This window comes from Microtus oregoni, unplaced genomic scaffold (genome assembly GCF_018167655.1).
Source record: "Microtus oregoni isolate MIOR12 unplaced genomic scaffold, Mior012 000001F_ref0000356, whole genome shotgun sequence".
In the NCBI taxonomy this organism is placed as follows: Eukaryota; Metazoa; Chordata; class Mammalia; order Rodentia; family Cricetidae; genus Microtus; species Microtus oregoni.
The window spans coordinates 89,597,084-89,723,174 of record NW_024543060.1 but is presented as its reverse complement, the minus strand read 5'-3'; the positions used below and the strand labels follow the sequence as shown (position 1 = coordinate 89,723,174).

General features: G+C 44.1%; 1 protein-coding gene across 1 annotated transcript; it reads right to left on the bottom strand.

The window, feature by feature from the left end:
• Positions 1-15,730: 15,730 nt before the first annotated feature.
• On the bottom strand, positions 15,731-93,956 carry Mybpc1 (myosin binding protein C1). Its single transcript, XM_041676213.1, has 35 exons — positions 93,932-93,956; positions 91,569-91,746; positions 76,566-76,663; positions 76,437-76,472; positions 73,276-73,317; positions 66,197-66,235; positions 65,662-65,697; positions 64,015-64,128; positions 62,136-62,284; positions 61,255-61,372; positions 59,466-59,517; positions 57,517-57,573; positions 51,762-51,928; positions 50,611-50,743; positions 48,567-48,691; positions 47,596-47,701; positions 46,081-46,247; positions 45,411-45,573; positions 43,458-43,564; positions 42,936-43,069; positions 40,322-40,481; positions 38,511-38,615; positions 37,104-37,292; positions 35,167-35,301; positions 32,030-32,083; positions 30,966-31,133; positions 29,255-29,343; positions 27,623-27,818; positions 25,669-25,808; positions 22,918-23,077; positions 22,153-22,289; positions 19,907-20,093; positions 18,287-18,345; positions 17,090-17,132; positions 15,731-15,992 (listed from the first exon to the last, which is right to left on the bottom strand). The coding sequence occupies exons 1-34, from the start codon at positions 93,954-93,956 to the stop codon at positions 17,127-17,129; spliced, it is 3,831 nt and encodes a 1,276-aa protein (XP_041532147.1). The 3' UTR covers positions 15,731-15,992; positions 17,090-17,126.
• Positions 93,957-126,091: the final 32,135 nt, after the last annotated feature.

Sequence of the window (126,091 nt, the reverse complement as noted above, 5' to 3'; positions counted from 1 at the left end):
TGGAATTTATAAATTTAAATTTCAGTTCTGTGACTACAACCATGTTTATTCCAACAGAGGTGAGGGGTGGTAATACCGGAAGGCTTACAAAGCCTTGAGTATTTACTACCTGGCCTTTTACAAACGTGGTACCACAGGCCTGTAATCCCAGCACTCAGGAGGCAGAGGCAGGTGGGAATAAAAACGGCAACTCTGGTATTATATATTCCTAGTACTTTATTTATTTTGCTCCCAGACTGAACCTTGCTCTCTACTGCCTGGCTTTGTCTTAAGACCTTTGTTTGCCTGTCTTTTTGTTTTTTTTTTGTTTTTGAGACAGGATCTTGCTATGTAACCCAGACTGGCTTTGAACTGGTGATCTCCTGACTCAGTCTTCTGAGTAGCTAGGATTAGAAGCAAGTGCTATCACACTTATATTAGATATAATATATTTTGATCCCATTAGCCCCTTATTCCTCTTCCTAACTCCTCCCAAAACCACGCCTAATTCCTAACCTCCCCAACTTCATGTCCTCTTTATTATTACTGTTTTCATAACCTGTGCGTATACTCCTGTGTGTACAACTATTCAATGAATAGTTGGTCATTACTAGAGGTCATTACTGTAGTTCAAAACCTGGTAACACTGTTGATGGCTCCCTCCAACCCCATTTTACAGATGAGCATAATGAGGTTCAAGCTCTTATCCACAGTTGCACATACAGCCAGTACAGTGCTTAGCTAGGATCTGAGCTTACACATTCTTATTCCAGACCTTTAATCCCAATCTGCAAATTCCCACCTAATGCATGTCATGATTAAGTACAAATTAAGCATTACTAATTTAGAAATTTGTTTGTTTGTTTTTTTGAGACAGGGTGTTCTCTGTGTAGTCCTGGCTGTCCTGGAACTAGCTCTTGTAGACCAGGCTGGCCTCGAACTCCCAGAGATCCGCCTGCCTCTGCCTCCCGAGTGCTGGGATTAAAGGTCTGCACCATCACCGCCCCGCACCAATTTAGAAATATGAAACGCTCCAATGTCCAAAACTTCTGGACATGATGCTTGCTGCAGGTGGAACATTCCACAACTGATGGATGCCATATGACATGCCAATCAAAACGAGGAACACCGTATGAGAATACCTCCAAACGGCTTATGAAGTTTATATGAAACATTAATGGACATTGTGTTGAGACTTGATTCCCAGACCCAAGATTCCTCAGTCTATACATATACACATAATCTAAAATCTGAAAAATACCAAATCCGGAACACTTCTTGTCCCAAGCATTTTAAGAAATACTCAGCATGCAAGCAAGCTTTAGATGGGGTATTTACTTTTTTTAAAAGCTTTTTTTATATTTATTTATTTATTTATTACATATACAATATTTTGTCTGTGTGTATGCCTGCAGGCCAGAAGAGGGCACCAGACCCCATTACAGATGGTTGTGAGCCATCATGTGGTTGCTGGGAATTGAACTCAGGACCTTTGGAAGAACAGTCAATGCTCTTAACCTCTGAGCCATCTCTCCAGCCCATGGGGTATTTACTTTTGCCAGTATTGAGTAGTCCAGCTTCTATGTGTCATGTAGGCTTGTGCCATTATCATTAACCCAGAAGATTCCATGAGGAGTTCTTTTCCTAGATAAGAAGCAATGAAGTCCAATGAAGAAGGATAACCTCTGGCGTTCATAGCTGCTTTTCTCAGAGGGAAGCAAGCCTTGCTCTTGGTTCTTTTGTGTAATTTATACTTGCGTTCATTTCAGATTTTCTTCAACATCTTTCATGCTTAAGGCAAATTTCTCAAACAGGTTACATAGTTTCAAGCAGCCATGGTAGGTACAGATTGTACATGGAATAACTGCTTCAAAACCCAGTTTTCACTGGTTTGGACGAAAAGGCACGTCTCAGTCAGCAAATCCCCCTGGACCTCAGTTTGATCATGATACATGATAAATATAGTACATGATAAACATGGTACATGATAAACATGGCACATGTTTATGTGTATCAGATTTTCCATGCCGTGTCCAGTAAATACACACAACTAGAATACTGGCTTTTTAAAACAGGAATTGCTTGTCTAGACTTGCAAAATATTCATGTTCACCATTCTGACTAGACTATTATAAATGCAAGATCCTATTGTATGAACACTTTTTTTAAGATTTTATTTTTCCTTTATGCTTTTGAGGATTTGCTTGCATATCTGTATGTGTAACATGCGCATGCCTGATGCCCCGGGAGGCCAGACAGTGGGGTTGAATCCCCTGGTATTAGACTGTAGACTCCCATGGGTGTTTTGGGAACTGAACTCAGATCTCCCGAAAGAACAGCAAGTCCTCTTAACCATTGAGACATCACTCCAATCCCATAAACACTTGCTTTTATCACATGGACGCGGATCTGCCTTGATTCTTTTGTACTTTGAGATCCTAAAGTTCACATTTTATGTAACTATGGTATCTTACAAAATATATAGATATGCTGTGTTCCATAATAAATTGGCCGAAACCTTTGCTCCCCTCTCTAGAAATGCTTAGTGTCCAACTCAAGATCAGAAAGGAAAAAGAAAGAAAAAAACAAAACTGAATTTCACAACCGAATCCCCGAGATGTGGTAATTGTGCTTTTTATCTGAAATTGCAAAAGCAATTGAAGGTTAAAGAACCTGGTCTCCCTGGACACAGTGATTAGCCCTCATCTATTTAATAACCTCAATCCTTTTTAAAAAATGACTATTTCCTCAGCCCACATTGTACTGGGTTAAAATGTTTTCCTTAGTATGATTTGAGGAACTGTAAAGGAAGCTCCTTCCTCAAAAATTTCTTTTTCAGCAACTTTGCCTAAAACCCTATGGCCTGGGGAGTTAGGAAGGGTGGGTTAAGCCACCTTTGGAGGAAAAGCTGTGTCATTATCAGGAGGGGTGTTGTACTCTGAGTCCACACTGTACCCCAAAGACTTATTTTGGGGCCCTTGATCCCCAACTGGTGGTACTGTTCTGGGAGGTTGTATAACCTTTGGGCAGTGTGGTCTACCTAACAGTAATCAGTCCCTGTACTTGGGCTTTGAAAGCTACATGCACTTCCTGTTTCAGCCAGAAGACAGTTTTCTGCTCATCTGAGGTCCAAGGAGCCTTCACAACATGCCCCCACCACCATGAGGGGCCCAAGTCTTTCCCACCGTGGAACCAGGATCCAGAAGAAATCCTCTCGCACCTTAGGTCCCTTCCCTCAGGCGTCTTGTGACAGTGATCAGAAAAGTAACAAGACAAGGGGATGCCTTTACCTGAAGCTTCCCTTTAAGAAGAGGGTGGGTGCTAGAGAGATGGATCAGCTGTTAAGAGCCCTTGCTGCTCTTCCAGAGACCCAGCACCCAGGTTGGGTACCTCATAACTCCCTGTAATTTCAGCCAGCAGGCGTGAGACACTCTCTTCCAGGTTCCATGGACACCTGCACACACACACACACACACACACACACACACACGAGTGTGCATAGATGTCATTGGGGAATCTCTCTGGAACACAGATTTGTAAATCTGTGAGCCTGGGGAAGAAGCTGAAAATAAGAATTTCTTAGAAGCTCCCTGGTGATCAGGTGGAGTCATCAAATCATCCTTTGAGTAATAAGGGGTCTAAGTACTTAGCCTTAGAAGCCTGGAGTGCAGATACCACTCTGAGTTGCTCCCTTGGGCCCCAGCTGGAAGTGGATTGAGAGAGAGAGAGAGACAGAGAGACAGAGAGAGAGAGAGAGAGAGAGAGAGAGACAGAGAGAGACAGAGAGAGACAGAGAGAGACAGAGAGAGAGAGAGAGAGAGAGAGAGAGAAACTGGACTCTATTTTTCCCAACACTGATGCTTTTCAGACAAAAAAGGTGTAGAGAGAGAAGAAAGCTGGGTATTTAAAATTTTATATTTTATTCTGTAGTTTTATTTTACGTATATTTAAAAGACAATTATGAGATGTAGGTTACGGTTGTGTCTGGAGCTTTCCTGAGGTAGCACCATGCCCCTCAGTCTAGGAAACCCTCAGCATCCTGACAGTATGCCAGAAGAAACTAACATCAGTTTGAATGTCTGTGAAGTTAAATGTTTTAATAGGAAAAGACATGCATACGCTGTTGGTAATCTGTCCCGACTAAGGCAGAAAGCGTGAGGACGGGGGCTTCACACAGAGGCATCACAGCCTCAGCTTTCCCCCGAAGAATTGTGCCGTGCTGGGAAGGGTTAAGAAGCCCTGGCTGGGTTAAGGCTTGAAAGGCAGGTAAACAAGAGCCCCTTTCTTTTCCCCCTTGCTTCCTCTTCTAGTTCCTTGCCTGCTAATGCCATTTCTGGCTTCATTGCTCTGGCGACTTCTGACTGCCCTTCCCTCTGTACAAATAACAGAGTGTTAATCTGTCTGCCCCTCCTCCTCCTGCTGGACAGTGCTCCTAGGTCTTGGCTGGGACCGAGTCCCCTTAAGTCACATGCTCCTGCTCCATCTCTTGGTGTTTAACTCCTTAAAGGAGTAATTGTGGAGGGCTGAGTTTGGCCGCAGTTGGTGTTTGTCATGAGGACTGGGAAGCATGAGATGTCTTGGGAAGGCTCATGTCACCACGGATAGCTTCTGCTGGAGGAGCATTGGTGGCACTCTCTGGCTGTCAGCTGCTAGAAATGGCATAAAAACAGCCCCCGCTAAAGGGTTCTCTTCACAGTAACCCCTGTAACCCCCACGGTCACCGCAACTGTCTTCTTCCAATGGCACCTCCAACTGCAGGAATAGGAACTGAATTCATAGTGGCCCCAGCAGACACCCTGGTAACAGGCTGGGAGAGGCATGTCACCCAGTAGTCTGCAGGGGACACTTCTTGGCTCTTTCATCCCTGGAATCTTCCAGATGGCCACATGATGTTTTCTTTCTTTTGAAACACGGCTCGCTTCCAGTGGCCCTTTGTCATAATTCTCAAAGAAGGTTGCCTTATAATTTAGGAAGAGTGGCTTCCTTTCCTTGCTGTGGTGCTGTGGATGAACTCTGCTTATTCTTTTTTAATTAAAAAAAATAATTAAATTTAAAAAATCATTTTAAACTTGAAATTTTTAAGCCAGCATGTGTGTGATATTTTTTAAGATGTTTCCTGGGCCCCAAGGTTGGAACGAGTTGAAGAAACAAGACGAACAGGAGTGGTTCTTTAGTCTTGGGGAGCTACCATAGTACCTCTCCGAAGAGAGAGGGACTGTCACTATTGCTTAGGAGAAACAGTAGATATGCTGGATGAGCCAGAAGAGGGCAAGACTGTCTCCTTAGTGAGTCACTCAGTGCCTGTAGCACACATAACAAAACCCCAGAGACAGATATTGGGGTTCAACCTGAAGATCAGAAAAGCAAAGCAGCCAGTCACTGGCTCTTCCCTCGACCTCAGACTGCAATGATGATCCTGCCTCCAGGAATCTCAGAATGAGACTGAGCATGAGACCTGTTTTATATTCCTCTCTAGGGCTGGGATTACTGGCATGCACCACCACTGCCCAGCCTCTATAGCTAACTGGTGTGGCTACTGGGATCAAAGGGTGTGCCACCACTGCCTGGCCAGTATGGCTGACTAGTGTGGCTGTTTTGAACTGACCTTCAGGCAAGCTTTATTTATTAAAACACAAATAATATAGCACACTCTAAATGCCCAAGCCAGCTTTGAGTGCTCGTTATACATCTGTCCTGGTATTTTGCCCTTTGTAACCTCCTTCAGGCCAATGTACCTGGGAACACAGAGATACGGCCAGGTGACTTTAAGAGAGTAATGACAACCCTTAGAGCCAGGATAACAGGTTGTTTCACTGATGGATTTGTTTCTCCAGTCTAATCTTTTATCAACATTTAATTACAAAAGACTTTATAAATTCTTGTAGCAGTAACCTGAATATCGGGTGCAAGAATAGCAATTAATTGGGACCCACAAAACTAAAGGCAGTTTCTTTTAGACAGCTAATACAAGGAGGCGTACCCCGAGAGGTCCTAGGCACCCTGGTCTCACGGCCAAACTTTAGTCCCCTCTCTCTCCCCAGCTTCCTGGCACACAGGAGACTGTAGATCAAACTTTTGGCTTTGGGGTGCATATATTGGCCTCAAGGTGCTTCTGTGGGCATTTGGATCCAGAGAAAAGATCCTAGAAATAGACCTGGATACGGTCTATAAGAAAGGGAGGCACGAGAAGCAAGCCATTCTCCAAGCGGGAATGTCTGCATGAATGCGTGGGCTCCCTGACTTGTGGGGAGAAAGCTAATACTTGAGGATCCCAGCGTGAAACTCTAGAAAATGCCGAGATCCTTCCTGCCAAATTCTAGCAGTAGACCCATCCAAATCTTTCCCAAGGAACACACACGGTTAGCATGCGAAATGCCACGGCAGTCGGTTTTACGCAGTGATGGGAATGGGCAACAGAATGCCACATAGATGCCTAAACCACACATACGGTGCTTTTAAAAGATTTTAGAGCGCACACCTTTAATCCCCAGCACCCAGAAGGCAGAGGAAGGTGGATCTCTACGAATTCAAGGTCAGCTCATCTCTGTGTACCAACATTACACAGAGAAGCCATGTCTCGAAAAACTAAAAATATTTTTTTAAAAAAACTTAGTATTTGAATGGATAGGCCCGGTAAAGTAGATCGCTTTCTCAACGTGGTTGGACGTTATCTGCTAAACTGAGGGCTCTAGGCGCTCCTAACTCTCAAGCTCTCCAGCCCAGGGTGCAATTTATACCATCAGCATTCTGATTCTTACGGGTCCAGCTCTACTACCGACTTTACCAGGTGCTTACCCTGTGGAGGGAAAACTACGGGTGCCCAGTCTCCATAATTCACAATCAATACCTTTGGACTCAATCTCTTCCTAGAATCCAGTCACTTGTCTGTCTATCTAATTTAATCATCTACCTCGTGTTGGTTCTGTTTGTCTGGGCATCCTAATACAATAGGCGAACTTCAGCCTTGGAAGCCAAAAGAGCTGAGCTCCACACTGCTTAGAAAGCACCTGTTTCTGAACAAACCATGCCATCGCCTGTGTAGGTTGAAGACCAGCGGCCTTTCCTTGCCTCTTTTCCCCAAGCACCAGGAAAGAGCACAGTTGACCAGAGGACTCTGGGCTTTATCTCCGTTGAAAATGTGGCACTCCACCCCCACCCTGCAGCTGCATTTGCGGCAGCAACATGCGTCACCAGGTGCCCCCTAAGGAACGGCACGGTTTTTGCTTAGAGTTGAGAAGTGGCGGTGATAGGCACCCCCTTAAAGGTCCAAACCACTCGGATCGCTCCCTTCTTCCCTCCATCTCCTGGTTTCTCGATCTTGTTCCCTTTCTCTGTCTTCTTCGTTTTCTGTGTCTCCTAGTCTGTCTGTCTGTCTCGCTCATATCCCCACTCCCAGACAGCCTTCCACCCTGTCCTCCCTCCTGCAATTAACCCCTTGTGTTAGATCAGTTGTGGTATCTCTTAGCTGCTCACCTTGGCAGGGACCCAGAGGTACCTTTTCTGGCCCTTTATCCTTTCAATCACCACACGGGATAGAGGCTTTTTCAATCAATCTCTCTAGTTGCTAGGGAATTCAGGGTCACATTTGCTATAGAAAAATAACAGGGCAGTGGTGGTGCAAGTCTTTAATCCCAGCACTTGGGAGGCAGAGGCAGGCAGATCTCTGTGAGTTCGGGGCCAGCCTGGTCTACCAAGGGAGTTACAGGATAGCCAGGGCTACACAGAGAAACCCTGTCTCCAAAAACCACAAAAAAGGAAGGAAGGAAGGAAGGAAGGAAGGAAGGAAGGAAGGAAGGAGAAATGAGGTAATATATCCGGTCCTGTACAACGATTCTAACCGATGTATAAATTACATTATCCTACTTTGAATTGGTGTATGCACTCTGGCCCTTCTCTGCTCATATGAACCTAAGTTTCTGAGTTTCCCGCTGAATGTATCTCTGCGCATAGCAGGCAGGCACTCCATAGCTCACTTGGTGAACTGAGTATTGTCTCCAAATTCAACTTCAGTGTGAATAGTGGAGAACACATTGCCTCCTTTCAACATTTCTTAGACCTAATGGGCATTTTGTTACTTTCGTATCAACTTAGACAACATCCATTAGGCTTCCTTTTAAAAGAAATCAGTTCAATTTTTTTTTAATGAATCCGCCCCTCCCCTACCCAATTTGGTAAATTTCCATGGTACACAAGTTTTCTTCAATGGAATGGCACTCAATGCTAACTAAACTGGTGGCAGCGACAGCTTCTGATGCTTTTCGCCCTCCAGAGAGTTGCCTTTCTCTTCCTTGCAGTTTTGCAGCGTCTAAGTACTGTTTGTATGAGGAAAGATCATAGAAAGGCTGAGTGTACGATATAATTAAGAAGGCTAAGTCGTGAGTGGAGAAGGAAATGGGGAGAAAGCTTTGCAGTCGCTTCTCAGCTGTGTATAGCTGGGCTTCCGAGACTTGACCATGAAGTTGGTCAGCAGGAGGCAGCCAGCTGAGCCAGCAGGCAGGGTCACGCTGCTCCCCCTGGCTACACTGAGCCAGCAGGTAGGGTCACGCTGCTCCCCCTGGCTACACTGAGCCAGCAGGCAGGGTCACGCTGCTCCCCCTGGCTACATTGAGCCAGCAGGCAGGGTCACGCTGCTCCCCCTGGCTACATTGAGCCAGCAGGCAGGGTCACGCTGCTCCCCCTGGCTACATTGAGCCAGCAGGCAGGGTCACGCTGCTCCCCCTGGCTACATTGTCATTTCTTTGGTGCACACAAGGGGTTCTAGTCTTCATGTGTTTATAAGTGAGTCAGCCTTCGTTTGTACAAAATATTTTCGTCACTAATGCTCAGATAGCTTTCCCAGCGTGAGGGCTAGCCTTATGCTGATGGCTAACTTCATGGTTAAAAGTTTAAAATGACTGAGCTTATCAAGAGAACTATGAAGCAAGATTGGACTTCCAAATAGGAAGGGCTGCTAAGAGTTCATTTTTGTAATCGTCTAGACTTGTACAACTTTAATGATACTGTTTCTGCTTCTCTGAGCAGAAGCTTGCTTTGCACAAGATGACCTGCTTGTACATAGACAGAAAGTCACTGTATTCTTTGCCTTTAAAAGCCCCTGACTGAGGAGGCTGGACACCGAATTAAGTCCCAGGTCTAGACCTGGCATCTATACACGAATAAAAGCCTCCTTTGTTAAAATTCAGTCATGGTGGTGGCACACCTTTTAATCCCAGCCCTCGGGAATCAGAAACAGGCGGTGAATCTCTGAGTTTGAGGCCAGCCTGGTCTATGAGTGAGTTCCAGGACAGCCAGGGCTACACAGAGAAATCATGTCTTGAAAAATCAAAAAAAAAAAAAAAAACACCCAAAAAACAAACAAACAAACAAAAAAACCACAACCACAAACATGGCCAGACTGGTGAATATCTGGTGAAGAAGGACGTCATACCCATAACATTTGGAGCTTGTCTGAGATTTAGACATTCAACCAGATTCACCTTCTTTTTCTAACTGTTCTTGGGACCCTGGAGGCTCGTCGAGTCCTGGAAGGCGAGAAATCGGACAGGTCTAGTGTTTGGAGCAGAGTTTTCAATGCCTAGGTTGCGGGAAAAGAGGCATCAGAAACCCTCCGGAGGTGTAGGTAAGGATCCTGTTTGTCTGTGGTCCGCATCTGTGGGACTAGTGGAAAGGCTGGATGCAGCATTAATTCCTGAGTCGGAGGGAACACCACTGGCCCTTGTGGGAAAAGCTAGGTGGCCACCAAATATTTGTTTTTGTGCGGTCCACCCTGACCATGTCACTGTCCTGTCTTTTTAAGTTACTGTTTGATGGATTTGTGCTTCTGGTGTGTCCGTAAGTTTGTTGCAGGTGTTGCAGAACCGAGCGAGAGAGGGAGCGAGCTAAGAGGGTAGCAGAGCTACAGCGCGCTGAGCGGCGTGCACACTCCACTCTGGCTGGTGGGCGCTCCGCTCGCTCCTGCAGCGCCCTCTGTCTGTAGCCAGGGCTCAGACATTTCTTATCTCTAAGCCTTTGTTTCGCTTCACTCTGGTCCCTTCTACAATCTCCGGTTTCACCAGGACGCTGGGGTCTTTTAGGTAGGACTAATATTAAAATGTTGTCATATGCTGTTATACTTCAAAGAAAAGATGGCTCTGGAATTGGGCTACAGCCCCCTGCCCCAACCTCTAGACCCAAGCATGCTTGTTTGAAAGTTTCCTCCAAATCTCTGTCCTGTGTCTCTCCGCCACCTGACTAAGTGACAGAGAGAAGAGGGCCGAAACAAAAGGAAAGACGGACTGCTCCCTGTGGGGCTATTGCCACTCATCGCGGGCTTTTCAGGATTTCATTTAATTCTCTAAAACGTTTGTTAAAGTATGACTCTCATCTCAAGATTTGTAAGACGATAATGTAAACTTTCTGTACGTCAAGATCTGAACATTTATTGGGTGTGATTAAGGACTTGTAAAATTGGTAACAAAATGTTAACTGAAAACTTACAGCAACACAGTTGATGGTTGAAAATTTATACATGGGTAATCTTAATGTATTACAGCATACTGTATTCAACTCTTGTTTAAAATAAGTGGATTTTTAAAAATAACAGCGGGTCTCCAAGATATTTTGGATTGGGCTGGATTTTTGTGTAGTGATTCTTGTCCACAGACTAAAAATAACAGATGAGGCTGGGTGGTGATGGCACATGCCTTTTATTCCAGTGCTCAGGAGGCAGAGGCAGGAGGATCTCTGTGAGTTCGAGGCCAGCCTGGTCTACAAGAACTAGTTCCAGGGCAGGCCCCAAAGTTACAGAGAAACCCTGTCTCAAAAAACCAAAAAAAGGATGAAGACAAAAATCACAAAAATGAGGCTTATAAAAAAATTAGGATTTAAAAGCAACCTATGTTTGATAACTAGGAAATTAAAACTATACTTTATTCATTTCTATGCAATGGAAAAATACAAATAGAAAACTTTATACATGGGGGAATATAGGCAATCCTCTACAAATTTACCTTTGTAATGGTCTTTGACAAAATGCCTGAAAAACCAGAATTTTATTTGGCGGGGAGACAACCCTGAAAAGGCCATGCCTGTTAAAAATGTAAGTTTTATTCCTCAATCAAAGTAGTATAAATGTGGTTTGTTGACTGTGTTCAGTAACTCTTTGCTTTTAAAAATACAGCTAAAGAATGGGTCTTCTAGATGTCTGTCAGGTTTTTCTCAGAATGATGTCAGCTTTCTCTCAGAATGATGTCAGCTTTTTCTCAGAATGATGTCAGCTTTCTCTCAGAATGATGTCAGCTTTCTCTCAGAATGATGTCAGCTTTTTCTCAGAATGATGTCAGCTTTCTTTCAGAATGATGTCAGCTTTCTCTCAGAATGATGTCAGCTTTCTTTCAGAATGATGTCAGCTTTCTCTCAGAATGATGTCAGCTCTATCTCAGAATGATGTCAGTTTTGTCTCAGAATGATGTCAGCTCTATCTCAGAATGACGTCATGGGTTAAACCAAAATGTTTGTCCTTGAAAGTTCTCAAAATTCATTGAGTCTGCAAATGACACCGGTGGCCTTCGACATATTCTTCTAGTAATTTTGCCAACTCTAATTTTCACTTCAAAGAGAAGGCTATTGCCAGACGCGTACCTGAGCTAACAGAATATACCAGCCGAGGACCCTGAGGACTAGGCCTGACAATGACATTTAAACGGATCAAGACAGAAAATGCTTGCAGAAGCAGAACCGAGTAGGAAAGCTCCAGAAAGGAAGTTGTCTCAATGAAACAAAACACAGGTGAATAGAAATTAGCTTGAAACTACATGTAACTTCATTAAGATTTAGCTGTTTTGATAAACTGAGGCATCCAAGAAACTGTGATATTCTATAATAATACACTATGAAGGGATCAAAAAAATTTTAAGGTTCCCAATCTCTCTGTGAACTTTATTTATGGTTTTTCCAAAACTCCCACTCTCTCTGGGCTGCATTTATGATTTAACGTTTTGTTTTGATACTAAAAGAGCTTCAATTCAAGAATTGTAATTTTTAAGGCTATTATTAGGATATGCAGGTTACTAGTCATGTTATAAATGAACAAATTCTTTAATGTGCTCAGAACTATGCCTATAATCACACTAAGAACAGATGAGATGTGTTTGTCAGGGAAAAGCTTTATTTACCCCTCTATATATGTTTTCAAGGTTAAGCCTAAAACAAGCAAAGTTTATTTAAAGCCAGATAAACTTAATCGATGAACCTCAAAAACTTGTCAGAGACCTGCTGAATATGGTGCTTAAAGTATTTAATGAAAAGGGCTTCCCATGATAGACAAAATGCCAGCTTGGAGTGGCAGTCCTAAGATTTCCTCCAAAGAAGAAAGACCAATCCTCCTGGATTATGGTAAAGGCAACCATGGGGAAAAACTGTCCCCTGCCTCACCCACCTCACGACCCAGCGGAGACTGTGGACAACTGGGATACTAGAGAACCCACCGCCCCTCTTTGCCTCGTCGAGGTAGGCCAGTCTCCCAAGTTCCTCACCACAGCAAAGTGTCTCAGATCTTTGGGGTCTGGCAGCCAAAGGCTGGTGGCAGGCTAAGAGTTAACGTTGCCCTGGATGACCACTGGAGACTGAAGCCATTCTGCTGCCACTGATATTACCGAGCATGACCAGGAGACTGGGGTAGTAGGGTCATCATCCAGGTAGCTAGGAAGTCTCTGTCATGTCATTGATAAAGAGGCCACCCGGTCTGTACTTCCTGCTCGAATTTTCCTTCTCAGATCCCTGATGATGTTGAGGGCTAACCGTAGCTCTACAGTTTAGCAGCTGCTGCCTGGTCAAGGCACTGCATGTGTGAACACTGGGACTTTCTTTTTCTAGAGCTCCTAGGTCTCCAGGTGAGAAAGGCAAGCTCACAAAACAGGCTTCAATGGAACTATTTTTTTTTTTTTTTTTTTGGCCATTCCTCTATTTAAAAAAACTTGCTTTGCACTGGCTGCTCTCAAATTTGTGTCTTATGGTAAATGATTGAATGGAAAATGGAAAAGGTTTGAGGTTTATGTAAGTTGTAAGGGTCTGAGAAAATAACTAAAAAATTAGTAATAAGACTGGAGAGATGGCTCAGAGGTTAAGAGCACCAGCAGCTCTTCCAGAGTCCTGAGTTCTTTCCCAGTAACTACATGGTGGCTCACAACCATCTGTAATGAGATCTGGAGCCCTCTTCTGGCCTGCAGGAATATATACAGACAGAACACTGTATTCATAAAAAAAAATCTTAAATAACAATAATAATAATAAAAATAAAATTTAGAGACATATATGATGTTAAGACTTCAAAGGATCAGAGTGTTAGCATATTAATCGATGGAGTTCTGATGAGTTATTAATTTGGCTCTGGTAAAGCATTGACTACTGTCATATTGACAAGGTCAAATTTTAAAACTTCCTTTGGTTGTTTTCTAAGTATCGACTAAAAGGTGCTTCTCGTCGTGCTAAAACATCTCTTTCCAATCTACCTATCTGTCTGTGTGTCTACCTATGCCTATGTCTATACATCTATATCTATACAGTCCTCTGGATAGAGGAAAGAATGTTAAAGCTTTTAATCCAAAATCATTTTTTGAGCCCCCACTCTTTCACTATGACTCAAAGGCGCTGGTCTACTGCTTTTTCAACATTTTGGATTTCTGTAAGCTTACTAACAGTGGTAATGCTAATATATCTAAAGTGCTTATCTCTTTTTGTAAATTTTAGGCTCAAATGTAAACTTCAGGGAATTGCGATGTGGTCGGATGGACTCCAGAGAAGCTCCTCTGTCAGTCAACAGCCTGAGCTGCCCCACCTACTCCTTATTCTAAATGTAAGGTTTTTCCTAAACTTTAATTTCTGTCCCCAGTCTACATCTGTCCCAGGATATTTCCACTTGACAGACACCATCTGGAGATCAGTGAAATTGGACTTCCAAATGTTGAGGAATGCTAAGGGTTAATTTGTCTGGTCTCTTACAACTTTAACACAACCCATTCTGCTTCTGTGAGCAAAAGTGTGCTTTGCACAAGATGATCTCCTGCTTGTGCGTAGACAGAATGTCACTGTGTTCTTTGCTCTTAAAAGCCCCTGGCTGAGCAGGCGGGGTGCTGCAGTTGGGAGTCCTGGGTGTAGACCTGTATAGGAGTAAAAGCCTCTCCTCTGTTAAAATGTATCCGTGGTCAGACTGCTGAATCTCTGAAAGAGTCCAGATGCCTAACACTAATGAGCCCAGATGTTTGCATGGGGACTGTACATTATGACAGTCAGCTCTTCATGTCCATGATTCAGCTGCTAGCATAGTGAAATTATTCAAAGGAAAATTATGTCTGTGTTGAACATTTGGGGGTGGTGACTTCCGCCCCCCTTGTCATAATTCCCTGAACAATAGTGTAACAACTATTTACTTAGCGCTTGCATAATCCTTTTGGCTTATTTTATACTGTAGAAGTCCAGAGGTGATTTGAGGAATACAGGAAGAATCATGTAGATTAACGTGAATACCATGATTTTGAATATAGAGAACTCGAACACCTGAAAGTTTTAATAGCCACAAGGAGTCCAGAGATACCTAAGGGGCTGAGAGACAACTATTATTTTGGAGTGACTGGGGGTATAGGAGCAAGGCTAGTAACAAATATTAATACCCAGGAAGGCAACATCACCAAGTAGTCAGAACAGAAAAAGAGGGAAGCCATCATAGTTTGACCATAAAACAGTTTTCTCTTGACATGTCCAGATGCAACTACAGCCGCCCAGACATCTATTCGTCCCTCCCTTGCTGAGCCCAGAGGACGGCTCTCACACTCACCGTCATCTGGAGGGGAGAGGAGGAAGTGTCTGAAAACATCCTTACAGGATGCTGTGGGGGTATCTGCAAGCAACAATTTACTCAGCCTTGGGGGAAACAAAAACAGAATGTGCGTGTGCGTGTGTGTGTGTGTGTGTGTGTGTGTGTGTGTGTGTGTGTGTGTGTTGGGGGGAGCGTGTTAGGAGAACAAACAATAAAGATGGGTGCCACGCACTTCTACCCCCTTCACCAAAACTCAGGAAGAGTGAAGAAGTTGCTAACACGACTATGGAATTGTTATATAAACGTTTATCAACAGCTAGATTTTTAAAAATGGTTGACTATCACTAGGACTGGCTGCTTGGGCAAATAGAGCGGACGTTATGGGAAAGTTTGGTAGCACCCTGGCCCCGAGACTTTTGCCTCGGCTCTGTCTGAGAACCCGACTCCTAACTTATAAGCAAATACTGTGCTATTTTATTTTAGCACACGTACTGCAGATTCATTGGGCCACTTACTAGGTACAGTTTCCTTCTTTTTTAACTGAAAAAAGAAAAGTCTGGAATGTAAAGTGAAGACACCTTTTGTCAACTTTAAATGGAGAAAGAGGGTCTAGGTTCTCGTGTCAAGTTGGCCTGTATGAAACAAGTTTGATTTAGAAAAATTTATTAAAGCCATATTAGTGTTTCCCACCTGTGTCCCCAGTACTCTGGGGGCTGTAGCAGGAGGCTAGCCGCGAGTTTGAGGCTAACCTGGAGCACACAGTGAAAAGTCAGTTAAGAAAGATGGGTTTTCAGGATTCCATTAATGGTGTGTTATGTGGGAAAGAAGGGCATTTAGGGACACTGTTATCAACTGAGATAACGGGCTTCCCTTATTCTACAGTTGGCTTCTTAGTAAATGGCGACGAACTGAGCAAGACTGTAGTGAGCAAAGTGTGACAGCAAAAGAGATTTCGTTTGCTATTTTTAATCAAGCAATCTGTGCAAACAATCTTTTTCCTTTCTTCAAGGCTAGGCGGAGAGGAAATGACCACACTTGGGGGCCTACGAGAAAACCAGAAAATGCTTTCCTTCTCAACCAAATTTCAAAGCAGTGGTGTGTACAGAGGCCATGCCCAGCCCTCAGCACTCCTCAGGATTGCTTGACTGCAAGTCCCGCAGATAGGAATCAACTATGTTTGGAGGCACGCCTTGCAGGAGGAGCCTGCAGAAGGACAGCCCGCCTAGAGAAGACAGAACAGAGAAAGGAGAAGTTAAAGACGTCCACACGGAAGATGACCTGACCGAGAGAACGCTCCTGGACTAGCTGCCTGCTGATGGGGCCGGTTTTGTTCTTATCCCACTCACTCAGTCCCTGCTGGAAATCTTCTCCTGGCTTGGGTACATTTAGAATTTAAAGTGCTGGCATCTCAACAACAGGAACAAATCAAGTCCCGGGCGGACCCATAGCAATTTATCCCCTCTACTGTTGTGAGCCTTGGCTTAAATTCCTAATGGTTTGAGAGTGCATTGCTCTTGGAGAGGGTTTATGAGTCCCCTGCAAAGGATGCACAGCTTCCGACTGAACGGCTGCAGGTCATCCCGAGAGCCACTTCCCAATTCCTTAATGCTCGGTTTGATTACGCACAGAATATTCTGATTCAAGCACATTGGAGAAGACAAATGTTTGCTTTAACTTCGGCCATCAATACAATGTGCCAAAACTAGAGCCCATACCTTCTGAAAGCGAGAGAAATGCCAACTAGTTTCTTTTACCTACCTTTGGAACTCCTGTTATGTATTTTTAAAAACCAAAGTATCACTTAAGAGAAAACCCATGAAACCAGAAGCCTGTACTACCCTTTAAATGGATGCTTCCCTTCTTGCTAAAAAAAGAATTCATGAGCAAACAGAAGCAGCATGCTGTTGGAACAATCTTAAAACTTCTTTAATGCAAATTTGAGAAACTCATTCTCCTCAATAAAAAAGAAAACAACCAACCACATCACATATTGGCAGCAATGATTCCACTTATAGACACGTCCATTCCTTGATGCAAAGAAGTCAGAATGCATGGGTACCACTCATCTCATGGGCATCACACACCCGGATTCATGCTCTACCACATTCCACAACTTGCGGCATGTCAAGGAGAAATGGGGCGAGGGATCAGTGTTAGACGTTAATTCCATGACCCAGGCATACATACAAGTTAAAACTACCAAGTTAGTAGGTCCTGATTTCATTGGATTACGAAATGAAAATCATGCCATACTCCACAGGCCTGGTATGGCTTATGACATTCATAAGCTTCATATGCTAAGACCATATGAAAGCTTACCTTAGGTGACAACAGACATTCAAAAATCCTTACTGTGCTACAACTAAGGAAGAGAGAGAGAAAGAGAAGATGTGAGCATTAATACAGGGCTGACAACAAACTGGAGGTGGAATTACGGCCACGATTATGATCAGGTGATCTCATTAATCCTTAGTCGGGTAAATGACAAAGGAAAAACCGAGGGAAGGGTGTCACTTCAAGAGGATCATTAATGCATATAAAATTAATAATACACAAAACCACTTGGCTAGAATAGGTGGCAAAGCTAATCTGACTTGTGAATATTTATGGTAAGAGCTTCCAAACTGTTAGCTTAAAAATGCCCTACAACATATATATATCGTGTTTTTCAACAAAAGAAAAACATAGACCATATTTAAAAATGTTAGTGTTCATATATATATGTTGAAATTCCAAAAGGCAATTATCAGGTGTAAATATGAAGCTAGTGTATTTTATAATACTCTGTTTGGGACCAGTTGTATGGAACTGGTCTAAGCAAGTCTTCACCTCAAGCTCCAGTGACTGTTGCTATAACCTACAACAGTTCAAAGGCAGAACGCTGCTATTTTATTCTCTCTTTAGTGCTGATAGTAATCTAAATTCAGAAAGCAAATACCATACATTCAGCACAGGATATCCAAACTGTCCAGTATATAAACAGGTTAGATACTCTACCAGTGGATTTGCACTAGGAAAGTCTTACATAGGAGAGTCTCTGGTTATGCCCGTCTTTGTATCCTCCATCACAGAGCATGCTCCCTTCACAACTTAGCAGGTGGGAGGAGCTCAGTTTCTGAATTCCATCATGAATATAAGCTCCCTCGGCTGGAAACTATCTTCAAGGACCAACCTATCATTATACACTTGAAAAGCAAAGACATTAAGTAAATGTCCTTATTTCCAAAGGGCTTTTGGGTAGCCATACATAAAACCAAGGTTTCCTCAAGTGCCGCTTTCTGACTCTGTGTTTGGGGCCAGCTGGTCTGTCTGCTGATCAAAGGTATTAGCTCTGCATTAGTTAATATCCTCGGATAATTTGCCTTCCTCGCTCATGGCATAAGCACGGTATGCCATGAGCGTCTAAGAGTCACAAAAGCGAACGAGAAGCTCAGGCTTTACATGCAAAGTGCGTTTTCATGTAAGAGGAATGGAACGGAAAATCAAAATATCCAGGGGGGTGGGGACGTCGTGAACCTGTTGCTGCCCCTCCAGGGAGACTGGCTGTCCAGGGGTATTTACTCCTTGATATATCACTGCAGAATTAGAATATTTGGACCGTGTTTATTTATGCTTAGTTGACATTCTTACCCTTTAATACGCAGCTTAACTCACTTTAAGTAACCCCTTAGCAGATAACAATCTGACGACAAACAGTCTCACCTATGCTTTTAGGACCAAAAGCTTTTATCAAGTGAGAAATCACAGTTGATACTTCATCGTGATTTGTTTACAAGAGAATACATTTTCCTCATTGTGAAGTTCAGTCCACTCAACTGACTATAAAATTACTAAAAACTGTAACATCCACATGCATGATATTAAATATTGAACCACGTAACGACATCGTTTTTTGCCCTTATCATTGTCACTTTCAGGGCATGACTGAATGACAATTCTTTATTTTGCTTTTTGGATGATGTTAGAAATTTACCAATAATACCTTGAAACATTAAAACTAGAAATTTAGAAGCCTGATGAGTCGTACGTGTGGCCTAAATCATCATTTCAAGCTAAGTGTGGCGGTTAAATTTGTAAGGGCTTTCTCGATAGTAAGCGGTGGAGGTTTTTTAATGAATATCATTGGCCCCTATGCTTAACATAGAAGTATTTCTCTCAATTCTGGATTACCGTATACCTGAGGGCTGGCAAAATTTGTAAGAAAAGAAAAGTTAAGAGCAGGCTCTTGATCAAGACGTGTCTTATGTACTATTAAAGTAAACAGGAGAAAAAGGGTCTTTTAAAAATACCGTAGACATTTATCATGACTATAAAATACATATTTACAAAGCCAACATTTCTACTTTTAGGTTCTAACTGCTTCATCATAGACAGACAGGAAAAATAAAGCACTTTAGTTATCAGTGGATAGAAATAAAATAACGAGAGAAAACACATTAGGGTCATGTCTGGTAGCTCATGGTGGCCCAAGGTAGGTTTTGATTGTTAAGAAAAACTTTAGAATAAACTACTGTCAATTTGTAAGATGACAATCTACGCTAAGATTTTTTTCTCCTAAATAAATCCTTATGTGTTTTTCTTGGTTTGCATTAGTTGTGACATTTCTTAAATGGAATATAAGCCTATAGAGGAAAACTCTTTAGTAATGTTATACTGTAGGTAAGCTGTATCCGACACATGTCAAACACTAAAGTAACAGTACTGCTATATATGCATATGCGTGTATATATATGTATATGTATGTGTGAAGTTTCTCAGATGACTACAACAGTGTGACCTGCTTAGCTGCAGTTTCAGTAGAGAAGCGCTTGCGCGAGGCCTCCATTTACAGAAGGACTGTCACCAAAGCAACAACGCCTTCACTTCCCTCATTCCCACAGCACCGCCCACCTCCATTTCACTGAAATCCATGTTCCTTTCATTAACAAGAATTTTTAAAAATGCCAGAACAAGTTAACCCAAATAGTCACATATCCTAACAAAAGGCACAAGTGAGCAAGTAGACGGGCCCCTTCCCCATCAATCCTGACCAGTCTTGGCATCTGGCCAAGTAGCTGGGATTTGCAGTCAGAGTTTCTGCAAGCCACACCCGCTCCCTTTAACGCAAGCCTAGAGAAGAGATCTTAGGTGTTGTACCTTTCACCTCCAGTTTGCACTCAATCTCCACGGTCCCCAGGTCGTTGACTGCTTTGCAGCAGTAAGTGCCTCCGTCATAGGGGCTAGGCTTGCGGATCTCCAGGGTACAGACTCCTTGGTTGCTGAACATCCTGTATCTTGGGTCATCTACGATAGCCACTTTGTTTTTCATCCAGGTAATTTTGGGCTGCAGGCCAGATTGAAGAAACTCAAGTCAAAACCTGTTTGTATGTGGCATAGGAAGAGCCCCTCCGACCCAGGGTTTGTATTAGCAAATTAAGAGCCCCTCTGACCCAGTAATGGGATTTGAAGTATGGATTAGAAAGAAAGGACTTCTAAGAAGTGTAGACAGCTACTTGGGTCCTGTTTGCCCCAACTTCTGTTCCATTAGCGAGAAAGCAATGTGCACATCAGATCATATTGTGTGCCTCGACTATACATGTTCTTTATTCAGTTATTTCTGGATATTAAAAATTGATCTATAGGTTTGTGATATGAGTTCCTAACAGAGTGTATATACTGGGTATTTTTCAGAGAATTCCCAAACAGTGCCACGATCATCTGATTGTCTCCTCTTTCCCCAAGGAGTCTCCAGTTCTTTGCAGGTTGCATGGGCCTTCTCAACATGTCCCCTCCCCTCTGACTTCAGTGGTCCTCCATTCAGTAACACAAGATCAGCAAAGACCTAGCCACCCAGGATGGTGGTTCTGTGCTCCTTGACCCTTGACCTACATTTGCAGTCCCTGGCCGCCACTTTCCGCCTACTCCTTCCCTCTGGAGAGTTCTCACCCTTGACATGCTCTCTCCTTCTCTGCAGTTATTGCTTTGTCTCCCTCAGAGCGGGAGTCTGAGCACCTGCTGTCTGCTTTACCCAGGTCTCTCTCTCCCTCTCTCCACCTTTCAAACAAGACCACCCAGAGGCTCACGTTGCTACCGTCCTTCCCCAATGCTATTGCTTTCCAGAACGTGAGCTCTAAAGGGTGGGGTAGCACCTCTGTGCTGAGACTCCCCAGCTGAAAGCCGCAGCCTGGGTCTTCCTTCTAAACTCGGGGTTGACATTTCTTCATGCCCATGTGGAAGTGCCCGCATCACATCTAGTTACCCGTGAATTCTGTATCTTCCCCCATGCCCCTGCTGGATCGTCCCTTTGACTTCCCCAACTGCCCATGACATGTGCCTCTGTTACTGCATTTCATCCTATCAGAGTTTCCAGAATTTGAGAGGGCTTTCTCTTGGTGCCACCTAGGGACGGAGGCCACCATGGACCACATTTGTTAACTGTTGTGTTTAAACACCAGCAACGTGAAACCTGAGAACCTTTCTAATTGTCCCCAGTTGACTGGGATCACCTGGTTCTAGCTCCCTGCGCCCTTAGCAGAGCACATTTGATATTCTGCCCTGAGTGTTGCAGGATTGGGTCACACCGTGAACTCCCAAAATGCCTTATTTACTGGAAAAAAACGGTTTCTAGTTGTAGTGTGGCTCAGTACTGACAAACACCTGTAATCTAAGAGCTTGCTGCTGGAATATTGTGAACAGGAGTAAATGCAGTCTACCATAAATCAAGAGGCGGAGCAAGCAACCAGTTGACGGGAAGAGAACATGGGATTATTAAGAAAAAGAGTAAGAGGGAGTCAGAAGGACAGACAGACAGAAAGTGGAAGATACAAGTAGAAGTTGGAAGGCTGCTTTATCTTTTTACTTTCCATTATAACATGGCAAATATAAAAGGTTTTGAAAAGGCAGTGGAAGAAGGGGTTTTCTGGGACATTGGCTGAGGAGGAGCATCAGCTAGGTGCTTTCTTGGCCTCTCGGAACTAGCAGACTTTCACCCTGGGATCTGGCTCCCAAGTCTTTATTGGACTTTTGTTAAAAACAACACCTGAATTTTCATATGACTGTTAGGTGTGTTAGAGACCTCTTGATGAGTCAATATTACCACCTCATTTTTCCAGGTAAAACAATATCCCATCTCCTTACCTCTTGTTTTTTTCCCCCTGTGATTTTGTTTCTTTAGCGGCTATCCATTAGTTAATAAAGACACATACCATGTTCGCTTCTGCTAACTTAAATATTGTAATTACCCACAATCCCCACCTTTCTTCACTCCTCCCACCCTTGGAAGATACAAGTAGAAGTTGGAAGGCTGCTTTATCTTTTTACTTTCCATTATAACATGGCAAATATAAAAGAGAGGTTTTGAAATCAACTCTTAGATTTAGGTAATTTGATAGTAAACACAGTACCTTAGGGTTTCCTCGGACGCTGCAGTTCAGGGTGGCGTTGTAACCAGCGATGGCATAGGTGTTGACCAGAGGCTGAGTAAACATGGGGGCCTCTGTGAAATCAAAGTCTTCATATACGGGATTTTTGTAGATTTTACCTTAAAAACGAATATTGAAAGATGTTTAAAAATAGAAGTTGGCTTGAGAACTATTATTCTTGGCATCCTTTACTCGTGAGTAAAACTTTCTTCAGCTAAGAAAATCACAAGCAAATGCCACATGGCATTAGTCTCAGGGCACACATGAGCCAGTCCCACCTGAGGTGCAAGGCCAAGAGGTCAGGAGATACTAAACCTAGTCCTGAATGGATGTAGTTGTCGTTCTGAGTGTCTTGATCAGAAGTGTGTCCTAGTGTAAAAACGGCCGTGAAGAACTTGAAAGTAACTGAATGAAAAGGTAGGCTTTAGCTCCGTTTCTCTAGAGCAGGTCTCGTGTAATGCTACATTGAAGGTGTCGACAATAAACAGAGACCCAAGAAATGTTCCCTCTCGGTGTGACACCTTCCATGTGTAGACCCAGTGACCAGACACTGGGACGAATTGAATTGGTAAAATCTATACTAGTGTAACTCCCCTAGAAAACAATTACTACAGGATTGAAACTTCACTCGACTATCGTTGCCATGACTTCCCAGGGATGCTCATTGTCACCTCCTTTCTCCACATCTCTCATCCTCTTCCACTGAGCCAGCCAAGGTGTCCAGGCGTCGGTCAACCCTCAACTCACCGTCCTTGGCGATCACCGCACTCTCCTTCGTCATCGTGGCGTCCTCGCTGAGGCCACACATGTTTTCAGCGAAGACCCGGAAGTAGTATTCGTTCCCTATGACCAGCTCGGTGATGGTGGCATTGGTGCGGTGGTAGTGCTCGATGACCGTGAACCATTCCTGAGGGGGGAAAGCCATGATTATTGGGTGAAAATTGCCTATTGATTGGAATAAAGAGAATGTGCCATTAATGAAAACAGCACTAATTTCTAGGCTGAAGGCAATGACAATATACATTTAATATTATATGACTTATCTACGGTTGTCTGCAACTTAGTCTTCATTTGCACTTTAGATTCATATCACCTACTGCCGCCATCTTGATATTTTTCATAGCTGCATCATGTCTGGTATCTATTTATCCACCCATTGATCTATCAGTCTTTTATGGGACAAAATATAATTGTTGAATGTAAGCAATAATTTATTAAGAGCAATAGTTGAAAGTAGATCACTAGAGAAAAATGAATAGTATCCAATAAATTTGCCTTGCTTATTAATTTAGGTTATTCTAGCTATCACTTTATCCCTGCCTGCTTCTCTTGCTATGCTCTCTGTGCCATTTCGGACACAGCTTATGACTTTAACTGGGATGCCTTTCCCTCATACCCCTTATTAAATTACACACACACACACACACACACACACACACACACACGTTTGCTCTCCCAGCTGCAGTGAATACACCATTGACATAAAGCCTGCTTTCTCTTCTCCCCGCACAGAGCCTATGGCAGTCCCTGGCACCTAGCAGGTTCAATACACAGAGCAAATACTAAATATTTAAAGGACAAGTGAATGAATAAATTAAGACACTTTAAAAATTTCTGTCCTCACCATGCTACAAACTAGAATTTCAAAGCTTCCTTGTTTTAAAAGGAAAAGCATTTCCCTTGGAATTCTCAAGGCTATTATTATCTAGAAATTTTGAATAATTTAGTACAAAAACATAGTTATGTGTTCATTTATTCCTCAAAACTCTTTATGTAAATCTTTATCCTAACTTTTTTATATTGACTTATCATTTGGTTTTTATGTTTTTTATCTTGCCTTGACTGTGAGTGCCCTCAACATGGGAATTATCTTTCTTCCTTTCTTTTATTCAGCTGCTACAATGGTGCTTAACACACAGTAAGAGAACAAAAAAGTGAACATTTGGGCCCACAGACTAGAAACAACACAGGTGGGAGGCCATGGGGACTTGGTGAAGACTGGCAGCTGTAGGCATGAAGAGACGGGGTGACCTTGTCCCCTTGAAGAAGCATTGGTAGAATTAATACCTTTTTGTCCCTGGTTCTGTTGTTGCTGAAACTCAAGAGAAACACAGGGGTGGGTCAGAGGTCACCAGGCAGACTCGGTCATGTGGCCCGGCAGCAAAGTCCTGGCCCCGCTGGACTTGATTATCTTTTTTTTTTTTTTTTGGTTTTTCAAGACAGGGTTTCTCTGGCTTTGGAGCCTGTCCTGGAACTAGCTCTGTAGACCAGGCTGGTCTCGAACTCACAGAGATCCGCCTGCCTCTGCCTCCCGAGTGCTGGGATTAAAGGGTGCGCCACCACCACCCGTTGACTGACTATTTTAAGAATAAACTGCTGTGTGAGTATGTTTGCCTGAGGTTGTGTGCAGACTGCAGACTATAGAATGGCCCTCTGTAGAGACTCTGGTGCCTCTGGGTTCTCTGCCAGTATCAGGACCAAGACCCAAGAAAATCCTCACTGCAAAACAAGTCTGAGCTGTTCAGTCCTTCTTGCAAGGTCATCCACCTATCGGGCTAGCGCTTCGGCTGTTCAGTTTGATGAAAATGTCACTTGAAATGCCAAATCTTATTTTGTCATGTAGCACTTAGGGAAAAAAAAATCCATGCTAAAGAACAGTTTAGGGAAAGAAGTAGTTTGAAATAGGACTGTCTTTTCCACGCTGGCCCCTTCTCTGAAGCCAGTATAACCTCATGACCCAAGTTCTTGCTGAGCTTGAAATGGTAATGACATTCACTAGGCTGTTTTATCACGAGGACGAATGTTCAGACATTCCGACGTGTGTCCAAACATTCTCCAGTTCTTCCACTCTCTTACAGGTGGAAGTGGGAGAGTCTAGCATACAGTCTTATTCAGCATTAGCACAAACATTCTGCTTCTCATCAAGTCATTGATTCTTTCAGAGCCCTGATTCCTCATCTATAAAACATTATAACAAACCATTATTCCCAAAGGGTTGCATCTTGAGCACATTAGGCTGGTTTCTTTCTCAGAAACTTAGCGCATGATGTAACTTTCAAAATTTTTCCTTTATAACTGATGTTTATTCACTTTTAAAATTTTTGGTTTTAAGCACATATACCATTTGACATTTATTCCTAAAGAGAAACCATTTCATGGTGAATATTTATTGAATAAGAATGAATTCTGTTTGCATTTCGCCACCTGCTTTAGACTATCTTAGCTTTAAATAACCAAGCAAGATAAGTATCTGAACCTCCATTTTAAAGATAAGGAAATGGGGACCAAGAAGGTCAAGGGACTGCTCATGCACACGTGGCGTAAGTGGCAGTTCTGGTGTTTAATTCAGCTCTGTGGCTTGCAATGCCCCCCCTTGCTGGCTCAGCCTCGTGGCTCCTCCACACTCCCCACAGGCTCCGCCAGAGAGACCTCAGGGCATCCCCATTACCTCTGACGGTGTGACTTGGCCCCTGATGTTGAATCAGAAGCCAGACTCACCATGCTCTTCTTGTCGGCCTTCTGGATGGTGTAGCCTGTGATGGCGGCATTGCCGTCGTCCTTGGGCGGGGTCCACGTGAGAGCGACATTCTCTCCCCACACATCTTCGATAGTCACAGCTTGGGGTGGCCCTGGGCGGTCTGTAGGATGGATTCATGCCGTGACTGTAAGCTCTATAGCGGGCACATGAGGATACCTTAACACGTCCCTTTCCTCTTACAGCCTCAGTCACGGCGTCTGCACAGGGCCTGTGCTTCCTTCATCCCAGACAGGGCCAAGGGTCTCATGCTCCTCCTAGCTTAGAAAACCCCTTAAGGTTTGGCAAGAGGAAAACAGTGCTAGGTTCAGAGAACTCCAGGTTTCCCAGAAGAAGGGTTGACTTTAGTTCCATGGCTTTCACTTGTGGGTCACGACCCTTTGTGGGTGGAATGACCTTTTCACAGGGGTCACATATCAGATATTTACATCCTAATTCATTACAGTAATGAAGTTACAGCTATGAAGTAGCAACAAAACAATTTTATGGTTGGGGGGGTCACCTCAACATGAGGAACTGTATCAAAGGTCACAGCATTTGGAAGGTTGAGACTCACTGCTTTAGTTAGAGAACCTCAAGTCCCAGCAAATTGACTGGAATAAAAAAAAATGACTGAGAACAAGGCTTCTCTTAATTAACTAATTTTTATTGTTTGGTGTTTTAATTAGACATTAAACTCAGCATTCTCCTGCCTTAGCCTTCTGCACACTGGGATCACAGGCATGCATCACTCTGACGGACTCTTAAATTCTTTCCGTGTGCGTGTGTGAGTGGCTTGTGTGTGTATGTGTGTATATACATGTCAGGGGTGGGGAGAAATACACAGTGGTGAGGAGGGTGTCACGTGTTCTCACTCTCCACCTTACCTCTTTGAGGTAGAGACTAACCCTGAACTTGGAGCTACCGGTTTTCAGCTAGACAGGCAGGTGGTAGCCACAGCACATAGCAATCCCAGGATCTCCTTTAAACCCATTGCTGGGGTTATACGCGTGTGCAGGACCATACTTGGCTTGAGGTGTGGATGCTGGAATCCAGCGTCAGGTCCCCACGCCCCATAAGCAAACGCTCTTGCCCTCTGAGCCATCTCTTCAGTCTCCTAAGTTTATTTACTGACAATGCAAACATTACAGAAAAGCTTACGCTGGCAGGCGGAGAGCTGTGCGTAAGGATCCCCACTCTGTCCCCTAATTCTGAACAAAAGCTAGAGCTAACTACTGATTACCTTTCTGTGGGCACACTGGCACAAGTCATCGCCTCGGTGTTTAACCGTCTGCTGATGTTTCTTTACCTTAGGGAGACGTCGTCTCTCTCCATTCAGACTGTAAAGCTGGTTAATTTTGGGTGGGGTGAGGAGCGTTTTATATGGTCTAGAAGCCGCTATGGCTCTTCAGCATAAACCATACTTTATCATGAGGAAATCAGAAAGTGGAAGCGGAGAGAAGTGGATATAAAGCGATGCAGACGGAGCTCACTGAAAGTGTGCCGTTAATTCTCTGGCCCACACGTCCCTGCTTCTCCCAAGGTTAGTACATTTAGTCTACGAGGGTTATTTTGAAATACTAACAAATCGTACTGTTCTTACTGCTTATTTCTTTTTTTCAAATTGTTTATTTGCTTATTTGGTTTTGGTTGGTTGGTTTTTGAGACAGGGTCTCTTGATGTAGCCCTGGCTGGCCCGGAACTTGTTCTGTAGTGGGTGACAGGCTGGCCGCGAACTCACAGAGATCCTCCTGCCTTTGCCAGCTGAGTGCTGGGATTAAAGACGTGCACCACCACTGCCTGGCATCTCTTTTTTAATCTTAAAAACACGTTTGAGTAGAACAAACTTCGCACATTCCTATCTCTTTCCTAATGACAAAGACCAGTAGTCTCCACCCTCCTTAGACAGAATGTTCTAGTTCCCTCCCTAAAACCTACCTACGATCTGGATGTCAATCGAGGCGTTTTCCTCGTACTTGTCCACTTTGACCTGCAGGTCGTACTTGCCCGAGTGGCTCCTCTCTGCTTTCCTAATGAAGATGATGGTATCAGTCTCGGAGTTGCGAATGTTTATTTGATTCTTATCGATTTCCTGACCATCCTTCTTCCAGGTCAGTTCCGGTCTTGGTTTGCCCTAAAATGAAAGACAGAAAGGTTGAAGGGGAGAAATGACATGGTCTTGAGGTTGGTTTTTTTTTTTCCATAACATCACAAGAATGACAATGGCCTAACTTATCCTAGGCAATGATGGGAAATGCCACACCCTGACCTGGTGGTGGGTGAAACTAGGCAAGCAAGACCACTTCCAGCTGCTTGCCTTCTGTGTGTCGGCTATAGGACCTTCATTATCCCCGCAATCTACACATGGGTAAGTATCATTATCCCCACTGATTTGGAAAGAGGGGTTCATCTATTTGCCCAAAGCCTTGGAGTTAAGAAGCCTCTAGAACAAGTTCTCAAAGGCAGATCTGCCAGACGCCAGCAGGGCGGCGCTCAAGAGCATGTGCTCCGGGACCCTGGAACCTGAGCTGCACTACTGACCACTTGATAAGGTGTGACCTTGGGAAAGTTGTTAAGATCTCCGTGCCCCAGTTTCTCAATCTGTAGGACAGGGACAGCAGTAGTGACTACTTCACAGAGCGGTTATGAAGACTACAGTCTTCTGCCATCAGCATGTGTGTTTAGCGGTATCAGCTGAAAGGTAATGATTTTCTTCTGCACTGTGGCCCCCTCTCAGTCCAGTCTAGAGTCTCTCTAGCTGCTTACACAATAAATTATAACATTATAATCTTATCTATAGGCGTAAGTTTCAGGGTTTTTAACTTCTGAAACAGGGTCTCATGTAGCCCAAGTTAGCTTCAAGCTCCCTGAGTAGCCTAGGATAGTCTTGAACTCTGAACCCCTCACTTTTCTCTCCTAAGTACGAAGATGACAGGCATGCACCTCCACGCCTGGCACAGTTGCTCATTTGACATAGGTATTGTGATGCGGACCAGCTATCTTGTTATTTGCTTTAAACTCACAGAAGTCCCCCTGCCTCAGCCTCCTGAGTGCTGGAAATACAGGCATGAGCAAGGTGTGTGGGGGCCAGGGGGGAAGAGGGAAAGGGAGAGAGACCTAAGTTGATTATTGTATTTTTTTTAAAAAGCCAAGTTAATCTCATAGACTGTAGACTCTTGCTGGAATGATTATTTTACAATGGACTTGTAAATCAGTTAGTGACATCACAATTTCAAAGTAGATTCTGTTTGGGAGCCATTGTGGAAACAAAGAGAACGCTGTTTGGTTGGATAAAGGAACCTGACTGCAGACACTCAGTGTCACAGATTCTTCCAGCATTCCTTTGTCTCCTCTCTCAGAAACTTCTGCCCCACCTCACCCAGTCTCTAGGCACGATGAGGTCTCTGTCCTGCAGAATTTAAATCCGACAGGTTTATGGCATTCTCCATGGTTGACCAAACCTTTCTGGGGAGGTCTGAATCACGATGAAGTTAAAGGCTACACCACCTCCCTCTGCCTTTTGAACACTTTAGCCCCGGGAAGACACAGTGAGAGGTTTCTGCCCTTTACCTGGAAAGGAATAACCAGATTGACAGCCTCTCCCACTCTGCGGATGTACGTCTGCTTCAGGTGCCTTGGGATGCGGATCTTCGGCGGCTCTGGGGAAGGGTGGAGAAGCGTAGGTGTGCAACCAGTCTCTGAAAATGCCCTTGCCCAAGTGGAATGGCATGGGCTCACACCACTTTCACACAATTCTGATGTTTCTCTAACAGTGTATTTAGCAAATTTGGTCCAAACTGTTTAAGTACAGATATCTTTTTATTTATTTTCATTTATTTGTGAGGTTTTTCGATGCAGGATTTCTCCATGTAGATCTTTATTTTTAAGATGTATGTTTAGGGGGTTAGAGAGATGGCTCAGCACTTAGGAGCACTGACTGCTCTTCTGGTGGGGTCTGGCTTGATTCCCAGGTCTTGCAACTGTAATCCAGTTACAGGAGACCCAATGCCCTCTTCTGGCCTCTTCGGATACCAGGCACAAGCATGGCATCCTGGCATACATGCAGGGAAGACCCTCATAAGCATAAGATAAAGTAAAGTGATATAAAAGAAAGCACGTAAGTGCTCAGAGAAGTAGAAGGCAAGCAATCCCCCTGTCTCAGCCTTTCAAGCAGCTGAGACTAAGGGCATATAAAAGGATGATCACCTTTTTTTTTATATATCCATTGATCATTGGGAAACAGTTACTATATAGAATTGTGAGATCTTCTAGATGCTGATGTTTTATTGTATAATATTTTATATTTATTTCTTTGTTGATAGGACCATAATATTGATCAATATTTGTAAGTATTCAGAAGCTGTTGACGCAAGTATGCAAGCCTGATGACCTCAGTTCAACCCCTGAAACCCACGTGATGGAAAGAGAAACCAAGCTTTGAAAGGTGTCCTCCAGTCTAGAAAAAAAAAAAAAGCTATGGACTCAAAGACCAAGATTAATACAGTTAACATTTTTTATGTTAGATCAACAACACTCTACGGCAAAACTGAGCCTTCTCTTTAACTATGAGCACATGGCAGGCAGTTATTGCAGCTCTGTGGATCTGACCTGATTCATGCAAACACACTGATGCCTTCATTTACACTATCAGGGCAGACATTAGTATGTTGAAAAGGCCCAAATGTATCTATGTCACCATGTAAATGGTTGTGACCTTGCAGACCCACTTGAGCTCAAGGGCGGGTGCAGTTCCACTGGAGTTGGTTAAGAGAATCTGGCCAAGTCATTTAGCTGGTCTTCTGAGTACCAAATTATAAAACCCAAAGCTGACCTCCTAAACTGCCTAAAAATCAAAAGAATGGCAGTAAATTTTAAGTCGGGGATGTGTGTGTGTGTGTGTGTGTGTGTGTGTGTGTGCGCGCGCACACACATGCAGAGGTCACCCTTGGGTGTCATTCTTCAAGACAATGTCCACCTTGGGCTTTTGTTGTTGCTTTGTTTTTTAAGGTGGGAATCTCACTGGCCTGGAGCTGGCTGATTGGCTACACTGGCTGGCCAGCGTGCCCCTGAGATCTTCCTGTGTCTGTCTCCCTAGCATTGGGAGTACAACATATCACCATGCCTGGCTTTCTTACGTTGGTTCTGATGATCAAACTCAAATTTTCATGCCTACAGGAGGGCTTTACAGTCTGAGCCATTTCCCCCGCCCTTGAAGGAGATTTTAAAAGGTAAAAGCAAACAGAGGAACAGGCAGATCAAACGCGAGAGCCGGTCCACCCACCTATGACTTCCTTCACGAGGATGGGCTGAGAGTAGTACTTGGGCTCACTCGCCCCAGCCGCGTTGATCGCCTTCACACGCACGAAGATCTTTGCATCCGTGGGCAGACCATTGATGGTGAACTTCGTCTTGTCAATCAGGTCCGTGTTTGCAACGATCCAGTCCTCGGCTAAAACCAGTTAAAGAAGAAGAAAAGGAGCAGGAACAGTGTTTAGCGAGAGAAGCCATCCCAGGCCATCACCACCAACTCCAGCTTAGCATTTTATTTGTACTTAAATCCTTCAGAAGAAAGTGATGTGGACTATATTCAGGTTATGACTATTTAAATACCTAAAAAAAATGTCCCCAGATGACTAACATAAACAACAGGAAGAATTAAATTAGCCTCTGTTGTTTCTGAAAAAATAAAATAAAAACCTCTTGCTCAGGAACAAAGTGCCTCGAGTAAGAGAAAGTGTTCCCAATAATCTTGTAGTAGCTTTACTCCAAACTTGGCTCCATACTGTTTGATTTAATCCTGATAGTTAATCCTAGATAAACTTTAGAGTTCAGAAAGACAGGACATTGCCCTTCTCCTGAAGGAAAGGCATTAATCTTGCCATGTGGTCTCTGTTTTATCTCAGCTGGCTTATTATTATGGAACCTTGGTGTGAGCATAAAGACTCCGAACATTTGCATTCATGAAGAAAAGCCAATTCCGTTTACACAGAGGAAAGGAGGCTCATGACCTGATATCGCATGAGTTAGCACAACCCTTTCCTTCAATCAAAAATTGGGTTTTCTTTTCCAGCAGTTGGTAGCTTTGTCTACGCTCTTATAAATCAAAAGATTTTAAACCCAGCGTCTAGGATATACAAGTATTTCAACTTCTAAAAGTCTGAAACGACCACTGGGAAAAGAGAAGTCTGGGACCCCCAATGAGAAAGTCACCCCTTCCCACCCCAACCCTATGGACTTCTGTGTGGAGGTGGTGGGGGAGGTCTTTCGTGTAAATGTCAGGTCATGGAACATTCCCAGATACGGGGCAGAGAGTAAGAAAGTCGGAGAGCGCCACAGATACTTTACCTGGTAGATCAATCGCAGCCTCCCCATTCTCATTAGACTGTTTGGCTGATGTACCTTTGAGAGTCCGTCAATACATTAATTAAAGACACCCACTTTCACACCGGGAGACTATCGTTATCATAATCAGCATTCTCTGTTAGTAAGTATGCAGAGTATACAAAGAGACCTATCTTCAGGGTAGTGACGCAAGAGACCAAACGTGTTAAGGGGAGGCACAGCTTCCTCTCTGGAGCCTGTGGGTTTTGTCTACAGGCACCTGCCCCAGAGAAGAAAGGGTGAAGAAAAGAGAAGAGGAGAGAGGCTAGGATACCTCCACAGGCGGGAAGAAGAGCTAGAGAGCGAAACAAGACCTCAAAGGAAAAGGAAGAGTCAGTTCTGGAATCCAGGAGGAGCAGCCTGTTCCTCTCCAGTCCCCCAGGGAACGGGATGCTCCCACGGTGGGGCTCCTTCCCCAGAGCTAGGAGGACCCTTTAGCACTGTCTTACCAAAACTCAGCTGTGCCTTAACACAGTGGAAATGGAGTCAGCCCCGGCAGCTCAGGAAGCAGCCCTGGTTATCATGGCAAAGAATGCTGTATCAAGAAAACAAACTAGATGTTCCTATGTCCCTGTTCCATGTGAGGGGCTCACAGGATGGTTTGGGGCTTGTTCCAGTGGTTTGAAACAATGTACCTATTTTTTGGTACCAAGGAGATGAGCTGGGGTAAAGGGTCCAAAGTGGCTGCCTCTGGGAGCCTTGGCCTCCCTCTCTCTTTTTCCAACCCTAGCAGGACTTGTAGGAAGGTTTGATATCTTGACGGCTGAGAGGGCATGTGGATGATAAAAATTACTCATGACTTTGAAAACAGATACGTCCTTCAGCGAACAGTCTGCGTGCTAGTTACTGTGCTGGCTGCACGGGCAAGACTCAGTGGATGGGAAAGTGAAGGCGAGAGATGAGGAAAAAACACAAAAGAGCAAAAAACAGATAAGAGAGAAAACAAGATGAAAAAGACGAGAGAGGACCCAAAATCGCCCATCTCTTTGCATCTGAGCTGCTTGAACTGAGGGGCACAGAGAGAAAACAATGCATGAGGGGCGGGGAGGGCGTGGGTAAGTCATTTAATCATGAGGTCTATATTCTAAGAAAAGGGTGAACTTGAATGAAGACAACAAGAATAAAATGCTTCAGGCATTAAAAATAAAATAGAAGATGCAGAGTAATAAAAATAAACGTACACAATCTTAAAGAAGAAAGACTTTTACAGACTAAACCTGGCATATCCAAAAGCATCAAACACTTCAGAAATTAGTCTGGAGAAGAAGCAGCCATTAAAAGAGAATGAAGAATCAGGCAACCACATTAAGAAAACCAGGAAAGACTGCGAGGGGAGAGATACGCGTTACGAAAGAGTTTCCATAGAAAGCTAACCCCGACATGTTATGTGGCAAAATATATACATAATGACCATGTACACGTGGACACATACATATGTATATCCTCATATACATATATATCTACACAGATCACACACAAAACTATGTAAAATACACTTCGTTGTATTTTATCTAAAGCGGGTAACATCAAAATGACAGCCATCTATCATTTTGCTGTATCTTCTCACGTTTTAAACCTATCAGAAAGAAAAGAGTAAAGGATTGGCTCCGTTTCATACACATACAGAAGAGTCTTGCTCAGAAGTCACATCACCCATAAGTTAGGGAAGTCTGCTGGCCGGGTCATATGAAAAGCAGAACGGAGGGCTCGGGACAACCGAACGGAAAGAAACCATACTCGGAAATGCTGGCGGATGCTCTCGTTGAATTGGCCACAGTACCCGCTTCCCTCCCTCTGCTAACCCTGGACCTTTTTTTCTTTTAAGATCCCCCACACTGGTTTTGGATCAAGGACCTTCAAAAGCTTGAAGAAAGCATATCAACTGGAGTGAGGGCTGGGTAAGAGAAAACCAGTGGCCCTGGGTGCTTCAGCCCCATCTCCTTTTCTTCCTGAGTGGCAGCTGTCATTTCTGCCAGGGCCCCAGTGCAGGCTTGGATGTCAACAGTGGCTCTTCGTTAAGCGTCTTCTCTGCAGTGACTTTCCTCCAAGGACACACATCAGTGTTTACATTCTTGATACCCAAATGCATTGCTGCTTCTCGTCCTTCACGGGAAGTTCCAGTGTTAAAGTTTGGGGTCCAGAGGTAATTTTAGAGGTTGACTCTTGGTCTTGCTTGGTGAGATCTCAGTAAACTTCTTGGGGGGGACTGTTTGCCTGCTGCCAACCAGAGAGGAGTCCGACTCCAGAGCCAGGGCTGTTCCTGTCTCAGTCACCTATTGCCTGTTCTTCTTCTCTCTCTTCCTTCCTTCCTTCTTTCTTCCTTCCCCTTTCCTCTCTTTTTTTCCCTTTCTTTTTCCTATTTGGGAATCAAACCCAGGGCTTACCACACTCCAGGAAAATCTTTATCACTAAGCTATACCCCTATTCCATTTTCAAATGCCATTTTCTTCTGGCCATGGCAAGCAGGAAATTAAAAAACACCAGGCAATGAGTGACTATCACACCCTTTCGGCTTTGGTTTCCTGGGATATTTTATTTCTCCTCTCCTTGACTTTAATCAGTGGAGTTCTTTGGACTCTTTCCTTTCCCCTCCAAAATTTAATTTTCACATACATACAATAAGTTATTGCCATATGTTGAATGCATCGCTCATGTTCTCTGGGATTAAATCCTAGCTTCTTAAAATTAAGAGTTGCTTTCAAGTCCTCCTCTCTTTAGGAAGGAAAGGCATGCTTACTGGATTGCCAGATGCATAGTCTATCCCCCTGTGCTTGCCCTAAGTAGACATTCAGTGCTCAGCGGACACTGCAGCTGCAAGCGTAGAAATGGCTGTCCCCAAAGCTTTGCCGAAAGACCATCCTCCTATGCCAGCCCAGTGGTGACACCCACCTCACAGCCCAATTCAGATGTTTTTAGCCTCTCTCTATATATACCATTAAATACCAGAGGATGTCTATATTCACCTCCATCTTAGAAAGATGACCTTTGGCTTGGTATCGTTTTCAGGAAGAAAGCGGTGGTTTCCCAAGAAAGACAAAAGAAAGTAAGGCATAGCTCACCTAGCGCTGAAGGTATTCACTGTAACTGCTAGGAGTACTTACTTCCTTCCATGCAATACTCTAGCACATAGCCATCTAAACCTGCTGCACCAATCTGGTCCGGGGGCCTCCACTTCATGGTCACTGACGAGTCGGTAACGGAATCAACAGCCAGAAGAGTAGGAGGGCTGGTCACAGCTGAAGAGATGAAAGTGGGGAAAAGAAGAAACCGTGAAGATGGAGCCATGGCGGAGCACCCACGATAAGGTAAGCTGGGATGCAACTAGAAATACACGCAGAAGCTCCTGGCATTGCTAACATCCAGTGAGAGCTCACAGAGCCTGGCCATGGGTGAGCCAACCAGAGTGTGGCCATGGGTGAGCCAACCAGAGAGTGGCCACGAGTGAGCCAACCAGAGCGTGGCCACGAGTGAGCCAACCAGAGCGTGGCCATGGGTAAGCCAACCAGAGCATGGCCATGGGTGAGCCAACCAGAGCGTGGCCACGAGTGAGCCAACCAGAGCGTGTGAGCCAACCAGAGCGTGGCCATGGGTGAGCCAAACAGAGTGTGTGAGTCAACCAGAGTGTGGCCATGCGTGAGCCAATCAGAGTGTGGCCATGGGTGACCAACCAGAGCGTGGCCATGGGTGAGCCAAACAGAGTGTGTGAGTCAACCAGAGTGTGGCCATGCGTGAGCCAATCAGAGTGTGGCCATGGGTGACCAACCAGAGCGTGGCCATGGGTGATCAACCAGAGCGTGGCCATGAGTGAGCCAACCAGAGCATGTGAGCCAACCAGAGCGTGGCCATGGGTGAGCCAACCAGAGCATGTGAGCCAACCAGAGCGTGGCCATGGGTGAGCCAACCAGAGCGTGGTCATGTGTGAGCCAACCAGAGCGTGGCCATGGGTGAGACAACCAGAGCATGGCCATGTGTGAGCCAACTATCTGCCTGACAAAAGAATCTTGGAAAGACTGCCACACTCCTTCTCCAGTTGGGAAAGTTTGTGGAAGAGGTTGGACAACCACAGGGAGTTAGAGAAATCAATTTGGGGGAAATCTAATGATCTAAAGTTTCCATAACCCTAGAATTTGAAATATTTATCATTTTTAATTATGCACATATATGTGGGAGGGGCTACGTGCCCATACAGGCAGGTGCCTGGCATCAAAAGAGAGAGTTGTCGGATCCCCCCAGAGCTGGAGTTAGAGGTAGCTTTGAGTTTGCCCCATGTGGCTGCTGGGTCAGGCTCAGGTACTCCGCAAGAGCAATGCCTGTTCTTAATCGCTGAACCATCTCTCCAGCTCTGAGATTTGTCATTTTAAACAAACTCTTATACTGAATTTTCCATTTCTTAAGGAATACATAAGAACAATAAAATTGTAGAGACAGCCTATCTTTCATTTGCCTTTGCTGGACTTTCTGTTGTTGTTTCATAGATAAATTTAAGATGCAGTTGTAAACTGAGGTAGAATTACAAGGCACAGAGGTTCACTAGCAAATGTAGCTATGGTCTATAGCACTCTAAGAAGACAATGGAGAGGAGTCACATGGTCTCAGTTTCATGTTTCCAGTCAGGAAGGCAGTGGGAGCCACCCACAGCTCTCACTGGAGTTCTGGAAATGAATTCCAAAACCTATCTTCTGAAGACGGTCAGATCAACGTCTCCGAAGTCTGTATTGATTTGTTTTGTTTTAGTTTTGGTTTTGTTTTTTTGAGACAGGGTTTCTCTTGTGTTGCTTTGGAGCCTGTCCTAGAACTCACTCTGTAGACCAGGCTGGTCTCGAACTCACAGAGATCCACCAGCCTCGGCCTCCAGAGTGCTGAGATTAAAGGCGTGCGCCACCACTGCCAGGCTGTATTGAATTTCTTTCAGTATTGCCCTTAGCCCTGGCTGGCTGGTCCAGGTCATCCCAGTTTAGAAGTGAGAGGGAAAGCAGTAGTAATAACGGGGTGGGGGGGGGCAGTGATTTCCACAACAGAGCCGCTTCCCTGGACTCACCCAAAGGAACAAAAGGCTTGGACGGCATACTGGGCTTGGAGATACCAATGGCATTGACCGCAAAGATGCGGACCTCGTAGGCCACGCCTTCAATCATCTTCTTGGGCTCGAAAGTTGTTTCCTTGCAGAGATCAAAGTTCAGTCGCATCCACCGAGAGCTCTGCTTCTTTTTCCTCTCAATGAAGTAGCCTGTAGTGTATGAAGTAGACACTCTGATTATTTATCTTGCCCCCCAAAATTAGACTTTAGTAGACAACTGTTCTTAAAATTTTGCACATTCTGAGAAGACAGAGAGAAGCAGACAAATACATTTCTGTATTAATACGCCTTATTCCATCGGCTGTTAGAGATCAGATACATTTCTGTATTAATACGCCTTATTCCAGATCAGATAACAGAAATGTGAACTCTGTAAGGGACAGGCGAAAGGAAATAGTGGGACTAGAGAAATATAGCTGTACTAGAAAAATAAGAAATGAATCAGAGATGTGTAACTCCTAGCAACTTAGGAGTTACTAAGCAACTGTGGCTGAGCAGTCAAAAGCCAAGAATCCAGAAGGTGGCAGCAATGGGAATAAGGGGGAGGGGGGAAAAGATCAGTTTTGTAAACTTTATTACTACCAATAGAAAAAAATTATTTCTCTGTTGAGCAGGCAAATTCTCCTAAGAATTTTATGCTGAGAAATTCCTTCATGGCACGACCTGTGGAGGTTCGAATGAGACGGACCCGCATTCAGAAGCTCCCATCAGGCCCAACTCCCTGCCTGGTGGCAGATCAGGGTATAATGTTCTGAGCTACTGTTCTGGTGCCACGTCTGTCTCTGCTTCCCACCATGATGATGGAGGACTGCCCCTCGAAGGCTGTAAGCTAGCCCCCGACTAAATGTGTTCTTGTCTAAGAGTTGCCTTGGCCAGGGTGTCTCTTCAGAGCATGAGACCAGTGGCTAAGACATAGCCCTATGGTACTCACTGGCCGGAGCAATGGAAATTAGACTTGGAGCTGGCTTGGAATTAGTTGTTGAGTGAAAAGAGCAAACAAGAGAGAGAGAGAGAGAGGGAGGGAGGGAGGGAGAGAGGGAGAGAGAGGGAGAGAGAGAGAGAGAGAGATAGAGAGAGAGAGAGCGCAGGTGGTCAGAGGGCATGCATCAGAGCCACTCAAATCCCAAGGAGCCGTAGAACATCACAATAGAAACTTCAATTTCAATAGATACTTGAAGTCATAGCATATATTACAACAAGCCACTGTCTCCTCCTTTCCCTGGACAGTCAGGGAGACTAGGCCAGGACTCTGCCTATTCAACAGGCTTCTTTTCTAGACTCATTTTCCAGAACGTATTCTATTCTGATATGCATTGAGAGAATGCCAACCACACAGGCTATCACATGGATTGATCCGTCTGTGACTACCCAAGATTGGTGACCCTCCGTCATAGGCAGGGGGCTCCCAGTTCATGATGCACCAGTCATCTCCCACTTCCGTCACGTTGGGTGCCACTGGAGGGTCCGGGATGTCTGCGGTAGACAAGACAGAAAACTGTTAATGGTAAAGTATGGGCTGTGGTCGCTGAACCTGGTACCATGGTGATTTGTTGTTGTTTTTCCTTTTCTGAAATTCTTTTAAAAATTAATTTGGGCAAAATGTCAACACAGGGAAAGGGGAAAGAACTCAGTGAAAACAAACACAGCGATGTCTAAAATCCTTGAAAACTGTCACGTTAGAAGGCATGTTCCTCATGGAGCCCAAGATGCTTGTTTTTTACTCGGAAAATGGCAACAAGAAGTCATTACCTAAATGATGGATATAGTTTTCTTTTTTAACTACAAAATGAACTTTCAGTGAAGTGGAACCAAAAACTAATTATTGTCAATTTTACATCAAATAGAAGATTTAAGGTATTAACTGGAGGAAATCACTTCAGCATTGGCATGACACCAAGTCTTGTAGTTTAGCTTCTGGTAAAGTGACTAATTTAAAGTCTATTTGAAATTTGGTTCCTCAAGGAAATCTGAAGTGGGAAGAGGCACTCTGGAGCATCTGGGACGCTAATAGCTAGAGTCATGTTCCTGGGTTTCAGCTTAGGAAAAGTGGATTTAGAAAGCTAAGAACCAAAGTCACCATTCCTCAAAATGTTTGATGTGGGAAGTTAGCAACTGTGTGTCAGTGATCTTTAGTGGGTACCCAAAAGCAACTACCCTGAGCTAGTGAGGTCACGGATCTCAGAGGAGAACCTATGACTGGTGTGTTACTAAACTACCATGATTCCTAACTGCATTCTAAATACTTACTGTTCACCCACAAGTAAGTTCTCACGCCTCAACAAAGAAAACTTCTCTTTGCAACAGACTATTATAGACTACCACAACTGTTCATAATGCATATGCCAACAGTCACGGGGTGCCCACACCAGCTGATATGTCTACAACACAAGCTCGAAATCCCAGACTTGGGGAACACTACAGAAGAAGGGATGGGAAGATGATAGGAGCCAAAGGAGCAAGACGTCTGTGCGATTGCCTGTCCTAGCAAACAGGTGGCTTCACCCATGATCGAACAGTATGCTGTCTAAACAAAACGGTAACAAGTACAGCATCAACAGATGTGCTAACGTGGAAGGGGGGAATCTTGTAGGGCTCCCCCATACATAAAGAACTGCACAGGCAACTAAGGAATTCTGGAGGTGGAAGGAGCCATCTTCACCATGGGTGAGCCCTTAGCTGGTTACCCAATACCAAGCAGTCAGTCCTGAAAGCACACACATGCAAGTAACACTGACTGGACTGGGCAGGTTGTATTTCTACACATGCATTTGGTGTGTGCATGTGTGTGTGGATGTGTGCATGTGTGTGTGTGTGTGTGTGTGTGTGTGTGTGTATGCGTGTGAATAAGAATTGAAAGAGGGCATGGATTTGCGAGAGAATTGGGGAGAATGGGAGGAGTTGGATGAAGAAAAAGGAAAAGGTAAAATAATGTAATTATCTCTTCATTGTAAAAACAACTTAAAAAACTTTAAAGGTTTTTCAAAGGGATGACAACCTTGAAAATCTAAGAAACCGTAGCTCCAAATGCTATTCAGTCCCTCCAGTTAAAATTCCTCTAGGCAAGAAAACAGAGGAGACAAAGAAGAGGGAGGAAGAAAAGTAACAGAGCTAGACTGTAGAGAGACGCCAGCTTCCTCCTGTCAGCTCTGGGATGGAGGCTGGCTCTGTGGAGGACTTACCCACGACTTTGATCTTGATGCTTGCATGTGCTTCTCCGGCTTCGTTTTTCAGGTTGATGTTGTACACGCCGGAGTCATCTCTCTCCGCCACGTCAATGACCAGCGTGCTGCTGTCAGGGTACGACTCTGCCCTGATCCGGCCACTGCCCTCCATGATAGCCTGACGAGGAAGAGGCAGACTTGGCATGACGGACTGACAGGAGCTGCTACAGAGCCCCCGAGGACCCCGGGCAGTCCACATCCTACTCCAGTTAGCCCATCCACACGCGGGGAAACCCGGACTTGATGTGCTCAAAGCCCACACAGCTGAAAGGGAGAGAGCTGGATCTCTATTCAAAAGCCCGATAACTACAAGTTTTACCAAGAGAAAGTCGGGGGACAGAAGAATACAAGGGTGGAGGGTATCCTTTTAGGACACAAGCCTTTTGATGTGTTTAAAATCAGGAATACCCGAACTCGTATCGGGGTTCTCATGATTTTCATTTGCATGGAAGTCTTGGGAGTCTGAAAACATTGAGAAGGCCCAGAGTGTGGCACACATTTAGTCCCAGAGCTCTGGACGTGGATCTCTGTGAGTTCGAGGTCGGCCTGGTCTACTTAGCAAGTTCCAAGCCAGCCATAGCTACATAACGAGATCTTACCTCAACAAACAACCCACAAGGAACTGCAGAAAACCAGGCAGGGGTATGCAGAGATGAAGAATATGGTGCGAGGATAATTTTCTACTCCAGTTACTACTGTTTTCATTTTGTTTCTCTTAAGAGTTATTTTTATTTTACGTGTGTGACTGTTTTGCCTGTACCATGTGTATGCAGTGCCCCTAATGGTCAGAAGAGGGCGTCAGATCTCCTGGAGCTGGAGTTATAGGTGGTTGTGAGCTGCCATGTGGGTGCTGGGAACTGACCCCTGGGTCCTCTGCATGAGCAACCAGTGCTCTTAACCACTGACCCATGTGCCAGCCCTCGGTTTCCACTTTAGATGAGGATCAATTCCAGCTGGCTGAGGAAAGCTGAGCCTATTGTACCCTTCTTCTTCTGGTTTTTTTTTTTTTTTTTTTTTTTTGGTTTTTCAAGACAGGGTTTCTCTGTAGCTTTGGGAGCCTGTCCTGGAACTGGCTTTTGTAGACCAGGCTGGCCTCCAACTCACAGAGATCCACCTGCCTGGAATTTGCTATGTTGACCAGGCTGACCTTGAATTCACAAAAATCCTCCTGCCTCTGCCTCCAACACGCCGGGGTTAAAGGCCACCACACTGGTCGGAGAGCCCCGGGGCTGGATCTGTGCAGCTTTCTACTCTGGCACAAGTCTGATGATTTCTGCCATCTTGAACTTCTTGAATGAAAAATCCTAGAGTCTGTAGGTTCTGACTGGGTGTCTCCTCCTATACATTCCCTGAAACTGAAATATGTCCTCTCCCCATCCCCTCCTCTGCTAGGAATCAAATCCAGGGCCTTGCACATGCCAGGGCAAAGGCTCAGCCCCTAAGCACATCCCCCAGCAGGGAGAACTCGCTCAGCAAGGCAGTTGTAGGCCTGCCTCTCTCTCTGGTCATGTTTGGACTTGTTCCGTTTCAGAACTCAACGCCAATGTCGAGAAAATAACTGTTGACACAATTTTGTCAATTTGGGGATTACCTATGTGAGAATATAAGTCGGTTCCTGCTGTTCTATTTTGGAAGGAAGTTTCCTGTTCTACTTTTCAAATGTAACTTTTTTTGGTGGCAGGAAGCCAGGAGTAGTTTAAACTGAGATTCTCTCCCCACCCATCTCTTGTGTTTTTCTCCTAGTCTTGGTGCCCCAGCAGACTTTCTAGGCCTCCCACACAGTGACCTCTTTCTCTGTCCTTGACCATGGCATGTGCCGGGCCTTCACTGGGCATCTCTGCCCTTTGGAGTTCCAGGCCGCAGTGACTATACAACCACTTGCTGTCACAATAGGCTCTTGGGCTTTTGTTGTTGTCATATTTATTTATTAATATATTATTATCATTACACTAATGATTACTAGGGATTTTAAAGACAGGGTCTTTTTTAGGTGGCCTTTGCTGTCCTCGAACGCTCTTGTCTTACCCTACCCAGTTTAGCATGTCCTCCGTTATTATTTCCACAGCACTGCCTCCTCTGCACAGTGATTTTATTCCTTAATTTCTTCACTTATTCACTACTTTTCTACTTTTCTTCCTGCCTGCCCCATGGCATCCATGGGGTATAAGGTGGGACCCTGCCCATAACTCATAAAATCACGCTTGGCAGAATAAGTGGGTGGCTAGAAATGGAAAAATATATGATTAATAGGCTTACCTGAAAACCAGCCCCGTTCTCTTTTCAAAGGAATTATACCCATAACGTGCTCCGTGTGCTCCGTGTGTGTGTGTGTGTGGGGGGGGGGGGGGGTGTTTGAGTTCAAGTCTCATTTTGTAGCTATCCTGGAACTCATCATGTTGACCAGGCTAGCTTCAAACTCACAGAAATCTGCCCATGTCTGTCTCCAGTGTTGGGATTAAAGGCGTGCACCACACCACCACACCCAGCTTTAGCATACATATTGATTTGTACCTTTTTCCTTCACCCGAATCATGGGGGGAAAGGGCCAAGGAGAAGGTTGTGTGAGACAAACCTTGTCTGCTCGGCTCCAGATGGCCTTGGGAGGTGGCTCCCCTGTGACAGGGATCTCAAGACGAAGCTTGCTTCCGGCAATGACTGTTACCGTGTTGTCAGCATCAAGGCCATCCAGGATGATCTTGGGCGGATCTGGAATTTATTCAGCACAGCGTTTGTTACCACACACCATTTCCATGTATTTTGGCTAGTGACTGGCTACTGATAAACATGGGTAACAATCAATTTTCAACCTGGCTAAAAGTATGTATGTGTGTGTATTTATATGCATATATATGCACATATACATAGATATACACACATACATACACGTATGAATAAATGTGTATATATATGAGTCATCACAACAGTTGGTGCTTGGCACCCTTAACTGCTTCTTGTTAGACTTATAAATCAACTACTTATATGGATGAGTAATATCAAGTTGATGGATCTTCGAATCATATAGCTTTCGATACATTATAGTCCAAGGTGAGCAAGCAAGTGGACAGCTGTACGATAATGTCTTTGATCTACTCACCAATGACATGAACTTTGGCAGACATAGGAATGTTGTATGCGTCTGGAGTAAACACATATTCCCCTTCATCTTCTGTGAGAGCATTGGCGATGACTAACTTGTGGATTCTAAAGAAATAGGAGAAACAGATTCCCAACACTGTGCAAGGCTGGAGCGTACCCATGACCCACGCCAAAGAGAGAGTCCTTTACTTAATGCACTTGCTTCATATAGGAGAGGGAGAAAGAGAGGGACATGGAGAGATGGGGGGCATTTATTCTATTTATTGACCAAGTCAGCTCTGGTTTGGAGTATATGAAAGTATCTCTGCACGTGCAATCTGCTTATTATGTATGTAAGTGTCTATTATTCTTTTTTCATAACTTCAAAAAGAACAAAATGCAGTATCTTAATAATGCTACACCACTTAAACATACAAGAAATGACAAAGGGTAACACTGACTTGGGTTACATGCATCAAAGAATAATAGCTCCTAAATTTACGGGTCACAAATCGGTGAGGACCGGATGGAACGGATGGATCATTCCACTGTAAAACGTGTGTAGCTCGGGGTGGAGCGTTACCTAGCATGTGTGAGGCCCTGAACTCAATCCTCAGCACCACATGCATGTATACTGATGTAGACATACATGACATATGAAGGATAATCTGTGATGTTATGGATGTGTATTCTCGTACGCATATGAAACTTTAAGGACTATTTTTAAGCTCCATAAAGCCACTTGCGATTGGGTGAGAGTCTGGGAATCAAGGTTCAATTTCTTGCCTTAAATCTTTGCTAGATTCTAGGCAATTATGCTTCCTCCAAGAAAATGAAAATAGAAGGAAGGTCATATGACAGCTATTATTATTTAATATGACTTAATTAAATGACTGATATAATTATTGTGTAAAGTTTTTTTTTAAGATTTATTTATTAGCCTGGTGGTGGCACACACCTTTAATCCCACTCAGGAGGCAGAAGCAGGAAGATCTCTGTGAATCCAAGGCCAGCTTGGTCTACATAGAGAGTTCCAGAATACCCAGGACTACACAGAGAAATCCTGTGTCAAAAAAAAAAAAAAAGAAGCCAAATAAACAAGAAAAGATTTATTTTTATTGTATGTGTATGGGTGTTTTTCTTAAAAGTATATATGTGTACTGAGTGCATGCAGGGCCTGTGAAGGTCAGAAGAGATCTTTGAAACTAGAATTAAGACGTTGTGAGCTACCGTGTAGGTGCTGGGAATTGAACTCTGGTCCTCTAAAAGAGCAGCCAGTGCTCTTAACCACAGAAGCATCTCTCCAGTCCCATGCTATAAGGGTCTTAACTGACATTTATTTGCATTCTGGAATCAGGCAACAAACTCCATAAAGCAGAATGAGTGCTCCAAGAAACTGAAGAGAGGAAGCTGATATTATAGACAAAGGGTGGGAGAGCAGCATCAGATAACACAACACAGGTTCTTCCCAAGCAGGGGGAACTCCCTCCTCACGCCAACTCCAAGAGTCCAGTTCTAGGGTTTGGTATTAGTCCTCATTATCTCAATTTCTGCAAACTCTGACAAACAACTTGGTTTGGGCAAGGCAGGGTGAAACACCAGCATGGTACCTCCATGTTTATTTGGACTGCCGGCCCGGGGCAAAAGTTCAGCCCAAACCAGTGGGCTCCTATCTGTCTTAAGGAACATTAGGGCCAGCTGATAAATGGTCAGGTCCTCAGTCATTCCTCTAGCCACGCGTTCAGATGGTGCCGTTGGCAGGTGTGGGATGGTGTGCCGTAGCATGAGGTACAGGCGGAGGATCTCAAGCAGGATGGGGTGGGTATACAGCAAAGCAGTCGCCGGTTCTTACCAGACCGTGAACAAGTCGTCTCCCTACTCTCCAAAGAAAGAGCCCACGAATATGTAACTTGGGGAGTAGGAAAAGCGAATGCGGCCAATTCCTGACGGGCGGCCCGCTCGGCTTGCTTACCTTCCTTTGTGCACGACCTTCACACGGTCGCTCTCCTGGACAGGCAGGCCATTTTTTGTCCATTTCCCCGGCACGTTTTCGGAGATTTCACACTTCAAGCACACCTCTTTCCCAAGTTTGACAGTCTGATCGGTCAGCGGCGTCGTGATTTTGAGGGGCCTCACTACAGAAACAGAGAGCGTGATGGACCCACAGCCAGGCTGCAGAGCAGCCCGCGTGGCGGCATTTCACAGGGTCCGTCAGCTCTGCTGCCACCCACGCTCTGGAGAGGACACGTTTTCCCAGTATCGGTGATGGAACTGGACAGAACCGGGCGTAGCACAAGTCCATCACCTTCAGATATCCTTCCCGATGGTTGTTCGCCCATAAGATAAGGGCCAGATCCATTCACATCTAAGGTTTACAACTGTTTACGTGATTTCAGATAATCCTCGCGCTACTTCGCGAGGCATTCCAGGGCCACGCCCACAAGGAAACCTCAGGCTGGCTTCGAACTCACAGACCTACCTGCCTCTGCCTCCCAAGGCGTGTACCACCACCGCCCAGCTTATCTTTTTATTTTCTAAAGACGTGTTTGCCTTTATTTTATGAGTGTTCACTTGAATGTAAAGCTGAGTTAATAAACACAATCTCGCATGGATTTAGAAGACATCCGAGAAGTCTTACTTACAGTCAACGCTGAGTTTGGCAGATGATTGTCCCCCGGTCGTCATGGCCGAGTACTCCGCGCTGTCCGCCTTTGTCGCACCTTCTATGATCAAAGTGTGTTTCTTGCCCTCAACTTTAACTTTGTATCTTGACTTTGGACCCGGGAAGATCTCTTCACCATTCTTAAACCTGAGTGTGCATGGATGTAAAGGGAGGAAGAAGACGTTCAGTGGAAAGAAGAAGGGAATAAGGGAGGGTAATGGGAGACATGATCAAACTAATTATACATATGTATATAATATATATGTAAAAAAATGAAAAAAATAAATTTCTGGAAATGTTTGTTTATTGTTTTATCCCACTGTCTTCCTAGGTTCCTAACATATCCCAGACATACAGGAAGGATTCACTAAAGAACACAACTTAGGTCCACTGGTCAAGTATTTTGTACAAAATCACATTAAAAGAACATGAGCACTGGGTGGTGGTGGTGCACACCCTTAATTCCAGCACTCAGGGAGGCAGAGGCAGGCAGATCCCTGTGAGTTCGAGGCCAGCCTGGTTTACAGAGTGAGTTCCAGGACAGAACAGGACCCAAAGCTACACAGAGAAACCCTGCCTCCAACAAAACCAAAAACAACAAATGGACAAACAAAAGAACATGGAGCACCTCTTCTCTCAATCAGGGGGGGGGGGGTGCTAAGAATGAATTCGGCCTCACTTTCGGCCTCACAGCACATTTTTAAATTACCCATATCCCAGATCAGTACTAACAATCTTTTTCACGCTCATGACTACTGATTCCTGTGGTGTAATTTACTATTTTCCTCTCAACATCACATTTCATACTATGATCTTCAAGCTTCTAGTTTTTAATTTTGAGCTAATAACTCTCGGGGAACATACAATAAAAGACTCTCCCTTTCCCACCACCTTGCATTTTTGTTTTTATTTGTTTGTTCGTGTATGTGTTGCAAATGGTCAAACTGAAGACCTTGAACCAGGTAACTATGCATCACCATTAAAACCACATCCCCTGGCTCTTTTAAATTATCGAAAGGAGTTGTTGATTTTCATCCTACCATATTCTTCTAGGGAACTGAAAATATAAAGTGGTGAAAAATGAATTCTTGGGCGAAAGGGCTGGGGGCTGGGGTCTTGAGCGTGCTAGGTGAACACTGTCCTCCTGGGTTACCTTCCCAGAGACAGTGAGGATTGAAATGGAAGATAGGCACATTATATTTTTCATGTAAGTTGCCAGTTAGGATGGCTACAAAGTTGAGGAACACCCATGCTATTTCCAGTCAAAACTCTTGGGTAACCTGCGTGATCCATTTCCCAGCAAGTACCCGCCTCCCTATGTCTCTGCTCAGACAGTTCTCTAGGAGTTGGCTTTTCAGCTCATGGTAGGGTTTGGGTTATCATCTCTGCTCATACAGAAGAGGCTGAGATTGTTCTCATGTTTAGTAGAAGTCGGTCCCATGTTGCATTCTATTGGTCTATCAGACACAGGCAGGCATCCACAAAGCGATTTTACCATTTGACATTGGCGTCATCTTCCGACACCTCAACTTCCAGCTCCACTGTCTCCCCACAGTAGGCGTTCGTGTCTTCCAGCTGCTTAGTCAACATAATCGGAGGCTCTGGTTGGAACAGAAGAAATCAAAATCAATAAACAGCCAGAGCCTGTGTCTTGAGTCGCAGTCTGTTCACAGGGGAAAACCCAGCATGGGAAAGAAACATCAATTGTGGGGCATGAATCGGAGGTGAGAATTCTGTCTGTCTGTCTGTCTGTCTGTCTGTGGCAAAGCAAACAGCTGTCCCCGCTGGATCAGCTCCCCCCAGTTGTTTCAGAACCATTTGAATCCAATGAATTATTGTTCTGGAGAGCACATAAAATGCACAGCAAACTTCCTGCCTTCGTCAAGTAAGGTACCAGATGGTAGATAAAGCAGTTGACGGAGAGTGTATAATGAGGTTTGGATTCTGGCTCTCGACCAAGGATAGAGAATAGAGTTATCTGTAGCTAGAGGGCTTCAGAGAGAAAATAAGGTCAACCTGGAATTCTTTGCCTCCCCCAGCTTTTCACCAGGGTTAGTAAATGCTACTCTTTGGACATCAGTGGGCGATGCCCTCCTCCTAACATAGCTGCCTTCATGTATTCAACGCAGGGGCCAAGATGGTGGGTTTCAGAGGCTGCCCCTGAAATATCCATCTAGCTGAGCAGTGCTGGGCTTAAGTCAAAAGCACGAGGTAGTTTCACACTGCAGCTTTTCTCTCCCCTCAGCTGCTCTTCAACAAATCAGTGGGTGAATTAGGACTCAGGACACCTGCCGACGTAATGGAGCCTCGGTACTGAGCTAACTGAACAGGCAAGCTGGACGTTTCTGCAAGAGTGACTGCTTCTGCTCTGGGCTAAAGCAGCCACCTTGCCTGTCGCTCGGATCAGTGTCCCCGGGAGGAGAACCCTTGCCCCTGGTTAATGCAGGAAGATCTTTCTCCCTTTACCTCTCACGAAGAGCTCGGTGGAACACTTCTCGTCCCCAGCTGTCACGTAGTATTCCGAATCATCTGTCAGCGAGCAGTTATTAATAAACATGATTCTCTCATTTCCTTTGTGTTCAAAGATGTATCTGTTTCAAACAGGAGGGAGGCAGGGTTTGTGACCTGGATTTTCTTTACTTTATTGGCAGATTTGGCTTATCATTTGTTAATACTTGAGAATCAAGGATAAAGCTATGATCTTCTATTTGTGCAGCGTATTTTATATGTCCAATTAATGTCAAACAAAAGCTCATTTTCTATTTTTATGATACATGGAAAATATGTGCATTTATACATACTATTTAATTTACTCTCTTCTTTCATATAAGTTTTTATTACAAATATAAACAAATTCTCATACAGTTAACCCACTTTTGGAAGATAGAGTTGGTTGAGTGTGTTAGTGAGATTTTTAACTCTGTACATTCTTCAAATGATTCTGTATTAATTATGTATGTTATAAAAGTGGCAGATACTTTGCCTTGTTCATTGTTTAGCCCACAGACACAGGATATTTTTTGTTGAATGGATAAATGATTGTACAATGTAAGCAATAGCTTATCTTACTTGATAAGATCAGCAACAAATGAACATTCTTAAATGAGCTTAACCCCTGGGCCTTTGTACCACAGTTACTAAGAAATCATTTTCCAGGCTGGAGAGATGGCTCAGCAGTTAAGAGCACTGACTGTTCTTCCAGAAGACCTGGGTTTGATTCCCAGTGCCCATGTGGTAAGCTCACAACTGTGTGTAACTCAGCCTCTGGCCTCCACAGACACAAATGGTACATGGACATACACGTGAGGCAAAACACCAATACACATCAAATCCATTTTCAAAAGAAAGTTCAGGAACAGAACACTAGAAGTCAGGAAGAGAAAACACTCTAATCGATTATGTTGACTATGGAGGAGCACACAAGCATATTCTATAGCTGATCAAAAAGCCAAAGTGAGGAAATATCTCAAATTGAAGACCTCAATAACAAAACATATCAATATTTTCTGGTAACGCTGATCTAGGAAAACCACTTCTGGGTGAATCGAGGCTGTTTTCAAGATACTTTTGCACCGGGTATAAACATTATCTCGAAGTCATTCTGTTAGGTATGAGCCCACCGAGAAGCTGGAAACCATGTCCTTGTGCTTCAGAAGTGACAGGTTTCTGGGATTAAAGTCTGTGTCGATGTACATGAGGCACTTATTAAAGCAATATGGAAAGGCTGAAAATCTTCCAGGCTGAGGAAGATCGCTATGAAGTAGTTTCATGGCAGACTAGCGATACCATCAGAGATCAGTTCGACTAGTCCTTCCCTGAAAGAGGGATGACACATAATAAAACACGGGCTTAGGCCCGAGTTTCATGATCTTTTTGTTTTGTTTTGTTTTTCAAGACAGGGTTTCTCTGTAGCTTTGGAGCCTGTCCTGGAACTAGCTCTGTAGACCAGGCTGGTCTCGAACTCACAAAGATCCGCCTGCCTCTTCCTCCCGAGTGCTGGGATTAAAGGCATGTGCACCACCATCTGGCCTGAGTTTTATTACTTTAACATCACACTGTTCTGTTTAGATAGTGCTGTGGCTACTCCCGGCAGCACCCAAATAGAAGATATTTGACCACTATCAAATACTCATGTTATTTTGGGGGAAAAAAAGAACCCCAAACTTTCTGGTTATGAGATGCAGTTTTCATCTGGCATCTCAACTGTATGTTTCAAATATTTCTAAGTTTCATTATAGAGAGAAGTTAGATAATGACATTTAATGTGTAGTGACACAAAATAATTGTGACTTGCTTGAAATAGCCTCAGAAAACATGAGAGTTTATTTTACACAGTACCATGACTTTCAGAACTCAAAACGCCACGAAAAGTGACTCCTCTCCCTCTGTACAATTTTACGTTATAGAACGTATAAAAAAACAGACGCTTAAAAGATCCCTTGAGTCTCTAAAAGTTAAGCCAAACTGCTGTTCATTTATATTTTCATCGAATCCTTTGAAGCCCACTTACTTGGTGCTGGGTCGAATTTCCTGACCGTTTTTAAACCACTTCACCTCCAGCTTTGGATCTGCCAGCTCCACCACAAACCTCACTCTGCCTCCCTTATCCACCTGATAGGCAGGATCGAGAATTTTTGCAAAAGCTGTAGATAGAAATGAACGAACAAACAAAATGACCGTGTGCATGCACGCAGGGAATCAATTTAAATAGTTAATGTGTCCATGGAAAATCTAAGAACATGTTTAAAAAAAGTCTCAGGGAAGAATAAAGCTGGAAGCTGTCCCATTACCCCTTGTATTCCAGAGTTATGCTAGCATGTGTACAATAAGATGGCTTAAAATTGAAAGAGAATTCATGTGTTTTTTTAAAAAACATCAGAGAAAAATAGCGCTACTACTAATTTTAAATTGCATTAGTTTATTTTGTGTGTGCCTGCATGCATATGCAGGGGTTGGTGTCAGAAGACGCAGTGAGGAGTCTGTTCCCACCTCCCACGTGCGTTCCTGGTTAAAGTGGTTAGATTTGGCAGCAAACATCATTACAAGCTGAGCCACCTCACTGGCCTATGCTGGCTCACTTTCCCTTATTTTAAAAAGATAAAAACGACTGTTAGATTTCCAACTGGTTACCTAGCACATGGATTTAGAACTCAGCGTTTAGAAAGGCCAGCCTTTCGAAAGGGGTCGTAGGGGTTCTATGTAGGGTCGGTCATCTGAACATGAAGGGAAACAATATTCCACGACTAGAACCCGACACAGATCCAGAGCAGAAAAATTGGAGGCGCTAGTGCCAACTTGAAATGCATGCCTTCTCCGTCCCAACTTCATGTCTCGAATCGAGTAAACCCACCCGGGAAACCTTACTGGATGTGAGGGGCGAACTCTGAGGAAGAATCAAGAGCTGCAGAGGGAGGGAGAGATGAGCCTGAATAAATGGGGACCTCAGAGAGGTTCCTGGAGGCCACGGGGTGTCTTCTGCTACCTTGTGTGGCATCCGTGGTACTGCAAAGGTGCGGACCATAAGCCACGAGGAGCCACACCACTACCAAGGCACTCCTCCACCTGAAGCCAAAGTGAACTGAAAGAACCCTGAACCCCCACAGGCCCGGAAAGCCGAGACCAACAGGACACAGTTCTAGGCCACAGACCCCGTGTGCTCACCTGCGCTCTTCTTCTCCACCCTGCGCATGCGCTTGAGCCGCTTGAGCATGCCACGCAGGTCAGTGATGCCATACTGGAAAGCGATCTTCTCGTACTCGTTGGGGTTGGCATTCTTCAGCAGCTCCCACACATCTATCTCCGGCTCTTCCTCCTGCTGTTTCACCTCCCTAGCCCGGAACAATGGTCGCCTAGGTTAGAACCTGTCCTGCCCCCAAAGATCCCACTCGTTGACGCTCGGGGTCAAATATGTACTCTTTGAACTTTACTTTTCCAACTTCAAAACACAAATGGAGGCTGGTAGAAATGTCAGAACAAATCCTGAGATATTTTTCCTTTCAATTTTTAAGTCTGATCGCAATTAATCTTGGCCAAAAGGCCGAGAAGCAATGGAAGGTGAGACTTGAAAAAACTTAAAAATAGATCTCACCCCACATGCGAGTAGTGAATTCAGTTTGAAAAGCAGATGAAGAATTAATATTTTAAATTGGTCTGTGAGTGAAAAAATCCCTTTCTACATGTATTAATGTAAACATAATCCAGACAGTATTTCAAACCTGTGGATTCGTCCAGACTTTGTTTTTGTCATGTTAATAAACATGTGCATTATTTTATTATTTTTACATTAAAAAATTGAAAAAAAATCATAAAGGGTTTTTCCTTGTTCTTCGTATTAGTGTGTATTAAGATGCATTTTTTTTAGTTTTCCATTTGAAAGCAGTGTTTTAATGAGAAGTATTGCATGATACATTGCAGATGTGTAAATATTTTGTAGAATCAATCGGTGCAAGTATTATTGCAATACAAATTGCAAATATATCTCTCTAGTTCATCATTTATCTTTTGCCTGTCATAATTTTTTCCTATTTTTTTATTTTTTTTATTATTTATTTATTAAAGATTTCGGTCTCTTCCCCGCCACCACCTCCCATATCCCTCCCCTTCCCCCAATCAACTCCCCCTCTCTCATCAGCCTGAAGAGCAGACCAGCAGACCAGGTTCCCTGCCCTGTGGGGAGTCCAAGGACCTCCCACCTCCTTCCAGGTCTAGTAAGGTGAGCATCCAAACTGCCTAGGCTCCCACAAAGCCAGTACGTGCAGTAGGATCAAAACCCAGTGCCATTGTTCTTGACTTCTCAGCAGTCCTCATTGTCCGCTATGTTCAGTGAGTCCGGTTTTATCCCATGCTTTTTTAAGATGCATTTTAAAAGAAAATTGTTTTTCTAGGCTGAGAGGAAAAAGAACAATAAGGCAAAAAAAATTCTGTCGCACCTCATCTTAACACATCATCTTGAATTTTTAAGAGTGAGAATGGGCTTGGGTTATAGACAGCTTACTGGTGAGCTGTCAAAGAAATGGCTTAAGATTCCATGAACAAGTAACTGGGTACTCTGACCCCACATCCTGATCACGGACAAAGCACGTTGGGAACACATGAAGCAGTACATGACGCCACCGCTGGCGGCGCAGCCATGAACTCCATGTGTCATATGTTATATGTGCCCGCACTAGGGAGGCAGGGGCAGGCGGGGCTTGGTGAGTTTGAGGCCAGCCTGGTCATCACAGGCTAAGCTGTGATACAAGTAAGGTCCTGTCTCAAAAAAAGAAAGAAAGAAAAAAGAGAGATTAAAATATATGTCTTGCCCTTACTTCAAACTCACAAAATGAAGCTAAAACTTACACATAAACTTTTTTAGTGAATGAGTTTAGTATAAATGAAAGACATAATTTAAACTGATTTTCTCCTCTGACTAAATAGTCCTGGTTATTTTGTTTAAGGTTAACTAGCTTTTTATAAGGTTGGTTTTAAAAGTTACAGGGATTCTTATTGTGAACAGCACTGGTTTGAAAGTGGTTTTATAGAAAATTGGTCACTAATTGGAGAGATTACACTGAAAATATGGTGGGAACATTGCTAATGATTTTCCAGATTCACTAAGCCTGCAGCCTGAATGCGGTCTTCCTTTTCCATCCATCTTTCAGTGTTTTACACTGGGAGCTGTAGAGAGGGTGGGGTCATTAAGACGCCTTCCTACTCTTCCAGAGTGGTTCTCAGTACCCATGTGGAGTAGCTCATAATGGCCTGCAGCTCCAGACCCAAGGGACCTGGTACCTGTTTTGGCTTCCATGGCCAGCCCCGCTCCCCTCCCACACACCTGGCACTCACTCACAGAGACACAGATACATATGATTAAAGGTAATAAAAACTCACTTTCTAAATATTTTAAATTTGGATTATTGCGATTAGAATGTGTAGGTACACGTGTGCATGTTTTCTGTGGAGTGTCCCCTCAATATACTGAAGATTTTCATTACATTTCAACCTAAATAGAGCCACTTAAGAATCATTTCATACTTTGATAATGTTAAATCTGGAGATTTTGTTACCTCTGGTATTTTAATCAAGAAGAATTATGTCATACCTATTTCAATTTACATATTTCATATTACACATGGTGGAAATATTTAAAGATATAAAAGTCTATATACTTTTTTCTGTTTTCTGTTTGCTTTTAAGACGACTTATGCAGCCCAGGCTGACCCTGACTTTAGGATGTAGTTAAGGATGACCTTAAAGTTCTGATCCTCTTGTGCCCTCCTCCTGAATGCCAGGATTACAGGTGTATACCACCAGGGCCAGTTCATCTGGTGCTGATAATCAAACCCACAGTCTTGTTCATGCCAGATGAACAAATACTCTACCAAGTGAGCCACACACCTAATGTTTATTATAATTTAAATTGCTATAAGAGACACAAGAAAAAAAAAGCGAGACACACTAGGTGTCTCAGGAGGTGAACGCTTCTAGAAGAAGCCAGTAAGAATGCTCACCGTTTCCCAGAGGAGACTCACAGCCGATCATCCTCCGCATCTTCTGTTGACATATATATGATGAGCTATGCCTTTCTGGCGTGTTCCTTATCAAACTGTATGTGAACCTCAATTATCTTTTTTCTTCTTTTCCTGTCACTTCAGTGAGGCCCCGAGTTTAAACAGAAGCATTTATCTTGTGCTGGGCTATGAGGTCACAGCTCTGTTCTGCACTGTCAACCCTCCTGGAACCCATCTTTATGTACCATGGTGGCTGCTCACTGAGTCTGTGTGGCTAACTGAAGTCCAGAGAGGGGAGAGATCTAGATTTTTAGATTCCTCTGCATGATTGCGCTAGACCCGTAGAGGGTCCACCGTGCTTTTATCTACAGCAAAAATTTCTATAAATCGATGGTCCCAGGGACCCATAAATCATTTATAGAAATTTTATGTAGAACAAGACTTGTAAATATAAAGGTCTAATCCTATAGTGAAATACTGCCCCAAAGATTAGCCTTGATTCATCTAGTGTATATTGAAATAAGCTGGTTTTCATATGCAAAGGGAGACTTCTCTCTACCCGGACACTGGTTCTAACATGTATCCCAATAGAGATTTTGCCACACACTTCTGGAGGAGTAGAAAGGGTGAACCATGTGTCATTACCACAATGAAAACACATGCAACCCATGGTTTAGTAGGAAACACACGCCTTCTCCAGTTATATGGTAGGTTAGTACCGTATGTTACACGAACACAGTCTTATGTGAACAGTCCAGCGGGGCTAAGCCTTAATTAAGGATGCAAGGAAATGAGAACTGGAGACATAGTCACTGCCCTCTTCCCTGAGATCTTTTTTCTCCTGTCATTTGAGCTACATAATAAGATTCCTCTTTCTTCCCCATGCAAATGGTTGATAGAAACAGCCTGTTATTTTTTCTTCCCCTTTCATCCATATGAATTTACCATGTCATATCCTGGTTGTGCTCATGTGGGTGAGTGTGTGTATTGTGTGTTTGTGCATGTGGGTACATGTGCATCTATGCACGTGTGTGTGTGTGGTCTTTGTGCGAAGACAAACGCACTGAAAGAAAATGTTCCATTTTTCCAAAATGCATGGTTTCTGCTACCTACCGTGATCCAGGTCTTTATATTTAATTTAATTTTTACAATTCTATTAGCTTTTATTTCTCACAAGTACACACGTGGAAAGCACACCTCAGAGGGGACATACATTTTCACCAAAGTCACAGGATGAAATCCCACACTGTCAAGAAAGTGTGATCATTGATATTAAACATTTATTTCTGTTTACTATCTTATTTTACTTCTTTACGTCTGTCTCACTCTCGTATCAATATCTTTTCATCCTTTTCTAGGGGTCAGACCCCGCTTTATTTCCCTGATGTCATCTAGCTTTATGTTCTACAGAGAAAGCGGCTGGTGTATTTCCAGTGGAGTCTCCTGTGCTGCAGGAAGAGAAACTCCCTTGTCATCTGCAACGTGATGGACTTTGTAAATGATAGTTTTAGCCTCTAGGGCAGACTTGCAGCTCTGTTTGTAACCTGGGGTCACAGGGATGACACTGACCCAGAAAGGAAAAACGGAGAGATTTGGATTCGGGTGTCTGCCCTACCTGTTCCTGTGTGACTTTGTGTAAACAATGCGTTGTCTCAGACCTTGGTTCTCACCTGAGAACGACGCTCACTGAAGGACACTTCATATACTATTACTTTAAATGTACTCTGGGAAATAATTAATATTACTTAAGTGAATGATGGAGATATTAAACAGATGTGTTTGATATTGCCACATGTATTGATTAACACTTATCACTAATTAATAAATCACACCTATTACTATTTCTGTTTTTAACCTTAAGGTTTAGGGCTCTGATTGAAATCTTCGTTCCATTAACTGGAAAAAAATCCATCCAACCAAACTAAGAAAATAAACACAAGTCTGGTTTCTTTCAAGAATTTACAATTCTTGAGGAGCCCTTGTACTAATGTTTCTTTAATATCACCAAGGGGACTCAAATTGTTTTTAAAATGAATCTGAAATGCTAAATGAAAATTAATGCCAAAATTCTAAGTTATAAGGTTTACTGTTTCTTCACAAATTTGTTAGATAAAGTATAGTCCTGGCAAATAACACTTTCTTTTTATTGATTTTTCTACTATAGAAAATGTCTTGAAAAAATTTATCTAGGTGTAAATAACATGTATGTAATATAGTCTATTATATAATTTTATACTTGTATATATATGGACAGAAATCCTGAAGCATGATTGTATGCTGACTGAAGTATGAATTATGATGTGTTTATCTCTGTTTACTACTGTGCTTCATTATTTCTAAAACATGCATCTTGGGGATAGCATTTTAAACATCTCTGGAATAAGTTTGTGTCTTATAATCAACACTGTGTCATAATAAAACATTTAGGAAAACTATTTCATCATTAGCACTTTATGTCTTCAAATCAATGTCTTAAATTTGAGTCATAAATAGTATATCAGAGTGACTGTCTATTGCAAAGACCACTACCAAAAAAGTGAAGTTGATATTTTCAGTCAAAATATCAAAGGTAGAACCAAAGTTGTATTTACCCAATCACAGAAGAGGATCATACGTAGTCTTGGCTGTTTCCAGGCATTTCCATCTTATGTCTCAGTTATCAAATTTCCTCACCCTCAACTAAGAAAATACATGAAAACTCATAAAACACATAAGTAGAGAGTTTAGGAAGCATCAGCGACTGCCTTCAACAGATTAGTGTGTGACTGTTGCCTTCTTGATCTCGTTTAGTTGGCTGTTATGTTCTATGAGCAAAACATATTGTAAGAAATGACAATTCTTTGAAAAGCATTCAGCTTAACTTGACTTCTCCGGGTGGATCTAAAAGATCCAGGCCACGGTGCCTCATGGCATCTCTTGGTTCTCACCTACGTTTCAGGAGACCACTAAAGTCAAGTTCCCCTGCATCTTCTTGACCTTCTCCACTGTCATTAACAAAAGAAAAGCAAATCTGGGTTTAATGCAGAGAACAATGAGCTTCCCCGAACGAACACTCTACACAGGATATATATGCAATTTTGTACCGGCACGCAAGGGCTAAATTTCTTTTCACACAAGTGACATTGTAAGCGTTCAGGGCATGTACTTGTGGAAAAGTAGACGCAGGACCTGTGCGACTGTATGGCTGCAGAAGACACCATGTAGATTGCATATGTGAAGCTGCTTGGATTTGTGTTAAAACTAATAACACAAATGCACTTAAGCCAAGCAACACAAAGTGCTTTGTTTTTGCTGGTTGGGGGCTCTGGGAAGGAACCTGTGTGAAAAGCAAAGGACTTTTGCTGATCTCTATTATCCATGGAAGGCAGAGATTGGCTTGAAGGACAAAGTGTAGCCAGTCACACACGTAAGTGCACGCATGGCCTTATGTCCACAGGTAACCTCTATGCCCACCAATAGATGAATCAGGTAAGTGCACGCATGGCCTTATGTCCACAGGTAACCTCTATGCCCACGAATAGATGAGTCAGGTAAGTGCTACCAACAGGGCATAAAAATGGAACTAGTCCCTGTAGAGCTTTCTGGAAAATGCATTTCTCTCTGTTTTAAAGAGACTGCGGCTCTCTGCAGCACAGTCCCTTGGTTTTCTTGTTAGCACCTTTTAAATGTGCAGTTTTCATCTTGAGTTGCTCATTAACTCTTAGTAACCTTCTCGGGAGTTCCCCTAGTAGAGAAATGCATCTTTAACTCAGGCATGCAGCCGCCGTCTTGATTCTCTACTACCCTGAGTAGAAGCTGCAGCGCTGGTGGGTAAGCAACACTATGGATTTACTTACATGCTTAGTCTCTAGTGGAGATCTTTGTCTCCTGAGCTTTACGGGTGTTACTTGTAGTTTCTAAGAAAAGAGTATGTGGGTTTAAAAACAGGGTGCCTAATATGGAAGTCCTAAGAAATGAAAACCGACTAACACGTTCTCACATTTTCTGTGAGCAGGTGGCTGGGGACCTTTTAAGGTCAACACATGTCTATTCTTTCAAATGGGAGCTTCTGTCCCCCCGTCTTAAGATAGCCCTACATGTGCCATGCACACATTTAAGTCGCTTTATTGCTAAGTATGAGATGAGGGGGCAGTGATGGGATTTGACACTTGGAGGTTTCTTTTCAAGTTAATCATTGGTGATTCGGATAATATCTAATATGTTTCAAAAGTCATTAAACATTGTATTTCTTGAAAGTTTAGCCAAGAAGTTGTGTCTGTGTAATCAGTCAAAAACCATTGCTGTATGCTAAAGGGATCACATATTTTATACTCATGGGCAACTTTCCTTACTCAACAAAAATGATCTGTGGCTACATCGTTCCTTTCTACAGCGTGCTCAATGACAGCAGATTCGGCGGCTGTTCGTTTAGGACCATCCCACAGGACGTGGGGTTCACTTTACTAAGTAGCTATCTGTGTTTCGGGTGGGGCACATGGGTTAGTAGCTCCGCACATCACGAAAAGAGATAGAACAAGACTTTCCAGCTCTGGCTATGTTGGTGTGGTATCAGGTGTGTTCTTTCTGCTTCTCTTTTGGGCATTCGGTGGAGAACAACGCAATTAAGGACGAAGCCGCTCCCCAATCCGGATAATCTAAGGCAATCACGAGACCTCAAAAGCAGAGGCTCCCCTCTAACAGGAATGCTCTAAGAAATTATCAGTATAAGGTTGGCTGGGCATTAAGCTCATGGCGTTTCTAGAAAGGCAACTTTTAAATATATGATGTGTTCGATGGCAGTGGAATGGGCCGTGCCTTTTTGGAATATGGAGCACAGAGGGGAAATGGTCCACCTCCAGGTTATATGCAAGCTCTCTGGATTCCCACTTGAAATTACCTTCTCTTGAAGGCAGATCTGATGTCAATGTTTGGAGTCGTCCCAGTGGATTCTTTGGAAAGAAAGAACAACACAGTGAGTGGGGTTAAGAAGGCGATCTTGTGTGCCGTTCTCTCATGGACTGTGGAGATCTCCCCAGATGGAAAGGCATGAGACGGGACATGGCTACCCTCCTGCGATGAGCTCCTGAGGCAGCCTCTCTCATTCTCTAAATGAAGAACCAGCAGAAAGGCCTCGAAGGCAAATTGTCATTCTACCTGCCTGTCCACTGGTTCACAAGAACTTTTAAACACATTAACTTGATATTTCCTGATAGGGATTTTGAACTGTTAGATCATGGAGGGAAGTCCAAAGATCAGAATTCTGAAAACATTTCCCAGGAGACTCTTAGACATGCCTGGCTGGGGTAGTGTAGCTTTGTTGGGTACCAAAATTCTTACAGTGAAGGGACCATGACCATTCCACATCTGCTTTACATCTCTCGGAATAAGAATGTCATGTCCTTTCCAGGCTGTCCACATTGCTCCACTCCGCTCCCCTCCCCTCCCATCCCGTTCCCTCCCCTCCCTTCTCCCCCCCTTCCTCTCCTGCCTGCCTCCCTTCCTTTCTTTCATTTTCACTTTTTTAAGAGACAGAGTTTTATTATGTAGCACTGTCTGGTCTGAAATTTATTCGATAAACCAGGCTGGCCTCAGTTGCAATCTCTGTCTCCTGAGTGGCTGAGGCATGTACCACACATAGCTCATCTACACAGCTTACTGGAAGAGCTCACCCTAATGTGAGAACAAGGTTCACCTCCTCATAGTCTCTGATTTGCCTAACACTGCTTGAGTACAGGAAGGGAGTTTCCCTTTGGCATGGCTGCCCTTCCCTGTACATCGAGCCACAGCTGACTCCCTTCACCCACACGCTCAAGTGGTTTGTGGAGTCTTTGTGATCCTGGCTACCCTGCTCCAGAGGGACCCACGTTGAGGTCCAGGGCACATGACACAATGACATCACCCCAGATGCGGAACAAACAGCAGGTTGCAGAGAAAAGCTTCCTAAAACTCAACTCCGTTCCATGTCAATAATTACGTTTAAAACAATATTGGCTTTTTAAAAAATTTTTGTGGCCATATCACATTTGGATGAACTCATCTTAAGGTAATGATTGCTGCTGGCAAGTTGGCTTTCTACCTGTACTCCTACAAAAGTGGAGATTTCACCCATCCTCAATGTACCCTAAGATTTATCCGTATTGTGTTTTCTCTGGGCTATACATGGACACATGGGCAAGAAATTTCCATTTTGGGACTTAGTTATTATAAGAGAGCATCTCCCTTCAGTCCCTGCTTCCTGCCATCCTTGGAATCTTATTCCCAACCCTCAGAGGAAAAGCGGCCTCATGCAACAGATAAAATCATTATAAAAATAATATAATTCTCTAGGAGACAGAGGGAATATGATAGCAAGAGATAATACTGGTTCACTGGGCTCACTGAATCTCCACAATCAGAAAAACAGAGTCTTAAAAGCAAATCAAGCCAGGTGGTGGTGGCACACGTCTTTAATGCCAGGACTATGGAGGCAGAGGCAGAGGCAGAGGCATCTCTGTGAGTTTGAGGTCAGCCTGGTCTACAGAGTGAGTTTCAGGATAGTCAGACTACACAGAGAAACCCTGTCTTGAAAACAAAGCAAAACGCAAATTAAATCACACAAATCTGATAGGTAGCCTTACATAAATTTCTTCTCCACCCTTTTCCACCCGTACAAATCCACATTTATCCAGGTGAGATGGTTCTCTTACCATGCACTTCGAGATCAAAGGAACAACTGTCAAATTTGTCCTTGTAGGTGACCTCACACCGGTAATTTCCTGCGTAGTTCTCCTTGGCCTTGATAATCTGCATCTCGAATGTGTATATCTGCAACGAAAAGCATCCAGACATTCTGCGGACTGACCTTTGTGACAGAAACAGGTGCTCGCCTTTCAGTTACTGAACAGATTTCTCAGTATTGGTGTAAGGAGAAAAGGGAATCTATATCCACTAGGTCTCGGTCTAGAAGGGTGAGTGTGCCCACGGCTTCTAGACACAGCGAGACAATTGCGACAGAGGGCAGATGTAGGAACGATAACCCAGAGGGACTAAAATCTCTCAAAACAAACTTGTGTCGTGTGGGCTATTTCCTCTGGGCTGGATCTGATCGTTGCCATTGCGAACCAGACTAGCTGCCAATCACCAGCATGAGACAATCACAAGATGAAGCCTTCTTAACGTTCCCTTGTGGAGGGAGTGTGGAGACTCACAAGGCCCCTCCCCGTGGTTACACAAACAGTAAAGAATTACTGAAGGAGAGGACAATCTTCAGGCCTAGCTGTCAGTTAAGTTGCACTGAAGATGGGTGATCCAGCTTCCGGGAACCAACACCCACGCTGGGGTGAGGCTTTTCTTGCTGTAGCCCCTGATTTCCCCATGCTGCTTTAGGAATACACCTTATACAGGCTCCTAGAGATAACCCCAGTGGATTCGTTGGTTCACCAAGCTGGACTTGGAGGGGATGCTTCCTTTGATGTCACTATCTCAGTTATCTGGGATGAACAAACTCCCTAGGGAGGGATAAATGTGCAGCAGTCTGGAGCAGCTTTCTGCTCCCCGCAGGAGGGTGAGCCAGGGGTTCAGGCCGTACCCGAGTTTGCCTCTCGAAGGTCTCCTTCAGCTGCAGGTGTTTCCCAGCTTTGCTGGCCAGGTCCATCCATTTCCCCTTGAACCATTTGATCGTGGGCTTTCGGAGAAGATCTTCCGCCTTGACTTTGGCTATGAAGGTGATGTTGGCGCCTAGAAAAAGCACAAAGGGTTTAACCTGGGATTTAGAAACTGTCGTTTGTCTTGTTTTCTGCAGAAGGGAGTCGGTGCAGGTCTGTACAGTATAGAACCTGGTTTACCATGTCGTGATGGCACAATGGATGGGGCCCTGCTTTGTGATAAGTATCCTTGAAGTCTTAGGGAAGTCCATCTGATCTGCTTTGGAAGTTTCTGTGTATGCATGTATGTGTGTATGTATGTCTGTATGTATCTCTCTATATATATCTTTTACTTAGTAATATATATTTATATAGTATATATAATACACTATTATATATTATATGGTTATATACACACATATATTCAGATAATACACTAATACATATGTACAAATATATACATATATATACATATATATATTTATCTGAACCCTGGGGCCTTGTGCATTCTAAATAATTACTCTGCCATTGAACCACATCCCAGCCCATTTGGAAACTCTGATCAGAAAAAAAAGCAATGAAAATATTGGTGGAAAGAAATATCTATGTGTGAACTTACATTTATGTGGAATAAAAAATCCCACAAAAGAAACATATATCTTTATTATTCAATATGATGGGATGCCTATAATTACAGGGCTATGAGTATGTTAAACTGCTCTCTTTGAAGTGACTTGAAATGACTATGTAGTCACTGATTAGGCCCTGGGGACATCAGAAGCAGTCTGGCCACTGGCCCAGTGTCTCAGTGTCTTACAAGAACATACAAGGAGCCAACATTTCTACTTGTACGCTAAGCCTGAAAGAAGAAACTCTAGGAGATAGTTAGGCATGTGTTTGTTTGTATAATATCTGGTCAACCACCCAAGTCTGGTTCTGATCATGAGAATTCGCTGACTTAATATCCCAGAGATCCAAAGTTCTTCTTTGTCTTGGCTCTCTGTTTAGTTCCTTCGTGGCATGTAGCTTTTGTGGTTATCTGGTTAACTTCTCTTGTCTGGTCCTGTCTTTAGACTATAACTTATATGGATTCGTATGGTATACTGTATCCAGCACAACCAGGTAGCATGTAATGAAGATTTTTGAATAATTATTTTCAAATCTTTACCATCTGTCTGATCAGCTGCCCCTGCGACACACGACATAGTTTATCTATCACATGTACAGACTTGAGAGTGTCCTAAGCCCCCATGGGGTGAGTCCTTTTACAGTGACAGCAGGCCCCAGTCTTCAGAGCTGGGTCAGAGTACTACACAGGCAGGCCTCATGATTTATTCTCATTTCACAGAAGAAAAAACCGAGGTGGAAAGAGGCTAAAGAGTCTGTCCTATTAGCAAGAAGCAGAACCAACCTTTTAGACCCAACCAAATTGGCTCTCAGGTTCCGACGCTGGACTCCTGTGCACTAACAGCTACTAAAATAACCATCATCCATCTTTGGGGTTATAAAATCCATGGTGTAGCATTTGGGTACAATATATCATTGCTCACTCATAAAAAGAAATACTGATACTACAACAAGAGTGGACAACAGACCGTGTATTGTATAATTACTCCATTTGTATAAATAAACAGGGTGGGTAGATCCATAGAAACAAAGTCAGGATTAGGGAACGGAGAAATGGGGTACAAGATCTCCTGTAATGAAAATATTATGGAACGACATGGATATGATGCATGTTTTCGTGGCTACTGAAAATCTCAATTTAAAATGATTCATTTTGTGATCTGTGCAAAGGGGAAGGATTCCTGGGTCGATACTCACCAACTTTCACTGATCCTGTCTGAGGTTTTTCAACAAACAGGGTGGACAGCTGCGAGTTGGCATTCTGCTTGTCCTGCTCCTCTCCGCCAGCGGGTGACTCGCCCAGAGACCATTCTGGAAGCGGAAAGGAGGGCACGGATCATCTCAGGGCCAGGTTCTCCACAGGCTGGCTTACCTGTGTTTGTTGTTCTCCTCCTACTGATTCTTGCTCTCACCTAATAAACCTAGATCAAAATGACGGGATTCTCTTGTCCCACCCACCACCAGAAGGGAGGGGGAGATCTCCATCCTTACAGGGACAGATCTTCCACGGCCGGGCCAACGGACATTGTCTAATTCCTGCAACAGTGAAGCTTCTGGGGTGAGTTTACTGTTTTGGTGTTCTGCCTGTTCCCCATCATCTACACAGAGGCCGTTAGAGATTCACGCAGCAGTCTTGGTGTCTTTCCAGGAGACTGGCTCTAAGTCCAAATCCATACAACAGAATCGGGAGAAGCTAAAAAGGAGAGTCTCTTTGAGGGTAAACTGCCCAGTGTGGGTCACAGAGCCAAGCCTGGCTCTGTACTTTTAGGTTCCTTGCTGTGTTCAGTAGGAAAGTCTACAGAGAGGTGGGTAAAAGGGTCATGACCTGCAGGTACAAATTTAAGGAATAGTGTGATTGTCCTGCAAGGAAGGAAAACAAAAAACAAAAACAGAGAGAAGACTGGTCGAAGCTTTCCCATAAAGAGAGACAAGCTGAAAAGGAAGCACTTCTGTATTTCCTAGTCTCAAAGGGGGTGCAGGGTTAACACCGATCAGCAGTCAACCGCAGTGAAGGAGGGGGCAGGTGGGGGCAGGGGGAATGGTCTCCGAGCCCTCTCTGAACCAGGTGCGGAGTTTGGTTGTCCGCCCCTGATCTCTGGGGGAAAAGGCACGGGTCAACAGCTCCGCTTGTTAACGCTCATGAAAACAAGGAAAGGACACGTTTAATCATTTTAGTTTTCGAGTGTCAGTCATGCTCAGTAGTAAAAATTCTGCCTGCGATGAAGCTAAGCCGAGTACTCTCTTGAATGCGCATTCTTAACTCCCAAGTTATTAGGTGAAAGGTGCACGTTGTGTCCGATAGTCGGGAGTGGCCACCGCTTGCGTAGAGGGTACGAGGACAAGAATTTTTATTGTTTTGTTCATTCCTATGCCCGCAGTGCCTATGCCACTGATTGGCCCTTAAGTAGCGAGTGATGGACCAGGTTAGGCCCACGGCATACAGATGTTGAATGAATGAGTGATCAAACAGCTTCAGAATTGCTGATACAGCTGACAGTGTCTGAAAATGTGTCTAGTAATTGTGTTTAAAATTATGTACGGATGTGAATTATAACTTGGGCATATCCCAGGAGTGGAGACTGATCTCTGTTTGCTGAATGTTAAAAATGATATTAGGAAGTAAAGCAAGTAGGTCTACGGTGTGTGTGCCTGGATTCCTGGATGTGTGCATTTGTATCATGCAAAATTAATTGTTTCTCAATGCATTAGTTTTTTTGTATTGGGACATGGGACGAAAGGTTGCTGTCAAAGCTGCGAACCAAATAAAACAAGGATTAGAATGAACAGGGCTTAGGAGACAGTCATTAGTGCTGTGAAGCTTGGGGTCCCGATGCATTCGCTCACCTGAATCTTTTCTCTCCAGGGCCCGACTACCCAAACCTGCAAGGAAAGCATGATTTGGAGGATGCAGGCAAGCATAGGAAGGAGGGAAGTGGGATGACTACAACCTTCTTGGGGGTACCCCAAACCCTATCTCTTTTTGTTACGAAGGAAGAAAATTATAAGGGTGGGAGTGGCAGGATACATAGATGAAAATGGATGACAAACATTTTCATCCCTGAATTCATCCATGTCCAGGATTTTTCTTTTCCTTTTTTTCTTAAGACAATGCCTCACCAAGTAACTCAGGCTGGCCTTGAACTTACTCTGTAGCCCAAGATAGCCTGGTCTTGAGAGTCCTCCTGCTTCAGCCTCCCCACTACTGGGAGAGTGGGTGTGTACCACCACACCTGGCTAGGAAATCTTCCTTTTCAGAAGTTTCTCTTGGAAATCATCATCTAAGACAATGATTCCCCTCTCGCTTCCCCGACTCTTTGCTTCTACAGTGGGGCAATGGAGTGATGATGAGGCAGAAGCTGGGCCAGGGAATGGTCCTAACCTGGAGGCAGGGCACTCGGCGGAGAGGCCTCATCTTCCTCTGAAACAAGAAACAGGAGGAAAAAGTCAAGGAAGAAAGAACTTCATCCGGGTGACCTGGGGGAGAGGGATCTGGAAAAGAGGAGAGAGGCTTCACAGCCTTTTCAGCCACTGAGTGAAGCCGTAGGAGACCTTGCACCTGCAGGCAAACTTTAAGAGAACAGGCGAAACCCCAAACCGAACAGAAGTATAATACTGGTGAGCGCTGAGTAATTCAAATGAAAACATAGTTTTAAAAAAATGAAACTGTGCCAGAGTTTCTGTAACTGTAAGTCGGTGGGAAAATGATGGAGGGGGTTTCCAGGTTTGTTTGTCATAGCTGGAATCAGCATCGGAAGTTATCCATATGCCATATTCAGTGAGACACTGACACACAGCTTCCAAAGAATGTGTGAGAACTTATTTCCACCCAGCTAACCCCCAAGTTTCCCTTCCGTATTTAAGAAGCCGGAACTCGAGTAAATGACTAAGAATTAGTCCGTTTTGTTAAGTTCAGCGATAATCACTGTCAGAACTTTACAGCATTTTCCCGAGATTGTATTGGAACTTCCAGTGTTACGTCATTTAAAATTTACTCATGCAAATTGATGAGTTTCACAATATGTGGTGGAGGGCTTATGCTCAGAGGCATGGAAGGGCCCCTTCCCGACCCCACCTGTGTAGCAACGTGCGTGCTCTGCATGCTTAAAGAGGCAGCAGATAGTGCTGGAAATCCTGACCCTTCCTTCCCAAAGCATGCAGGCTAAGGTTTGAGTGAATAAGACACATTTTACACTTGTCAAAATAGACCCTTATGTGACCTCACATATATGATACAGAAGGTCCGTGTGCATAGCATGTTTAGTAAAAGTAGTTTAAAAATTACGGAAAAGGTAGGCTTTCGTATGATCTATTTGAATATTTACAACAAATATTATTTCATTAACTTCACGCTACATTCAACCAGGGATGTTCTGTACCACTTCTTCAAACAAAATATTGAAACACGAAGCATAGAGACCCTCAGTGTTATTATTTCAAAGTCAGGTTACAAAAGTCGGGATTGTTCAGTGGAAATGTTTAGTGATCGAAGGTTAGGAAATGCTAGGCTCAAGCAAATGTTTATATTTTATTGTGTTGTGTGTGACGTTGATGAGTTCGTGTGCACCAGGAATGGACTAGAGGGGATGTCCTTCTTAAATCATTTCCCTTTGGAGTTCTCCTCTCCTGGAGCACTCACTAACATTCCAAAAAATGGACATCTATAGCTACTTCTGAAATAGAAGGAGAAAGCCAGCCTGGAAGTCACGAGCCTCAAACTCGAAATCCCCCTGCCTCGGCGGTCTCCTGAGAGCTGAGGTTGCTGGTGTTCATCTCTGTGATCGACCTTGGGTGTTGAAAATCTGACCTCAAACTCTCCAACACTGGCTTAGTTAAATTCAATTGAATTGGGTGAAGAAGAAGAAAAGTTTAAATTTTTCTTATCTACCATGAAAGACAGATTCTGTTGCCAGGAGGAAACTATGTGAACCTTTTAGGTTCTGTGACATTTAATACCTTAAAAAAAAAAAAGAAAGAAAGAATCTCAAAAGTAAAGAGACAAAATAGTCAGTGTAGTATGGGCGTCACACTACCCCTCTCTCTGCTTCTAAGGGGCTACAACGCTGATGAAGAGTCTACCATTTCCATTTGGGATTACTAGAATACAAGACACTCAGAGACAGCATCTGTGGGCAGCAGGCTACATCCTCTAACTACACAGAAGGGCAATTTAGCAAAACACACTGTTGCAGGATATTTGGTCATCCTGTGAAACTCTGAGACTGTAAATAAAATTAACCTTGGATGGGGGAAGAGCCAGTAACTAGTTGACAGAAATTAGTTATAGACGGGACAGAGAAGCTAGGAATATGGATAGAGAAGCACACAGGAAGGAGGAGGGAGGGACTTAGAGATTCCTGGAGGATTTTTTTTTTTTTTTTTTTTTTGGTCTGGAACATGTGGAGAAACACTGCTCTTGCTGCGGCTCTAGGAAAAAAATCCTCAAGACCCAGCAATACCACTTTTGGGTATATATCCAAAGGATGCTCAATCATGCCACAAGGACATGAGCTCAACTATGTTCATAGCAGCTTTGTTTGTCATAGCCAGAACCCGGAAACAACCTAAATGCCCCTTGACTGAAGAATGGATAAGGAAAACGTAGTACATTTACACGATGGAGTGCCACACAGCAGGAAAAAAAAAAAAAAAAGACATCTTAAATTTTGCAAGCAAATGGATAGATCTAGAAAACATCATACTGAGTAAGGTAACTCAGACCCAGAAAGACAATTATCGCATGTACTCACTCATAAGTGGTTTTTAAACATAGAGCAAAGAAAACCAGCCTACAAACCACAATCCCAAAGAACTTAGACAACAATGAAGACACTAAGAGAGACATACATGGATCTAATCTACACGGGAAGTAGAAAAAGACAAGATCTCCTGAGTAAATTGGGGGCATGGGGACCTTGGGAGAGGGTTGAAGGGGAGGGGAGAGGAAAAGAGGGGAGCAGATAAAAATGTATAGCTTAATAAAATCAATAAAAAATGAAAAAAAGCAAAAAAAAATCAACTGGCCGCTTCTTTCATCTTATTGGGTTTTCAGCTCAATATCAATACCCGACTTCCGAGTCTTTATTGGTAATAGAACAACTTAGATAAAAACAACAGCAAATCTTGTTTCTAAGCCATGGAAAAATAGCCGTGAAAATTATGGCTAAAAACTTTAGTTTTCAGGGAAGAAGTCAGAGGAGCGAGAGAATACAGCCACACTCACGGCCTGGAATCTCAGTGAGGTGCATGAGTCCTCTGGGTCACGTGTGAGCCCTGATCACAACCACCGCAGATCCCATACGGAGGGTTTTCAGCCTTCTAGGCTCTGTTGGGTATGCAGTTATTTCTACCTGGCTGGCTTTGAACTCAAAGTGATCCACCTGCCTCTGCCTCCTACGCACCGGGATTAAAGACGAGGGCCACTCTGCTTGGCTTTCCCATAGCTGGTTTTTATTGGCCTGCTAATGTAAAGATTAATAACTTAAGCAATGTAAACCTCAGACAAATGCTGAGACTTTAGAAAGGAGACAAAAAGCATATGAGATATACCTGGTTCACAGCAAACACCAGTTAAATACTGATATAATATCTTGTCTGATTTGGGCAAATTAATGACGATCTCAAGCAGGGCAATCATGTAAAAAATATTAAAATATCCAAGGCATAACAGCAACAACAAAATATCAGAAGACAGCAACAACAGCTAACATTAGTTCATCATTTTTGTGTCATTTTTATTAACACTTTTTAAAATGACACATGCCTTCATGTTTTGATGTTTACAAAAATCAATATTCATTTTATTTTAAATATGTATATTTAATGAGTTTCTTCCTCTCCTCTGAACCTGTTAATCCAACGTTCTATCTTCTAGCGCTGTCTCAGAACTGGAAAATACAATGATGTGAATTTTCAGCTAAGTTCATTACTGTAAAGCAGGGACACTGGAACACACAGCAGAAGAGAAGGAAAAGTCGGCAAGAGGCATCTCAGCGGGTGACAGATTGATTGGCGTCTAAAGGCAAACGGCTGAAACTCGTTTAAGTGTGTGAGTAACAAGCTCCGGATAGCATCACTGCAGGGACAAAGGGACCTAAGTGAAGAAAATGAGTTAATGACTCTTTAAAGACAGGTCGGAAGGTCTGCTGATGTACTTCCTCGTCTGCAGGCCACAGCCTGGTCAGGAGGAGGAGACTCCAGCTTAGGTCCTGTGAGACATTTGAGAAGCGTGCGTGGTTTCACGTGAGATGGTTTATGTGGTGATGTGAAACCCTGGGAAGAGTAAATAAGGTTTTATTTTCCTTGCAGCAACCACAAAAAGCAATTATTTCTCTGAAAAAAAAAAAAAAACAACCAAAAGGCACAGTAATTCTTTCAACTAAGCCTATCACACACACACACATATGTGCAATAAATATATTTACACATATAGGTGTACATATATACACATATATATATACATACATGTCTATACATATATGTGTAAATATACACACATATATATGTAAACACACACACACACACATTGAACTAACAGGGTACTAAAAAAAGAATTTTCTTTTAAAATAGGGTCTTGCTTTGTGGCCTTGGCTGGCTTCAAACTCATTCTTGCTGTCTCAGCTCCTCAGGTGCGAGGATTGTGTGTGCACTCCCACGACGCCGAAGCTCCTAACGTGTCTGAAGAAGTTGGCAGATATAGCCAACACCCTAATTACAAGGTTGATACCTGAACCGAATAACTTTCCTTGGCTACAAAAACGAGGTTTGTTTTTTTCCCCCAGAAAATATCGAGGTCATCCCAGAGTAAATCCAGTTAAAAATATTCTTTCTTAAAACGTGTGGACTTTACGCCTGAACCACATGTGGGCGGTGTCACAGAGGACGGAAGAGCCTGCAATGACACATGGCTCTGAGCTGCCACCTGGGTGCTAAGTGTTTCACCTGGGTCCTCCTGGAAGAGCAGTCAGCGCTCTTACCTATAGGGCCGTCTCTCCGGGACAGAAGCGCACTGTTCACAGTGATAGCCTAAGAGCTTATCTATTGAAGATAGTTTAACTAGACAGAGGACTAGAGCGCACAGTAGTAAAAGATGCCAGGATAAGTTCAAAACTAATTTCCAGGTGTGGTCATGTTCAAAGGCTTCGGGCAAGCTGTGCTATGCTACCCTCACTAACTCTGAGTACGTATCTTGCCCAGCGAGTGAGAAGAATGTAGGGATAAAACTACCCGGATCATCGTGGAGATTTAATTGTTGATTCCTCCTGCAAGCATTCATTGGAAGGTTGTCCTGTAAGGTTCTGTGCCAGATGGTGGAGGGAACGAGATGAGGAGACCAATGAGGTGCTAAGACCCCGTGCCTGATCATGGAAAAGCAAAGGAGTCAGCCACTAATGCGTGACTAAGTGGAGACAACCGTAAATGACAGGGACAATAGGTCCAAGAAAAATCAGGGGGAAGAAGGGGAGGTGGAAGTGAACCAGATGGCCAGGGTAAGCTGTCAAAGGTCTGGAACCAGAATCAGAGAGTTAAAAAAAAAATTAAAAAAGAGTGAGCAGAAGAAGACATTCTAGTTAATCCTAGGAGAAAGTGTGGCAACCATTAACACCATTCAGCCCACACAGTAATTCTTCCTTACTGTGCCTTTTTGCTTAGCTATATTCTTTGAAATCTCCCTGTCCTGGATGAGAATGGATGGCTATTGAAAAGGACTACATGGATAGAAACCAAAATAGAACCATTTACCTAGCTTCCTTATATAGGGTTATCACTTTTTATACTTAAATCAACTTGCTTGCCAAGTATGAAGAATGACTCAAAGAAAACCAACATGCCCAGCAGGTTCTGAACCCAGGCATGTGACTGTACGTAGCTGTGTCTACAAATAGAAGAGGGGAGAAAAGCTACTAATTTTAGGGGATCCCATCCCCTGGTCTTATTTCTGTCATCACACTTGTTTTCTATAAGGAAGTATTGGCGATTGGCTGCTTTTAGTTTATAGAAAACTTACTTAAGCATAGAAATGGAGTAGGATGACCTTTGCAGACTGAGGGTCGAGCCCGGGCTTTGTTGAAAGCATGACAGCTTGCCTTCTGGGATTACATCACCTGTCCTGTTGGTTAAGCCCCGCAGGTCAGATCAAGCCCCTTTCCAAACTTGGAAGCAGAGGCATTATACTCCACTGGTCTTGTTGAGAATAATGTTACAATAACCGCGGCCAGGATGTTCAAGCCTCCTTGAACCCGTATCATGGAAAGAAGTTTAGGCGTTTGCACTGTCTGCATTCTGTAAGAAAATAGCCTTGAATGATGGCCATGTAGCCAGGATTAGCATCTGCGGTACTGTCCATGGGCACTCCTGAAGGTCAGGACAAAGTGTAATATGCTAACACCGTGCCTTCATTTACAAGAGAGTAAGTCCAAGTTATCTGAGGAAAGTGCAGTATATGGAAGGACAAAAATAAAGATTTTAGTGGTGTGTAGGAGACAGTAGCACAGGAATTAGGAAATCATGTAAGACATACAAGGAACAAATAGAAAATTAACGTGCTTTGAGCTGTGTCCAGGAATGAAAAGCATCTTCTTATTGCAATAAGAAAATAATTACTCTGAAATTTAAACTAGATAGATGATTCATGACTCAAATAAATGTTAGTGTAAAAATGTAAACGTGTAAGGCAACGCTGTCCGTCAGCTTTCATGAAAACCTTTCCTTTCAGGCCAAGGCTCTTACCTTAGCCTAAGAAGAGATGGGCAGTGATGACAACACCTTCAACCATGGTCTCACACACACAATAATGATTACATCTTTCCCAAAACTGTAATATTTCTCCCAAGTGCAAAACATAAGTCAATATTACACCAGTGAGTGAGTGTCCAATTCAGTAAGCAGCTGCATGATGTCTGCCTAATGTATAATGTCAGAGTCTACAAATCAGTGTATCAACAGACTGTGTCCTCTGCTGTACCGTGAGGGGCTGGTCTTCATGGGTCTACAGACTGTGTCCTCTGAGGTACCGTGAGGGGCTGGTCTTCATGGGTCTACAGACTGTGTCCTCTGAGGTACCGTGAGGGGCTGGTCTTCATGGGTCTACAGACTGTGTCCTCTGAGGTACCGTGAGGGGCTGGTCTTCATGGGTCTACAGACTGTGTCCTCTGAGGTACCGTGAGGGGCTGGTCTTCATGGGTCTACAGACTGGGTACTGTGTAGTACCGTGAGGGGCTGGTCTTCGTGGGTCTACAGACTGTGTCCTCTGTTGTACCGTGAGTTACATAACAAGTCAAAACTGGCAAATTTTTGAAACCTCTGGATAAGTAAGCTGATTTTCCCAGCTGAAGCAAACTAGATCAAACAACTTTACTCAGCTTCCTCCGTGGGCTGAAACCCAGCCAGCTCACCCACTCCAGGCTGGTTCCTGTCCTGACCCTGTTGAACTCAGTCTCGCTTTCCCTCCCTCCAACTCACCTTTTCCTGGCGTAGTTCCCGCCTCTTTCTCTTTATTTGGTTCTGTGTGGAAAGTACAAGCACATTTTTACAAGTGTCTTACAGCACTTTATTGGGCGGTGAGCAGAGGGAGAGGAAGGAAACAGATGATGTTAATGACGCTACAAACTCATTATCTGCATATTAATCAGGAATTTGGGGAGTATAGTTTAGAGTCGCTTTAACCTTTAATCAAAGCAGTTAATAAATGTGATTGTTTAAAAAGTATATCTAAAAACATGCAATACACATTTTGTTAAAATATAGTTAACACAGGGCTGGGTTATGGTGGCACATTCTTTTTGTTTGTTTGTTTTTTGTTTTTTGAGACAGGGTTTCTCTGGAGCTTTGGAGTCTGTCCTGGAACTCACTCTGTAGACCAGGTTGGCCTCGAAGTTACAGAGATCTGTCTGTCTCTGCCTCCCAAGTGCTGGGATTAAAGGTGTGCACCACCGCCAATTGGCTATGGCACACTCTTTTCATCCCAGCACTCGGGAGGCAGAGGGTCTGGGAATTTACAGACAGCCTGCTTTATATATCAAGCTTCAGGGCTGCTAGGACTACACAGAGAAACCCTTTCTCAATAAACAAACCAAAAATAAAATAAAGGAATATAAGACGAAAGAACAAAAGAAAGAAAGAAAAAAAATCCACCTACCTCTACCATGTTGTATTACATACTGTAGTGGAACTGAGCATACTATGTTTTAAAAATAAATTTAAATGTATTTTAAAATATATTTAAAATAAGTCTACTTTATTTTAGAGTTCACCCAGGGACATTTGAAGGAACTTTGACCCATGTAAAGGGTTTCAATAGCTTAGCTTCTGTCGGCTACAAGGAGTTATAAAGTAATTGTGCCATGTACGTAGTTTGAAAATGTTCTTGTAAGCACAGAAATCTTCTGGATTGGCCTGGGTAACAATAAATGTGTTATGAGGACAGTGGGATCAAATTTTATCAGTCAATGTCATCTACCTTGTATTTCTTCCTGTTCTGAATATTAGAGAGGAGAAGATATGATGTGTACGGTAATAACGGTCGGGGCTGGAGGGATGGCTCAGCAGTGAAGAGAACTTGCTGTTCAAACACAAAGACCTAAGATTGGATCCCACCACCCACGTCAGGTGGCTGAAATTACCTGTAACTCTATTCCTCTTCTGGTGTGCCTAGACCCGTGTGCACATACATCCACACAGATACCCACACAGATACATCCTAAAACAGTCGAGTAACTTTCATCCATGGCTGGGTGTGCTGGCACACACTGTAATCCCATGGAAGCAAAACAATCATGAGTTCAAGACCAGCCTGAGGTATGTGACACCCTGGGTCAGACAAACAAGAAAAAAAAATTAAGTATTGTTTCAAGCATGAGTTCTGCCATCTACCTTCTCTCTTTCTATCTGTCTGTCTGTCTGTCTGTTTCTTTCTATAACTAGTGAGTCAGATCTCAGCTGACTAAGGACTGTTTCAGCCAAGTCCGAGAGGAGCCCCAGGAGCTCAACACTGTCTAATAAATATGAAATATGGCAGGCGAGGGAAAGCATAGTTTATAGTGGCCTAGCCCAGCATCTGACCTGCAGGCAGAAGGGAAAGGCTTATCTAGGTTCTCAGTGTGCTCAACAAAGGCCAAAATAAGTCTCACATACAAGAAGAAAACATAGCAAGGAGGAAGACGATCCTAACAGGAATGTCACAGTCTCCAATGGCTTCAGGATAGACATCTACAAAAATACTAGACCCGAGTTTACCCATATGACCTCATAGGGCTTCGAGCCTGTTTCGTTCATTTGGAAATTTGGCAGTATTCCTTTCTCTTTCAGTTTTCAGTGAGGCTGGTAACCTAGTTAGAGAAAGAGGCTTGTGTGAAGAGCTCGAGTCCTGGATCTGCCTTCATAAACACTATCCCCAGGACAGAAAAGCTGCAGAATTCTCTCATAGATTGCCAGCAAAACAAAAAGAAGGGAGAAGCACTAGAAATTGAAGTCTTAAGCAGTTTTACGTGAACTGGGCAAGACCAGTCCGTGGTGCTCTCCCACCCCTTGGCTCGCACCACATTGCCAGCTCAGGTAACTGGCATACGAGGGAGGCCTTCTTACAGCCTTGCGAGCCTGCCGGTACAGTAGCGAAGTTCATCTCATTGTTCTGCCGGCTGTTTTTATTTTCAATTTGACTGTACACCAGTAATACGGGAAACTGTTTTCTATTTAGAACTCCAGGCCGTGTTGGGTACAGTGTGGGTTTTATCTTTCCAGTGTTTGGAAGGAAGCCCTGGATCCTTCTGCAGGGTTAGGGAGACACCTAGAGTTCTGCATAACCCAAGCGACTCCCCAGTCGCCTCTTGAAGGAGGAAGGGTGACAAGAAGGAGGTTTGGGGTTTGTTTGTTTGTTTGTTTTGTTTTTGGCCTGGGTTGAGGGCTTTGGGGGCACTTCGCACGATTTTGGTTTCTTTGTCTTGGCAGGAGCAGGCACACCAATGATTCCTGAGGTCCACCCTGAGTTTTGAGCCATCATTTGGGCTTGTTTAGATCCTCTCAGCTCCCTTCTCTTTCCTAAGCCATAGGTCTCTCCTATGTAAGTCAGACTCCGTGTGTCTCTGGCTGTAGTAGACCTACCAAGACTTTTACTGGATAGTTTTAGCGATTCCCTCGCCCCATCTGGGAGGCCAGAAAATACATTACATCTGATGCTGTGCCTCAGTGGTCCCAAACCTTTCAAACTTCCCAAAGAGCTTGTGAAGGGGCCAGATGGCGACATGGAAAAAGTTAAGAAGCTAGTGGCATCAGGATGAGATGGGATCCGTTTTCCACAGTCACAAGAAAGATGCAAACGCACGCTTCTACTAGACCCAGGAAAGCTTCATAAATACTCTGCCTCCACCGAGACAAAACGTGGGCCCGGCGGCAATTTGCACAGAACGGAAGGACTTGGAAGTGATCCCACCATACATAGGAAGCGCTGTTCAAATTACGTTAATACACTGTATTATTTTTGTTATCTGTTTAGCACACCCACCGACCGTCATCCAGTGTCTCAGCTGGAAACAGGTTAGAGCTCACGGCACCCACGGAGGCCAAATCATGCTGGGATGGACTTCAGCGTTCACCGCTCAAACGCGTGAGGGGATGGTTTTACTTACCTTCTGGGGGAGGGGCTGGGGTTGACACTTCATTTTCTGGAAATGGAAAAGATAATGGAAGTGTTAGGCTCACATCTCAGAGGTAAGGGCTTTTCCACTCTGGCGGCCGTATTTCCCGTGCTCGCTGACCGAGGATCAGCGGTAGCGTCAATAGGCCCTGGGCACACTCCTTCATGGGTATGATGTGCCAGTCGAGGGCATACATGACCTGATAGAGGTAGTGCACTCTGATGCCGGAGAAAGCACAGGAGAGATGGGGTTCCAGGCTATGTGCACCACTTAGGCGTTCATTCAAGGCTGGGAGGGGCGGTACGCCCCTCCGATCCCACCTTTTTCCAGGTAGAGGCAGAAAAATAAGAGTTGGGTGTCATCTTAGCTATATATGGAGTTCTAGGATAACCGGGGATATACAAAATCCTTTCTTAGAGCGTGAAAACAAACAAAACCTCAGCCAAGCCAAGTGCAGACCACTTAATACCACTAAGTTTGTTTCCCTCACTCTGGAAAAGTGGCCAGGGCATTGATCTGATATCAGAGAGCTGCGTGAGGATAAAATAAGACTCAGCAGGTGACAAACAGCCTGTGGAGCTTGAAAGGAAGTCCCTTTAAGAGATTCCCTTGCTACCCACAGGAAGGGCCCCGAGGTGACTTCAGGATGGTCCTTCCTCATGAGGGCACTTCCCGAAAGGTGACAACCACAAGGCCCTCTGGTTCTGTAGCTTCTCCATTTCATTACAAAGCAAAGCCCAGGCCTCTGGGAAACAGAACAAACCCCTCCTCATGATGGTTTCTTTGCCTGTACATGCCCAGATTTCCACCTACACTTACCGAGGAGTTCCAAAGCTCAGGGTTGGAGACCTTACACCTGGCTTTGCATGTGCAGGGGTGTGGAGCAGTGCGGCTGTGCAGTCTGCCAGGACTGTCTATTAGAGGGCACACAATTTCCAAGTAGCTACAGGCTCACCCCAGGGTGTAAGAGCATAAGGATGTCCCGTGGGATTCCCACGGGCACAAGAATTGAGTGCTATTGGCTCTGTGTGACTGAAGTGGGTGCTTAAATTCTAGAACAGGAGAAGCTGCTGCTGAAGACTACTGCCTTTAAAAGCATTTCTCACTTGATCATTGAATAAAACCCAAAGACGAGATGGTCATATTTTAGGCAGATAATGAGATCCTAGGAGCGTTGTGTTTCTCCATGTCTAGGGTGCCTCCCAGCAGATTGGCTGTGGGAATGCACAGGACTTTAGCATATGCAAAATGGAATGGGTTTAGGAAAAAAAACAAATTAATTATACCATTGGCAGAAATCAGAAAATGAGCAATGCAAGAAGTGGGGTGCCACAATGTCTTTTTTAAACATCATATTTTGTACCTGATATAAACTTCAATTTGTTAACTTACTTGTCTGAAAAATTTTTCAAATATTCTAGAGACCAGTAAGTATTTTATAGTTGTTAATGAGGGAGAAGATGATAGGTAGATAGATAGATAGATAGATAGATAGATAGATAGATAGATAGCAAAGGAGAAGAGGTGTATAGCCTTACACGCTAGAAGAAGTTAACGTGGTGGGATGTGAGGTCATTCACAGGCACAGTGAAGACTTATGTCCCTTTAGAGGACATTGACAGGATCTCACACATCTCACCACGCCATGGAAAGGATCACTAAGGCTGCTGTCATCCACAGGGAGATGAAAGCCTCGGCCTTTTCATTTCCAGAGATCCGAGTGTGGGAATGGAAACCTAGTATTGGCTCTGGCCGAGGCACACAGAGGAGTATCCTAGGACCAGAGTGGGGAGAAGCCAGTTTCTCTGACACATTATCTTTTGGTCGGAGTCATGACTTCACCATGCCCAAGGAAGCTCTTCCTGACTCTTTCTACAGCCTGTGCTCTCTGTCTCCCTATCCTTCCTCCTCACGAATGCAGAAGCTGTTTCTTGTACTCCTGAGTCCCATCCCACTATTCTACCCGAGGTCTCTTGCCCATTGGCTTAGGGCTGACACTTAGGACTGCTCTCTCCAGGTTGGCACTCATGTTGGCCACTGTTACATTTTCTCATTCTTCCTTGCACTGTGCAACTGTGACCATCCTATTCCAGAGTTCTAGTCTCTGTCCATCCTCTGGCCTTCCTGTCTCTGAAGGTCACTGTCTTGTTCTTTTCCCCAGTGAGCCTGCCGCTGTTCCTGTGACTATGAAAACAGAACTAGGTGGGATCTGACTTGGTCTACCTACCTCACTGTTTTCCTGGCATAGGCTTTGCAGGTCTTTCTGGCTCCTTCGTCAGCCCTCTGGGCTGTAACATCCTGTTCTTCCCTATCCCCCCAACCCCCGGCATTCTGTGACCACATCATAATATCCTACTTATCAACTATGATTTAATTATTTTCTAGCAGTCTTGGTGTTCTTGTATCTACTGTCCCCAAATAAATATAAACAGGGATGCTGTCTACCTCCCTGGCGTCTCCACTTATCACTGAAAACACATTAAACATATAGGAAACTAAGTAGCGAAAGAATGAAGAAAGGCTTCGTGGGCGGCCGTGTAAAAGCTTTTAAGCTGTATCAGCCTGATAGTATGCTCCCAGCTTTGTGGCTGAGAACAGATCTTTCTCTGTAGCTCTGGCTAGCTTCAGACTTTCTGTGTAGCCCAGGCCAGTCTCGAACACATTACAATCCTTCTGCCTCAGCCTTCGGAGTGCTGGGACCCCAAGCACACATTACCACACACAGCACAAGGTGCGTTTCCTAAGGACAGCTAGAGTTCTTTCAGATCCCAAGTGGGGCCTCGGGTGAATTCTATCCAGATTAATTAGAATCGTCTTGGATGCTGGAGCCGTAAACGCACTCTGAATACAAATTATCCATCTCCATTGTGTCTGAAGGATCCATGCCTAATGCCACAGGACAAAACACACACACACACACACACACACACACACACAAAAAAAAACTCCTAACATAGAGTTTAAAAATGATTTGACTTTTACCTACATGATTTTTTGTTTTGTTTTATGTTATCTAATTGAATTTTTAAATTTTGTATGAAATATCTATTTTTAATTAATAAAAAGCTTACTTTATAATATTTTTAAAAAATGGGAATTTAAGAACTTTAATTCAACCGCCTCTAATCCGGAGGCCAGTGTCCGAGCAGCCAGCTGTAGCCGATTGTCCAAACTGTGGAGACGTTTCAGGACATGAATGCTAAGACATTCGCATGAAGTGGAAACGAAAGTTGTCTGTTTGGGGAGGAAATGCGCCCTCGAAAGAACACAGAAAGCCCGTCGCTTTGCAGTCAACACGCAAACAGCAACTTGCTGACTCCTGTTGTATTTAGGACTAACTTATGTCGACATTTTTAACGCTAGTATGTCCCTACCTACGATCACCCCCTTTCGACATGGAAACTGAAACCCTGTCAGGCCCCGCAGTTCATGCAGAGAAGGATCTAGAAGGAAGCAAGGCTCCATCCATACCTCCTTTCCCATCAGGCTAACCAAGAGTCCATGCTCTGTGGCAGGGCCGGCTCTTCCTTTCTCGGGTGCTCTGAAGGAGGCAGAAGAAATAAGCTGACGGACTTGTCCAATATTATTACTTCACCTTCCTTCACATCAGTCACTGTTAAGGTCACGCAACTTCTTAGGAACGTGCCTCAGTTTCCTTAGGAGGAACTGGAACTAACAGCAGAGCCTCCACCTCGGGGAGGGTGGCAGGAAGGGGTGAGGTAGCAGACTCACTCGCTACACGCGTCAACACTTGCTGGTCTTAATTACCATTGTTTGTCCTTGGCCGCTCCTGAACAAGAAACAGGTGTCTACCTGTGCCACCTGCTGAGGAGTTGTCTAATTTTCTGGACCGTGGGCTGCCCGCTGTTTGGAACTGGGGTAGGGAGTGAGGAGCGGCGCGGACGTGCTTGCCCGATGCACCCTAACTGTAAAATGGAAACTACTGCTGAATTGAGTACAATTCACATGGTTAGCATTGCAGTCCACAAGTCTGGTAAGGGGATCAATCAGCAACCAGCCACCGATTATGCTGAAACAGGAAGGGGAAGCGGGGAGGGGGGGACCTCCCTGTCATTTCTGGGGCCATGTGTAACTTGGAGGTAATAGGTGACCAGGAGTGGTGATAGCCAAGCTGGCTTGATTTGGAAAGTGAATCATTCCCGAAGTTCCAGCGCCCCTGTGGGGTGTCCTTTAACATTACCTATAATGATGCCTCTCTCTCTCTCTCTCTCTCTCTCTCATGTCTTTGTCTCAGACAGACCCTGTCATGCTCAGTCTTGCCACTAAAATCATTTGCACACACCCCAAAGTCACTGAATGCTTCTATGGCAATCATTCATTAATAGTAATAATAAAATAAATAATAATAATAATAATAAAAGGCTCAAGAAAGTGGCTGAGGGAGGAGAGTCCACCCTTAAGGAACTCCTGGTAAATGATTTATCTGTTAGTATTGCAGTTTTTGCTCCTTGTCTTTCTGTTCTACAACATGTAGGACTCACTACTTCCATGGACTCTGGAGCTTTAGAAACTGCCGTGTGCACAGGATCCAACCCAACCACGGACTCTGACTGGAGGTCGGTGCCAAGTGCAGAGTTCTGCGTTTCTAACAGGCTTGTAGGCACGGCTGCTCCTGCGGGCCCACAGCCCACAGTTTTGAGCACCAGGGCTCAGCTTGGACCCTAAAGGTCACCCGTTTCTCTCCCATTTCAAAGATGGTTGCAAATGCTAAAACATTTACAGTAGCCGGGCACCTTTCTTCCCTCTTTGGTCACAAGCTTCTTGAGGACAAGGACCGTCTTCTCTTCCTTTCCAAGTTCCACACGGCAGGTGCTCCGTAAATATAGCTGACTGGCACGCAGCGCCTGCCCGCACAAAAGCCCCTTCTCCTGCCTGCCAAGAAATCCAGAACCGTCCCCTGGCGCTCTGTGGGCAGCTTTCTTCGGCTGCATTACCCACAGGGAACACTATGTCTTCCATTGCTGGCCCTCCTGCTGGCCCAGGCTCCCAGGCATCCGCCCAAACCCATCTTTTAGATTTCATCTTACTGTCAGCACACGTCTTGCGTTTCTTAACAAGGGCAGGAGAGCAAGTGCGGCTGGGGCTTTGGCTCTCAGGAACAGCGCACCCCTTCCCTTTCTAAGGAATCTGCCCCATTTAAAATTCAGGCTGGAAAGGCCACTAGAACCAAGAATCCTGTCCCATCAACGTCTAGGCAAATACCCCTCGGTCTGCCCTGGCAGGTATGTTGATATCTGGTTCCCTGTGTAGTGATGGCCAAGTGGCAAGTCCTTTGGTAAACTCTGAATCTTGAACAAGCAAACAGATACAGACTAGTGATGCCACTAAACGTCTGCGTACTTAAAAGCCAAAAGATGAAGTCTGAGCTTTGTGGCCCAGCTGGATAAAGGCAGCTATTTGTCCCCTCTCTCTGTATCCATCATTACCAGAAAACGTGCCTACAAGGTGGTATGGAAAAGCAGGGTTATGTACTTGGCTAAAGAAATAGAAGAAGGAGGAGAAAGGAGTGAGGGGGAAGGGGATGAGGAAGAGGAGGAGAAAATGAAAAAGAAGAAGAGGAGGATGAGGAGGAGAAGGAGAAGAAGAAGAAGAAGAAGAAGAAGAAGAAGAAGAAGAAGAAGAAGAAGAAGAAGAAGAAAGGATAGGAAATAGCTGGGGGGGGAGCCCAAATATTTTAGTGAACAACATGAAAATGAGTGGGATTCTGCAGCAGCAACGAAACTAACTTCTGGCTTCCTAGACCAGGGCGACTGGCCTTTCATCTTTTCTGATTCCTAATAGCCCTCCCTTCCTCTGCAGTGCTGAAATGCTTTCAAAAGCTTGATCTATTTCTGGTGGATTTTTCCTACGGTCACCTACTGTAAAAAGCACAGGTATGCCACCAATGGCGTGCCTGCACAGCTTGTGCCCGGGCAGTCTAACTGACGGGCACCGGTGGCAGCGATGAGATGGCCTGGTACGTGGCCCTCAGCTGCTAAAGAAACACCGGGAACAGAGACTCCATAAATGGTATGACTTTCTCCAGTGGAAGCCCTTTCCGCTTTCAGTGCCAAGGGTTCTGTGGTCAGTAACGTGGGAGGTGGGGGATCTTAACTCTTGGTGGTATCAATCAAGTGCTCTGGCCTTATGTGTCTGTCCATTAACGTGACGTAAGTCAGCCAAGTTCTCTCTTTGAAAAGCTGTCATACCAGCTTCACGTCATGAAACTATTATTACATCATTGTATCTTATATTCTAATATACTTAAACAATACATTATCATTAGAAGTATTCTGAGGTGCCTCAGCTAGAATTTCACTTCGTTTTTTATATTATGGAGGGCATAATTAATCACACGACATGGGTGCAGAGAAGGCAGAAAGAACACATAAGAAGTTTCTCTCCTTGATTGCTGTGACTACATGTCTTTTCCGACTTCTATTCTGCACCCCACCAGGGGCACTTTTGAAAAACAAATCCTCCAAAGCCATCCTCTGGTGATATGACTTTGGGGACAAATGGCATGGCTTATTTGTTTACTTTTGCGACAGAGCCTCACTGTGTAGACCAAGCTAGCCTTGACCTCCTTCCGTATCCACCTCATGAATGCTGGGATTACAAGAGGGGCCCACCGTGTTCAGATTTAATTATCATTTGTACTATTTAAACACACATTGGATGTGTGCGTGCACGTGTGCATACCTGTGCATGCACAGGTACCACAGTGTGCATGTGGAGGTCAGCGGGCAGCTGCCAACCACACGGGCCCCAGGTATTAAACTCAGGTCACCAGGCTTGGTAGCAAGTACCTTTACCTGCTGAGCAACCTTGCTGGCCTGTATTTCTTATTCTTGAGGTAACATTCTGTGTTCAAAATGGAAAAAAAAGCATCTATTTTATAAATTGTAAACATCCAAGATGTTGAGTTTACCTAGCCTACTATAATAAGGTCACTTGTGGTAACAGCAAATCCTCTTTCTTTTCCCATTAAAAAGGCACTGGGCATTTGTTGACAGTGGGCTCTGGCACTGTGTCCTTGCTCCAGTTGGAACCTCATCCCCCTGGACAGCGGCCTCAATATAAAAGATGGTTTGCACCGAGACATGCGCCTTACCATCCTGGGAAATATTGACTATGTTAGTTACGGTCACCAAAAAGTGAACAAGCATTGATTTATGGTAATAGTTCTCAAAGTATGGGCTGGGATTCCTGAGCCCCCAAGCCTCTTCTAGAGAGTCTAGAATATCAGGGTTTTTTTCTGTAATTTTAAGACACCGTTTGCATCTTTTTCATTCACATTCTCTCATAAGTAGTGAAGTTTTCCAAAGGACACACAAGATGTGATGACATCAGCATTCTGACAGCTAATAACACGTGTGTTTATGTATTTACATGTTTGAAACATCTTTTGATTTTTTCATTTGTTCAAAAATAACAATCAAAAACTGGCCAGTGCCTTCAATAACTAAGAAGGGTGTGCCTGCCGCCCTAGTCACTTCTGAGGTTGAGGGTGGGGGATTGCCTGAGCCTTGGCAACATAGCAAGATACAAGCCTAAGTAAATATATATTTGAATATATATGCCAAATATGTGTCTGAGAATAAAACTATTTTTGGGTAAGGTCTTTTTATTGTGAATAAATTCATGTTCTATACTTCATTTGGAGCTTTGACTGACAAAACTGTGAAGCTGTCCTTACAGAGGACCTGGTTGCACATGTGACTCACAACTGGAACTCCAGTTCTCGGGAAGCTGACAACCCTCTTCTGCTTGCCTGTGGTGCTCAGATACACATGCAGACAAAATACTCAGACAAGTAAAATAAAAAATATTTTCAAAAAAGTACTCAAACATGGAGGCACACTCTTTTAATCCCAGTACTCAAGAGGCAGAGGCAGGTCAATCTCTGTGAGTTCAAGGCCAGCCTGGTCTACATAGCAAGTTCTAGGGGAGTCCATGTAGGGAGACCCTGCCTCAAAAGAACAAAACTATAAATTGAATTTGGGGGTAGTAACTTGCTTTTCTATGAGCACAATGATAGAGACAAAAGAAGTGTATGGCCCAATATGGTCGCCTCGAAAATTCATCTGCCTGGCCATTCTCTTAGCCAGATAACAGTTGCTGAGCTGCAAAGGACCCGGGCCACTGGGGAAGAAACACATTGCATCAAGCTCCCCGAGTGTCCTTCGCTGAGCTCCTGAACTGTACACAGCCTAGTGTGAGCACAGAAGAGACCAAAGCGGGTGCTCACCCTTGGGCAACTACCCTGTGTTTGCAGGGCTTGAGAGTAAACGCTCTCTTAAAGGCTGGCCGTTCCCAAGGTGGCACTAAACCCTCAGCAGTGAGACCCATCGCCCTGAATGCCTAAAGCAGGAGGTGGGGAGGGTTCATCCAGTGACAGGCAGGACGATCAACGGCAACCTTCTAGCCAAGAACGACGGGAAAGCTGCTAATGACTCGGTATTGATTCCATAAAGACAGTCATTTGGATTCTTGGGACAACATGTTCTACAGTGTCTGTAACACAAGGCAAGGCTAAATCTCATCCCCCGTGCTCTATGTTTTCATTATGTTTTCTGAGATGGAATCTCGTGCAGCCCAGGCTGACCCTACACCCACTGCGCAGCCAAGGTTGGCCCTTGCCTCTACCTCAGAATTATAGCACCACACCGAGATCCCACTGATTCACTTTTAAAATGCAGAGATTTGTTTTGAAGCACAGATGTGTTACATTTTAGAAATGTTTCCCACCAGTATTGATCGGAGTGGTAAAGATTAGCAGGTTCTAGAACAAAGCGAACCCCTTAGCACTGCAGACAGAGCCTCTCTTTAAAACGATGTGCATAGCCCATGCAATCCAGATTTGTCTGCTGTGGCCACACTTCGCTGAGAATTGCACTCCAAGAGTCAAAGCTGAAGTGCCTGGATCCTGAAGACCTCAGTGACTCACACCTCAGCTTGATGGGAGATCCCTGAATGCACAGGGCTTTCTTTAACCCCTCAGTTAGCTTGTGTTTTTGTCTGAATTTTATATGTTTCAACTCATGATGCCATTCCACAATGAAAGAGAATGAAGATATGGGCATTTTTTTTTATATCTACAACAACTGCAAGATTTTACGTAGCAACGGGCACAAGATGTTTCACCCAGGACAATGTCTTGTTTATCTCCTGTGTCCAAAGACAAAGAAATAAGGGTCAGAATGACCCGGATAGGGGCAGCCATTGGCTAAAGCTGGACTCAACTTGAAGAAATTGAAAGAGTTGAGTGCACATCAAAAGATAATTTCACAAGCGATGAGTATTGCTAATATTTTTCTCTTTAGGTTCCCTTTCTGTGCCTTTCCCTGGGGTCTGCATTATTGACTCCCTCTGTAGTCAGATGTGGTGGGATAAACCTCTTCAAGACCTTTCTCAAGTGCCCGCTGGGGCTCACTCTGGGTGACTTTAAGAATAGAGGAAAGAGAGTCCTGATACCAGATGGGGGGTCATAAAAAGACTATTCCAGAATAACAAACACAGTGGCTCTCGATTTGCTAACCATCGCATACACGTGCGGTCAAGACTATCTCTTTATGTAATTAATTACCTGAGGAAAATTCAGAGTCAGGAAGGCAGCTCTGTGTAGAGAAAGCCAGTGCCCTCAAACCCAAGTCACAACTGTTGGCGACAGATACAGTTATAGGCAAACAATTCAAGATGACGCTTTCATCCAAATGGGAAAGGTCATACCACCATAACCACCACCTCCTCTGCCACACGCATGCACGCGCGCGCGCGCACACACACACACACACACACACACACAATGGCACAATAAAGAAACAGCTCGATGTCTTTTCTTTCTGACAGCCGTAGACCCCCCCACACCATACATTTCAGTGGGAACACAACAGAGACCCTGTGGTGTAGACCTTTTAAAAAAAAAATCTGAATTGAGTTACAACTAAGATGCTTCACTTCACCAGGGCCTACTCCTGGTGACAGCAATGATCATCCTAAACATTCCTGCTCTCAGGTGAAAATGGCATCATCACGTGCTAGTCTTCCTTGTCAACCCAGCACTTGAGAGACAAAGACCAGAGGGCTGCCAAGGTCAAAGCCATCCAGGGCTCTACCAAGGGGGAAAAAAAAAAAACCCAGGCTAGCTAAAGTTACCTAGTAAGATTCAGTTTCAAAAACAAAAATAAACAAAAGCAAAACACACCTAAAACAAAGCCAAAAGACAGCCTTTATCTGATCACGTGTTATAAATCTGGTCCTGTGTTATAAATATTGACAAAGGCTGGGGAAGCTGTGGCTCACAGCCTACGCTGTTGGGACTACAAACTTTGATCACATGCTTGGTGTTTAATGTCTTAGCCAGTTCTGGGCTCACTGTTTGCCGTCCTGCTATGCGGTGGGTCTTTCTCCAACACTTTACCTGATTTATTTCCATTTTTGCAAAGACCCTGTGAGCCCGGTATGATTTTAATCACATTTTAGACAGGAGAGAACCGAGGCATAAAAAGTATATGGAACTCAGTACATGGGTCAGGAAGAATTTAAGCTCTCATGTCCCGAGGGTATCATGCAGTAATGTTTAGTAAGAATATTATTTAAGATGTATTTTAAAAGACTAAATTTATACAGGACAATCTTAAAGACATCTAGCTACAAACATAATAAACTAAAATACTATAAAAAAATAACTTCGGATAAAAATAGAACACCAACTTCTGTGTGAGTTTTATAAAAGGCAACAATATAAGTAAAAAAAAATTCCTAGTGAGTTTTAATTAAGAAGAGGCTTAATGCTACCTGGAGACAACTCGGATGATTTTGAAAAAAAAAAAATAAGAAAAAAAGAAAAGAACAGTGTTTAGCCTACATAGATAAACACAAGTCAAAAAAAAAAACTGATAAAACTAACTGTAAGACCTAGCACCTGACTTGCAGTATAACTTTGGATATTACATTTGAGTGCCAAACTGGCCTACAAAAAAATTCTTGGGAGCATAAAAGGGCAAAAGTCTCATCAAAGTGGATTTAAACTTGAAAGGCACAGAGTAAGTCAGATTACTGTCAGTTTCTTGTGAGCGCATTTGAAGAGAGAGAAACGAGCTTGGGACGAGTGAGCCTCCTCCGCTCTCTGCCAAGTCAGCCAGCCGCACCTGCCGCAGTGAGACAGGTCTAAAGACTGGTTCTGAACGCACACAGAGACTCCGAGAGCGCTGCCCTGTGAATGAGAACACCCTGTCTGTCTGTGGAGCTATGCAAACGTAGTCTCTGTAAGTTAAAGCTGACCCTGTCCTCCCAGAACAGACCTGGGCGGGACAAGACAGTATTATCACTTTGATTTAGGGGGGCTGTCTGCTAAAAATAAAAAAGTAAAAAGTCTATGGGGACAGGGGTCATATTCTCTTTCTGTTTATGAAATAATTTGCTGCCTCTGGGAAATTAAATGGCAACGTCTTGGTTCTTTCTCATAGTTTGATCTTTGTTAATCACTGTGTTCTCAATTTTAAGGAAATGGCTCTTAAAAAAAACTAAACTTTTCACAATTTACTTCACTCAGAACACACAATTAAGTAACTGTCTTCCTGGGCAGCTACTGAACTTCTCCAGGACGCAGAACTCTGAACCAATCAAAGGTCTCAGAAAAACAAAACAAACTCATCTAACACACACAAGTATACCTAGAGATGTGGCCTAGAGTTAGCACAGAACGATGGTCAAGAGCACTTGGTGTCACTGAATGGATGCTTCACAGAGGTACTTAGGACGGAGCTTAGGAAAAAATGGGAACGTTTCATAATTCTAAAGTCTTCTTTATAGGTCCCAAAAGACTAAATTGACATTCTTAAAATAAACCGGTCATAAGAAATTTAAGGAAAAAGAACAAGCAATGCTTCCTACGTCTGTAAAAGAATAGCAATATCTTAATTTCAGTTGCTGCTTCTCATAGATCCCTGAGACTTAAAATTAGAATAGATTTGCGAGAGTATTGCAGAAGACTGTTTCATTCAGATTTTTACAGAAACTATTTATTTGGAAGTGACTTCAGTTTGGGTAGCTTATTCCAGCATGAACGGACTTTAAAATTGCTATCAGCAAGTAATCACTGTAGGCTGTGTGTGCCTAGGGACCCTGAAAGTAAATGTCTGAGACCCAGAACAGATGATGCTGGCCTGTACTTCTAGTACTGAAGAGACGGAGGAGAGAGGACCGTGGATTCGAGGCTAGCATGAGCTACCTAGAGAGACGCTGTTCACACGAAGACGAACGTGTTTCAAGGCCAGAGTCACATCTCAGGCCATAAATAAAGCAAGCCACCAAGAAAACCCAAATCCTTGACAGCCTCCCTTTCCCAAGCTTGCCAGACAAGCAGGGCATTTGACTGTTCTACCAAACCCTGCTCTTGACTTCCCTGCTATTCGAAATGCCTTGGAAGCAAGAGGGAGGCTTCTTCAGACTCAGTGGATGAGAAACAAGGATGCAGTTTCTTTTTCTATAGTTTTTTCAAAGCGTTTTATTTAGAGTGCTTGAGAGGAAAGTATCGCCCGTTCCTATATTCTTCTCCCCATAGGTGCAGTATGACAGTCATAAAAGCAGGCACTGAGGAAGAAGAATTCTGCAGGGCATTAAGCCTCTCCAGGGTGCGTTTCCCTGGTGCGTTTCCCCCGGGCATTTCCCCTGGTGCATTTCCCCAGAGCACTCCCCCATACACAGACAGCCCGAGCCTGCACTGTGAAAGCTCTATTCTGAGCTACAGTACTTGTTGATATGTCTTCTTCTTGTCATTCATATACCATCTTCTTTGAGACAGCATCTTACTCAGAAGCCCAAGCTGGCCTTGGTGTCTTCATTTTCCTGTTTCAGCCTCCCGAACACAGGGAGCATAGGCCCGGGCCGACCCAACACACCTAACAGAACAGCTTGTACACCCCACGTTCATTTGACCTACGTGATCATGCAGAGATGGACAAAAACTTGATCTAAAAAAAAAAACTGCCTCCTTTCTCCTCTATTCTAGCTTGTTTCCTATAAATCATTAGCTTCCCCCAATCAAGTTTATTTGGGGACTTCAAATAAGACACCCAGGGGCCCGTGGGAACTGAAGGTCAGTGAGTAAACACGAGAGGGTGGCGTCCCATCAGTTGCTCCTTTTCTGGTGGTGACTAAGCCCAGAGGCATGCTAAGAAACAGGCCAGAGGTGAGGGATGCCCGTGTAGGTTCAGATTGGTTGTTATGCTCCGCAGAACTTTAACGCCTTCTAGGGACCAGAAGAGAAGTAGAGGAAGTAAGGAAGGCTTCTGGGCTGAAAAATGTCTCTGCGACCATGTTTCCTCCTGTTCCCACCGAGAAAGACCCAAGGAGACCGAGCAGGTGCTTTCCAATGTCGACGCAGCGGAGAAGCCATGGCTTTGATTCCGGAAGTTATCAGAATCCACCTTTACCACTGCAGTCCTAAATGACTGTGTTTGTCCCGCGTCTTGAGTGTTCCAGAAAGGATCCACCATGAATGTGACTCCAATAGGTGTTATGATCTATGCATAGGACCCAAAGGAACTATTGATTTCTTCTGATGAGTTATGCATGCGAAATACAATAACCCCCTATATATGACAAGATAAAAGTGAAATTCATGTTGAGGCCTTGACTTAATGAGTGGCAAAATAATTTTTCAGGGTTGCAGGGAATCTAACGGTTAGCTGCTACATGCAGATTCTAAAGAGCCAGGCTTAGTGGCTTCCATTTTTACATGCTGTAGAGGTACACTAATTTGTATGTGTTTAAGGGTTATTTTATTATTTTTACATTTTTATTGCATTTTATTCAGTGTGTCTGTATGCGTATGTCTGTATGTGTCTGTGTGTGTTTGCATCTGTATGTCTATGTGTCTGTGTGTCTGTTTGTCTATGTGTCTGTGTGTGTGTGTCTGTGTCTATGTGTACCACTGTGAGCATGTGCAGGTCAGAGGACAGCTTGAAGGAGTCATGTCTGTGTGTGTCTGTGTCTATGTGTGCCACTGTGACCATGTGCAGGTCAGAGGACAGCTTGAAGGAGTCATGTCTGTGTGTGTCTGTGTCTATGTGTGCCACTGTGAGCATGTGCAGGTCAGAGGACAGCTTGAAGGAGTCGGGTCTCTCCTTTCACCATGTGGGTCTGTCTCACAGTTGGAACTAAGGCTGTCAGGCTTGCAAGGGCCTTTGCCTGCTGAGTCACCTCGCCAACCCCGAATTATCATAAACTAATAGAGATTCTATCCCAAGAGGAAGCATTATTGACTTTTCTTAATTTCAGGTTGATAGTTTCTTCCTGACAGGAAGAAGAAAATTTTCCAGCAGCAGACTAATTTCTTTCCATGCTAGGACCCAGCGCAGAATTACCCTTGAATGCCTGGAGCCACCTTATGTACCCGTCTGAGATGGGGCACAGAGGTGCTTAATTAAGAGTTGATACTAAATAAATCCACTAGCAAGGCACCCTGGGAGATTCCTAACAACTGAAGCCTCCTCAGCATCTTCTCTCACCGTCCGATGAGAGAAACATAACGACCTCAGGTTCTATATGAACGCACAGTGTAAGAGAGGTCCATGGGATGAATAATCCAGTTGTCAGAATGCATATGCAGTTGGTGGAATGCCGAGAAGACCGTGCAAAGAAGCCACTCCTGTTCGGTGCAGAGTCGTAGCTCGACAGCAGAGCACACACCCAGCATGCATGAGGCCCTGGATTTGACCCCCAGCGCCACCCACGGAAAAAGATGCTTTCTGCTTCCAAATGGAGTCCTTGAGATAGGCAAAATATTTTCATATAGACTAATTCTTGGCCCTAGGCTTCCTCCTTGAGGTCAAGAGCTGCACCTGTCTTCCTCTTCCTGAGAAAAGCCCGCTCCCTGATGAACTGACATGAGAGTCCCAGAATTAGGCCTAAGTGAGATGTCCTCTGCACTGTTAGGTGCTGAAAACTCAGTCCCTTTGCCAGATCCTATCAAGGTTCAGAGCAGTAGTCCAGGCCTTTGGGGCATGGCGTCCCCCGAGGGAAGGAGAGGGAAGATCCCCAAGGCTGGAGGAACTGCTTCTTTGGGTGAATATCTATAAAGTCGTTCTGAAGTATGGTGTGCTTTATTCTTGGTACTGTCTTTCAGAGGGCGGCTTCGATGGAACACAGACAACCGTAGTTAACACTAAATCGTCGGCGGGGTGTAGCTGCGTCAGAGGCGGTACAGGAATTACCACATTCTCTCGGATGTGGTTGTCAAAAGCAGCACATTCACGGAGACAAAGTCGGGACATGTTTCCTTTAGCAATCAGTTCTGCTGGTAAGGGAATTCAAAAGAGGAAATCTCTGGACTTCCTCGATGGGTTTTAAATATATCAGTGATGCTTTTGGGGGATGTCACTTCCCATCATCCAAATCTAAACTAAGCAAAGAATCTATGGGTATAAAATTACTGTCTTGGGCGGAGTGGCTCCCACACAGACTGTCGAAAGGACTTTGATAGCAAAAGAAACTCGTGGAGACTTTAGTATTCGTGCAGATTTATTTCTCAAATGTTTAAAATATATAGTATAAATATATATGAGAAGAAGAAATATACTGTCGTCTTCCTAGGTCTATAATTTCATTCCCTCTAAATGTAGAATAGAGTTGATCAAGTGACCAAACCAAACACGACACTCCACTGCGCCCGGCCAATGGAATCATCTAATTCACTTTATTGGTCCTGCAGCCTGGAACCTTACTTATTAACCTTCCCAATGGAATCATCTAATTCACTTTATTGGTCCTGCAGCCTGGAACCTTACTTATTAACCTTCCCAATGGAATCATCTAATTCACTTTATTGGTCCTGCAGCCTGGAACCTTACTTATTAACCTTCCCAATGGAATCATCTAATTCACTTTATTGGTCCTGCAGCCTGGAACCTTCCTTCCAGCTTCCTTGCCATTCTCAGCTGGAATGGCAAACAGCAAATGAACTCAGAATAATTAAAATAATCTTCTGTTTTCACTTCAGAATCATAAAAGGCGTTTCACCCAAGGAAGCCTCCCAAAGAGTCAAGCGACCCATGGGATAAAGGGGACATTTAATACACATGTAAATCATTTGCATCACAAATAAGACACTTCAGCAGGAGGTAGACACACGTCCCCACCGTTGGGATTAAGTTCCCATAATAATGCATGCATTTGCTGTGGTTATTTCGGGAGGAAGACTTCATCCATCAATGCTCTCTGCCACTAAGTAGGGCCGACCTGTAACTGATCACCCCGACCTGTCAGCACCCACTACCTAATTACATAAAGAAAAATACTTAAAAGCCTCTTCATTGTTTGCTTAGTATCTCGACTTCATGTTCAACGAGTGGCCTCTTTTGCAAAGTTCTTCAAAGTAACGGTAACAAGCACTTTTAAGAATTAAAAATGAAAAATATTTTTTTGATGTTCTCTGTTAATCTTGTGTGCATGTATCTGGGCATGCGTGCAAGTGTGCTTTTATCTGCAGAGAAGAAAAAAGTAAGAGTAAACAGCCCCAATGCAACTGATTTGATTTAAATATTTATATTTTGCATTAGTCCCAAAGAAGCAAAACATCAAAATCTTGGCTAGTCAAAATCTTGGCTTGAAACTCAAAGGTATTCTTCTCTCTAATCCTCAGTAAAGGACGAAAGATTTATATCATCCGAAGAGAAACCAGAGAATGAGGTAATATTTATAAAAGATGCTTCTATTAAAAATTAGTTAATATATTTGTGCGATGAACATGCATTTTCACAATCACTAACACCAGTTTGTTTACATTATTAATTAGCAATTTAAAATATTGATATTTTATAGAGAGGAGACAATTTTCTTCTAATAAAAACTATTCCTTGCTTTTCTTTTCTTATTCTTAATTGTTTTTTTTTTAAGGCTACATGTTTTGAAACTGAATACAGCAGCACCCAGAGAGTACAATCTACCCACCATAATCATAGAGATTTTCTTTTCAAGCAAGAATTTCAAAGCCGAGCCCCCTAGGCAGCAATCAAATCCGTCTGTTTATTTTAAATACCTTCCTGTGGGGGGAAATAGTAACCCTACAAATAACATCACATTCTCATTCCAAGACTTGACCAAAGTTATGAAGTGTTTGCGAGGGCAGCCCACGCCCCCAGCCCTGCACACTGCAGAAACAAAGCGGAAAAACTAAGCTTGGAAATGCAGCCTCTTCACAAGCAGTCAGTATCTTTGATTTAAGCGTTTTAAGGACCTCTTAAAATCGAAGAATAGAATTTTCATGTACTCATTGGAATCAATATCGCTTTATAAACTTTATCAGGTATTTCTCGGGCGATTATACAGTCTTATATTTTTCTTCTGGCCTGTTCACACTCAAGATCTTTATCTTTGCATCCCAGGAAGGCTATTGTTTTAGAGTTTGCTTTTTAAAAAAGTCAGATAACTCTCTGAAAATAAACATCAAAATAAACAAGCAGATTTATGGGTGTTCTTACCCTCTTTCTTAGTGGGTTCTGGCATGACCGCAATAAAAGGTTACTCTCCCAAGAGTTTTCTCCCTCCAGCACCAGTTGACAGAAACTCCAAGAAGAGCAGGGAGACCGAGCGGGTCTGCGGGTCGGTGTGACAAGCAGCTGCAGGGATAGGAAGGCTTTTATACAGCCGCCGGACATCAATCACGTTGGCGCCTCCCTTCTTCGGCACAAGGATGCTGAAACCTGACAGCTCTGGGACCTTTCTCCCATCTGTTGTCTGCGCTCTGCTCCCTCGCCTGCTGGAAGGAATCTCCTGTCCATCTCGTGTGGCAGATGCGAGCACCTCTAACTTTCTAAATTCGGCTGCAGCCTCGTGCGCTTTCCTGTTCTTTTCTGTCCGACGGACAGATGCCTGTGCCGACTCAGCAGCGCACGGGGCTTTCTGGGTGATAAAATAAATAAATGAAAATTATACCATGTGAGCCTGGCTTCTCTCTTAATTTTCACTAAGACTTGAAAGGGAAAAATATACTAAGATAATCATTTTTATTCCCACCTTAACTGTTCATTTTCCTTATTTCTTAATTACTGAGATTAAAATTTTCATACTGAATTTTTACACCAGTGTTAGTCGGTCAAACTGAATTCCATATTAAATACCGCGTTTCATTTTTCTGTACCAAGACTAGCAAAGATGTCTATTAAGGATACATTGTATTTGCTATTTTTCGAGAAACAGTTTTGTTTTTTTTTTAAAGATAGCAAGCATATACAAGAATGATGCAAGGAGATCCGCTACAACGTGGGTCGGACTGGCACTCAGGAAAGAAACCGACCGTAAAATTGTGCTATTCAATCCAATTTCCGTGGAATGTCCACAGCTCTGTGGATTTGTGTGTGTATGTGTGTAAATATACGTATATATGAACTGTGTATATATGTATGTGTAATGTGTATACATATATATACACACACACAAATGAACTGTACCTGTGGGGCAAGGGTCAAGAAAGTCAGATAAACCAGACAAACACCATGGACAAACAAAAAGGTGATAATTAAGAAAGGAAATGGGCCAGGTGGTGGTGGCGCACGCCTTTAATCCCAGAACTCAGGAGGCAGAGGCAAGAGGATCTCAGTGAGTTCGAGGCCAGCCTGGTCTGCAGAGCAGATTCCAGGACAGTCAGGGATATGCACAGAGAAACCCTTTCTCTAATTAAAAAATAAATAAAACTAATAAATAAATAAAGATGGCAAACGGGCACAGAAGACCTAAGACGGTCACAAGCGGTGGCTGACTTGATTATGTTGTCCTGAAGCTCTAGAGAAGCTGCTGAGAAGCCTGACCCACCAAAGGGCTACATGTTAAGTAGTTATCCCATACGTCTATTGTCCATAAGCATGGCGCTTCAGACCAAGGGCTAAAATCTGCTTAGACTAGGCACCTGGATGCCTTCAACAGCGTGTGTTTCGATACAGTTTGTCCCAAAGCAGCCACATTGTCTCGGTTAATCTCCCTGTGGCCCAGACACAGCTGGTTGGACTTAGTTCTGCCAAGTTAAATTTTCATATACGGATGGGAACTTGGCTGGGCACTCAATAGCATCATGAGTTAGCTATGCGGGAAGAAGGGGAGGCAGGCTAGGCAGCACTCTCAGTGAGTGTAGTCTGTAAAACAGACTCTTTGCTTTTAGGCGACAACCCATTAATGTCAGCCACAGAACAAAGTATTCTGAACGCTAAATTAGGCATGGCTTGAAGAAAAAAAGAGGGGAAAGGGACATTTCCATGTCTACTATGGGGATGCCAGGCACACGTTCAGCTGGTTAAAACCTCCAGAATCTAAAGTAAGATCCTTCTTAGGTTCTGTTTATGGGCCTGGTGTAATCCGGTCAAGTTGCTATATGGAAGTCTGGTGGACAATCTGTGCCTCAGTTTCCTCTTGTGTAAAATAAGGGATTGAGGGGTTGGAGAAATAAATGGCTCAGCGGTTAAGAGCATTGGTTGCTCTTCCAAAGGACCCAGGCTCAATTCTCAGCACCCACATGGCAGCTCATGGCTGTCTGTGACTCCGGATTCAGGGGATCTGACATCTTCACACCAAAGCGAACAAAATAAAGTTAAATAAGTTATTAAAAAAATAAAATAAGGGATTTAAAAACTAATCTTAGAGGTCCACTATGCCTCTCCCATGGTGATGTCTGGTGTGCTGGAAGGCCCTGAAAAAGAAGCCCTGTCCCAGCATTCCCAGCACACTGGGCAGAGAGGCAGAGTGTTGTGTTGCAGGGGAGTGTGTATGTGATGGGCAGATTTCACACATGCCATAAAGGAGCTTCAATGCCATGGCTGGCTCCCACAGAGGCCCCGTGGGCTTTTAGCACACTGATCATTTTACTGAAGCGAACACATGCCAGGAAAGACCGCAGTCCTCAGAGAAAGTGTTAGGTGACCTGGGTAACTTTTTGGTAACAAGGGACTTCACTACAAAGATAAAAACGTTCCTGGAGGGGTTTAAAGGATAGACAAGTTCCAATATAAACAGCCACGCCATTTCCCAGATGGTTAATGTGAAATTTTAAATTAGGGTAGTGGGGGTTTGCAGACTCTCAGAGGGAAGGGAAAATGGCCAGCGGGGCTCTCCCCCTTCCTTTGGTTAAATGCTTTGTTGAATTTGTGTGTGTGTTGTTGAATTTGTGTGTGTGTGTGTGTTATTGAGGGAGAAGTTGGATAGCCATAATACACACACACACACACACACACACACACACACAACAATAGCTGAATCAGGAAGCACTTCTTTGCCACATAAAGCAAGGCCAAAATCAAATAGTTCAGAATCATCAGGAAGTCAGGCAATGTCACAACCAAAAGAAAAAAATGCCTTTCACTCAGGCACCGTGGCCTGGCTCACATGTAGTGATGTGGAGGCTGAGGCAGGGGGATCACTTTGAGAGCAGTTTGAACAACATAGTAAGAACTATTTCAAAACTCCTTAGGGGTCTCAAGAGATGTTTTGTCAGTGAGAAGCCCTTGTTGCTCTTGTGGAAACCCATGTTTGTTCCCACATGGTGACCCGTAGCTCTAGTTCTAGGGGATCTGACACCCTCTTCTGACCTCCATGGTCACCAGGCATACATGGGGCATACATAAACACCTGCAGGCAAAACATTCAATACACATAACATAAAACAAATAAGTCTAAATAATTAAAATATCTTAAATTATTTAATTTAAATAAGAGGGCTTCTAGGATACAAGTTATCGTGCTGACACCTAGGGCAAGGAAGAAGAAAGGAAAACGAATTCAGAACCCCGTTCAAAACTCGCTTTTTTCAATTAACATACAAAGCACGCCGTTTGGAATGGGAAAGACACCTCAGCAGTTAAGCATACTGACTGCTCTTGCAGAGGATCCAGGTACAATTCTCCCGCACCCACAGGGCATCTAACTACTGCCTGTAACTTCACCTCCAGAAGACCCAATGCCCAGGCAGTAGGCATGCATAGGGTGCACAGACATACATGCAGGAGAAACACACCAGCATTGAGTTCTCTCTCTCTCTCTCTCTCTCTCTCTCTCTCTGTGTGTGTGTGTGTGTGTGTGTGTGTATAATGTGTACCTGTGTAGAGGTCAGAGGACAACCTTGGGTCCTCGTCATAACGTTCGCCAAGCTCTCATTGGCCCGTGAACTTCCAGGGATCCTCTGGTCTCAGCCTTCCACCTTGCAGAAGCACCGAGAACACAGAGGCCCACGCCCGAATCTCACTTTATGTGGATTCTAGGAATCTGAACTCGGGTCCTCACACCTGCACCGCGGATGTGTTCCACACTGACCCATCGCCTCAGCCTGTGATTATGTCATCTTCAAACGCAACGTCTTTCTGTTGACCCGCGCCCCACCCCCACCCCCGCTTCTCTGTCCCCCTGCTCCCTCGTGACACCTCACTCCCAGCAGTCTCCTTTCTACTTTAATGTCGCCTGTGTTTTGCTGCCCTTCCTCCCATACCTCTTTCTCCTCTCTCAGGGTCCTCCCTTGGCTTTCATAGCTTAGGCCGTCTCAGCCTTCCTAACACCGTGACCCTTTGATACAGTCTGTCATGCTGTGGCGACCCCCAACCACAAAATTATTTTCACTGCTGTCTTATAACTGTAATTCTGTTACTGTTAGGAATCATAACGTAGATACCTGATGTGCAGGATATCTGATGTGCGACTCCCGGGAAAAGGCCCTTGGACCCCCAGGTTGAGAAGCGCTGGCCTATACACACAGTAACACCCACCGGTGTGTGTGCGCGCACACGTGCATGCGTGCATGTATGCGTGCGTGCGTGCGTGTGCGTGTGTGTGTGTGTGTGTGTGTGCCGACAGGAAAGACTAGGAGCCACATTTGAGAGAGAAGGTGGTATTTGTCTCCAGTTTACCTGCTTTATATAATGCTTCCCAGATCCACTCCGTCTACTGAATATTCATTTTTCTTTACAGCTGAATAAAATCCATTCATCAGCCTCATCGTCTATTCTCTCCCAAGTGGACGTCTGGGTTGATTCCATTTCCTGGCTATTATGAATAATAAACATGGCTGTACACATATCTCTCTGACAGCTCACCGAGTTCTTTAAGTGTCTTCAGAGGAGTGATTATATCTGGGTCACAGGGTAATTACAGGGTTAAGTTCGATGTTGTTTGCCTTTTGTTTGTTTGTTTGCTTGTTTGGTTGGTTTTTAATTTTGCTTTTTTTTTTCAAGACAGGGTTTCTCTGTGTAGCCCTAGCTGTCTTGGAACTCACTTTGTAGACCAAGCTGGCTTCCAGCTCAGAGTTCTGCCTGTTTTTGCCTCCCCAGTGCTGGGATTAAAGGTGTGTGCCACCATGCCCGGCTCCAGTTTTAAGATTTTAAGAAATCTCCATCATGGTTTTATATGGCCGTATACTAGTTCACACTCTCACCAGCAGTAAACAAGGCTTCTTTGCCACCCAGACCCACATGGCAGTTCATAACTGTCTGTAACTCCATTTCCTGGGAATCTGACACCTTCACACCAACGCATGTAAAATAAAGTTAAATAAATGTTTTTAAAATGTCATGTTATGTGTGAAATAATTACTAGGTTCTGACATTCAAGGTTACTCTGACCCTCATCTAACCTTGATGTAAATTATAGTCTGTATGAGTTTTGTCTTTAAAACCTCTCTACCTCTAAACTTGGGCACCAAGAGATTTATTAGAGGCATCAGCCTGCTGTTGGTCTGGCCATCAATGAAGGAGGACACAAAACATTTAATTGGCTTAATCAGTGTGGTTGTCAATAACTCTCTCATGTGGATCACTTCAGTGTATCCTTGGTATTAATCCTCTGACTAAAATATAGCTGGCTATCTGTAGCACTCTCTCTACTTAAAGCTAAATAATTCTTTTTTTTTTAAAGGGTTTTTTTTTTATGTATACACACACCAGAAGAGGGCACCAGCTCTCATTGCAGATGGTTGTGAGCCACCAGGTGGTTGCTGGGAATTGAACTCAAGACCTCTGGAAGGGGGGGAGAAGGGTGGGAGGAGGGAGAGGGAAATGGGAGGCTGGGAGGAGGTGGAAACTTGTTTTTTTTTATTTTCTCCTTTTCTCAATAAAAAGTGGAAAAAAAAAAGACCTCTGGAAGGGCATCCACCTGTTCTTAAGCTCTGAGCCGTCTCTCTAGCCCCAAAGCTAGTTAATTCTACATGGTGTGGATGTGCCATGTTTTCCTGACTAGATCCCCTTTGATGAACAGTCAATGTCAGTGTGTGCTGTTCATAATTAATGCTGTGATCAACACTGTGGTAAAATAGCAACACTGTCCATATTCCCTGTTAAACCAGAGGGAGAACCGTTAGGTTTGGACCCCCGCTTCACACAGCAAATACAAACATGGATGCCAGAAAGATTATTTGAAATTGTAATAGCAAAACATTAAAATATTTAAGAAAATTTAGTGGAATAAATTTCTCTCTGAGTAAAGAGTCTCTTTTTAAACAAGAAAAAAAGAGGGGCTGGCGAGATGGCTCAGTGGGTAAAGGTGCCTGCTGCCACACCTAGTGACATGAATTTGATCCTTGGGTCCCACTTGGTGAGGGAGAGAACCCATTTGTATTTATTTAAAGAGACACAGAGTGTCATTTAATTTCGACTTAATTATAATTTTTGCGGCTTCCCCTGTTTATTCATTCCAGTTTCGTTCCACTGGAGCCAGAAAAGACATGCAGACTTTAAACCTTGAGGCCATTCTTCAGTCTCAGCTAATATGTGGTTCACTCTGGAAGAGCTCTCTGTGTTACCGAGAAAAGTGTGCATTCGTGGCCTTTGACGGCGCAATCTGCCTAAATTAACCCATAATTCTTATCTACATTTAGCCGTGGCTTGGTACCTTTTCTCAGTAAAACATTCTCATCTTGCTTCCTCTGTGTCTGGCTGATGACTGTGTCTCTGCCTTTTCTCTTCCCAGAATTCTCAGAGTCTGGTTGTCCCGCCTATACTTCCTGCCTAGCTACTGGCCAATCAGCATTTTATTAAATCAATACAGTGACAAATCTTTACAGTGTACAAGGGCATTATCCCACAGCAATTCCCTTTTTTTTTCTTTTCAAAACAAGATCCTGAATCTAATCTCATTTGTTTAGCTTTTTTCCTGACCATTATTCATAACAACTTATAACCAACACACTAAACAAAGACAAATATCCATAATTTGGTTTTTTTTTTTTTAGGAAAGTGGGCATAGTTTTCTAGGCTATTTTCTGTTGATTGGGGGCACTGATAATCTTATGAGGACCCAAAGAAAATTTAAGATTATGGTCAAGTCCTGACTGGAGTATTCTGTGAAGCTGGATTATCTCAACCAGAGTCTTAGCAGTCCTAAAAGTGTCCTGGATGTAGAACTCAGAGAAAACTGCAACAGATAACATGAGCAAATTTTCTTTAAATTTTCATAAATGATATAAAAACTGAATGTTTTTCCCTTAAAAGATTTATGTAAAGAGGCTGGGCAGTGGTGGCACAACACCTTTAATCCCAGCACTCGGGAGGCAGAGGCAGGCGGATCTCTGTGAGTTCGAGGCCAGCCTGGTCTACAAGAGCAAGCTCCAGGACAGGCTCCAAAGCTACAGAGAAACCCTGTCTCAAAAAACCCCAAAAAAAAAAAAAAAAAGATTTATGTAAGAGATTTCATTTAGGAAACTTTAACCCCCTCCCTTTTGCTTATCATGCTCCTGGGCTCATTGTGTTTGAAATAAAAAAAGAAAGGAAACTGTTTTCTTGCAATCCTTACTGTGACTTTGAGTTTTCTCTCGTGCCAAGTACAAGTTCATACTGACGGCTTGCTGGCTATCAATAGAACTCTGCTCACCCACCTTATTTTAAAACTGAAGCATGTTAAGCCTCCTAAACCTCTCCTCAGAAGACATACCCTTCACCTCCCAAATTAGTCTGGTGTCTTTGCTGGATCCCTTCCAAGACTCAGACGTTCTTTTAAGCTCCATGTCCTACCACACACCACGAAGTGAGCCACAAGTAGGGACAGTTCCTCTGCCTTAAAGTTTTAGCCCTAACAAGTTTTCACCTCCACGTCTTCTGCTTCTTGCTAATAGCGTCCCTTGGAAAAATACAAACGTTGTCCCAGTTCTGATGGATAGAGATATGTTGCAGCAGTTTTAATGTTTAACGTGTATATTTATTTACTTTCTTGCCATTTTCATTTTGACTATTTCACATGTGTACGATACATTTTGGCCATTTTCTTTTGATTATTTTTGTTTTGCTTTGTTTTTTTTTCTTCTTGTTTTGAGACAAGGGCTCTCTATATAGTCCTGTCTGGCTGGAACTTGCTATGTACATCAGACTGGCTCAAACTCACAGAGATCCGGCTGTCTTTGCCTCTCAAGCATGGGGATTAAAGGCTTGTGACACCTGGCCTAGTCCAAATTTTGGTCAATTTCATTTCCTTTTTTCCATTCCTGTTGAAATCCTTCTTTTTTACTTTCAAGTCATGTGTGTGTGTGTGTGTGTGTGTGTGTGTGTGTACTCTAAGTTCAATTAGGGTTTCTTATATGAACTTAGGTTGAAGGTTATTTACTGGAGCATGGGCATCAATCATTACCAAAGAAATATTTGAACATTTTAAACAAATAATTTAAATAAGGACACCCTCTTTCCAACACCATTAACTGGCAATAGTCCTTCAGAGAGGGGTGTGGCCTCATGTGCCCCTCCTCTCTCCAGGGTGGAATGCTGACGGGCCCAGTCTTGTGCAGGTCTTAAATAGGTAACTGCAGCTGCTGTGAATCCCCGAATATGGCGGCTTTGCTCCATCCCGAAGACATGTTCTCTAGCTCTGCTCCCATCCTCTGCTTCTGACGTGCACCCTGCTTCTCCTCCATGATGGTCTCTGAGCCTTGGAGGAATAGAGTAGATTTATTTGCAATAAGAAGCCAAAAACACATAACACAGCAAAGCCTATGATCTTCTATCTCCAAGTCTCTGTTCTGACCATTCCCTGCAGCCAAAGGAGAGTTTCATCCAGTTAGACCAGATCCAAAGCTGGTCCCCTGTAGAAGAAGAAAACGGCAACAACAAACACCTCAAGGTAATGCCTGTCACAAAATCTTCTCAGATCTTCCTGCTGGGAAGAGACTGGCTTCTCTGAAGAAGTCATATACATTCTTTCTATAGTAACCACACTCTAGTTATGTGTGTGCCTTCTTACTTATACCAGAGATCACAGCCTGGAAACCCGTGACCTAAATCCTTTATACAAATGTTGCAACAGACCCATGCACTGTTTTATATCAAAGCATGAGAACCACACAAAATATGATGTCTGTTTTTCCTTTGTGACAGTAGATTTTCTTGGTGACAATTGGTCCATTGGTTTCTCTTGATGACAGGAGGTCCATCAGTTTATCTTGGTGGCAATAGGCCCATCACGAAGCAATCAGCGGCAAGGCATGTCACTTTGCCCCTTTACTCATTCATATTCCTTTCCATGGGCTGCTGAGCCCAAGTGAGCATTGGAATTTGAAACACTTAGGCTAGACCATAAGACTCTCAGAGAAGGATAGGTTCTCATTGACTGTCCACATTGGTGAGCAATAATTTGTAGCTGAATAAAGTGTATGTGGAAATTTTAAATTAAGCAAATATCTAACTGTGTGTGTGTGTGCGCGCGCGCGCGCGCGCGCTAAGAGACAAGGCTTTGGCTTTGCTTTCTTTTGTGCTCCCATCACCGGCCGGCAGAGCAGAACCCCTCTCCACAGAGGATATCACCTGTGAAAGGTAAGCGCATGGAATAGTGTGGGCGTTAGCTATCGCCCAGAGGAAGTGGGTGAGAGACTCACTCTAGGGCCAGAGGGGCTTGGGTATAAATGTTGGCTTTACATTTAGAGTTCTGTGAGTTGGGTAAATATTTAATCTCATTGTTCCTTTGTCTTCTGTTGGCCTTTTTTCCCTCCTGAACTCTGGGTTGGGATAATAATCCTAACTGCCCCACAGAGGTGTGGGAGGATGAAGGAGGCTAACCTTGGATGTCCTTGGTCCAGTGCCTGGGCATGGCTAATTATTCTACAGATGAAATGGGTTATTATTGGCAGCTCCATATTCCAGAATCATCTATGGTACTCTGCAAGGGCATCTAATCTCTAAATTCACCGCGTTCTATTTCTACACCCTTCGTATTATCAGGCAGATTGCTATACTCTACTAAAAATGGCTGCTTCCTATGCAGAGTTGACTCCGTGAGTGATTGCTGAGCCTGTGTGGGTGTGACAGCAAAGATCAGCTTGTCACCGGGAGTCTCTGTGCACGCTGGACATGTAAAGGCCAGCCTTGGGCCTGCAGCTGCAGCTTCTATTTGTAGCTTGTGCCATGAGATTCTGGGACTCTGATTTATTTTCTGCCATGGGCCTTTGTTTGAAAGGACCCTAGTCCTGCTCAGCTGCCCAAAGCATCGCCTCTGTCTCACTCAGGGCATGCATTTTGCCTCACTGGTTGGAGGTGGACTTCCTCGGGTATCTGCTAAAGGAAAATCATTGTCATCATCTAGACATCTACAGGGTTCAAGGCAGCCTGCTAAGCATTTTCATGGGTAACATCATTCCGCCCTCATAAAAACACCATGAGGGGTTACTGCTTTTATATTCATCTTAAAAAGAGGAGACATGGAAACTGAGGCACAAAAAGTTGAATTATTCTCAAAGCTCCCCATTAAAGGTAAAGCCAGTATTTGAAAATGTTTTTCAGAATATATGGTTTTAGTTATTAAACTAAGCCCCTTGAACATGGCACGGAGTATGTCAAACCTACCCACGTGATCTTCATTGTGGCTGTATCACACAACAAGAAGGATGCTGGGATATATTTGAGCTAAGTGAGGAAAACGGACTGATCAGTTAGCAAAGTCTGCCATTGATTTTCAAGCTGTGTTTATTAGTTCTGAAGGGGGAGCTGCACAAATAGAAGTCTTGCTGTCTTAATTTTCAAGGATGTATCAGCAGAATGTTTTCATTTAGGATCATAAGACAAAATCATAGATATCATTTAAACCGTTTTGGAGGGTCAAAGAGATGGTCCAGCAGGTAAAAGCTCAGTTGTCAGAATCTCCATGAGGGAAGAGAGCCGACACTCCCAAGTTTTCCTTCTGATCTCCATGCACAAACATGCGTGTGCACGTGTGTACACACACTTATCTGAAAACACTCACACACACACATAAGTTGACACACCAGCGCATGTACAATTATTTATAGAAATTATAAAAGCTATATTGTCTGTGATATCTGACAAGCAAATTGAAGGAAAATTTCTAATCCTGGCATCCCATGATGCTCCTGGGCTTTCAGATGGAAGGAAACTGTGTACGCCACATGGGCCAAGTCTATGCCTTGGATGGAAGAGAGAGACACCTATCTTATGAGATGAAGAAGCGGAAAATGCAAGCCAGCACTAAGTTGGAGTCAATCTGACGTTTGAGAACAGACAGAAAGTAAGTTCATGTGAGCTGAATAAACTTGCAAATTTCAAAGCCCAAAACCACAGTGGCTCAAAGAAAGAGCTCGGGATGCCTTGAGGGCCGGAGAAGAACTGTTAACTGATGTGTGGACCCTCAGGCTATGTGACATCTCTGGTCTAGAATAACCCCCAACCATCAGAACGTTTTATTGAGAAGCAGCGGTCTCCGTCAAGCACACACGGAGTTCGTCATTGAACTAGAGGCGTGTGCATTTTTTAGAACTAAGTGTAGAAAGGTTTGAAAGCAGCAAAGTCAATATGTTCATTTTTGTCTTTAGCATTTGGTAAACAAGGGGTAGAGCATCTGGCCAGTGTGTGCAAAGCCGTGGTGCTACAAATCCCTAGTGCTAAAAATAGAAGAGAAATCGTCCACTCAGGACACTCCTGCAATTCTACTTTAAAATACCCCGCTTGGGGCTGAAGAGGAGGCTCCGTGGTTAAGGGCACAGGGTACTTGCTCTTCCAGAGGACCTGGGTTCAATTCTTAGAACCTACATGGTTCCTTATAACATCTGTAGCTCCAGTTCCAGGAGGCTCGGTGCCCTCTTCTCCAGACAGGTTCTAAGAGTGTACACAATGCACATACATACGTGCAGGCCGAACAGTCACACGCACAAAATAAAATAATCTTAAAAGTTAATAAGATGAAATGCCCGATCAAGAGATTTAGCCTTGCGGTTTTGTGGCGAAATCCTTTTTGTGGGTCACGCTTGCCCAAATGAGCTTTGCACCCACGAGCTATGTAAGTACTCCAGAGTTTAGTTTATGGAGCTGATGTACATTTTGCTTGCGTTTATCACATCAACTCTACACGCTGAAGGAGATTTATTGGGGCACTTTCCATAAGTGACTAACATCGCGGTCAACATGACCCCTTACTGTCCCGTTGACTGTTCCAGCCTATTACGTGAGTAGATGCGGAAAACGCTGATATTTTCTGAGAGAACGGAGCACACTTCTGCAGATTTAGAAACCCATTTCTCCTCCAGCGCTTCTCAGTTGAGGGGGCGAGAAGGGGGAGGGAAGAGGGATGGGGAGGGGTGGGAGGGAGGAGAGGGGAGAGGGAGAGAAACTGATCGAGAGAGGCCTGTCTCTAGGGGGAGATTCCTCATCCCAAAATAAACTCTTCCTGCTCAAGTTAGAACCTCGGGCTTAAAGTCTCAGCGATCTGGAACCAGAACAATACAAACACGGGATAAGGTTGATGAGACAGGAGCATTTGTAGGTGATGTGGTCATCCCTGTTGCAGCAGGCTCAGTGACGTGCGCGAACGCCCAGGGGTGGGGGTGGGGCCCTAGTCAGCTGCGAAGGAAGGGGCAGTACCATCTGCGGGCGGCGAGAAGATGGCAAGTCACACAGCTCCCAAGTCCTAACAGGACTATGAGACCCTGTCAATTACAGCGGTGTGTGGTGGGAGGTTCCAATCTGCATCCCGTGGGCGTGGTGATTTGCCAAGATCGACTAACCCACTCCCAGGCTGGCTTTGGGAATTCAGATTCCCGGGTCTGGAAATGAGCTCTACCAAACTCCACGTGCAAGATGGCAAAGTTTACAGGAAAAGGACATTTCCTGATGAAGCGCTGTGTCGAGTGTAGAAGATGAGCCACAGAGCCTGGTGGCTTGCAGCCTTTCCGGTCAGCACTCAGGAGGCGGCAGGGAGAAGACATACAGAGCTGGAAAATAGGCCATTTAATAGGTCAAGACCAGTTTGGGATACATACGAAGACCCTGGCTGAAAAATAAATAGACAAATAAATAAACTAAGCAAGCAAATAGAAAATACGCCTATGTTTAATAATGGGACTCTAACTACTGTATATTAGTTAACAGGTATTATTTATAAATTTCACATAATCAAATGGCAATATGCAAAAAAGATAAAAGCCATAAAAAAATGACAGAGAGGTCAGTCGAAGTGACGCACACCTGTAGTCCCAGCACTCAGGGAGCAGAAGCAGGGGTAGCTGCCCAAATCCAAGACCAGCCAGGGCTACAGGGTGAGGAGACCCGTCTCAATACTCTCAAAATATAATTTTTTAAAAGTATAGTTATACACATTAATATGGGGCAGTATCTTTGACTCATGTTGAAAGATTTGCTGCTGAACGGTTGTATGAAATATTATATATTTCATGTTCCTGCCATATGCTATTTGTAACCAGGATAAAAAAGGAAAATATAAAAAAAAGAAAGTACTAAACACTAATTTTTATAAGGTTTGCTTTTATTTATGTGTGTGTGTGTGTGTGTGTGTGTATGCATTTAGCTGTGGGGCCAGAAGAGGGTGTCAGAGCCCCGCGAGCTGGTGTGACAGGTGGTCCGTGAGCCATCCGAGGTGGAAAGCCAGGTGTGATGACGGTACATCTAGCTTGATGCAGACAAGGACGACATACACCTGTAAGGGCATTGGGGGATGTTGTGACAAAGGGGGCCTTAAGTTTGAGGAGTGCCCGGTCTGCACAATGAGTCCAAAGCTGGAACGGAGCCAGCATGGTGGCGCTTGCTTCTGATCCCAGCACTCAGGAGACAGAGACAAGTGGAACTCTATGGTCTGAGGTCAGCCTGGTCTGCACCGTGAGTTCCAAGGCAACCTGGTCTACATGGGGAGACCCTGTCTCAAAATAAATAAATAAACAAACAAATACAAGCTAGTATGGGCAACATAGCGAGACCAGACCTCAAACAAAAACAAATAGGATGAAATAGGTTTTACTCCAAAAAGACGGCAAAACAAAAATAAACAACACACGAGCAAAACAAAATATTTTTTGCTTTATTTGGTGCTCCTAGGGCTCCTAGAAAGGCATCCTACATGAAAGATCCTTGAGGGAGATGGATAAGAGGCCATGAGACCATGTAGCACCAGGTCAGATGTCGAAAAGTGATAGAAAATTAAAAATTCTATTCAATAAAAAAAAAGAATCAAACAATCCCAAACTCCAGTGCTCCTTCTTTTTTTTTTTTTTTTTTCCACACTGTCCTGGGCACCCACAGCTTGTGCACAGCTTTTCTCCAGATGCCGCCCCGCTTTTATTATTTTTAAAAGCACCGAGGGCTGGAGAGATGGCTCCTCGGTTAAGAGCACTGGCTGCTCTTCCAGAGGACCTGAGGCTCACAACCCTCTCTCTGTAGCGCCAGCTCTAAAGGATCCAACACCTGCTTCTGGTCTTCACGTGAACCAGGCATGCATATGGTGCACAGACATACTTGCAGACAAATTTTTTGATTAAAAAAATCATTATTGGGGCTGGAGAGATGGCTCAGAGGTTAAGAGCACTGGCTGCTCTTCCAGAGGACCTGAGTTCAATTCCCAGCAACCACATGGTGGCTCACAACCATCTGTATTGAGATCTGGCGCCCTCCTCTGGCGTGCGGGCATACATCGAGGCAGAATGTTGTATACATAATAAATAAATAAATCTTTAAAAAAAATCATTATTGCCAGGCGGTGGAGGCGCACACCTTTAATCCCAGAACTCAGGAGGCAGAAGCAGGTGGGTCTCTGTGAGTTCGAGGTCCGCCTATTCTCCAAGAGCTAGTTCCAGGACAGGCACTAAAGCTACAGAGAAACCCTGTCTCGAAAAACAAACAAACAAAATCATTTTTGATGTATATAAGTGTTTTACATATACATAAAAGAATGATTTTTTAATCAAAAGAAAGGAAGAAAGAAAAAAGAAAAGAAAGAGAAGGAAGGAAAGAAGGAAGAAAAGAAGAAAGAAAGGAAGCATTTGGTTCCCAAACACTTTGCCTTAACTTGTTGCACATTCAGTATTTTTTATTCTTTGAAAATTTCATACATGTATTCATTGTAATTAAATCAGAATCACTCCCCACAAAATATTCACTTTTAAAGAAAATTCCTTTTTCATTTCCCACGCTGCATCTTGGTGTAATTTAAAACAAGACGCTTGAAGTTTTCCGTTGCGGTCAGAACTCTTCCTCTTCGTGAGCCTCATTTAAATCTTGCATGCTGTCACGAGGGAAAAGTTCGCACATCTTCCAAAATAGAGACCAAGGAGACTATCAGATTTCTTTAATGCCCAACTAGGCATCATAGTAACTTGGCTGATGGAATTCATACACGCTGAATTCCATCAGCCTGGCTGCCCGAATAAAAGGCTATGTAAAAAAAAAAAATGTTTATAATTCTTGCAAAAGAAGTCGACGAATCACGAGAGTAGGCTCCTCTGTGAAAGAAAGCCAAATGGGAAGGTTGTCTTGACCAGGCTAGAATCCGGGTACAGAGCAGTGTACGTCTGGGAGAGAGGACGGTGGTAAGCCCAGCTGATGGGCTTTACTTTGTAACTGTGGGAGACGCTAGTGGAACAGGAAGTGCAGAAGCAGAAGGGTTCTGCCACTCCGAGCGATGATGGAAAATTTGATTCAGCAGCTCCACTTGTTTGGGAAGGGAAACACGACGATGGGGTGACGAGGCCAGGTTGAGAGCCTGCGCACTTAGCTACGTGAAGCTCTACTGTACCGCTCTCGGGGTTATATTAGGACAGTCACGAGAGCACTTGAACCCTGAACAAGGAACTTCTTTTTGCCTTATCCTGTTGCACACGGGAATAAAGTGGTTCAAGTGCTCAGACTCAGAGGCAACTGTAAAAAAACTCCAACCAAAATGCTAACGAGCACGGCCTCTATCCACCCTCGCTGGCTGCCTTTTTCCTCAAGAGCCACTCCAAGCCTAGAACGGCCTTCAGCCTCACTTCCCCTGGTCCCGGGGGAGCATTTGGAAGGATTGATGTCACACACAGAGTGGGTATCTGATTTAGTTGATGACATGGACAGTAAGCAAAGCATCCTCATAAGCCGGGCGGTGGTGGCGCACGCCTTTAATCCCAGCACTCGGGAGGCAGAGGCAGGCGGATCTCTGTGAGTTCGAGACCAGCCTGGTCTACAGAGCTAGTTCCAGGACAGGCTCCAAAGCTACAGAGAAACCCTGTCTCGAAAAACAAAAAAAAAACAAAAACAACAACAACAACAAAAAAAAAACCAAAACCAAAACCAAAAACAAAAAAAAAAAAAACATCCTCATAATTTCAATTACACTGAGTTTTTCTGGCTGTCTGTGGGGTGCTGTTCTGGCTCCAGTTCTGGTAGGAGCTGGATTTGAGGAGGGAGGTGGGGTTGGGTAGATCTCATTACCAAGGTACCAAGTACTACAGCCCAACGCCAGTTTTCCTTGCAGTAAGCAGTTCGAGTCTGTACTATGGCAAATACACAAGAAAGCATTTAAAATCATAAAAGCTGGGCAGTAGTGGTGTACACCTTTAATCCCAGTACAGGAGAGGCAGAGGCAGGTGGATCTCTGTGAGTTCGAGGCCAGCCTGGTCTACAGAGCTAGTTCCAGGACATCCAGGGCTACACAGAGAAACCCTGTCTCGAAAACCAAATAACAAATCATAAGTAAGGATGATTTTTTTTTTAGATAAATAAATGAAAGGCATGGTGGGCTACATTAGAACACTGCTCATGAGCTTGGAGGCTAGCCTGATCTACTTTGTGTAAGTGACCCTACCAAAGAAGAAGAGGAACAGGGGAAGAAGGGGTGGGGGTTAGGCACATGAATGTTTATTGTTGGGCCAGATTCCACAGCTAGCTGGACAATAAGATTCCTCCAAATTCCATGTCACTCAGTAGCCACTGTGGAAAATACCCCACGGCCCATTAGGACGTTGATTCGGAGCCCTACCTTGGGTTATCGCCAATGAGAGGAGTCTTTTCCTCCCCCCTACTTCCACAGCTTCAACTTGACTATGTTCCCAAGTGAATAAGTATCTTTCACATCAGCTGCAGACATCCAGAGGAGCTATAAATATAGGCTCGAACTGCCTCCCTCGAGAGTTTGAGTCTTGGCTTCAGATACTTGACGTGCTAACGGTAGCCGTGAATGGCTGGCCAATAGTCTGTGGTGCTCTATTTGCAAGTAATTTATTGCCATAGTATCTGAACCAGTAAGGCAGTCTTCCCCAGCCCCTTTCCTTTCTCCTTTACTCCATTCGTGTTTCAGTTCCTTCACTGAGAGACTTAATATGAGAAGGAAGTCGGACTTGGTGGTGGATGCCTTTAGTCCCAGACCCCAGGAAGCAGAGGCAACTAGAGTTCTGTGAGTTCAAGGTCAGCCTGGTCTACAGAGCAAGTCCCAGGCCAGCCAGAGCTAGTAGTGAGATCTTGTCTCAAAGTCATAATAAATAGGAGGAGGAGGAAATAAGAAGAAGAGGAGGAGAAGGAGGAGGAGAAGAGGAGGAGGAGAAGAGGAGGACAAAAGGAGGAGGAAGAGGAGGAGGAGGAGGAGGAGGAGGAGGAGGAAGAAGAAGAAGAAGAAGAAGAAGAAGAAGAAGAAGAAGAAGAAGAAGAAGAAGTTGTTGTTCCAGGGTTACCATGGTAACGAGTGGGTTTTTTTTTTTCTTCTGGTACAATTTATCAAATACAACAGCCTTGTGTGTTAGAATCATTATTTCACACATGGAAACGCAGGAATAACAGCTTCTGCGCTGTGTGCGCTAGTGGGTTGTGGCGATTTGACTTCAGATTGCCGGTCCCCACCTATGCTGAAGGCTGGAGAAAATGCAAGCTCATTTGCGGACTGGGCCTCTGGCCTTACCTTCATCTCCCAGCAGTAACAACTTCATTTCAGCGAAGTCTGGTGACAGGCTTATTCCCGGCTTGAGTTTTCAACAATTCGCTGCCATACACACGACCCTCAACCTTTTTCTGTGTTACTTCTTCTTCTGTTCCCAGAGACACCGCTGAGCAGATCGCGTAAATCCCCCACAGCGGTGGCTTCCAGCAGTTGCACCAGCAGAGATGGCATTTTAAGTCACAGTGAGGTTTCTCTGTCATCTCTCCACTCTAGCAAACCCACCTGCTGTCCCCGCTTCACTTGGTGTCCCCTCTTACATTTGATCCGACACGTTTTTTCCTACCGTCGCCAAACATCCTTGTGATGAGGAAAAAAAGCGGAGGGGGGCGGGAGGAGCATGTGAGTACCAACAATTTTATTTTCCTCCCTTGTCTGCCAAAGGGCATTCTCCCTCCTCTTGAAGCCCTAAGGAGGGAGGTTTCTTGACTTAGGAAGAAAAGCTAGGTGACAGAGGAGGCTGGAAGTTAGGAGGAGCAAGCTTTTGGGGACTGGAGAGCAGAGAGCTCTCTGTCTGGACACACTGAAAGCCTTGCAGCTGTAGACGGCAGAGGAGGTGAGTTAAACGGGGGGGGGGGGGGGGGGGGGGGGGGGGGGGGGGTCAGGAGTGAGGGTAGGGGCTTGGGGGTAGAGGTGAAGTCAATAATTGTTGCTGAGATAAGTGCTTTGGGATTCCCTTGGAAACCCTTTGCAAGAGGGTGGGAATTGGGGAGGGGGGGGCGGGGCTTGACTTTTGCTTTTTTAAATACAACTCCATGAAGAAATCAGTACGGAGGGATCCCACACCCTCTTCTCTACATATTGGCATTGTATCCTTAGGCACAGATCAGGAAGACCTTATGGGGGGATTCAGGGAAAACAAACAATGTTCCCTCATTGAAACAAGACTTGGAGTATAAAAGAAAGCCAATGTGGTTGGTGCCAAGCAGCGCTGTAATGGGGTGAGTGTTTGTGAACCCTCTCCTCAAAGCTCACCAACAGTGAGAGATCTCTCCTTCTCTGCTCTCTGCCAGGTGGAGACACAGCACCAGAAGATGGCTTGGTGTAAGCTCCTCAGCAGACATGAGACCTGCTTTCGCCTCGACCTCTGCCCTCCGAGCCTCCAGAAGAAGGAAAAACAGATCATGTCATCTCTCCAGTCTAAAATGTTTGTCTTATGAGTCCAAATCAAGTCAAACAAATGGGCCAACTTATTTTTAAGACTTTCAATTTGCTGTCAGGAGCCTTGATTTGGGGGTGCAAGTGGTAGCAGAACTGTGGGCTCAGTGAAGGCTGTGTCCGTCTAGTTGGCTGGCATGCAGCCCTAGGGAGACATATCTTCACTGGACTGAGGTAAACTGCCATAGCCTCCTTCAGCCAGAGAAACGCTGGCAGCTCTAGGCCAGACTCAAGAACACTGAGCGCAAGACAGTGGTCCATGGACGTGGCTGTAGTGTGGGGAGACAGGACTCTTACTGCCAGGCCGAAGGCCATGAGATCCTCCAGCAGGTGCAGAGTTAGCCGCTGACTGAGGGGATGGGTCTCTAGCTACCAGAATGAATATGACTGTCTCTCTGGAAGCCCCTCAAGGTGCCTTTGCTGTTTATTTGGTTGGTTGGAACTCCATTGGCGTTCTCTCTCTATATATAATGAGATTATCCCCAGCCCTGAGGAACTAGGGCATGGGGGAAAGGCTTCATCAGCCTTTGAGAAATATGTGAAAATCACTGGAGGAAGGTGAACGCTTGCATCAGCCTGTCACTCTCAGGCGTGTGTTTGAGAGAAGTTTCCCAACTATAAAACTGTTCTTCTGGCGAAGATATACAACAAAACGCTTCATCCAATTGATAAAAAAATGGAAAAAAAGAACGTATTTTTTAAATATGTTGTATTAGTTAGGGTTCTCTAGAGTAACAGAACTTATAGAATAAAGCACTCTCTCTCTCTCTCTCTCTCTCTCTATATATATATATATATATATATATATATATATATAATCAAACAATGAATGGCTGGCTAATAACAGAAAGTCCAAGAACCAGTAGTTGCTCAGTTCACAAGGATGGATATCTCAGCTGATCTTCTGCATTTATTGGAATCCTGAAGAAGTTGGCTCCGATTTCAGTGAAGGAATGGATTTGCCCCAAGAAACCAAGGACAAGCAGGCAAAGAGCAAACACTTCCTTCTTCCATGTCCTTATTTAAGCTTCCAGAAGAAGGCGTGGCCTAGATTAGAGGTGGGTTTTCCCAGCTCAAATGATCTGCATCAAAAGTGGGTCTTCCTACCTCAAAGATTCGGATTAGAAGTGAATCTTCCTACTTCAGATTAAGTAGAAGTCTCTCACAGGTTTGCTCTCCATTTGGGAGTTCTAGGCAATGCCAGAGGTGCTCACGTTGAGACCCACAAGTAACTCTCAGATTGTGCTCTGCTGGTTTTACTAATTCAGGAGTGTGCCTGTCCGTTTCATCAACTTAGAAAGAGTGATTCCCATCAGAGGAATGGTTTCCCTTGGATTGGCCTGTGGGCACAATTTTCTTGATTCATGGTTGATGTGGAAGGACTCAGACCACTATGGGTGAGTCCATCCCTGACCAGGTGGTCCTGGTTGTCTAAGAAAGCAGGCTGAGAAAGCAGCTGTGAAGAGCAAGCCAGTAAGTAGCACACCTTCACAGTTCCTGCCTTGGCTTCCTTTAATGACGGACTAACCTGTAAGCCAAACCAACCCTTTCTTTTGCAAACCACTTTTAGTCAGTGTTTTACCACAGCAAAAGAAAACAAATCAGAATAAAGAGAGAAACAAATTCCTGGGTAAGAGAATACTGTGTTTTTTATCTTAATGAAAACTCAAACTTTATTTTTTTTTTTTTTGTGGGAGGGCTTTTTGAGACAGGGTTTCTCTGATAATGGCCCTGGTTGTCTTGGCTCTGGCTTCAGAGCTGGCTTAGAACTCAGAGAGTCCAGTTCTACCTACCTCTGCCTGCTGATTGCTGGGATTAAAGGCATGCACCACCCAGCTGGTATTCAGACATTTCTCTTCCCCAAAGTTATAGTAACTGAAATTTGCAATGGCCATATGTTTTCATCATATTCTTGTAGGCACCAGACAGTAATAATCTTAATGCTTTTTGGAATTCCTCCCTTTGAATGGTGAGGAGGGCAGCATGGTGGTTGGGCCCAGGTAGCTTTCTCGAAATGGGACATCATTTTGCCATGGATTTCCCTCGTTCCTGATGAGAATGAATATTGAATAACTTCTTAACATTTATTGTATTTATTAAACTTTGGGGAGATTTTTCTACCTGAAGAATGTACTTTATTTCTAAAATAGTTATTTAGAAAACTATACAAGTGATAATAATTTACAGGAGATGAAGTAATTTTTATAAATTTGTCAGTCTGGAAGTGCTTATTTCAGATGGAAAGGGGTGTATTATGAGGTTGTTCTGTTCGTCATTTGATTTTGTCCTTGCTAAACCCCATCGGTCTACCTCCCCTCCCCACACACACACACACCTACAATGAACTCCATTCTCTTCTCCTGATGTGTTGCTCTTAGATTTGCTTTTCTCTTCCTTGGTAGCTAACTCTTCTGGCCCTCATCCTTGGTTACCAGTCAGTCCAATCTGAACCTCCAGGCTACTACTGACTGTGGTAGTTTGCATGCAATTGACCACATAATCCCAAAGAGAGTGGCATTATTAGGAGGTATGGCCTGGTTGAAGTAGGTATCGCCTTGTTGGAGAAAGTGTGTCACTGTGGGGGCGGGCTTTGGGATTTCTTTTGCTCAAGCTTCCCTTGGTATGGCACTGAGATCACTTCCTGTTGCCTACAAGATGTAGGACTCTCAGCTCCTTCTCCAGCACCATGTCTGTCTGTATACCACCATGTCCCACCATGATGATAATGAACTGAACCTCTGAACTGTAAGTTGCCACCTCAATTAATGTTTTCTGTTATAAGAGTTGCTGTGGTAGCCAAGCGGTGGTGGTCTACACCTTTAATCCCAGCACTCGGGAGGCAGAGGCAGGTGGATCTCTGTGAGTTTGAGGCCAGCCTGGTCTACAAGAGCTAGTTCCAGGACAGGCTCCAAAGCTACAGAGAAACTTTGTCTCAAAAATAGCCAAAAAAAAAAAAAAAAAAAAGGTGCTGTGGTCATGGTGTCTCTTCACAGCAATAGAATAGACCCTAACTGTGACAATGACCGTTCATCTAGGGACCTTCTCTTGCCCCTTGAGGGACAGGCCAGGGGGAAGGGAGTTGAGAGATGAGCAGCCTTATGTCACCCCTTCTAAGGAGAAAAAAAGAAAACGTTCCTGCCTGCCCTCTGCCTCTTCTTCCCCCCTTCCCTCTTTCTTTCTTTCTTTCTTTCTTTCTTTCTTTCTTTCTTTTTCTTTCTTTCTTATTTTGGTTATTGGTGATCTGTAGATGCTGGATAAACATATCAAGAAAAGACCAGGCTGTAAGAATGACGACATTCTGTATTCATTGCTTGTTTACATAAGATATTTGGGTAATAGGAAAAACAGATCATCCATTTTGGTTTGTGGGGTCTTTTCTTCAAGGGAATAAGTTAAAGTGAGATATGAAGAAAGAGTAAGAGAAAGAAAGAAAGAAAGAAAGAAAGGGACAGAAAGAAAAGAAAGAGGGGAAGAAGGGAGGAAGGAAGGAAGGAAGGAAGGGGAAGGGGAAGGGAAGGGAAGGAAGGGAGAGAGGGAGGGAGGGAGGGAGGGAGGGAGGGAGGGAGGAAGGAAGGAAGAAAGAAAGAAAGAAAAAAGGAAAGAAAGAAAGAAAGAAAGAAAGAAGAATGATCACACTTGTTGCTGAGAATGGAGCACAGCAGCGTTCCAGGGAGAGAGACAACGTTGTGAAGACCAGGAAAGACTTGCTACAACAGACAGAATGGCTGTGCGGGGAGTATCTCAGTATCTCTCTCTCTTATCCCTCGTGTGTGTGTGTGTGTGTGTGTGTGTGTGTGCGCGTGTGTGTGTGTGTGTGTGGTGTGTGGTGGAGATGGCAGCCCGATAGTCAGGCCTACATGTCTTTCCCCCAATGTGTATTCACACATCTATTCGCCAAAGGTGATTACCTCATTCCTAGAAGAGACCTTAGCACTGGCGTCCTCTTTGCCCTAACATCCCTCTTAGAAATAAGTTGCAAGACTGAGAGCTGGATCGTCTGTCTGGGTAAAGATGAGCTAAGTTCCGGGTAGAAGCAATTCTTAGGAAGAAACGTAGGTAGTCTGTCCACATGTCTGGCATTTCACTGGCTATCTGGAAGTGCAGTCATCTGTGCGGACACAAGATTACTTGTCGGGCCAGCCCATGGATCCTTTGTGCTGTCCCCTAACACTGCCTCACTGGGCTCCAGGCCCCTGCGCACTCCTGGTTTTCTTCCTATACAGATGTGTATGTTGCCTTTCCTAGAGGGAATGTGTAGTGAGTGCATGTCATGTGTATTTTAATAGATAAAGTTTACCTGACAATCAGAGAATAAAACAGCCATACTGGTCAGCCTCACAGACCAGGCAGTGGTGACACATGCCTTTAATCCCAGTAGCCACACTAGTTTGCCATAGAAACTGAGCGGGAGTGGGACACGCCTTTAATCCCAGCACTAGAGGGGAATATAAAACGGGAGGAGACAGCTCTCAGACACAGCCTCATTCTGAGGATTCCTGGAGGCAGGATCGCCATTTCAGACTGAGGTCGAGGGAAGAGACAGTGGCTGGCTATTTTGCTTTTCTGACCTTCATGTTGAACCCCAATTTCTGTCTCTGGATTTTTATTCATCGTGCTACAGGAATGTGAACACAGGGCACAGCCTCCAGACCAAAGAAACAATGGTACACAAATTTAACTTGGCAAACAGAGCATTAACTGAGGTTACTCAAGGAAGCACGGGTCAGAGGTTCCTCACAAGAACATGGGTGACAGGCAGCCGGGTCCCTGCGAACCCCGCCCCGGCGTGGGTGAGGATTCCTGATAGCTGCCACTCAAGCTCCTAGAACAGATCCATTACAGAAGAGTGCTACCTCCTCTCCACCAGCGCTTGTTATAAAACCCTGGGAAGGCTGGTGAGTTGAGCAATGTTCCCTAGAGCTTCATGAGCCTCCTGCTGCCTGCAGGAGAAACTCAACAGACACACCAGAAGAAGCTCTCCTTCTCTGCCTGGCCGGCTCATCTCTGACCACGGACTTTGACGTGATGGAGCATTTCCACACACAGCATCTGTCCACGTCTGCCTAGTTTGCTCCTACTCCCCTCCTCACCAAAGCACCACTCTCCCGGGGCAATCCTTCCAGTCTCCTTCACTGAACCCCTCCTTTTTGGCATCCACAGGCGTTCACAGCCCTGTGCTAGACTCTCTGACAGCCCTTGTCATGGCCATGGATTAGTGGGTACCGTCTGTGAATTTCTCCCCAGAAACCCAGCACTCTGAGAACATGTTAGACCTCTTCTCACCCGAGGTCAGCAGCAGAAACATCTTCATTTTCACAGAGTCCAGCAGGGCAGGGTCAGCCTCACCGGGCTGTATTCCTCAAATCCTCTGCCTTCACTATCTTGAAATTCCTAATCATTTTGCAAAGGGGGCCCCGCATATTTTTCCACCTGCCCCACAAATAGTCTTGATAATTAGTCTCTATTTCTCTAGCACCGAGAAGGGCATGGCCAGCTCACGATTGACAATATGTCGTGGTTGAGACAATGATTAGGAAAGTTAACTGAGTGCCTGCTCGCTATGGTGGCTGGGCCTGACTCCGCAGCCCCTGTGTCCCACCTTGTTGACAGCAACACTCGGCTATCAGGGTCTGAATTTGACTCTCTCCGTCCAAGGACTTTCCTTCCCTACTCTTTCCTCCAAATTGTTTTCTCCTGGGACATCTCTGGGATAGGGTTGTATCTGGCAGCTTTCTCTGGCATAAGCAGACCTCTGAGTCATAGAAGCAATCCCATCGGGAGGGCTGGGACAGCTGCAGCTGTCGGGCATCTGTCACTTTGAGGTGGCATGAAAAACATCTCCCGATTGGTTCATTCTCTTATGTCCCGCCCCCGGATTTGTAGGATTGACATTTCTGCAGAATACTTTTATGTACATATGAAAAAACAGTATCAGCTGCCGAAGGGAATGGGCCAGGCCCGCCTCAAATTCAGCTGGGATAATCCCTTACTTCAAAATTAATTTCAGTTTGGTCTGAGTCGCCTCTGCTCACTGTTGACTTAGGGTAGTAACAAGAAAGGATTAGACCTGGAGTCAGGAACCTGAGGCAGGAATAGAGAATTGATTCAGAAGGGGTAAAAGGAATCTGTGAATTGGCTTGCCTTCCTGAAGCTCAGGAGCCTGTCTCCATGATTAAGCGGGCAGCAAATGGATTTGTAAAATCCTACCTTGAAGCAACCATCAAAGCAAAGAACTCAGAGCCGCCTTTGGTGTGCTGGCAGCTGGCCGCGTATTTGGGTCTTAAAGCATGGCAGAGGTGAAGTCTGTGCCCGTGAACCACCTTCACGCTGGGAAGAGACTTAGGTTGGATGCTTTGGCCAAGTCTCAGTTGCATTCTAGATAAGGGACAAGGAACGGGAGGTGTCACAAAGTTGGGCTATCTCTGAGCAAAACAAGATGAGCTGTTCTTTGACTAAAAAGCTGAGTTGGGCAGTGGCGGCGCATACCTTTAATCCCAGCACTTGGGAGGCAGAAGCAGGCTGATCTCTGAGACTCGTTTACAGAGTTCCAGGACAGTCAGGACTACACAAAGAAACCCTGTCTCAGGGGGAAAAAAATACAAGACTGGCATGCAAAACCGGTTCCAGGCCAGCCTGGGCTACATAGTGAGACCTTGTCTCAAGGCAAACAACAAACAAATAAAAAAATGTTCTTGTCTTTCTTGTTTTACACAGAGTTCACAGAGTCCTTGAGAGTCATGCCACATACCAATCAAACCTTTAAAGGGTCCCATAAGCACCCAACATGTCATATCCATGATTATAATAACAAGAGGACAAACGGAGAAGTAGGATGAGTAGTGGCGACGGGCAAAGGATCCGATTGAGGTGGCAAATGACATTGACAAAAGTGGCCCTTGTAGTGATATTTCATTTGTATTTTAATAAATGAAGCTGGCCTGAAGATCAGAGAATAAAACGGGTACACTTGTCAGCCTTACAGACCAGGCAGTGGTGACACACACCTTTAATCCCAGTAGTCATGCTAGTTTGCTGGGGTTAAGGGCATGAGCCACGACCGCCCTGCCCTAGTCTGGTCTTGAATTTACAGCCCTCCGATGCCTGATTCCCGTGTGCTAGGACGACAGGGACAGCTACGTGCCACTAGGTCCAGTGACAATCACAGACAGATTTTGAGTGGTTACTATATACGGAGACCGTTGTGGTTATTTTACTTATATTAGTTTATCCCGTGCAGTGACTTTCCAGAGGAGGTCACTATCTATGGTCATTGTCTTGACAGACGAGGGGAACTGGCCAGGATGACATAAGGTCACTCTACCTGGAGAAGGAACCACCACAGTCACCATGGAAACATTTTTTTAATCCCAGTGGCCACACTAGTTTGCCATAGAAACCAGGCAGTGGTGGTGCACGCCTTTGATACCAGAACTAGAGAGGAATATAAGATGAGAGGAGACGGCTCTCAGACACAGTCTCATTCTGAGATTCCTGGGGGCAGGATCGCCATTTTGGACTGAGGTAGAGGCAAGAGCCAGTGGTTGGCTGCTTTGTATTTCTGACCTTCAGATTGAACCCTAGTTTCTGTCTCTGGGTTCTTATTAATCGTGCTACATCACTTATCAAGCCTACAACAATTTTTAGTGTCCCCCATGAGGACAGGCTCACATTGATTTCCTTTACATCGACAATTAAAAATTGTTGTGAGATAACAAATTTGAAGGACTCTTCCAGAAAATACAATTTGAAAAACCTGGATGGAAATGAGGGGAAAGAATACCTTTATTCTTTTTATCCCCCCTTGAAACTGTGGCTTTGTTTCCTTGATAATTGTTAAGTTATAATACATTTAAAAAAAGAGAAAGAGAGAGACAGCTTAAAAAATGAGAGCGCAAAAGAAGATTGGTGAGCATTGGCCATGAGTCAAAATCATGAGTCACTTCCCGTTTCTGCTAGGCTGGCTAGCCTCAAGCCCCTGGGATCACCTAGCTCCGTTCCCTGGCACTGGGGTTAGAGATGCATGCACGCCTTTTGTGAAGATGCTGGGGACGGAGACTTGAGTCCCTATACTTACATAAACACATTACTCAAAGAACCCTGCAGCCCAAACGGTATAATTTAATGAGTCAGTAATTACATGCATAAATGAAATAGAGATCTGGGAATTTCCAAGATACATTTTTTAATATTTTTTAAGTTATCATTTTCTTTGATATGTTTAGGTATTTTGCCTGCATGTATGTATATGTACCGTGTGCACGCCTGCTGCCTGCAGAGGCAAAGAGAGTATCAAATCCCTGGAGCTGGAGTTACAGATAATTGTGACTCGGGTCCTCTGGAAGAGCAGCCAGTGAGCATTCTTAACCCTGAGCCGTCTCTCCAGCTCCCAAGATATGTATTTTAAGAGGACTCCCACAATGAGTTATAGCACTGTTTGTTCAAAAGCTGTTGCACAAGTTCCCCGAGTAACAATTTATATAGCCTAGCTCCTGAACCATCACATAGACCTTATGACGCTAACGTGGGCTTGTGGCTGTGAGCCGCTGTTCGAAGACAAATGCTCTTTTCTTACCCTAACGAAATATGATTTCAGTCTCTTCAGAGATCACCAAAAAAAAAAAAAGCAAGCTGAGAAAATTAATAGCTGTGAACCTAATTTTATATCCTAATAAAAATATGATACTGCTTGTCTGGAAAACTCAAGAAGAATCTATTTGCAGACCTATTAGTGTAGAGGAGTTGGTCGGGTTACACAGAGGTTGCCCAGCTTTGAAAGAGGAAGGCGCAAGCCCCAGCCCTCCCTGGTGAGCTGGAAGGGAGGTGGGAAAGCTGATGTGGGAAACTAACGCGCTGAGCTGTGCGCGCGTCGTGTGGAGAGCCCAGATTAGAAGCTAACTGGAGAGCTGCTCCCCTCGTAGTAAAGACGGCATTAAACGCCCAGTGATGATAGCAGCCGCTAACACTGAGCGCCAGCCCGACAGCGGGCGACGCTCTCCATACCGCTGAATCCCATCACGGCTCTGAAGGAGGTTGATCAGGTTTATAGTCGTGAAATCCGAAACGCAGAGAAGTGATGTAATTTCCCTCGGGGCTTCTGGTTGCAGGGATCACACCTGTACAGACCAGCACACTAACCCGTGATGATGGTGAACACTCCAACTGTGGCCAGTTCCTGTGGACATGTGTTATATTTCAAACCAGATTTTAAAAAAGCATGGTGTAAAATAAACAAAATATGTCGTTGGTATTTCTGTGTTCCTTACAGTGGTAGTGTAGCTTTTTCCTCCAGGCTATTCCACTGCCAACGCAGAACATGGACAGTCATGACAACGAAATAAACAGTGTGGTGACAGCCAGGTCTGCCATAATGACAGTGACATTGTTAACATTCTGTAGTAGATGGAAGTGGGGGCTCATTATAGCCTCATCTGGAATCCCATCTATTACCCCTCCCTACTCCCCAGGTGCATATGATCTTGATGGGGGTGGGAACTGCTATATAAAGAACATGGCGGTTAACTGAAGGGGGGACCCCAAGATGCAGCTTCCATTGGGTCGTTGTGCAGAACAGGGTGTGATTCTTCCATGGTAGGACTGTTACCCAGTATCCTCACTCCTTTAAGTAAACTGTCACTCATGCCCCTAATAGCCTAAAAACGTCATTGCTTCACTGACCGGAACTGAAAGAGAATTATTTCTCTGGTGTGTCATTGATATGCTGCCTAGGTAGAGAGGACCTCATTCACATTGCCCTGTGACGATCTGTCCAGGCAGCCGGCTGTTTCTGTCATTTCTCACAGTTTTGGAAGTTGCTTGCTTGCATTTCCTGCTTACTCAGTTGGCATTATTTCTGTCTTGGGTCTCTGGGGGAGTTGAAGACTAGATAGTCATAGTTGTCCTTGTTTAACAGACTCAGAAAAGAACTCACTGAAGAGGTGTAAAGTGTAAAAGGTTGGAGACGTTATAAGAGAATTTGACAATGCGAATTAGAATAGGAAGTGAATTAGATACAACCCTTTGGACTCATCAAGATAGGAAAGATATGGAGCATTTTCTCTGAATTTGTCAAATGCAACAAGACAATGTTAATGTTCTTATTGCCTGTATATACGCCTGTATATATTATATATAGTTATTGTACTTATTGTATATAGCTTTTCTTATATTAGTTATAGCCTTCTTTTTTATTTTAGACAAAAGAGGGGAAATGAAGTCAGGCGGTGGTGACACGTGCCTTTAATCCCAGCACTCAGGAGGCAGAGGCAGGCGGATCTCTATGAGTTCAAAGCCAGCCTGGTCTACAAAGTGAGTTCCAGGACTCTTACACAGAGAGACCCTGTCTTGAAAGAAAACATTTAAAAAAGAGGGGAAATGTAGTGATGTTTCATTTGTGTTTTAATAAATAAAGCTTGCCTGAAGATCAGAGGGGAAAGCAGCTGCACTGGTCAGCCATACAGGCCAGGCAGTGGTGGCTCACACCTTTAGTCCCAGTAGCCACGCTAGTTTGTCATAGAAACTGGGAGGTGGTGGTGCACGCCTTTAATCCCAGCCCTAGAGAGGAATATAAAACAGGAAGAGACAGCTCTCAGACACAGTCTCAATCTGAAGATTCATGGAGGCAGGATCATCCATTTTTGATTTTCAGATGGAACCCCAATATCTGTCTCTTGGTTTTTATTGTTCATGCTACAATAATTACATTAATTTTTTTTTAAATTTGGTAAACTCAAAGGTATTATTGGAAGTTTTATGTGTCATAATGCTTCATCTGAGCATATTTTTAAACCTTACAGGTCTTTTGTTTATATATTATGGCTTCTGATTTTGTTGATATGGGTCTTCTATGTGTATGTCTCCATGTCTGTCTGTGTTTCTTGTGCTTTTCCTTGCGTCCTTGTTTGTTTGTTTGTTTGTTTTTATCTTGTTTAATTTAATTAAAATGACTGTTTTCCAGAGAGAGAGAGAGAGAGAAAGAGTGTGTGTGTGTGTGTGTGTGTGTGTGTGTGGTGTAGTGTTTGGATTTGGCTAGGTGGGGAGGATCTGGGAGGAGTTGGGGGAGGGAAAACCATAATCAGAATCTAGTATATGAAGAAAACTCAATTTCAATTTTAAAATTATTTTTTTTTTTTTTTTTTTTTTGGTTTGAGGACTGGAGGGGTGGTCCAGCATCTCCTGCTGATTTGCAGAGAGCTAGAATTTAGTTTCATGTCTGGAGGTTGACAACTGCCTCTAATCCCAGCTCCAGGGCGTCCACGCCCCTCTCCCAGTCCAGCATGCACCTGGTGCACAGACAGACGCACCACGCAGGCAAACACCCACAACACGTGAAACTTTTTTAAAAAATTAAAGTGTGTTAGTATGAAACGGCTCTTCATTTGTGCTAGCCTTGTTTGTTTATTTAATGTGTCTATCTGAGGCAGGATAATATGTACCAAGTTATTTAAAAGGCTCAAGAGTCACAGTACTTAAAAGTACTTAGCCGTCACCGAATTGCACAGCAAAGTGTGAAACATCCCTAAAACCCCAGCATGTTTTATCAGGTAGGGCTGCTGTGAATTCATTTTAGTTGCTGTTTATTACAAAATAGCAACCCACACTTTAAAACAACGACCAGAGATGAGTAGTGTGAATTCTAATTGGTCTTAATAATAAAAAACAATAAAAACCCAGAGTCAGCTGTAGGGGTTAATTCTGAAAAAATCAGAAGCAAAGCAGCCAGCCACTAGTTCTTAACCTCCACTGAATCCTCAGACCGAAGAGGTGATCTGGTTCCTACAAATCCTCAGACTGAAAGCCTGGAGCTCTTGCTTCCTCCGCCTCATAGTCCTCTCTCTGCCCAGCCACACCCCTTCCTGTCCCCACCTTCCTAGTTTAAAGGTGTGTGACTCCCAAATACTGGGATTAAAGGTGTGAGCCACCACTGCCTGGCTTTGTTTCTCTTTGAGACTGGATCAATCTAAAGTAGCTAATGATGGCCTTGAACTCACAGACAGTTGGCTGCCTCCTGAGTGTGTGCCATCACTGCTTGATCTCTATGGCTCATTCCACACTCTGATCTTCAGACAAACTTTATTTGTTACAGCGCAAACAAAATATCCCCTACACTCATTGAAACTGCTTAACCCTGCCCCCATGAAGGTTCTATTGCAATTCCTAGTTCAGGTGTGGAAACTGAGGCCAGGGGTTTGTGGCTGGGATCTGAATGAATGCAGGATCTAAATGCAGATGGTAAACTGCAGTGCTCAGAAACTGGTTCAAAATTCGAGGTCTGAATAAGAAGCTCCCACTGGGACCCCGTGCCCTTGAGTGCTGAGTGTCATGCCGTGACACTGACACGGGGTTGAGCTGCATTTTCTGACTTAGCCAGCTTTGTAGTGAGAAACCTTCGTGCAAAAGCAATTGCTAAGCACACACAAGGCTTTGGGTTTGAGTGCCAGCTCCAAACACACAGCACAAGTAATTGCTAATTCCTACCAGACAAGCACTGAGCCTTCATCCCTTACACAGATTCAAGGGTTCCCCTATCAAATGAGACCATAACAAAGACTGCTGCTAGCCTCCCAGCCAGCTCTCCAGCCCCTCTATCTTCTTGCTTTTGTTTTTGGCTTTTCAGGTCTTTTGTTGCTTGTTCATTTATTTATCGAGACAGGGTTTCTCTGTGTAGTCCTGACTTTTCCTTACCAGGCTGGCCTTGAACCCAAGGACCTGCCTCTGCCTCCGAGGTGCTGGGATTTAAAGTGTGCGCCAGCACACCCAGCTGTCCCTCTATTTTCTTGTAAAATAAAAACAATATTCTTATACTGTGTGAGGGAGAGGTGAAAGAGGTGAACGGTAAGTGAGCAAGAAATAAGAGGGTAAATGCAGGTTATGAAAGTGAAAGACTTTGGGGCACCTTAGCATTACTGCACACACACACACACCCTTCCTGGGAACCAGGGGACCCTGAATCAACCACGCATGCACTGGAGCTTCGAGTACTTTCCATCCCCTTTGTAGTCTTTCTTCAATAGACCCAGACCCTGGAACTGGGGTGAGACAGCCTGCAGATAACCTCCAAGTGTTCCTCCTTGTAACCAACATAGCTTTGATCAATTAGAGTTAGCTGACCGTTAAATGAACTAGTCAAAATAGTTGGCAAATGATTTCTGGACTCTCCCTTTTGATTCTGTACTACCCCCTCCCTGATTCTGTGGCTTTTTCCTTTAAAAGAGCCTGTAATAGACAAAGCAGGGGTCCTTCTCCTCTCGAGGCTGAGGGACCTCTACCATGGCAGCAGAATAAAAATTCCTCTTGCTATTGCATCAACCGTACTGAGAGTGTCCCTTGGGGCAACCTCCTCCTTG

Bases quoted from the DNA above. Each gene is read 5' to 3' on its own strand.
- Mybpc1 (XM_041676213.1), bottom strand. From the start codon at position 93,956: ATGCCAGAACCCACTAAGAAAGAGG. The intron at 73,318-76,436 runs GTAAGTAAAACC...CTTTCCACACAG, and splicing joins CCCAGCCCCTCCCCCAGAAG to AACCAAATAAAGAGAAAGAG. The intron at 64,129-65,661 runs GTGAGCGAATGC...TTCCGCTTCCAG, and splicing joins CCTGGAGAGAAAAGATTCAG to AATGGTCTCTGGGCGAGTCA.